Genomic DNA, 102,853 nt, shown 5'->3' on the forward strand with positions numbered 1-102,853 from the left:
CGTCGTGAGACAGGTTAGTTTTACTCTTCCCAATTGTGCGAAACGTCAGGAATTTTTCTTCTTAAATTTTAAAAACATTTTTGTTGTCTGACAGATTATTTGGAAACGGTCCTCTTTCTGCTTTGTATGCGTTAGCCTTGTGAAGTCTCTCCCACTCTGTCTGCTGGGATTTCCTGTTGCTTGTTGCAGGAGGCCAGTGGACAGAGCTGGGAGGATCGTCAGCTGATGTGGCGCACCTGGGCAGGCTTGGCCTGCAGGCTATAAAGGGTGGCCCCATCAGCCAGCACTCTCTCTCTCTTCTCTGACTGGCAGGCTGGCTTCCATCTCCTTTAGTTTTTTTTGTTGGTTTGTTTCCACCATACAACACCCACACACTGCATACACTACTGATCATACAGACATCCACAGCTTATTTTACATTTTTGTGTTTATTATTTAGTTTAATAAATGTATTCATTTTTACCTTGAAGTCATGTGTGGTCTCCCTTTGTGAGCCAGGTTGTTGTGAGCCAGGTCGTAACACTGTGGGGGCTCGTCCAATTGGAGACTTTGGTTATATGGTAGTATGTTACTTGTAAATTTGGCTAATTTAATTGGGTTGGCATTTGGTTTGAACCCTGTTTTGTGTAGGGGTAGTAATTGGGGCCAAATTGGTTTCAGCTGTGTTACTGCAGTTCTTAGAATGCAATGTGGTACTATTTGTTTGGCAGTCTTTGTTAGTTTTGGCATGTCACTGATTTTTCTCAGGATTTTTCCTTTATTGTGTATGCTTTAGGGGTTTTGGTGGCTGCTGGAAGGGAAGCAGCTCTTGTCTCCAGTGTTTGTCTACAAAGCCATTTGTTTTTCTATTTCCATTGGGGTTTTAGGTGCTGGTACATGTGTTTTTATATTGCTTTGGTAAGGATGTCCACTTCAGTTGGTAGGAACCACATATCCCCTTGTAGGTTTCAGGAACTGATCTCCTTTTAAGATCAAGTCATTTTGTTTTATCTCTAGTGTGGTGGATAATGCAGGTAGGGTCAATTTGTGATAAATTGCCTTGGGAGCACTTCCTTGGATTCAGATCAGTCACTGTATTTCCTGTTGCCTTTCTGATGGAACCAGTGCATAAATACCCCCTGTCAGTATCTGCACGAAGACTAGGGTTGCCATTTATATGGTCAGTTAGGTTAATTCGTTAGAATAGGGCTGGGGAGGTACCATTTGTCTTGGTTGCCCTTCACATTATCAGTGTACACTATATACCAACACTAGTTGTGTAGTCTTTTGTCTGTCTAAATTGGTTCTTTTAGTTGTGTTTATCATGGCTAGTAAATTGCCCGTTTGGTGCAGTGCACTAAAGAGCAGATAGCACAGACTGAGTACTACAATATTGGATCATAAGCAATTGAAAGACATTATGAAGGCCAGTCTAAAAGCCAAGAATTCAGTACCAGTGTGATGCAACTTTATATTAGTGAGCAGAAGGTGAACTCCTAGTGTGGCAGCAGTTCTCAGATGAGTGTCTTGATCTGTAAAAGCTTTTTTTTTAATGGATCCATGTAGTCATACTGAAACTGCCCGTAAAGAGTACGCCTCCCCTCGCCAAAAGTTTAAGGCTGAGAGTAGATCAATGTTCTAACGTTGCTCGTGCCGTACGAGATAGAAATGATCTGAACCGAGTTTGTAAGGGACATTGTAAAAATGAATATCCTGTCAAAGCAAAACATTCTGGTGGCAACTCAAAAGTACAGCTTTCTGGCCTAGCTATGTCACTTAATCCAAGTACTATATCTCAGCTTGAGAAGCATGCAGGACCTTCTGGAAAAGCCAGTGCTTCTGACTATGCTGCATACATTTCTGAGGATTCCATCTCCCTGGTAGGTGATGAGAAAATACCTGTCAAAATCTTGCGAGACATGCTCTGTGGAATAATTTGTTTGAAAATCCGTATTGCCATTCTCTTGAGTCAGATGCAGGTGATTCTATACTAATTCGTGGGATGGGGTTTGTTTTTCCTGTGCATACATTGCAACTTGACTCAGATCTTGTGAAAGTAAAGGTTGGTGTCCCCTCATCTACCAGTTGAGGGTATTGAGCTTAGTCTGGGTAACCAGCTAGCTGGTGTACAGGTCTGGGCTGGGGTGGCACCAGCTTGTGTGGTTATACAGCAAACCCCAGCTCCTGAGTTAGAGAACTCTCCAGACAGTCCAGTTATCTATCCAGCTTGTGACGTGAGGTGTCAGTAACTGAACAAAATTCTATGTCTGTTATAGATCCGCTTGACTCGCCTTTGCCGCAGCTTCTCGTGGTGATTTGGAGAAGGAACATCAGGATGGCCCCTCTTTGAAGGAGCTATTTAAGTGTTCCCAGCTGATAGGATGGCAAGCTCTGCACAAGGTTACTCGCTTCAGAACAGTATGCTAGCTAGCAGGTGGGTGCTTCATGGGGAAAACTTTGTAGGTGATCCCACCATGCAGATTGTAGTGCCCTCTAAGTTTTGCCAGACAATGCTTCAAATCTCCCATGATCATGTTGCTGGACATTTAGGAAAATCACTATTTTGCATTACTTTTTCTGTCCAAGGTTTAAGTGTGACATCTCTGCTTATGTTAAAACATGTCACACATGGTAGTTGACTGGTAAGCAAAATTAGTCAATTAAACCTGCTCCTCTGTATCCTATTCCTGCCGTTCGTCAGCCTTTTGAACATTTGGTCATTAACTGTTGGTCCTTTGCCCCGCTTTAAGTCAGGCAGTAGCTATTTTACAGCTATCACTAAAGTCCATGGAGAACAAGAGCACCTCCCAGCTGCCCACTGCACTGAGGCTAGGTAACACGGTTACCACCGATAAATCCGTGATAATCGAAGACTTCAACAAGCATTTCTCAACGGCTGGCCATGCCTTCCTCCTGGCTACTCCAACCTTGGCCAACAGCTCCGCCCCCCCCCGCTGCTACTCGCCCAAGCCTCCCCAGCTTCTCCTTTACCCAAATCCAGATAGCAGATGTTCTGAAAGAGCTGCAAAACCTGGACCCATACAAATCAGCTGGGCTTGACAATCTGGACCCTCTATTTCTGAAACTGTCCGCCGCCATTGTCGCACCCCCTATTACCAGCCTGTTCAACCTCTCCTTCGTATCATCTGAAATCCCCAAGGATTGGAAAGCTGCTGCGGTCATCCCCCTCTTCAAAGGGGGAGACACCCTGGACCCAAACTGTTACAGACCTATATCCATCCTGCCCTGCCTATCTAAGGTCTTCGAAAGCCAAGTCAACAAACAGATCACTACCATCTCGAATCCCACCATACCTTCTCCGCTGTGCAATGCGGTTTCCGAGTCGGTCACGGGTGCACCTCAGCCACGCTCAAGGTACTAAATGATATCATAACCGCCATCGATAAAAGACAGTACTGTGCAGCCGTCTTCATCGACCTGGCCAAGGCTTTCGACTCTGTCAATCACCATATTCTTATCGGCAGACTCAGTAGCCTCGGTTTTTCTAATGACTGCCTTGCCTGGTTCACCAACTACTTCGCAGACAGAGTTCAGTGTGTCAAATCGGAGGGCATGTTGACATAGTCCATCGGTATATAGCCCACCCAATTTACCTACCTCATCCCCATACTGTTTTTATTTATTTACTTTTCTGCTCTTTTGCACACCAGTATCTCTACTTGCACATGATCATCTGATGATTGATCACCCCAGTGTTAATCTGCTAAATTGTAATTATTCGCTCCTATGGCCTATTTATTGCCTACCTCATGCCTTTTGCACACACTATACATAGATTCTCTTTTTTTTCTTTTTTTCCCCTACTATGTTATTGACTTTATTGTTTACTCCATGTGTAACTCTGTTGTCTGTTCACACTGCTATGCTTTATCTATGCTCTATCTTGGCCAGGTCGCAGTTGCAAATGAGAACTTGTTCTCAACTAGCCTACCCGGTTAAATAAAGGTGAAATAAAAAAATTACAAATAAAAATTTGCTTAGTGACGTGCCTTGCAACCAGGTACCCGGCTGCTTATCTGCTACGCACTAACTACAAAGTCTGTTGTGAAGGCTTTATCTCAGTTCATCTCTGTATTTGGTATTCATTCAGTGACAAAGGCTCTAATTTTACCTCTCACATGTTTGCACAAGTGCTACAGCAGCTCTGTCAAGTGTAACAGTCCTCTTGCCTGTCATGCACAGTCTCAGGGTGCATTAGAACGTTTTCATCAAACCCTGAAGTCTCTCCTGTGCATACCATACAGAGCTAGATTGTGATTGGGAAGGATTGCCATGGTTACTGTTGGCAGCTAGAGAAGTTGTCTAGGAGAGTATAAGATTTAGTCTGACTGATCTGGTTTTTGGTAATTCAGTGTGTGACCCTCTGGCTGTGTTGCAGGACAGGTGGGGAACAGAGCCACCACTAAATGTACTCTTTATGTCAGTGGTTTAGACTGGTAATAGACTGTTCTCTGCTGGTAAAATGGCAAAAGAGAAACTAAAGTGCACAAGTAAAGATTAAGCATATTTATGAATGTTGGTCTGAACGTAGACAATTTAGCCCTGGTTTCCAGGTTTTAGCTGTTACCTATTGTAGGTTATCCTTTTCAGGTGACGTTTACTGGTCCTTCCATGGTGTGCAATGTGTCTGAACAGAACTGATTGTAACTCAAGTGCAGGGTGAGCAAGTTCGATCTTCTAAAAGGGTACTGGCAGGTCCCCTAGTGTCTGAGAGCAAGGGAGAAGTATGCTTTCATCACAACCTCTGGACTGTGTTCTTATACACAGTTATGCCTTTTGGTTGCGTAATGCACCTGCAACATTTCAGGGCCTCATGAACCGTGTTGTCTCTGGTCTGGACGGATGTTATTTGGATGATGTGGTCATTTTATAGTGATACCTGGTCTCTGCATGTCCAACGTATACAAGCGCTGTTTGATCGTTAATCTGGCCAAATGTGAGTTTGCACTTATCTGGGCAAAGTAGTCTGTCAGAACGTGGTTCGCCCAGTGCATGCCAAAGTGGAAGCTGTTGAGCAGTGTCCCATCCCATGACTATGAAGGAGCTTATGCGTTTTCTCGATTATGGTTGGTTATCGAAGCTTCTGTAAGAACTTCTCCTCAGTGGCAGCTCCCCTGACCGACTTGCTTAATAGGTATAGGCGTCCCATCAACAGGGCAGTTGTAAATCATGCAGCGCCGTGTGTCACGATCGCAGATTTTAGAGAAATAACAAATGTCAGTACATATAAGTGCCTTATATCGGCTGAATGCTTAAATTCTTAATATAACTGCACTGTCCAATTTACTGTAGCTATTACTGAGAAAAAATGCCATGCTATTGTTTGATAGCCCCGAACATAACACTTCTTTTCACTGTGATAGGTTTGATAAATTCACCCCAAGGTGAAATGTGTACTTACATTCTGAAATCTTGCTCTGATTTATCATCCAAAGGGTCCCAGAGATGACATGAAGTGTTTTGTTAGATAAAATCCTTTTTTCATATCCTGAAAAGGTCCATATAGCATGCACGATCGATTTTTGCATTTCCACGCGTTCATTTTGCAAAGAAAGGAATTTGTGAAAATCTAACCCTAAATGTTTCAACCAGTCAAATCCCTTTTATATTTATTCCTCAGATCCTAGAACGTAACCAGACTTCACTATATCATTAGGAGTGTAGTATATCTTATAGGACACCAAATTTGGTCAGAGCGAAGACTTCATGGTGACGCGGGCGGTCTAAACTTGACTAACTCCACCAATCGGGGTCAAACAAAGCTAGCTAGATAGCCAATGAGCTGGGCTTTACGGGAGTAAAGGAAACCCTGTATCTGTTGCAAAATGTTGCTGCTAACCTTGTGCGACAGCAAGACTTTTCCTTTTGGACAAAAATTATAAGAATATGGATAGTTATGAAAACAGGGTGTTTTGCAAATGTTGAACTTATAATATGGCTACTAATACTGGAAAAGCAAAATCAAAGTCCAAGTAAACAGATTTGACGATATTCTTGCAGAAAAATATAATGTGAACGTAAATGTCTCCTTCACGATTTGCCTAAATGTACCTGGGTGATTTCACACTAAATGTCATGTAGTTTGCTCATACTTCAAGTTATCCGCCTGAAACTTTGCGCATGCACTGATCCCATCTTGTGGACACAATCAGAATTACAACCAGAGTGATGGCTAGATGTGGGACCTTTCTGTTGCATTTCAAAGATGGTGGCAAAATATAATTTGATTTTCTTCTACCAGATCTATAGTGATATATTCTCCTACATTCAATTTACATTTCCACAAACTTCAATGTTTCCTTTCAAATGGTACCAAGAATATGCATATCCTTGCTACAGGCAGTTTATTTGGGTATGTCATTTTAGGCAAAAATTGGGGGGGGGGAAAAGGGAACTATCCCTATTAAGGCTTAGGTGCAGTAAATTTGGTTGGACAGATGTCAAGTTGCATTCGAGAATGTGAAGACACTTGTGTTTTGCCCCAGTGCTTGTTGCCGCTCGTTTGAATGATCCGTTCATACTCCATGTACAGTACCAGTCAAAAGTTTGGACACCTACTCATTCAAGGGTTTTTATTTTTACTATTTTCAACATTGTAGAATAATAGTAAAGACCAACTATGAAATAACACATATGGAGTCATGTAGTTACCAAAAAAGTGTTCAACAAATCAGCTTTGCACACACTTGCCAAGTGTGCAAAGCTGTCAAGGCAAAGGGTAGCTACTTTGAAGAATCTAAAATATACAATATATTTTGCTTTAAAACTTTGTTACCACATGATTCCATATGTTATTTCATGGTTTTGATGTCTCCGCTATTATACAATATAGAAAATAAAGAAAACCCCTTGAATAAGTAGGTGTCGACTTTTGACTGGTGCTGTATATTCTTAGCCTTATAGTGATCCCGCTAAACACCCAATCAATAAGAAAAATCGGACAGTCTAGGATAGGAAATCACTAAGTATTTTAGTTTATCTATTTTATTGCAGTTCTTAGAGGTGGGTGACCACGTGTCGAATGTCTAGCTTCCTTGAAGCGCCCAGTCAACCACATGACGGAGCTATATGCAGCGTCAGAGTGGAAAAGAAAAAGGTACATTCTAAGTCCCTAGCTTATTGTCTGCGCGAGTCGGTTCGGCATAATTCCTCACATAGATACGTGTATTATTCTCGGGGTTTTATATAGTTGAATTCCTACTAGGAGGTCGACAGAGACCGCTTGGTCGGTTGTGTTGCAAAATATCAGACTTCAACTGGGTTTCTGGTCAGTATATCATTTATTTTCATTATTTTGGGCCTACGGGCCTACCTAGAGCCTCGGTGTTGTGTTTGTGTATACAAGAACACATCGGTAGCGTTTCCAAAGAAGTGCCTTGTTTCTGCATAGTGCAATTTGTGCATTAATTACCACGTTAATGTGCGGCCTATGCGTCTGTGGGCTCAATAGCATGCGGTACGAATGAACATGTTGATAAGTTAGGCTAACGGTGATGATTTGAGTGGTTGAGAACAACAATGTAGTTAGCTAGCTGCAATGCTGACTGTTAGTAAGTCTTCTCTTCGCCATCGTCGAGGCTGAGAAAAACGGAATCTCATCGAGAACTTAGATAAAGCTTAACGTTAGCTGGATGTCCCCTAAAAAATGACATAGCATCTTAGCTAGCTAAATGTTAGTCAATGTTTTCGAAACAATTATATTTCTTGAAATACCTGATGTTGACTAGCTAACTAATGGTTTTAGTTTAATAATATTCATGGAGTTTATGTAACGTTAGCTAGCCTAGTTAAGCCAAAGACACTAATAGCTAGTTAGCGTGCTAACGTCAGCTAAATAAAAACATGTTGAGAATATATCCATAGTGATGTTGCATCTTTCGCTAGTAGACACCGTTAAAACATGCTAGGAAGCTACCTAGTAGTTATTTTTAGTTGACGTTTGCTAGCTAACTTCCCAGCAAATGTAGGACAAACTTAATCTGCCTGGTCGCAATTAGTAAACGAACTCCCATTTCATCGGGCCGTATTTGCATATACTAAAGCGAGTTATTATCTAATGTTACCCAATTAAAGTTAATTAGTTAACGTTAGCTAGCTAGGTAGATGCAGTTAATTGTCCAATTAGCTCACTTAGTTACAACCAAATTGTTTAAAAATAGTTAACGTTAGCTAGTTAACCATCACTTTGGATGGGTCGTTACCACAACCACAAAGTCATAAACCCTGTTTATTTCCACAAGTTCACTAATGAAAATTAGGGCAGGGAATTGCCAGGGGTCTCACGATATATTCTTAAGTGCATTCTTCAGTGATTCTTCAGTGCTACTTCAGTGCTACTACTAATTTAACCTTTTATTTAACTAGGCAGGTCAGTTAAGAAAACATTCTTATTTACAATGACGGCCTACCAAAAGGCCTCATTCTGGGATGGGGGCTAGGATTAAAAATAAAATATAAATATAGGACAAAACGCACATCACGAGACACTACGTAAAGCTAGACCTAAGTCAACAACATATCACATGACAACACAGTATGGTAGCAACACATGCCGATAACATGGTAGCAGCACAAAACATGGTAGAAACATTATTGGGCACAGACAACAGCACAAAGGGCAAGAAGGTAGAGACAACAATACATCACGTAAAGCAGCCACGGAACTGTCCAGTAAGTGTCGATGATTGAGTCTTTGAATGAAGAGATATGGGATAAAACTGTCCAGTTTGAGTGTTTTGTTGCAGCTTGTTCCAGTCGCTAGCTGCAGCAAACTGAAAAGAGGAGCGACCCAGGGATGTGTGCTTTGGGGACCTTTAACAGAATGTGACTGGCAGAACGGGTGTTGTATGTAGAGGATGAGGGCTGCAGTAGGTATCTCAAATAGGGGTGAGTGAGGACTCTGAGGGTTTTAGAAATGAGCATCAACCAGTGTGTCTGTCTTGCGATAGGTATACAGAGAGGACCAGCTTCCAGAGGAGTATAGAGTGCAGTGATGTGTCCTATAAGCAGCATTGGTGGCAAATCTGATGTCCGAATGGGAAAGAACATCTGTCCGCTCGAGAGCACCCTTACCTGCCGATCTATAAATTGTCTCCGTAATCTAGCATGGGTAGGATGGTCATTTGAATCAGGCTTAGTTTGGCAGCTGGGGTGAAAGAGGTGCATTTACGATAGAGGAAACCAAGTTTAGATTTAATTTTAGCATGCAGCTTTGATATGTGATGAGAGAAGGACAGTGTACCATCTAGCCATACTCCCAAGTACTTGTATGAGGTGACTACCTCAAGCGCTAAACCCTCAGGTAGTAATCACACCTGTGGGGAGGGGCATTCTTTATGCCAAACCATATGACCTTTGTTTTGGAGGTGTTAAAAACAAGGTTAAGGGTAGAGAGAGCTTGTTGGACACTAAGAAAGCTTTGTTGTAGAGCATTTAACTCAAAGCCCGGGGAGGGGCCTGCTGAGTATAAGACTATTATTTGCATATGAATGGGTGAGCGCTTCCTACTGCCTGAGCTATTTTGATATAAATTGTGAAGAGCATGGGGCCTAGGATCGAGCCTTTGGGTACTCCCCTGTTGACAGGCAGTGGCTGAGACTTTCTGACTTTATACACTGCACTCTTTGAGAGAGGTAGTTAGCAAACCAGGCCAAAGACCCCCTGAGACACCAATACTCATTTGCCGGCCCACAAGAATGGAATGGTCTACCGTATCAAAAGCTTTGACCAAGTCAATAAAAATAGCAGCACAACATTGCTTAGAATCAAGGGCAATGGTGACATCAGTCAGGACCTTTACGGTTGCAGTGACACATCATAACCTGAGCGGAAACCAGATTGCATACCAGAGAGAATACTAAAGTAGAGGTCGACCGATAATGATTTTTCAACGCTGATACCGATTATTGGAGGACCAAAAAAAGCTGATACTGATTAATCGGACGTTTTTAAAAATGTATTTGTAATAATGACAATTAGAACAATACTGAACGAACACTTATTTTAACTTAATATAATAATTCAATAAAGTCAATTTAGCCTCAAATAATGAAACGTGTTTAAATAATGTAAAAACAAAGTGTTGGAGAAGAAAGTAAAAGTGCAATATGTGCCATGTAAGAAAGCTAACGTTTAAGTTCCTTGCTCAGAACATGAGAACATATGAAAGCTGGTGGTTCCTTTTAACATGAGTCTTCAATATTCCCAGGTAAGAAGTTTTAGGTTGTAGTTATTATAGGACTATTTCTCTCTATACGATTTGTATTTAATATACAGTGGGGAGAACAAGTATTTGATACACTGCCGATTTTGCAGGTTATCTAATACTTGTTCTCCCCACTATACCTTTGACTATTGGATGTTCTTATAGGCACTTTAGTATTGCCAGTGTAACAGTATAGCTTCCATCCCTCGCCTCGCCACTACCTGGGCTCGAACCAGGAACACGTCGACAACAGCCACCCTCGAAGCAGCGTTACCCATGCAGAGCAAGGGGAACAACTACTCCAAGTCTCAGAGCGAGTGATGTTTGAAACGCTATTAGCGCGCACCCTGCTAACTAGCTAGCCATTTCACCAGCCTCATCTCAGGAGTTGATAGGCTTGAATTCATAAACAGCAGAGCTGCTGGCAAAACAACAAAAGTGCTGTTTGAATGAATGCTTACGAGCCTGCTGGTGCCCACCATCGCTCAGACTGCTCTATCAAATCATAGACTTAATTATAACATAACACACAGAAATACGAGCCATGGGTCATTAAAGTAACTAACTTTGGCCTTCCGGATAGGTTGTGCATTTTTATTTTTTATTTGCCTGAACGATATGTATTGCTATTCTCACGATTCTATACTGAACAGAAATATAAATGTAAAATTCAACGATTTTACTGAGATACAGTTCATAGAAGGAAATCAGTCAATTGAATTAAATTCATTAGGTTCTGATTTATGGATTTCACATGACTGGGCAGGGGCGCAGCCATGGTGACTTGTTAATGCATAGGCCCACCCACTGGGGAGCTCGGCCCAGCCAATCAGAATGAGTTTTCCCCCACAAAAGGACTTTATACAGACATAAATACTCCTCAGCACCTCATTCCGACTATCCCGCAGGTGAAGAAGCCGGATGTGGAGGTCCTGGGTTGGTGTGGTTACACGTGGTAGAGGTTGTGTGTTTGGTTGGACATACTGCTAAAGTCTCGAAAATAATAGTAAAGGCGGCTTATGGTAGAGAAATTAACATTAAATTCTCTGGCAACAGCTCTGTCGGACTTTCCTGCAGTCTGCATTCCAATTGCACACTACCTCAACTTAAGACATCTGTGGCATTGTATTGTGACAACTGCACATTTTAGTGGCCTTTTATTGTCCCCAGCAGAAGGTGCACCTGTGTCATGATCATGCTGTTTAATCAGCTTTTTGATATGCCACCAGTCAGGTGGATGGATTATTTTGGCAAAGAAGAAATGCTCACTAAAAGGGGTGTAAACAAATTTGTGCGCAACATTTGAGATTAAATACACTTCTTGTGCATAGGAAACATTTCTAGGATATTTTATTTCAGCTCATGAAACAACACTTTACATGTTGCATTTTTATATTTTTGAACAGTATATTTATGGCTATTTGATGTTCCAAACAGATTGCTCACCATATGCAGCAGAGGGTAAAGCGAGCCATGAGAATAAGTTTTGAACTGTCATGAAAACAAATCGGCTTCCTATTTCAAAGGATGGTGGACAAGCTATGAAGGAAAAATAAAGGTTCTTGATGCAGGAAACTTGTGCAAATTTTTGTTGTGATATTACAAAAATTATACGATATATATTCAAATAGTATCCCGATATATAACTATCGATTTCTCTCCCCATTACTACTTAAAATGTGATTTGAAACCTTCATATAACCCACTCTGCTAACCTTAAGCTGAACTGTAAAAAAAAAACTCATCACTACAGACCCAGGTTCGATCCCAGGGTGTATCATAACCGACCGTAAGTCCCATAGGACATCGGGTTATTGATGGAGTGCTGCTTTAGATAACCTGGCCTCCACACTCTCCTTGGTCAAATAGCCCTTACACAGTCTGAAGGTGTGTTTTGGGTCATTGACCTGTTGAAAAACAAATGATAGTCCCACTAAGCGCAAATCAGATGGATGGTGTAACACTGCAGAATGTTGTTAGCCATGCTGATTAAGTGTGCCTTGAATTCTAAATAAATCAGTGTCACCAGCAAAGCACCTTCACCCCATCTCCTCCATGCTTCACGGTGGGAACCACACATGTGGAGATCATCCGTTCACCTACTCTGCGCCTCACAAAGACACGGCGGTTAGAACCAAAAATCTAATTTGGACTCATCAGACCAAAGGACAGATTTTTACACCGGTCTAATGTCCATTGCTCGTGTTTCGTTGCCCAAGCAAGTCTCTTCTTATTTTTGTCCTTTTTAGCAGTGGTTTCTTTGCAACAATTTGACCATGAAGGCCTGATTTATGCAGTCTCCTCTGAACAGTTGAGGTTGAGATGTCTGTTAATTGAACTCTATGAAGGATTTATTTGGGCTGCAATCTGAGGTAAGGTTAACTCTAATGAACTTATCCTCTGCATCAGAGGTAACTGTCTTCCTTTCCGGTGGCAGTCCTCATAAGAGCCAGTTTCATCATAGCATTTGATCCATTTTGAGACAAAATTCTTTGCACTTGGCACTGCGCCAAAGCAAAATCATAGCTGCCACGCCCCAATTTTTTTTGGGGTCCACATTTACTTTTTCTCTACAAACAAAAGTTAAGAATAGAAAAGTCAGTCAACCACATAGTATAATGGTTAATCTATTTATCTAATTGGCTTGTTCTATGCGAGATAAATATTCCTCTCGAGGGGCATATGAGTGCCAAAGGGAGGGAAACCTGCATTCTGACAAGCAGTCAGTGCACAACAATTCTTGCAATCGTGGGGAAAACTGCAGTTTTAATGGGCTTTGTTAAAAAGAGATTGATCCTAGGTTTATTTTCCTACTTCATTTCTCAAGTCCTAAAATATACGGAAACTGCACAATTTTAAAACCGGAGTGTTGAGCACCTTACCACTCTGCAAGAAGCTGTGAGTGCATAGAGGAGAGTGAGGCTAAATGCAACATGGGTCAATTGTAGGGTAACTATGGGTTGTCTGATTTCCTACCTCAAGTGATTTAAATTGAGTGGGTAGTAGAGATGAAACGGGATGAAAATTTCATATCACGATTATAGTGACCAAAATGAATACGGTTATCAGTATTATCGAGGGTATTGTTAAAATGTGCTGGAAATGTTCAAAAAGTACTGACACACACACACACACACACTGAAATCATTTCACCAAGTTTTATATTGAAAAACAACAAATACAATTAGCAGCACTATGCACTTTTGTGTGTGCAAACTACATCTAAAATAATAACATTAGCATTAAAGAAGGCGCCATGAAGTAAAAGTTTCCCTAGTGCACGTTTAAATGAAGACAACCTTAAGTAAGCAAATCAAATAAACAAACAACATAAAATTAGCAGCACTCACTTTGTAGTGAGACACGGCAACCTTCATCAGACTCAAAGCCAGGCCTCTCAACAATTTGAAATGGCATCATGTCCTTTGCAATGTAATATGAAAGGGCTGCAGTGAGGTCTTGAGCATTCTTTTGATGTGGGTGCAAAAGGAGTCTGCCTTTTAAATGCTTGCTCGAGTGTCTGTCACAGCTGTAGATGAGGGACCAGTAGCATCAATGGGTTTGCCTGCTGCACGCCCTAAGGGAATAGCAAATGTATTATTATTGGTGTTACATTATAATTATTATTCACACAGTCTATCTTCTGTGTTGCATTTGAGTATGCAATGACCCCATGCACAATTGACATAAATACAAATGAGTCTTAAGACAGTGATAATAATTGCAATGAGCCCAACAATTTACATAAATACAAGTCTTATATAGGAGTCTATAGTGTTTCTCCTGTTGGAACACTTTTACAACTAAGTCGACGTTTTCCGGATTTTAAATCAACAAAATATGTTGGTTGGGTGACTGAACTACATAACGCGTTATTGTGTGCAATGGGCTAATAGTCTGCAGACACACAACGCATACAGCAGCAGCACAACGTGTAGTGTTTTTACAAGAATAGGTAACACTGAAAGCTTCAGTTTACATTATTGACAAGCTGTTAGCCAGACAGACCATGACATTTTCCCCCATTCCCAAGTCCCCACATCATGCATTGAGGTAAAAGTTAACTTACCTAGCATATGCTATAAAGTAGTGGGTGGTGGTCAGAAAGATGACTCAAGAGATTTGAAGTGTTGCCCCCTTTCGCAGCGATTATTATTATTAATACATTTATTTGCATGTTTTGTGGAGAAGGTGACCATCTTCGATAAGTTTCCCATCAGCTCTCTTGTAAACCCTAAATGCGACCACACTTCAGATTTGGTCCTCTTAGAAGGCTGAAAAATCTCTTAAGCGCTGTCACTTCCTTCCGCCATGTTTTCACACAAAACAAACCCCACGTTGCATGCTGCGCCTGCTTCAGACTGTTTCTAACTTAAGTTGATGCTGTGAGTTTTTCAAACTGTGTGTGTGTGTGTGTGTGTGTGTGTGTGTGTGTGGGGGGGGGGGGGGGGGGTGACATGAAGTTGTTTGTGTGAGAAGTACAGCATTACCCTGTGGCTGATTACCCCAAGTTACCCAAAGAGTTAGGCCTACATTATATTCCTGTGTTTATGCAAGTTTTTTGGGACATAAAATGAATCAATAGGATGCTGATTAGTTAAAATATTTACTTTTGGGATCTAGCTAATGATTAGCCCAATAGTGTAAATGCAACCCAATGCTTCAGCCTAATTATTTATAGCCGCTATGCTGCATCATTTGGACTACATGTGATAATGTTTATTGCTAATAGCATACCTGATAGTATAAGCTATATGCATGGGCCTGTATATTAAGAATTTTACCAATCTTATTGTAGAAATCATGTTTCATTCATTTAGGTTGTGGAATGTCCTTTTTAAAGTCACCAGAACTGAGCTTCTAGTCTGGGAGGACCCTGGACCCCTACTATTTTCCACAGAACCTCACTCTCTCACTTTTCTTTCGCAGGTGTTATTCCTTTGTAAATACTGTTATTTGTATATACTGTAAATTATGACATCAGTGGGCGGAAACCGAGCCCGCGGCAGCTGGGAGCAGCAGACGCAGACAGGCCAGACGCAGACAGGCCAGACACAGAGCCAGACACAGCACAAGCAGAGGCCTCAGGTTGGTACCCGGCCCTCGACCCTGCTGCCCACACAGGATGTCATGCACTTAGTCACCTCACACACTGACCCAACAGCTGATGCATTAGTTTTCATGGTGAAACACATTGGAAGTGGGTCTGGATGATTTTACATTGGTGTGTGTCCCACATGGCACCCTATTTCCTAAAGTGCACTACTTTTGACCAGAGCCCTATGGTCAAAAGTAGGGCCAAGACAAAACCAGTATCGCGATATGCATTAGTATCATGGCAAGGAAACACAACACAAAGCAGATTGAACTTCTTAAGGAAAACAGCCCTAAAGTTTGAAACAAACATGTCATCCAAACTATAGCACACAATATTTTACATACAGCAGGTTTTTAAAAGAACGAAGAGACTGGTCTGCTTCGTGTGTTCATTTTTGCCATGCAAAAAACATTGCAATACAGCCCTAGTCAAAATTAGTGCACCATTTTAAGGAATAGGGTGCCATTTCGGGGAGCACACACTGACCCAACAGCAGATGCTTTAGTTTTCATGGTGCAATGCCTTTTCCACAGGTATCTGGAGTAGCCAGCCAAATAGAAAAAGTAACCAGCCAGGCCTCCCCTGAGCAAAAACATTTTTTGCCACCTGACCTATATTTTGGTGGCCTCTGGTACATTCTAATGCCTTGGTTCCATCTGAAATACACAGCAAAATGAATGAGTACTTTATCAAATTTACCTCCCAGATTAAGAAATGTGTTGTGATATTTTATTTAACCTTTATTTAACTTGGCAAGTCAGTTAAGAACAATATCTTATTTACAATGACGGCCTACCAAAAGGCCTCCTGCGGGGACGGGGGCTGGGAATAAGAATGAATAAATATAGGACTAAACACGCATCACGACAAGGGAGACCACACGCTACATAAAGAGAGACCTAAGCCAACATGGCAAGGCAGCAACACGACAACACAGCATGGTAGCAACACAACATAGTAGCAACATAACATGGTGGTAGCAGAACAAATCATGGTACAAACATTATTGGGCTCAGACAACATGCCGAAGGGCAAGAAGGTAGAGACAACAATACATCACGCAAAGCAGCCACACCTGTCGGTAAGAGTGTCCATGATTGAGTCTTTGAATGAAGAGATTGAGCACTGTCCAGTTTGAGTGTTTGTTGCAGCTTGTTCCAGTTCGCTAGCTGCAGCGAACTGAAAAGACGAGCGACCCAGAAATGTGTGCTTTGGGGACCTTTAACATAATGTGACTGGCAGAACAGGTGGAGGATGAGGGCTGCAGTAGATATCTCAGATGGGGTGAGTGAGGCCTAAGAGGGTTAAATAAATAAGCATCGACTAGTGGGTCTTGCGACTGGTATACAGATATGGACCAGTTTCCAGAGGAGTATAGAGTGCAGTGATGTGTCCTATAAGGAGCATTGGTGGAAAATCTGATGGCCGAATGGTAAAGAACATCTGTCTGCTCGAGAGCACCCTTACCTGTCGATCTATAAATTGTCTCCGTAATCTAGCATGGGTAGGATGGTCATTTGAATCAGGCTTAGTTTGGCAGCTGGGGTGAAGGGAGAAATTACGATAGAGGAAACCAAGTCTAGATTTAACTTTAGCCTGCAGCTTTGATATGTGCTGAGAGAAGGACAGTGTACCATCTAGCCATACTCCCAAGTACTTGTATGAGGTGACCACCTCAAGCTCTAAACTCTCAGAGGAAGTAATCACACCTGTGTGGAGAGGGGCATTCTTTATGCCAAACCACATTGCCTTTTGTAGAAGGACATGACTTTACCATTTTTTATTACTGAAAGTGTATGAATTCAGAGTCTTAAGTAGTTTTGGATATCGCCTAGAGCTATATGATCAGGACTATTTTATAAGTATACTGAACAAATATAAAAACGGAACATTTAAAGTGTTGGTCCCATGTTTCATGAGCTGAAATAAAAGATCCCAGAAATGTTCCATACTCACAAAAGCTTATTGCCAAAATAATCCATCCATAAAGAAGCTGATTAAACGGCATGATCATTACACAGGTGCTGGGGACAGTAAAAGGCCACTCAAATGTGCAGTTTTGTCATTCCAGAGAATTTAGTTAATTTCTCTACCATATGGCGCCCCCAACTTGGTTAGAGAATTTGGCAGTACGTTCAACCGGCCTCACAACCGCAGACCAAGTGTAACCACGCCAGCCCAGGACCTTTACATCCGGCTTCTTCATCTGCGGGATCGCTTGAGACAGCCACCCGGACATATGATGAAACTGTAGGTTTGCACAACAGAATTTCTGTACAAACTGTCAGAAACCGTCTCGGGGACACGTGCATGCTCGTCGTTCTCATCAAAGTCTTGTCTTGACTGCAGTTTGGCGTCATACCTGTCTTCAGTGGACAAATGCTCACCTTTGATGGCCAATGGCACGTTGGAGAAGTGTGCTTTTCATGGATGAATCCCGGTTTGAACTGTCCCGGGCGGATGGCAGACAGCGTGTATGGCATCGTGTGCGTGAGCGGTTTGCTGATGTCAACGGTGGCTGTGGCTGTGGTTTGCTGAGTGCCCCAGGGTGGCGGCGGGGTTATGGTATGGGAAGGCATAAGCTATGGACAACACAATTTGAATGCAGAGATACCATGACTAGGACTGCATACTCACCAGATGTCACCCGTTGAGCATGTTTGGGATGCTCTGGATCGATGTGTACGACAGCGTGTTCCAGTTCCCGAAATCCAGCAACTTCACACAGCCATTGAAGAGGAGTGTGACAACATTCCACAGGCCACAATCAATAGCCTGATCAACTCCATGTGAAGGAGATGTTGCGCTGGATGATGCTAACGGTGTTCACACCAGATACTGACTGGTTTTACAGCAATGACATGGGGAAGAGTTAGAAGGGGGAGGAGAGGGGATGAATGAGTCAATTGGAAGCTGGGGATGATTAGGTGGCCATGATGGTACGCGTGCCAGATTGGGAATTTAGCCAGGACACCAGGCTAAACACTCTTTTACGATAAGTGCCATGGGATCTTTAGTGACCACATTACAGCTTATTTAAAAAAATTTTTTAACCGATCTTCTCTTGATGTTATTAGTTTTACTGCAAGATATGAATTGCCACAGTGATGTTTGTTCTTCAAATTATGTTTTTTTGTAAAATTATGTAACTAAACAGTTGCCCACATTAGCTTGACAAATTTGTACTTATTTTGTTTGCCTTTATTTAACTAGGCAAGTCAGTTAAGAACAACTTCTTATTTACAATGACGGCCTACCCCGGACAAACCCGGACGACGCTGGGCCATTTGTGCGCCGCCGTATGGGACTCCCAATCATGCCCGGATGTGATACAGCCTGGATAAATGAAAGGTGGCTGCTATATGAAAGATGTCAAAGAAAATAAATGAATGTGCCAGAACAGTAAGGCTAACATGCTGACTAGACCGGGGATGCACATGCGTCCGCAATCGCGCGCATGTTTATTTTTAATTTTTTCCCCCAATCCACACCAGACGCGATCAGGACACGCAGGTTGAAAGCAGAAACGGACTCTGAACCAACTATATTAATTTGGGGACAAGTCAAAACGCAGAAAACATTCATGGCTATTTAGCTAGCTTGCAGTTGCTAGCTAATTTGTCCTGGGATATAAACAATGGGTTGTTATTTTACCTGAAATGCACAAGGTCCTCTACTCCAACAACTCATCCACTGAAAAAATTCACATTTGTGGTCTGCTGGAGGTCATTTTGCAGGGCTCTGGCAGTGCTCCTCCTTGCACAAAGGCGGAGGTAGCGGTCCTGCTGCTGGGTTGTTGCCCTCCTACGGCCTCCTCCACGTCTCCTGATGTACTGGCCTGTCTCCTGGTAGCGCCTCCATGCTCTGGACACTACGCTGACAGACACAGCAAACCTTCTTGCCACAGCTCGCATTGATGTGCCATCCTGGATGAGCTGCACTACCTGAGCCACTTGTGTGGGTTGTAGACTCCGTCTCATGCTACCACTAGAGTGAAAGCACCGCCAGCATTCAAAAGTGACCAAAACATCAGCCAGGAAGCATAGGAACGGAGAAGTGGTCTGTGGTCACCACCTGCAGAACCACTCCTTTATTGGGGGTGTCTTGCTAATTGCCTATAATTTCCACCTGTTGTCTATTCCATTTGCACAACAGCATGTGAAATTTATTGTCAATCAGTGTTGCTTCCTAAGTGGACAGTTTGATTTCACAGAAGTGTGATTGACTTGGAGTTACATTGTGTTGTTTAAGTGTTCCCTTTATTTTTTTGAGCAGTGTATATAAAAGAAACGTCCCTTTTTCAGGACCCTGTCTTTGAAAGATAATTCATAAAAATCCAAAACTTCACAGATCTTCATTGTAAAGGGTTTAAACACTGTTCCCATGCTTGTTCAATGAACCATAAACAATTAATGAACATGCACCTGTGGAACGGTCGTTAACCTGTCTAGGACTGGGGAACCCCTCACCAACAGCCAATAAAATTGCAGGGCGCCAAATACAAATCAACAGAAATCTCATAAATCAAATTTCTCAAACATACAGGTATTAGGCACCATTTTAAAGATAAAATTCTCGTTAATCCAGCCACAGTGTCTGATTTCAAAAATTCTTTACAGCGAAAGCTCCACAAACGATTATGTTAGGTCACCACCAAGTCACAGATAAACCCAGCCATTTTCCCCGCCAAGGAGAGGCACAAATAGAGAGAATTAATCACTAACCTTTGATCTTCATCAGATGACACTCATAGGACTTCTTGTTACACAATACATGTATATTTTGTTTGGTAAAGTTCATATTTATATCCAAAAATCTTATTATACATTGGCGTGTTAGATTCAGTAGTTCCAAAACATGCAGTGATATTGCAGAGAGCCACATGAATTCATAGAAATACTCATAATAAATGTTGATGAAAATACAGCTATTATACATTAAACTTTAGATACACTTCTCCTTAATGCAACCGCTGTGTCAGATTTCCCAAAAACTTTACGGAAAAAGCATAATCTAAGAACGGTGCTCAGAGCCCAAACCAGCCAGAGAAATATCCGCCATGTTGGGTAGTCAACATTATTCATATATAAATATTCACTTACCTTTGATGATCTTCATCAGAATGCACTCCCAGGAATCGCAGTTCCACAATAAATGCTTGTTTTGTTCGATAATGTCCAAAATTTATGTCTATTTATGTCAAATAGCTTCTTTTGTTAGGGCGTTTGGTAAACAATCCAAAAGGTCCATTCGGACGAAACGTTCAAAAAGTTATATTACAGGTCGAAGAAACTTGTCAAACTAAGTATAGAATCAATCTTTAGGATGTTTTTATCATAAAAGTTCAATAATGTTCCAACCGGAGAATTCCATTTTCTGTAGAAATGCACTGGAACGAGAGCGACCTCTAAAGTGAAAGCGCGTGACTGAGAACGAGGCTGTAGGCAGACCCCTTAGTAAAACGGCTCCCCTTCACATGAGCAGCCTGAAACCACATTCTAAAGACGGTTGACATCTAGTGGAAGCCTTAGGTATTGAAAAATAACCCATATCCCACAGTGTATTCGATAGGGGTGAGTTCAAAAACGACAAACCTCAGATTTCCCACTTCCTGTTTGGATTTTTTCTCAGGTTTTTGCCTGCCATATGAGTTATGTTATACTCACAGACATCATTCAAACAGTTTTAGAAACTTTAGTGTTTTCTATCCAATACTAATAATAATATGCATATACAGTAATCCCTCGTTTATCGCGGGGGTTACGTTCCGAAAATGACCCGCGATAAGTGAAATCCGCGAAATAGAAAACTTTTTTTTTTTTTACAATTAGCAACTATTACATGTATACAAATACAGTGACTCACGTGTAGGCCGTTTCGTCGACATTATGGGTTTAGGAGATGTTCGAAATTACAAGATAATTTGGCCAACTTAATGTAAATTTGCCAAGCTGTTTTATGTACGTACACATAACTGCACGAGACGACAAAATGATAGCACAATTCGTAGCATGTTTTGATACAAGAAGCGGGAGTGAGTTTTTAGCGAATCAGAATGCAGAGCACAATGCACCAAAAAAAAAAAAAAAAATGCATTATGAAAATCCGCGAAATAGCGAATCCGCGATAAGTGAACCGCGAAGTGGCGAGGGATCACTGTATTAGCATCTGGGACTGAGTAGGAGGCAGTTCACTCTGGGCATGCTATTCATCCAAAAGTGAAAATGCTGCCCCCTATCCCAAACCGTTAAGACACTAACAGCTTACACACGGTTACAGTGTCATAACTGTAACCAATTAAGGTTACAGTTATGAAAACTTAGGACACTAAAGAGGCCTTTCTACGGACTCTGAAAAACACCAATAGAAAGTTGTCCAGGGTCCCTGCTCATCTGCTTGAACGTGCCTTAGGCATGCAGCAAGGAGGCATAAGGACTGCAGATGTGGCCAGGGCAATAAATTGCAATGTCCGTACTGTGAGAAGCCTAAGACAGCGCTACAGGGAGACAGGACGGTCAGCTGATCGTCCTCGCAGTGGCAGACCACGTGTAACCACACCTGCACAGGATCGGTACATCCAAACATCACACCTGCGGGACAGGTATAGGATGGCAACAACAACTGCCCGAGTTACACCAGGAACGCACAATCCCTCCATGAGTGCTCAGACTGTCCGCAAAAGGCTGAGAGATCCTGAACTGAGTGCTTCTAGGCTTGTTGTAAAGCAGGTCCTCACCAGACATCACCGCCAACAACGTCGCCAATGGGCACAAACCCACCATCGCTCGACCAGACAGCTTTGGCAAAAGGTCTCTTGACTGACGAGTCGCGGTTTTGTCTCACCAGAGTTGATGGCCGGATTCGTGTTTATCGTCGAAGGACTGAGCATTACACCGAGGCCTGTACTCTGGAGCGGGATCGATTTGTAGGTGAAGGGTCCGTCATGGTCTGGGGCGCTGTGTCACAGCATCATCAGACTGAGCTTGTTGTCATTGCAGGCAATCTCAACACTGTGTGTTACAGGGAAGACATCCTCCTCCCTCGTGTGGTACCCTTCCTGCAGGCTCATCCTGACATGTCCCTCCTGCATGATAATGCCACCAGCCATACTGCTCGTTCTGTGCGTGATTTCCTGAAGACAGGAATGTCAGTGTTCTGCCATGGCCAGCGAAGAGCCTGGAACTCAATCCCATTAAGCATGTCTGGGACCTGTTGGATCGGAGGGTGAGGCCTAGGGCCATTCCCCCCAGAAATGTCCGGGAACTTGCAGGTGCCTTGGTGGAAGAGTGGGGTAAACATCTCACAGCAAGAACTGGCAAATCTGGTGCAGTCCATGAGGAGGATATGCACTGCAGTACTTAATGCAGCTGGTGGCCACACCAGATACTGACTGTTACTTTTGATTTTGACCCCCCCCCTCCTTGTTCAGGGACACATTATTACATTTCTGTTAGTCACATGTCTGTGGAACTTGTTCAGTTTGTTTGTTGTTGAATCTTATGTTCATACAAATATTTACACATTAAGTTTGCTGAAAATAAACACAGTTGACAGTGAGAGGACGTTTCTTTTTTTGCTGAGTTTATATAGCAAAAAAAGAAACGTCAACTGCGTTTAGCATGCACCCTGGGCATCTTTCTTTTGGTGTTTTTCAGAGTCTGTAGAAAGGTCTCTTTAGTGTCCTAGGTTTTCATAACTGTGACCTTAATTGCCTAATGTCTGTAAGCTGTGTCTTAACGACCATTCCACAGGTGCATGTATATTAATAGTTTATTGGTCATTGAACAAGCATGTTTAAACCCTTTACAATGAAGATCTGTGAAGTTATTTGGATTTTTATGAATTATTAAGACAGGGTCCTGAAGTTTATTTTTTGTTATGTATGTGTGTGTATATGTGTATATATATGTGTGTGTGTCTACATACATGCATGCATACATACAGTTGAAGTCGGAAGTTTACATACACCTTAGCCAAATGCATTTATACTCCTGACATTTAATCCTAGTAAAAATTCCCTGTCTTAGGTCTGTTAGGATCACCACTTTATTTTAATAATGTGAAAAGTCAGAATAATACCAGAGAATGATTTTTCAGCTTTTATTTCTTTCATCACATTCCCAGTGGGTCAGAAGTTTACATACACTCAATTAGTATTTGGTAGCATTGCCTTTAAATTGTTTAACTTGGGTCAAATGTTTCGGGTAGCCTTTCCACAAACTTCCCACAATAAGTTGGGTGATTTTTGGCCCATTCCTGACAGAGCTGGTGTAACTGAGTCAGGTTTGTAGGCCTCCTTGCTCGGATCCTTCGGTTGCGCCTTCTTCACCACGCTGTCTGTGTGGGTGGACCATTTTCAGTTTGTCCGTGATGTGTACGCCGAGGAACTTAACTTTCCACCTTCTACACTACTGTCCTGTCAATGTGGATAGGGGGGTGCTCCCTCTGCTGTTTCCTGAAGTCCACGATCATCTCCTTTATTTTGTTGACGTTGAGGGTGAGGTTATTTTCCTGAAACCACACTCCGAGGGCCCTCATCTCCTCCTTGTAGGCCGTCTCTGCGTTGTTGGTAATCAAGCCTACCACTGTAGTGTCGTCTGCAAACTTGATGATTGAGTTGGAGGCGTGCATGGCCACGCAGTCATGGGTGTACAGGAGAGGGCTGAGTACGCACCCTTTTGGCACCCCAGTTTTGAGGATCAGCGGGGTGGAGATGTTGTTTCCTACCCTCACCACCTGGGGGCGTCCCGTCAAGTCCAGGACCCAGTTGCACAGGGCGGGGTCGAGACCCAGGGTCTCGAGCTTAATGACAAGTTTGGAGTGTACTATGGTGTTAAATGCTGAGCTGTAGTCAATTAACAGCAATCTTACATAGGTATTCCTCTTGTCCAGATGGGTTAGGGCAGTGTGCAGTGTGATTGCGTCGTCTCTGGACCTATTGGGGCGGTAAGCAAATTGGAGTGGGTCTAGGGTGTCAGGTAGGGTGAAGGCGATATGATCCTTGACTAATCTCTCAAAGCACTTCATGATGACGGAAGTTTCCCATGATGTCAAGCACAGAGGCACTGAATTTGAAGGTAGGCTTTGAAATACATCCACAGGTACACCTCCAATTGACTCAAATGATGTCAATTTGGCTTTCACAAGCTTCTAAAGCCATTACATTTTACAAGCATTTTAAAGGCACAGTCAATTTAGTGAATGTACATTTCTGACCGACTGGAATTGTGATACATTGATTTATAAGTGAAATGATCTGTCTGTAAACAATTGTTGGAAAAATGATTTGTGTCATGCACAAAGTAGATGTCCTAACCAACTTGCCTAAACTATAGTTTGTTAACAAGAAATTTGTGGAGTGGTTGAAAAACGCGTTTTAATGCCTCCAACCTAAGTGTATGTACACTTCTGACTTCAACTGTAAGTATTCAGAACCTTTACTCAGTACTTTGTTGAAGCACTTTTCGCAGCGATTACATTCTCGAGTCTTCTTGGGTATGATGCTACAGGAGTGAGAGTCCTTTTAGGTTCCTTTTGGCATACTCCAAGAGGGTTATCCTGTGCCTTTTACTGAGTAGTGGCTTCTGTTTGGCCACTCTTTCATGAAGGCTTGATTTGGTGGAGTTATGCAGAGATGGTTGTCCTCCTGGAAGGTACTCCTATATCCACAGAGGAACTCTAGAGCTCTGTCAGAGTGACCATCGGGTTCTTGGTCACCTACCTGACCTTTATATAGACAGGTGTGTGCCTTTCCAAATTATGTCCAGTCAATTGAATATACCAGAGTTGGACATCAGTCATGTTGTGGAAACATCTCAAGGATGATAAATGGAAACACAATGCACCTGATCTCAATTTCAAGTCTCATAGCAAAGGGTCTGAGTACTTATGTAAAGGTTTTTCTGTTTTTTTATTTTGAGTAAAAAAACTGTTTTTGCTCATTCATTAAGGGGGATTGTGTGTTGATTGAGAAAAAACAATTATTTAGAATAAGACTGTTACGTAACAAAGTGAAAAATGTCAAGGGGTCTGAATACTTTGCGAATGCACTGAATGTGAGTAAAATGGTAGCACAAAAGAACCCTGAAATTCTCTCACTAACATGAAGCATTTTGCTCTCCTCACTCTGTGTAATGAAATTGGACTACAACCAACCCCAGTGCACAAATAACACTGCCCACAGGTACCGTGAGGCAGGGCAGACTGTCAAACCAGCAGTGTTTTCCTGTCATCACTCGCTTGGTGACTGACAGGGCTGTCCTATCAATAGATAGCTAGGAGATGCATATCGTTCCTTCTAGTGGAGAGGGTTCGGACAACTTTTTTTCTGACTAGCGAATTGAAAAATTACCTATATTAATTTAAGTGGAAAACACTGAGTTCTGGATGATTTTATGTTGTCAGGATCACCCACCTGTGCATTTTTTGGACTTGGGGCTCTATCCAATCTGTATCGCTGAAGCGTTAGATTGCGCAATAGAAATGTAAAGGTCATTTCCGATTGAGCAGTCATGCAGCATTTGCCGGATTGAATAGAACCTTTAATTGTTTGTTTGATAGTGATGGAAAAGCTACACGTAGTACCGAACCAATTCTTAATGGGTGGATAAACGATTGTCATTGAGATTACATAAGAGACCCCTTTAAACAATTTTGTGGTGACTTAGAAGTTGATGTTCCACCCTTTCTCCACACAGGCCACTGCTGAGCAGATCCGACTCGCGCAGATGATTTCGGACCACAATGATGCTGACTTTGAAGAGAAAGTCAAGCAGGTGAGAACTTAGCCTTCCCTTCATCTTTTGTAGCATCCCAATGCACTTTTAGACCCTTTTTGCTGCCTGAAGGGAGGTCCGTTACATTGGTGTACATTCAAAGAGATCTAGTATTGTTCCAGGGTTTCCTTTTAGGAAAATGTGGCGCCAGCCAACATGTCCGGGAAGATTTTAATTTACTAACCATTTACTAACCATTTGAGAAATTTACCGGACCCCTTCATTACTCATCTCTGTGTATATACTGTATTCTATACAGTCTACTGCATCTTGCCTATGCTGCACGGCCATCGCTCATACATATATTTATATGTGCATATTCTTATTCATCCCTTTACATTTGTGTGTATACGGTAGTTGTGAATTTGTTAGATTACGTGTTAGATATTACTGCACTGTCGGAACTAGAGACACAAGCAATTCGCTACACTCGCATTAACATCTGCTAACCATGTGTATGTGACCAATAAAATGTTATTTGATTTGGTGCATAGCCCATTAATGAGTCCGCCCACTGTGCTTAGAATGACAGAAATCACATTTAGATTATGGTAATGCATCTTAACAGAACATGCAACTCATGTAATGAAGCAGCCAATAAAACGTCACTTTCAAACATTTGCGAAATTCCAATTTGCGGGGGAGAACAGCTCACCTGTGAAAACACCATTTCGAAACAGCGCATCTGATAGCGTTCCATATGTGACCGATGAAAATCGCTGTTAGAAACCTAGATAGAGGGGGAATCTAAAGATGCAACAACTAGGATGGGTTGCTAATACGACTAGGCTTGTGTCTTTGGTTTCTAGACAATGAAAAAAAAGTTGATAAGAACCAATAGAACAGGAGAGAAATGGCATAGCTATGAGTCCAATAGGGAAGTAAATGGAAATACATTTGCCAAAATTATGTAATTACTCCAGTCTATACAGAAATAATAATTAAAAATACTTCACCAGAAAGCATGTCTTAGCCACAGAGGAATCGAGTATCATTAGCTTTAAAAAAAAAATAGCTGTGGATTGTTTAAAATCACAAGCGCGTAGGCCTATGCCTGTTTGGCAAGCCCACACTTTAAGCAGCGCACGTGGCAATAGGCATGGCTGGTTGAGTTGCGACTGTCAGTGAAAAGCATCTAAAATATATGTGTTGATAATGTCTTGAGTATCATTTAAAATGTTAAGACAAGAAGGGGAGTGGTGTGGCAGAATGGCTCTTCTTCCGCCAATTGGTGCGCTTTAATTGATTTTTTAAAATTTAATTTAAGCTATATTTAACTAGGCAAGTCACGTACAAGTTCTTATTTACAATGATGGCCTAACCCGGACGACACTGGGCCAATTGTGCGTCACCCTATGGGACTCCCAATCACGGCCAGTAGTGATACAGCCTGGAATTGTTTCATTGTGTGAATTGTTAGCCCTTTGTTTTGTTTTTGTCAATTCCCTATTTACATATTTCACCAGTAGTAAATATGCCGTTAATCCCCATCATTTGGTTACATAACATTTATGTAATGCATGTTAATTAGCCAATTACAGTTATTATTCTGAGTGCAATGTTGTTAGCAGAGTTCACAACCTGCTGCACTTGTGATAAACCAGTTTGGGTTTATTTCATAACCATAATCTACGAGATTTGTCAATTATTTCATTGTCATTGACAATGTGTCTATATGGCAGAGGCTGGTGATCTCGCATTAGTTGACTTTTAGATTTTTATCATTTTGATTCAGATTTTTATGATTAACCACGTGGCAATGATTTTGAGAAAATAAACGTTATTATTGAAATGAAACTGTTCCACGAAAATGCGCATATGAAAATCATAACTGGCACACTGAACTGTAGAAATGGTAGGAAACTCACGCGCACCTATGAAGTCTTTTATAAAAGAATTGCCTCCACATTTCCATGGTTGGATTTTTCCTACTGGCTACTTTGATGCCAGGTAAGACATGCCTCATAATATTAAATAAAAATGCAGGTTTCAAACAATTAAGTATGTCTCCAGCTCACATTGTAAAGTGGTGGGTGATGTGCTGATAGCCTGTTGCTTGCACTTGAATTGTGAATGGGAGGCGCTCTTCATTTACCAGTTGAGAAATAAAAAATAGTAACGCTTTAATCATGCACCAAAACTGTTTTTAACACGCAATTGTATTTAGAATTGTTGCGCAATGAATGGGCTTATAAAAGCACACATTTTACTCTAGCAGCAACCAGCTGAAGAGCTGCAAAAGAAATCCTTCTCAAAATATGCTTTTCGCGCGTGATAGTTGTTGAATAAATAAGATGCATTATGACTAACGAAAATACACAGGACAATTTTTAATCACACTAAATTATGCAAATTGACCTATAGACCTATAAGCATGATGGTCAACTGTATTTCCTTCAACTGGTATTTTTATCAATGAAAAAAGCATTGGGATTTTTTTTCTCGCGGCCATTTTGGCCGGCAACTGTTTAATTTATCGACTTTGCATATATTTTATTGGCCAAAAGCTGCCAATTGCCAACTAACTGAAACTCTGTAGTGTCCTCACTTGCAGCATCAAACCACCTTTAGCATCTTTTGCTCTGGTCTGCTAACTAGAGCTTAGCTTTACTTCACTTCTTGAAGTATAAATTAATCAGAGGCGTTCCTTAACAGTTGGCAATTGGCCGATGTGGATAGGGCTATATTGAAATCTTTCTTACAGAATAAATATGAAAGGCATAAGCATGGTAGCAAATGAAAGGGAACAGTTCTGAGATTATGGGACAATTTATTAGACAAGTTGAGGACACAACAGGTTCACCTACCACAAGACTGAATCCAAACATTATACTGTTTTATGTGGATTTTACATTTACTGTACTTTTTGCAGCATTTGTTGATTTACGAAATCTGAAAATACTCAATTTATTCAGTAACATAACAATATTCCTGGAAAATATGGGGTAGGTGCAACATAAGACCAAAAAATGACAAGGGTTTGATAGAGGACTAACTGGTGTCTCCCAAGCTGCAACACACCTCTCCAAAGTGTGCACAGTTCCTAAGTAATTTCAATGTACTTTTATGACTCAAAGAAGAGTGTTCAACTTTAAGGTGCTTTTTTTTGAGCTGACCTAGCTGTGTGGTTTAGTAACTAGAGCAGGCACACTTTTAGTTTTGTTCAGAATTACAACCCTACATCCCCGCCATCGCACCTATTACTTTTTACGCAATCCAAAAACTGACCATTTTAAACGCGCAAACTGGGTCAGGTGGACGTAATTTCAAAGCTTGTTCTATTGCCAACATGACTAGCTCAGTTATAAAATACAATCTTAGGGTTAGGCTTTCACAAAGCAATTCAGAGATACTTATTTGTAACTTTGGTGTGCATAGGAGTCATGAGTGCTTTCAGGTGCGTGTTTCCTTCACAATAGACAAACAGGCTCATTCTGTTCAGATCAACCCAGGGTATGATGCCATGTCATCTTGTAACTACATCAGCCATTGTAATGATAAATGTTGACACTGTATATGACATGAGTTTAATGATATGGAAATGTGAAGTGCACATTTGGACAGGTGTTTGGCTTGTTTGTATGACATCAAAGTGGTATTTGTTAAAATAGTCTCATCTTTCAAAATACATTGAGTCCTCTTAATTTACAGCATTTCCCTCATTTCCCGTACATTTTTTTTTGCAGAAGTTGCCCAATTAGGAGGAGGGATGTGGGCAACTTCTTATCACGTGCGGTGTTCAAGTTCAGAACGGCTGTCAATCAAAACCCATATAGCACTGTGAAGCGCAGAGCCTGAGCTCTGACGTCATTTATAGCATGATACTGTACAGTCGCTGCGTTCCAATTTAGGTGCTTATCAGTGCCCAAATCTGCCATTTTCAACCCATATATCGGTACGAGTGTATAGGGTTACATGGCAATATACTCACTGAAGATTCTCATCCGTTTCCCCCGTCCAGCTGATTGACATCACAGGCAAGGACCAGGATGAGTCCATGATCGCGCTGCACGACTGCAACGGAGATGTCAACAGAGCCATCAATGTGTTGCTGGAGGGTAGCCCAGATACTGTGAGTTTGGCCTTTGTCAGGGCTTAGTAGTTGGACCAAAGGGAGGGAGTTAACAAGGTTACCCATCTAGCTCACTACAGGGCGAATCCTAACTTCCACTTAAGTCAATTTTCATTTAGTCTTGCATTCATGTCAGTGGGAGACTATGTAAAAATGTGTCTTAAGTGGAAGTTCGGTTTTGCCTAACATAATCAAACTGAACCCTGTTGGTCACCTCACCGGTCTCCTTAGGACTCTTGGGAGATGGTGGGAAAGAAGAAAGGAGTGTCTGGTCAGAAGGAGCCTGGCCATGCCGAGACCGGAGAGGAAGGAAAGGATAACAGGGAGAGGGGAGCAGAGAGGGACGTGGCACGTCGTAGAGGTGGGGCCCCACGCAGGGGCCGGGGGGCCAGTAGGGGACGAGAGTGTGAGTAGAGATCACATACCTTTGCATTGTCATGGGAAGTGACACTGGCACCCAAGTGTAGACCCTTTGTAGCTCCTGTCGTTGTCATGGAGGGGCAGTGTGTGCCACAAACATTCTCACCTTAGATTTCTGAAGAAAAAACATTCCCTCATTGTTGTGACTTAATAGACATTCTAACTTCAAACCTAATTTCTGACTTCACACGCATCTGTTTTCCCTCACTACCTCATGCGTGTTCCCTCTCCTCTCAGTCCGTGGACAGGAGAATGGTCTGGATGGAGGAAAGGCTGCTGGGATAGCAGGCAGGGGCACAGAGCGAGGCCACAGGGGGAGAGGCAGAGGAAGAGGTAAGTTTCTCCACTACATAGATTGCATTCGGAAAGTATTCAGACCCCTTGACTTTTTCCACAATTTGTTATGTTACAGCCTTATTCTAAAATTGATTAAATCGTTTTTTCCCCTCATCAATCTACACACACTATCCCATAATGACAAGGCAAAAACAGGTTTTTAGAAATGTTTGCAAATGTATAAAAAAATGAAATATTACATTTACAGAAGTATTTGAACCCTTTACTCAGTACTTTGTTGAAGCACCTTTGGTAGCAATTACAGACTTGGGTATTATTGGGTATGACACTACAAGCTTTGCACACTTGTATTTGGGGAGTTTCCCCTATTCTTCTCTGCAGATCCTCTCAAGCTCTGTCAGGTTGGCTTGTCTCTCAGTCCCTGCTGCTGGAAAAACATCCCCACAGCATGATGCTGCCACCACCATGCTTCGCCGTAGGGATTGTGCAAGGTATCCTCCAGACGTGACGCTTGTCATTCAGGCGAAAGAGTTTAACCTTGGTTTCATCAGACCAGAGAGTCTTGTTTCTCATGGTCTGAGAGTCCACGTGGGCTGTAATGTGCCTTTTACTGAAGAGTGGCTTCTGTCTGGCCACTCTACCATAAAGGCCTGATTGGTGGAGTGCTGCAGAGATGATTGTCCTTCTTGAGGGTTCTGGCTCTCCCGTCTCCACAGAAGATCTCTGGAGCTCTGTCGGAGTGACCATCGGGTTCTTGGTCACCTACCTGACCAAAGCTCTTCTCCCCAGATAGCTCAGTTTGGCCCAAGCGGCCAGCTCTAGGAGGAGTCGGTGGTTTCAAAATTCTTCCATTTAAGAATGGAGGCCAGTGTGTTCTTGGGGACCTTCAATGCTGCAGACATGTTTTGGTACCCTTCCCTAGATCTGTGCCTCGACAAAATCCTGTCTCGGAGCTCTACTGGCAATTTCTTCAACCTCGTGGCTTGGTTTTTGCTCTCACGTGCACTGTCAACTGTGGGACCTTATATAGACAGGTGTGTGCCTTTGCAAATCATGTCCAATCAATTGAATTAGCCAAAGGTGGACTCCAATCAAGTTGTAGAAACATCTCAAGGATGATCAATGGAAACAGGATGTACCTGAGCTCAATTTCGAGTCTCATAGCAAAGGCTCTGAATACTTACGTAAATAAGATATTTCAATCTTATTTCTAATACATTTGCAAATATTTCTTAACCTGTTTTTGCTTTCATTACGTGATATTGTGTGTAGATTGAGGATTTTTATTTATTTAATCCATTTTAGATTAAGGCTGTAACGTAACAAAATGTGGAAAAGTGGAATGGGTCTGAATACTTTCCGAATGCACCGTAATATGGCCCATGGGTTTCGGTGTGAAGAGCTTGTTGGTTGGACTCCTGAAACGAGCTGTGTTCAAATACTCACACTAACCGTACTATTTGTGATGTAAATTGAGTATATAGTATGCTTATTGGCCATAGTATGGATATAGTTAGTATGCCAAATGTTCCCGGATATCGTACTAAATTTGCCAAAATATGAAGTATACACACAGTGAACACTATCTGTGCTTTTTGGGCCTATAATGTAATTCTTCAGAAAATGGGCATTGCTTCACAACATTTTCAGATTTGAAGAAATTGTTGGAAAATATGCAGCCGACAAGAGCGGATACAAATTTGTTGCTTTAACTAATTATGACAAATGTTAAGAAAATGTTGAGCAATGTAATAAAGTAATGTCTTTTCAAATAAGTTACATTACGCGTTATGTTGGCTGACAATTTGTTCGCTACGCTATCCTTCCGATCCGCACAGCATATCATTACAACAGTATGTACCAGGTATGTTAGTTACCTACTGTAACGTTAGTAGGCTGCTAGTACAACAAACTTGCCAGTATATTTACTTTATGCTATCTAACTACCCAATGTTTATTTACTTGATTATTCACGTCATTAATAGCTTAGCTAAATAGTGTAGTCGTACAGGTCGTAAATTCGCTCTGGCTATCTACCCAGATTTCAGAGCACTCTCCTCTAGAGGAGGCAGAGCGCAGAATAACTGATGAATTTACAAACGCTCAACACCTGTTGAATGTGGCTGGTGTCATTAAACATCGGCAAAAAAAACGTTATTAAATTGTTGCCAGCAGCACAGTTTGTCACCAACGCTCTGGATAACATGAAAACAAGCTAACCAGCTCTGCTAGGACGAGTAAAATGGTCAGCTTGAGGTGTTAGCCAGTTAGCTTGGGTGCTTGATTGCTGTTGTGAGTTCAGAATGCTCAGATCAACCCTATTCCACGGCCAGAGTGTCAAGTGTGCGCTCTGATTTTAAGAACAGACACTCTGACAACGCCCTGAATTTACGAATGCTCAGAGCGCACTCTGGCATTCCAGATTTGAATTTACGAACACACCCGAAGTCTAGCTATTAATTTGTTATGCTAACAAGCTAGCAAGAGGTTGCATAGCAACAGCATCAACTTCCGATAGACAGGCAAAGCGCTAGTACTCTCAACTGAAAGGATACCGTTTGTTTACAGTATACTAAAATTAACTAATAGTATGTAGTGTATACTCATTATGTTAATATGTATTCGAACACAGCTAAGGTCTCAACATAAATTAAGGTTAATGCCCCCTCTAGAGTGTCAAAACAAAGATATCATAGCATTCCAGGGCTCCAGACTAACCTTTTACCCTGGTAACTTTTTCATTTGGTGGCACCAGCCCATGATTTTGTAGCACCAAACATTTTTTGTGTTGTCACGCAATATAAATAATTGGTTACCATCTCATAAAGTCACTCCCAGATCTTTATTAAGTGTAAATAGACTACTGAGATGGTATTCAAGAAATACGTGTTTTTTTCTAACATGTCCAAGCAGGAACGCATGAGTCAAGATATTTTTATGTTCATCCTAATCTCATGATTGTCATTACATTTTGGGTTGACAATTAGGTTCTTACATTTTAATGTCAAAATAGGGCTCCAAAATGTTCAGAATAAAAAATAATAATATATATATTTTTATTTATAGATGAATTAGCATGCATCTTTATGTGCACTAATATGACAGGCTAATTCATTTGGGGCTAATTCACCACCTGAGAAAGTCAACTCAAAACACATTAGCTAGATTGCAAACTCTAAATATAATACCTACTGCTAGTAGCCATGTATTAATCTAACAGTAAATTTGAGGCCTGTTATATTTAGGCAATGAGGCTTATATGCACTCGCGATGGCCTGTGCGCATTTTGCATGCTCCGTAGCTCAATGCCATATCTTATCTCGATTGTAAAACCGTGCCCTATTAGCTCAATATGTTTAGCCAAATCATGGTTTTAGCCGCCCAAAAAACAAGACTTTGGAATGTGGTGACTAGGTAAAATGTGCAGCTTGCACCGATTCTACCAAATAAACATTTTACTCTTACAGCCAAGTCAAAGGGTCACAAAATGCGACTAAATCGTTGCAGATTGCAGGGCTCCATCTGTTGTAGGGCGCGCAATAACATTTGAATGTGCATTCAAGCAGGCAAATGTTCCACAAGGACAATGCATTGTATTTTCTGTAGTGTTATGGTTTTTTCAATAGTGTAACTTGACTGTCCCTCTCTCTAGGGGAAGAGCGTGAGCGAGGCAGGCGAGGGGGCAGGTTTTCAGCACAGGGCATGGGGTAAGTGAACACCTGTGCTGCTCACAGAGAGGGATTTATGTTCCTGCTTACCTGTTGCCATGGTCACCAGAGAGCAGGACCTCAGCCTATTGTTAAGGCTTAATACATCGGCCAAATCAAGTTGAAATGCAAGTTGAAATGCGGGGCTGTACATAAACCCTTATGTAACTCCACTGAGCTCTTTTGTCTCTGAATAACGGATTTGCATTAAAGTAAAATATAGATAGACCCACACCATATCTGTAACTCAATGGGTGGGCATTGAGATTGTTGCACTTAGGGTTCTGCTCTGTGTCTGTGGCATATGGTGTGTTCTAGTTCCTTGTCCTTCCCTTTGGGTTAAATGGGGCACAGGTTTGTATGCGTGAGTTGTGTGTTTTGTCTGTCAGTATGCATCGTCTCACCCAACCCTGGTCATTGAGTGCCCTAGATGTCATCGCATAGGAAGTGGCTTTAGGCCTATATACTTTCAATTGCTTTGCATTTAATGAGTAGTATCAAATTCACTCAACATAAGACTTATTAGTGTATCTTGTATGTCACTTTGTATTGAATTATAATTAACACTTAGTTGGCTATATAATTCGTCCTAGGTGTTAGGACAGTCTACTATTTCTAGGGTTGTCAAAGACCAGGCTTTGTGGGGTTTAGATGGCTTTGTGGGGTTTAGATGGCTTTGTGGGATTTAGATGAGTGGGCGATGATAGGTTGGGCTCTTTCCCAGGGGGTGCAGCAGGTTTAAACGCTTCCTCAAAGTAGGGCTGGGCGATATGGCCTAAAAATCATATCTACATTTTTTTCAAATTTATGGGCAATTTTGTGTCATTGTGGTGTGTGCGTATAGATAGAGTATATGTGTGTGTGCAAACCCCTTCAAATTAGAGGATTTGACCATTTCAGCAACACCCGTTGCTGACAGGTGTATAAAATCAATCACACAGCCATGCAATCTCCATAGACACACTTTGGCAGTAGAATGGCCTTACTGAAGAGCTCAGTGACTTTCGACGTGGCACCGTCACAGGATGCCACATTTCAAACAGGTCAGTTTGCCAAATTTCTGCCCTGCTAGAGCTGCCCCGGTCAACTAAGTGCTGTTATTGTGAAGTGGAAACATTGAGGAGCAACAACGGCTCAGCCGCAAAGTGGTAGCTCACGGAACGGGACAACTGAGTGCTGAGTAAAGCTCCAACATCTGGTGGACAGCCTTCCCAGAAGAGTGGAGGCTGTTTATAGGAGCAAAGGGGAGGACCAACTCCTAGACAGCTAGCACATAAGTCTGTGGCTAAAATGCTGCTAGCGTACATGGTACTGCAATTCTGCGCTTGACAAACTGAGCATATATTTCATGTTCATTGTTACTCCCATCTAAGTACGGTCTGCTATGTTCTAAAATGTGGGAGTTGAGACATAAAAAGGGTATTGTTACAAAGGTTAAGTTCTCCTCTATTACAGTAAAATGTCTCAATGTGTTTCGGTTTCCATATGACAGATTTTGTTGGACCGAACCTCAAATGCAAATAGCGAGTTGAAACCGCTTGTCAGAGAGGAAGAAGTGATCTTTAGTTTCTTTGTTGTTGTGGGTGGCAGGGGGAGGGACTTGGAGTCTGTGTGCAAGTGGGAAGGTGCACAGTGCACACTGCACAGAAGGAGCGAAGGAGATGAGCCCAAAAAGACACGCTCATTAAAACTGTTCGTTTTTTTTAAACCTTGATTCTTGCGAAACAGGCATTTGAAACGTTGCGCTGAAACATACATTCAAATGACTTATATATCGCCCAGCCCTACCTCAGACAAACCTGCATGTTAATTTCATCCCTTTGAAATAATTAACACTGATTTATTTCCGAGGCACCTGGTTTGTGGGACATGAAAGAAAAATTAGCTGATCATAAAATACAAAAAAAATTATTATAATTTGCTAAAGCTGCGTCAGTTCTTAACTTGTTTCAACGTAAAAAATGTCTTCATGTTCTATGGTTTAATAGGGAGATGTTAGCGGAGAGGGGGCAATGCCTTTGCTGTGGCAGAACGGCTCCAGTCAGCTGGCTTGTGTATGTGTGCGCAAGTTTGGCTTGGTCCGGATAGCAACTAACCTGGCACGTGAGTGAGCCAGCGCCATAGGCTTGCATAGATGGACAGCCAGGCAGTTTGTTGCGTTGTCCCCAACATGTCTCTCTCTCATAGGGTGTGTCGCTTCCGCAGCTGCTCTTGTGTGGCCTTTGGGAGCCTGTGTTTGCAGTTTGCATGAGTGTGTTCTGATGGTTCTAACTGTGCTTCCTATCCTGATCATAATGCAATTATTGTTACTTATGGAACACCGTTTTCAGTTTGAGTGTTTGTTTGGCAGCCATGTTTCCCCTTTTTTAGTCTACCAGCTACACCTATAGAAAGTGACACTGCCCCAACAATGCAGTGCTCACAGATAATGTGTGTTGCAGAAGTGTGAGTGTAGTGACTTATCCATGCATGTGATTTCCTTACATTCCTCTGTAAAATAATGAATACTCTAAAACCACACACTGCATCCCCCACTGTCCCCGTTGTGCTGCTTGTAATCGTTGCTGTTGTTTTTCCTCTAAAGCCAGATTGATAAGGGGCCCAGATATGATTTTTCAGGAGAAGAGAGGTGAGTGCACCGCCACTGGTGTGTCAATCTTGCTATCTGTTGGGGGGGGGATATTCTGCCAAATGCCACGAGAGAGAAGGATGGAGACAGACACACAGGAAACAGGGTATCAGGGCAGACTAAACCAAAATGACATGCTCCCTGGTAACACGATATGGAATTCAATGACAGCTGTCTTTTGAACATCGAGGGTAAACCTGTTCACACAAGCCCCATAAGAAATCTAAGTGTATTGGTTGTGTACACAGTTAGGCAGGTGTTATAGCGCTGTAGTGAAATGCTTATGTTACTAGCTCCTAACAATGCAGTCGAATGTCAAAGAACTAAAATGTAAGGATGTTAAATAGAAAGCAAGAAATCAAGAATGGCAAGACGAATCCAGTTAACCCAAATAGCACTGTAGCACTATCAAAATGCAATCTATACATAAGCACACTGGGGGGACTTTACACAAGCTGAACTAAGAATATGTACAGCAGTAGATGTATTAGTGAGCTTTGTCAAGAATCCAGTATATACAGTGCATTCGTGTATACAGTGCATTCCGGGATTGCAATATACTTGACTTTTTCCACATTTTGTTACATTACAGCATTATTCTAAAATGAATGAAATACATTGAGGAGGAAAACAATCTACACACAACACCTCATAATGACAGTGAAAACAGGTTTTTAGAAATGTTTGCAAATGTATTAAAAATAAAAACAGATACCTTATTTACTTAAGTATTCAGACCCTTTGCTATGAGACTCGAAATTGAGCTCCGGTTTATCCTGTTTCCATTGATAATCCTTGATGTTTCTACAACTCTACACAGGTGGAGTCAACCTGTGGTAAATTCAATTGATTGGACATCATTTGGAAAGGCACACACAGAACAAACACCAAGCCATGATGTCGAAGGAATTGTCCGTAGAGCCCCGAGACATGCTAGTGTCGAGGCACAGATACCAAAAAATGTCTGTAGCATTGAAGGTCCCCAAGAACAGTGGCCTCCATTCTTAAATGGAAGCCGTTTGGAACCATCGACTCTTCCTAGAGCTGGCCACCCGGCCAAACTGAGCAATCGGGGTAGAAGGGCCTTGTTCAGGGAGGTGACCAAGAACCCGATGGTCACTCTGACAGAGCTCCATAGTTCCTCTGTGGAGACGGGAGAGCCTTCCAGAAGGACAACCATCTCTGCAGCACTCCACCAATCAGGCCTTTATGGTAGAGTGGCCATGACAGCCCGCTTGGAGTTTGCCAAAAGGCACCTAAAGGCTCTCAGACCATGAGAAACTAAATTCTCTGGTCTGATGAAACCAAGATTGAACACTGGCCTGAATGCCAAGGGTCACATCTGGAGGAAACTGCTACCATCCCTACGGTGAAGCATGGTGGTGGCAGCATCACACTATGGGGATGTTTTTCAGTGGCAGGGACTGGGAGACTAGTCAGGATCGAGGGAACGATGAACTGAGTAAAGTACAGAGAGATCCTAAATGAAAACTTACTCCAGAGCACACAGGACCTCAGACTGGGGCAAAGCTTAACTTTCCAACAGGACAACGACCCTAAGCACACAGCCAAGACAACACAGGAGTGGCTTCGGGACAAGTCTCTGAATATCCTTGAATGGCCTGGACTTGAACCCGATCGAACATCTCTGGAGAGACCTGACAATAGCTGTGCAGCGGCTCTCCCCATCCCAAACGACAGAGCTTGTGAAGAGCTGAAGAATGGGAGAAACTCCCCAAATACAGGTGTGCCAAGCTTTTAGCGTCATATCCAAGAAGACTCGAGGCTGTAATTGCTGAAAAGTTCCAACAAAGTACCGATTTTTATTTTTTTATTTTTTATTATGGGATATTGTGTGTAGATTGAGGGGGGAAAACAATTTCATCCATTTTAGAATAATGCTGTAATGTAACAAAATGTGGAAAAAGTCAAGAGGTCTGAATACTTTCCTATGTGCTGTAAATAAATATGCAGTGTATAAACAGTGTAACTAAAATGCAATGTACAGTAGGGCAAATAGTAGAATAAGCAATGTTGGGGATACTGTATTTAAATACACGGTGTGGAACAGGAGTGACCAATGGTTCACTCAACAGTCCCTCCCTGACAATATACAGCACCCCTGTTATTGTTGGTTCTTATCGGGAGCTCGTCAAACATGAGTAGTCTGCATTCCAGTCAGATCCTGGAAACTTCTGAATTCAGTCTACTAAACTGCGCTAGGTTGTAGTGCACTGTACAACTTGTAGCGCCGTACCATCTCTGTACCTGAGCCTGAAAGAAGCAAGAGAACAAAGTTAAGGATGTGCTTTTTTCTTTTGCTCTATAATTGTCTCTGAAGCCATGACGTGATATGATGCGTCGAAAGACTTGTGGAAGATGTTATGTTTTTAAGAGTTGAGGAAAAACGAAGCACTGACTGGATTTTTCTCCCATTCCTTGGTTGTCCTCCAGTCTTTGAATCTGTTCACCTGACATTTCTCAGATGAACGTTGTCTAACTGCGACACATCAGATCTCCTCAAAGACTTCCTCTCCTATCGCGCTGCTTGCTTACTTCCTCCTTTAAAGTATATCTCCCCACAGTCAAATGTTCCTATTGGTAGACCCATAGGAAGTGGTTGTGCTCAATACCACGGCTTCTTCTCTCTTGCAGAACGTTCAACCCGGCAGACTACGCTGAGCCGACCCAGACAGAGGAGAGCTACGGCAGGGGAAGCACCTGGAACAACACAGGCAACCTGGAGCCAGAGGAAGGAGCCAGTAAGGAACCCAGCTACTGCTCAGCCCCAGTCCAAATTCACCCCAACCTAGGCCTAGACACTTACTGTAGATCTACAAGATGGTGTTTTAGCAAGAGAGTGTTAGCAAAATGGTGGAAAGTCCATCTAGCTTACCTAGAGCCAGAGGAAGGAGCCTTTAAGAAACCAAGCTACTGCTTGATCAAAAACACTCAATAGACACCTTCTGTGGTCTGATGGAGCTTAATCTGCTTGTCTTGGGAATGATCTGAGGTGTACTAGGATGCATGCAAGATCTATTCCGTTTTTTCTAAAGCTAGACAGTGTCAGTTAGCTTCACATTCCAGCTCAGGCTTCATCCGTACTACAACGGTGGATATTGCTTGTCCGCCTGCTTCTAACTACTTGTAACCCCGTGTGCGTGTTGCACGTGGCTAGTTGAACGCCAAAGTCTTAATTGAGACAATGCTGAAACATCAATCCATGGGTGACTCAATGCCACATTTTAATTTGTGCCAAAATCAAAATGAAATAAAAGCTATCTTGCAAACTCATCAAGCTATGGTGTGAAATAGGCTTTTAGAAGTGCCGTCTTTATTGTGTTGTTAATGCCGTCTTTGGTGTGCTTATTAATGCACAAGCACCTTTTTCTGCTACTATCGATTTTAAAGTAATTTCATTAAGTCATAGAAAAGTTTTACTGTGCGCGAAATTTCAAATGCATTTTTTTCATTACTAAATGTGTAATGTGATAGGTATTTTGATAGGGGTGTAACGGTTCGGTACGTATTGGGGTCACGTTTCGATACAGCGGGAGAATTAAATGCCATTCACAATGTTCCTTGCATTGTCTGTTGTGACTGGATTATTATGTTTGGCCTCAAGTTTCCACTCTGATGCTGCATGTGTAACCATGTGGGAGTAAATACCAGTTGGATGCATTCATGTGACTTGAACTCGTTGAGAAACCATATGGTGTCAACCATAAACTAAAAGTACAGCAGGGCCTAACATATACGTTTTATATATCAGCCACTCAGATTTTTTACCAGCCAGTTGAAGCAGCAGACTAAAACGAATGTTGAAAACAACTGAGTTTATGAACAAAACAATGTAAATGGCGAAGAAAAACGAGGACAGTCTCACTTTGTAGACTTTTGAGTAAATTAGACCAACTTGTATATCTGTGCGCAGCTTCCCCAAAAATGTATTACCACTTCACTCATTGCACAGAGCTCTCCTGCCCGGCAATGTTTCTGCGCGAGGGGCGATATAGGATTTATATTTTTTTGCGCAATTAGCAGCTATGAAACAAAAGCAGAAATACTTCTGCAGCATTTTTCTAGCTTGCATGTGTGCTTATACTTGACTTTGGACTTTTTTTCGCTAATATAATGTTCTCACTGTAGAGCCCTGCAAGTTGACCACCTGCCAACGTGGCTGGTGAAATATGCAGTACATTCTTACCTGCCAATACCTAAATCTACCCGCAGGTGGCGGGTGTGCATTTTATGCCCTGGCAATCATGCCTGTAAACAAATTCAAAGTTCAAAAACCATATTAATAGATTTATAAAAAGCTATGTTTTGTTGCATATAACTGACAAATGCTGTTATAGAGACCGTTTCCTTAGTAGGTGACGTCAGAGGTCACCATGTGGGAAGTGGGTGCTCAGAATGATAGTTTCCCACTAGTAATTAGCAGTTTTAGGGCTGTAAAATGTGTATTTTTCCCCAGCCAAATGGGGTAAATTCCCACTTCCCTGTTGGTTACGAATGCACCATGACACTGCCTCCTTCAGTGCCAGATGCGCACTTGTGACTCTCATGAAGGGTGTTTGTCTGGAGCGCACTGTATATTTCTCTCTAATGTGATGTGCTGTCACTGTTAAGTAAGCGCAAAAAGCAAAACACCGGGTGCATTGGCCATTTCATTGAAAGCATTGGTTTGCTTATATAGCGTTGGTACCTGTTTTGCTGAATTGGGTGTAAGAGTGAAGTTCGTAACGTGGTTCGAGCACTTTCACGAGGCAATGAAACCCCTTATTCTCAGTCACTGGGGTAACATCGGTGTAAATGTGTCAACATACTTGAGGTTTTGGCAGCAGCATAGGCTATTCTCATTGAGTGTGGCGACATACTGTTAACGTTTTAGCCACAACTTTCTGTCCGTTGCCGTTGTAATCTACTGGAAAGCCAAAATGTTCCCAAACTGGAGATTTAAACGATGATGGAGGATCCTCCAATTCTGTTTTATCGACCCTACCATTCGCCATTGTACAGAACTAAACTCAGCAAAAAAAGAAACGTCCTCACTGTCAACTGCGTTTATTTTCAGCAAACTTAACATGTGTAAATATTTGTATGAACATAAGATTCATCAACTGAGACATGAACTGAACAAGTTCCACAGACATGTGACTAACAGAAATGGAATAATGTGTCCCTGAACAAAGGGGGGGTCAGAAGTAACAGTTAGTATCTGGTGTGGCCACCAGCTGCATTAAGTACTGCAGTGCATCTCTTCCTCATGGACTGCACCAGATTTGCCAGTTCTTGCTGTGAGATGTTACCCCACTCTTCCACAAAGGCACCTGCAAGTTCCCGGACATTTCTGGGGGGAATGGCCCTGGCCCTCACCCTCTGATCCAACAGGTCCCAGATGTGCTCAATGGGATTGAGATCTGGGCTCTTTGCTGGCCATGGCAGAACACTGACATTCCTGTCTTGCTGGAAATCACGCACAGAATGAGCAGTATGGCTGGTGGCATTGTCATGTTGGAGGGTCATGTCAGGATGAGCCTGCAGGAAGGGTACCACATGAGGGAGGAGGATGTCTTCCCTGTAACGCACAGTGTTGAGATTGCCTGCAATGACAACAAGCTCAGTCTGATGATGCTGTGACACACCGCCCCAGACCATGATGGACCCTCCACCTCCAAGTCGATCCCGCTTGTTGCCATCCTGTACCTGTCCCGCAGGTGTGATGTTCGGATGTACCGATCCTGTGCAGGTGTTGTTACACGTGGTCTGCCACTGCGAGGACGATCAGCTGCCACTGCGAGGATGATCATCCTGTCTCCCTGTAGCGCTATCTTAGGCGTCTCACAGTACGGACATTGCAATTTATTGCCCTGGCCACATCTGCAGTCCTCATGCCTCCTTGCTGCTTGCCTAAGGCCTTTAGTATCCTAAGTTTTCATAACTGTGACCTCAATTGCATACTGCGTGTAAGCTGTTAGTGTCTTAACGACCGTTCCACAGTTGCATTTTCATTAATCGTTTATGCTTTATTGAACAAGCATGGGAAACAGTGTTAAAACCCTTTACAATGAAGATCTGTGAAGTTATTTGGATTTTTACGAATTATCTTTGAAAGACAGGGTCCTGAGAAAGGGCCGTTTCTTTTTTTGCTGAGTTTAGTTCCCCGTTGCTCCAAACTAATGGACTGTTTGAAATGCACCAATTAAGATTAGAATTTTGATAAATGTTTGCATAGGCTCTAGATTTAACGGAATAGCCTGACGTAATTTTCAGCTCAGATTTACTCGAGGCATAGGCCTACAACGCAGCGTAGGCATAGCCTATAGGTCTAGTGTTTTTATTTTGTAAAAACATTTGTATGTATTAATTTGGGTTCAGCGCGACCCGAGGTCTCAGTTCAACTGGACCAACCGGTATAAACATGTGTACAGTTACACCTTAATTTTTTAAATTTTAATTACACAATGTTTTTATAAAATATTTAATCAGTCAAATGAAGGGCATGATGAGGCAGTCTTTGCAAGAGGGAGGGAATCTGATTTCATTGCTCCTCAACTCACGGCTCAGACGCGTCATTCAGGATAAATGGAGTTAGCCCGGTTAGTTCTGAAGGATTTGTTGCTATAGAAATTTGCCTGGCTAAAAGGTGAGCTACTTTCGTGTTACCGGTTATCCCTAGTTGAACTGAGAGATGACCAAAGTTCTCGCTAACTCCTCAAACACGGTATGTAGTATACCCCTCTAATCTTGCCACAGGTCTCACCTCTCACTTCTCTTTTCTTGTAGGGATTGAGTACGCAGCGGGAGGAGAGGGAACAAATTACCAACCCAAATTTGACTCTGTACCTAGTAAGATTGAACCACCACCTTCTGAGGCCCTAAACATCACATCTCCTTTTCTGTTTGATGCCTGGTTGGTTTGAAACCTAATACTTAGTACAGTTTCTTTCTTTCTTTACATTCCTATAGGTGCCTGGAGGAGCGCAACAGAAGAGTGGGGTACTGAGGACTGGAATGAGGACGTAAGTACCTTTTTACTATGCCTATTTATTGATTTGGTGGTATGCCTATTTGTTGTATGCCTTGATGTACTGTCCATATTTTGGCAGATCCTCTTTTGACCAGTTTAAAAATATATATATATCACCAAAATCACATTTTATGGACGTTCTGCATATGTACCCAGATGTTCAAAAAAGCCTGAACACTGAACTTGGCGTTGCTTATGCCCAAATAGCTACAGATCTAACAGAGGCTCTCTGGTGTTATATAGGGAACACTCCTATTGGAATACTCCAGCCATCTGCTTTATTCTTCTGTTTGTAGTTTTAGGTTAATGCATTTAGTTATGGCTTGATCCCTTTAATGCTGATCTTCTTCATTTCTCTGTCCTTCTCTCTAGCTGTCAGAGACCAAGATCTTCACAGCCTCCAGTGTGGCCTCCATGCCACTCCCCCGGGAGAATGTCACCATCACTGCAGGACAGCGGTGGGCAGGCCGGATGCGGCATGCAGACACACTGACAGCCTAATCTAATCTACAGTCATGCTATCACACATATACAGTTGAAGTCGGAAGTTTACATACACTTATGTTGGTGTCATTAAAACTCGTTTTTCAACCACTCCACAAATTTCTTGTTAACAAACTATTGTTTTGGCAAGTCGGTTAGGACATCTACTTTGTGCATGACACAATCATTTTCCAGCAATTGTTTACAGACAGATTAGTTCATTTATAATTCACTGTATCACAATTCCAGTGGGTCAAAAGTTTACATACACTAAGTTGACTGTGCCTTTAAACAGCTTAGAAAATTCCAGAAAATGATGTCATGGCTTTAGAAGCTTCTGATAGGCTATTTGACATAATTTGAGTTGTTTGACATAATTTCAGGTGTACCCGTGGATGTATTTCAAGGCCTACTTTAAAACTCAGTGCCTCTTTGCTTGACATCATGGGAAAATCAAAAGAAATCAGCCAAGACCTCAGAAAAAGAATTGTAGACCTCCACAAGTCTTGTTCATCCTTGGGAGAAATGTCCAAACGTCTGAAGGTACCACGTTCATCTGTACAAACAATAGTACGTAAGTATAAACATCATGGGACCACGCAGCCGTCATACCACTCAGGAAGGAGACGCGTTCTGTCTCCTAGAGAAGAATGTACTTTGGTGCGAAAAGTGCAAATCAATCCCAGAACAACAGCAAAGGACCTTGTGAAGATGCTGGAGGAAACCGGTACAAAAGTATCTATATCCACAGTAAAACGAGTCCTATATCGACATAAGCTGAAAGGCCGCTCAGCAAGGAAGAAGCCACTGCTCCAAAACCGCCATAAAAAAGCCAGACTACGGTTTGCAACTGCACATGGGGACAAAGAAAGAGAAATGAAGAAATGTCCTCTGGTCTGATGAAACAAAAATAGAACTGTTTGGCCATAATGACCATCGTTATGTTTGGAGGAAAAGGGGGATGCTTGCAAGCCGAAGAACACCATCCCAACCGTGAAGCACGAGGGTGGCAGCATCATGATGTGGGGGTGCTTTGCTGCAGGAGGGACTGGTGCCCTTCACAAAATAGATAGCATCATGAGGGAGGAAAATTCTGTGAATATATTGAAGTAACATCTCAAGACATCAGTCAGGAATTTAAAGTTTGGTCGCAAATGGCTCTTCCAAATGGACAATGGCCCCAAGCATACTTCCAAAGTTGTGGCAAAATGGCTTAAGGACAACAAAGTCAAGGTATTGGAGTGGCCATCACAAAGCCCTGACCTCAATCCTATAGAACATTTTTGGGCAGAACTGATAAAGTGTGTGAGAGCAAGTTGGCCTACACACCTGACTCAGTTACACCAGCTCTGTCAGGAGGAATACGGTAGGCCAAAATTCACCCAACGTATTGTGGGAAGCTTGTGGAGGGCTACTCGAAACGTTTGACCCAAGTTAAACAATGTAAAGGCAATGCTACCAAATACTAATTGAGTGTGTGTAAACTTCTGACCCACTGGGAATGTGATGGGGGAATATTTATTACATTTTTTATTTTCTACTATTATTCTGACATTTCACATTCTTCAAATAGTGGTGATCCTAACTGACCTAAGACAGGGAATTTTTACTAGGATTAAATGTCAGGAATTGTTAAACTGAGTTTAAATGTATTTGGCTAAGATGTATTTGGCTAAACTCCTCAACCACTCACTGAAAGCCATGCATTTTTTTATTAGGGTGTGTATCTTGACTCATGTCCATTTAAACCATTCATCTTCAACATCATCAAACTGCAGTCTAGTCATGGCCAGAGTTACTGAGAAATTCCAATTTTGTAATTCAAGCACTTGTGTTATGGCTATGATTTCCAGCTCTGTATCAGGTTTCATCAACCCCAAAACGTACTTTCATACATACAATTGGTTAGCTAACATGAATCAGAACAACATCTGTTGCACAGACCCTGTAATAGGTTAGCATTCTGTCCAGGGGGTGTACTTGTACATCAAGCTGACTCACGCTACAGAAGCAAGAGATGAGCTACTGCCCTATGGGCCGTTCTGGCTTGGACAAGGCTAATAACTTACGATCTGTGACCTCTGTCCCCTGCAGGATTGACCTGGCTGTGCTGTTGGGGAAGACTCCCCCATCCTCCTCAGAGGCCCTGGGCCCCATGAAGGCCAGCCAGCCCCCCTCTCTCCCCCAGTCACTGGTCTTCAGCAACTCCAAGCAGGGTGTGCCGCTGTCACATCCCCCCTCCAGCAGCACCCCTTACAACCAGCACAGCGTGGTGAGCCCACAGGACACACACAACAGCTTCTTCTCAATTCTACAGTTTTACTGACTGTACTTGAAGTGGAACTGACCACGTTTTAAACTACTTTGCCCAAAAATATCAAATTCACAGTTTATTCTACCAAACCAACTTTAGGTTTTAAAAGTAGGTTATATTTGACTCAACATTCCATGATGTACAGTAAGGCATTGTTGGCAGAATAGATGGCTGCAGTTCAGTGCATGAATAATATAATTCACCAATACAATTCTTTGTAGTCCAGAGAATATTGCTATCCGGTTGTAAATCACAGCTGGCCTGGTACATTGTTTGCTGCCTTCATTCAGGATGCACTGTTTGTTGTTCCTCGACCACGAGACACTTGCGTTCAGTGGTCAATACAGTACATGCAACAATGATGACAACGATGCTGTTTTCACTTTGCTTCTTAATATAAATCCACTAGCGTTCTATAATTACACTATTAGTTTGTGTTTCCGCTAATCGCTAGCCGGCTGGCTATCTAGCTAGCTAATAAATGTACTGAGTCAGAGCAAATGTAACTAGCTATACAGCCTGATAATACCAGTGATGGTGTAGACCTAAATCAGCATGTTTGTGCAACAGTATCTTCTAAATCAAAGAGGAATATGCATAGGATGAATGTTAGCTACATGAATAGCTAACATTCAATGTAGCCAAATATTACAGGGTCCCCTAGGAAACACTTGTCAACAGTTTGGTTGCTACCCTGTCACAATAACTATTCACTGGCATTTTCATTCGTTGTCATGTCAGACTGTATTCAAAGTGCCCACTTTTAAATTCTAACTATAGATTTAGAGTAAATCCATTTCCATGATTCCTACAGTTTACCCAAGTGTTTTGCTCAAATCGCAATTGCAACATTTGGTTAAAAATAAGGCTGAGATTGTTTGCCCATATCGTGCAGCCCTATGTGACAGTGTGAGTGCAGGAAATGCAGAGATTGATAATTGTTGGTTGAATTGAACAGTATAAAACAATTGGAATAGAGAAAGACCCATTGAAATGACTTAATATTAATAAAACATAATATTGTCTTTTATTTTTTTTTATACCTGATATGCTATTTTGGCCATATCGCCCAGCCCTAATGTCAATTCAATCAAACTAGCAAGGGCAATGATCACAAGTCAGTCATAATGTGGCTAGTAGGCTAGCATATCTATTTATGGAGCAAGCTACAAACACAGAGCCTAACGATAGCTAGCTTCTAGGAGGATGGATGTCATTGGAGCAGTTGGTGAGTGACTGACTTTCTCCCCTCATAACATTTTTCGCTGGCTACACAGCTAGAGATACATTTGTCATTTGGTGAGCTAGGTTAGCTAGCCAGAAATGTGAATCACTATGCTGAACCTGAACGACTGTTATCCAGTTAGCCAGAGTCAGTTTGCGAATGCAAGACATGCTATCAACTCCGATTTCAGAGCACTCTCATCTGTGTGCCAGAGTGCAGAATAACTGATGAATTTACAAACGTGCAACACCCGCAGAATATGACTGGTGTCAGTAAAATAAAAAAAAGGCAAAATAAAAAAGTTATGGTTAGTCACGAACGCTCCAGATAACATGTAAACAGCCTAACCAGCTCTGCTATGGCAAGTAAAATGGTCAGAGTGAGGTGTTCTCTCATTTGTGTCTGGAAGTAACAAGCTGGCCAACTTTAGCCAGTTAGCTTGGGTGCTTGGTTGGGATAAGAATGCATTAGCAGGCAAGCTGCAGAAGGAAGAACAGGCTACTTACTATTTATTCCCCATTTGTTTATTAGTGCAGTTGTGACGGCCCACTAGCAGAAAAAGTTTGAGGGTTTATCTAATGTTCTTTCGTTAGATTTTAGCTCATCTTCCTCTGGCTAGCATTAGTTGTTGATCTTGCTGGCCTGCCTTTTTATGGTTGTTTGATCAATAGGACTGTAAAGTTCCCAAATGTAAGAGGACTCCCATGGTATTTACATACAGTACCAGTCAAATGTTTGGACAACTACTCATTCAAGGGTCTTTCTTTATTTTGATTATAGACATCAAATCTATGAATTAACACATATGGAATCATGTAGTAACCAAAAAAGTGTTAAACAAATCCAAATATATTTTATATTTTTGACTCTTCAAAGTAAATCAGCTTCACCTGGAATGCTTTTCCAACAGTCTTGAAGGAGTTCCCACATATGCAAAGCACTTGTTGGCTACTTTTCTTTCACTCTGCGGTCCAACTCATCCCAATCATCTCAATTGGGTTGAGGTCGGGTGAGTGTGGAGGCCAGGTCATCTGAAGCAGCACCCCATCACTCTCCTTGGTCAAATTGGCCTTACACAGCCCGGAGGTGTGTTGGGTCATTGTCCTGTTGAAAAACGAATTATATTCCCACTAAGCGCAAACCAAATGGGATGGCGTATCACTGTAGAATGCTGTGGTAGCCATGCTGGTTAAGTGTGCCTTGAATTCTAAATAAATCACTGACAGTATCACCAGCAAAGTGCCATCACACCTCCTCCATGCTTCACGGTGGGAACCACACATGCGGAGATCATCCGTTCACCTACTCTGCGTCTCATAAAGAAACAAAAATCTCAAATTTGGGCTCAGCAGACCAAAGGACAGATTTCCACCGGTCTAATGTCCATTGCTCGTGTTTCTTGGCCCAAGCAAGTCGCTTCTTATTTGTGTCCTTTTGTGGTTTCTTTCCAGCAATTCGACCATGATGGCCTGATTCATGCAGTCTCCTCTGAACAGTTGATGTTGAGATGTGTCTGTTACTTGAACTCTGTGAATCATTTATTTGGGCTGCAATCTGAGGTGCAGTTAATTGCTGATTTCTGAGGCTGGTAACTCTATTGAACTTATCCTCTGGAGCAAAGGTAATTCTGGGCCTTCCTTTCCTGTGGTGGTTCTCATGAGAGCCAGTTTCATCATAGCGCTTGATGGTTTTTGCAACTGCACTTGAAGAAACGTTCAAAGGTCGACTGACCATGTCTTAAAGTAATGATGGAATGTCGTTTCTCTTTGCTTATTTGAGCTGTGCTTGCCATAATATGGACTTGGGCTTTTACCAAATAGGGCTATCTTCACTATACCACCCCTACCTTGTCACAACACAAACTATTAACAAGTTACACCTGTTAATTGAAATGCGTTCCAAGTGACTACCTCATGAAGCTGGTTGAGAGAATTCCAAGTGTGTGAAAAGTTGTTATCAAGGCAATAGGTGGCTACTTTGAAGAATCTCAAATATAAAATGGATTTTAATTTGTTTAACACTTTTTTGGTTACTATATGATTACATATGTGTTATAGTTTCATAGTTTTGATGTCTTCTACAATGTAGAAAATAATGAAAATAAAGAAATACCTTTGAATTAATAGGTGTCCAAACTTTTGACTGGTACTGTATTTGCAGAAATCCGTTAAGGTGTATTTGGTGGCTTTTGCCAAATGCGTTCTAATCTAAAGTTGTGCTGTTGCAACTGCCTGTAAAGACACAGTCCCATTCAAAGTGAATGATGGCAGGCCCGTGTGGCAAATGGCTGGTTTTATAAAGGCCTACTGTAGCTCTGATTTGGCTATGGTGCACTGGTCTGCGTAGACTTCGGTCATGGACGAGACAAATGTTTTATTTACTGCAGTGTCTATTAATTGTCCAATCGCACGGCCGCTTTCCCACTCTATATTAATTTATAATGTTCACAAATGGTTTACGATACGTAATTCCCAAACATTCTAAGAATTTTTGAAAACGTGAAAATGACCAAGTGCTCGCTTGTCAAAAAAAAGTGTCATTCTTCCTGGGGGTATACAGTGCATTCGGAAAGTATTCAGACCCCTTTACTGTCCACATTTTGTTACGTTACAGCCTTATTTTAAACTGGATAATTTTAAAATGGATCATCAATCTACACACAATAAATTTGCAAATGTATTACAAATAAAAAAACATACCTTATTTACATAAGTATTCAGACCCTTTGCCATGACATTCAAAATTGAAGTCAGGGGCATCCTGTTTTCATTGATCATCCTTGATGTTTCTACTTGATTGGCGTGCATGTCAGAGAAAACTCCAAGCCATGTGGTCGAAGGAGATGTCCGTAGAGATTCGAGACAGGATTGCGTCAAGGCACAGATCTGGGGAAGGGTACCAACACATTTCTGCAGCATTGAAGGTCCCCAATAACACAGTGGCCTCCATCATTCTTAAATGGAAGAAGTATGGAACCACCAAGACTCTTCCTAGAGCTGGCCGCATGGCCAAACTGAGCAATTGTGGGTGAAGGGCCTTGGTCACGGATCGAGAAAGATGAATGGCGCAAAGTACAGAGAGATCCTTAATAAAAACCTGCTTCAGAGCGCTCAGAACCTCATACTGGGGTGAAGCTTCACTTTCCAACAGGACAACAACCCTAAGCACACAGCCAAGTCAATGCAGGAGTCTCTGAATGTCCTTGAGTGGCCCAGCCAGAGCCTGGACTTAGCTGTGCAGCGACGCTCCCCATCCAGCCTGACAGAGCTTGAGTGGATCTGCAGAGAAAAATGGGAGAAACTTCACAAATATAGGTGTGCAAAGCTTGTAGTGTCATACCCAAGAAGACTCGAGGCTGTAATCGCTGCTAAAGGTGCTTCAACAATGTACTGAGTAAAGGGTCTGAATACGTATTTAAATGTGCTATTTCAGTAGATTTATAAAAAAAAATACATTTGCTACAATTTCTAAACTTTTTTTCTATGTCATGGGGTATTGTGTGTAGATTGAGGGGGGGAAAAACAATTTAAGTGGAAAAAGTCAAAGTGTCTGACTACTTTCCGAATGCACTGTATGAACAGATTTGAATAAGACTTAATGTTGCTAAAATCCAGTCAGTTCCACTTTAAGTTTTCTAGCAATAAACCAGCACAGCTGTTCTATTCTGTTCCACACTCGTTCCTAAAACTTGCAGAATGTCAGTTCCTCCTCTTTTGTTCCCATGCAGGTGAGCATGCTAAGCAAGGGCTTCGGTGAAGTAGGGGACCCTAAAGGAGGCAGCACAGGGACGACCAGCGGCTCTCAGTTCTTGGAGCAGTTTAAGACTGCCCAGGCCTTGGCTCAGCTGGCTGCCCAGCACTCCCAAACAGGACAACCTACCCCCTCCTCCTGGGACACCAGCCCTGCAGCGCTGGGCCAGTATGGTAAGAGGACACTCAAGGAGATACCGGGACTATAGAGGCAGTTTGGATGGTTGTCAAATAAAGTAGGGGGTGTACATGTAAGTCGCTCTGGATAAGAGCGTCTGCTAAATGACTTAAATGTAAAAATGTAAATGTACATATGGGCTAGACTGACTTGAGTTTGCAGAGAGTTAGAAATGCCTACATCACTGGTATTTATGTTTATGAAGAGGACACATCTTCATTGCCCTATGCAAGGTTCAGATTCAGATATTTGTTTTAAGTTTATTAGCCATCAGGTGTAGCCTCTACCTTCCTTTCTCTAATCACCCCCCCAGACATGAACGCCCAGCCGGAGCCTGCGGCCCATAGCCCCTTCACAAAGCGCCAGCCCTACCAATCCACCTCCGTGTTGGATACCTTCCTCCCCCCTGCCGTCGTCTCCTCCCTGCCCCCACAGAGCACCCCCACGTCCCTCATGGCGCCCCCCGTGTCCTCCCTCCCCAAAATGGCGGTGCCCCCTAGCTCGCCGGACGCCCAGGACTCCAGCCCCCTGCCATTGCAGCAGCACAAGCTCAAGCAGCAGAAGAAGAGGACCTCCATCACCACCAAGGTAACAGCTCAACACTGATACAAAGACATACAAGGTGTAAAGAGAGTGAATGGCCGGTCATGCTGCGCCCAGCTTCTAATTATTTTCCTCAGGTAACACTAGCTCACTCGCAGAAAACAGTGAGCACAAATTCACTTTACTTTCAGCACTCTTTGCCAAACCCCTATGTATCCCTACCTCTCCCTACTTTTTCATAACTTATTTTCCTTGCTTTCCCTGACATCAACCATATCTTTATTATATTTTATTCCAGATCCCAGCGACGCCGGTGGAGATGCCTGGCTCGGCAGACATCTCTGGGCTCAACCTGCAGTTTGGAGCGCTGCAGTTTGGCTCTGAACCCGTGCTCCAGGAGTACGACATCATCCCCGCCACCACCTCGCCAGGCTGCCAGGTTCAGAACTGCCTCTACACAAGCCCCAGCAGGTGAGCACTCATCTCAGTCATACCAGACACAGCACAATTTGTGTAAGATGGGGTCTTGTACAACACCACAAACAGACCCATGTGAAGCATCTCTTATCACTTGGCTCCACTTGAGCTTTGAGACTGGACTCCTTCTCCTTTCTCAAAGTAGCCTTTGGCTTTATATAATCTCCCTGCTTTTCCTCCAGTGAGGCAACTCCCTCCCTGTCCAACCCCAGTCAGATGGACATGTATGACCAGAGGGCTCCTCAGGCCCGGCGCTACCCCACCGTCTCCTCCCCGCAGAAAGACATTGACGTGAGCCTCCATTCATTCATTCATTGTGCTGTTCATATCGCTGTGTCTCCTTGTGATTCATTCCTCCATTCATATTGCGTTTATTCCAAGATAAATACAAAATAAATTGCTCTGTTCACTTTTCTTTGAACAGCTCCCTCTGTTACTGAATGGACTGTTGCTATGGAAATGTCTCCCCTATGTTACTGTACCCTAACAAGCCCACTTGAACTTGTTTTTTTCAGAATGGATTCAGTTCAGTACATACGCAATCTGTAGAAGGTGAGTCATTTTGGTAGTTGTGTGGGTTTGCAGTGAAGGAAGTCTGAATATATGGGAGTTATGGCCGTCCTGGCAACCGTGTGAAGTGTTACTCCGCTACTATGCATTTCCTGGATGTAGGTTAAGTACTCCGGAACCATGGCCTGTTATTTTGTGGTCCTCTGTTAGTATTTTATGGCTATTCATTCAAAGTAACCCTTAAAGAGGAAACGGCTTGGAATGGCAATCTATGGACAATCTCCCCAATCAGACAGTATGTGTATTGTAGAGCTGTCGTCCATCTGGGTTGGCACTAATTCCAGAATCCATCTCTCCCTCCATCTTGTCTCTGTTCAGTCTGCCCAGCTGCAGCAGGATCTGCAGTGTCTGTGAAGTCAGCCTCTGTTTCGGTCGCACCCGCGTCAGTCTCCATGGCTACACTGACGGACAGTGGCTCAGGGCCCGCCTCCTTGTTGACCACATCAAAGCAGTCGTCGCTCAGCGCTCTGGGGCACAATGAAGACCTGCCCCCGAATACCATGTCTCAGCACAGCAAGTAAGAGGGTACCTGGAAAGCTGGTGCTTTCATGCATGCTTCAGTGTTGCTTGCCTCGAAGTGCGGATAGGAAGTCATTTAGCTCGTCTGGTAGGCTTGCCACTGGGTTTCCCTTTGTAGTCCCTAGTAGTTTGCAAGACCTGCCACATCTGACGAACATTGGAGCCGGTGTAGTAGGATTCAATCTTAGTCCTGTATTGATGCTTTGCCTGTTTGATGGTTCGTCTTAGGGCGTAGTAGGATTTCTTATAAGCGTCCAGGTTAGAGTCCAACTCCTTGAAAGCGGCAGCTCTACCCTTTAGCTCAGTGCGGATGTTGCCTGTAATCCATGGCTTCTGGTTGGGGTATGTATCACTGTGGGGACAATGTCACCGATGCATTGTCATGTGGTTAATCAAAATTCTATAAAAATGTAAATGAAAATGATACAAACCTAGAAAGTAATTTCTATTGCCATTGCCAACTATATAAAAAAAGGTCTACTTAAAGTCAACAAATAAAAACACTGCAGCCTGGAGGTAGAAAATATCTTGATTTAAAAAATAAATATCTTACAAATCACATGGCCTGTCTGCAACGAATTTGAAACATTGTATAAACTTTTAACTTTGGTCCAGCCTGAAGCTTGCCAGCAAACTTGCAACATTGTAAAAAAAAATCTGGGCCCTCAGTTTCCCGCCCCCATGAGCTCGGGACAGACACAGCTGAAGGTTATTTGCGCAAGGGATAAGAAGCAGTGCTTGCCTTTGGCAGGAGCTCACCGGAGCAGAGTACCGGCACCTCAAATGTTCTACTGCTTGATCTCCTGTTCCTCTTAAATAATATTAGCTCAAAAGTATTGTGGAGCTCCTCCACCTAAATATAAAAACAGTACCAGCCCAAAATGAGTACCGGAACCTATTTCAGTCTAGTGAAGCACTGATAAGCACTATTTTATGACGTTTCCATTGGATCAGAGCATGACATTTTTTCCCTTTCACGTTGAGTGGTTATTGAAAAGAAGAGAGCTGGAAAGATTTTTCAAATACATTGAGGAACTACTGTAATGGATGTAAAAACAGACCCTGCTTGCTGTTTGAGGTGATGAAAACATTACTTTGAGAAGCTCCACAGGTCATTAGTGGTGGTGCGTTAAGTCAATCAGAAATACTATCAGATCCCCCAAATGGGCACATTTTGTATGCCTACATTTGTGCGCAGGCCAGGTAGCCTATAGGGACTACTTCTATGCGTCGCCTATGGGCACAAACCCACTGTCGCTGGACCAGACAGGACTGGCAAAAAGGTCTCTTCGCTGTTGAGTCGCGGTTTTGTCTCACCAGGGGTGATGGTCGGATTCGTGTTTATTGTCGAAGGATTTAGCGTTAGAGGCCTGTACTCTGGAGTGGGAGGGTCCGTCATGGTCTGGGGTGGTGTGTCACAGCATCATCGGACTGAGCTTGTTGTCATTGCAGGCAATCTCAACGCTGTGCGTTTCAGGGAAGACATCCTTCTCCCTCATGTGGTACCCTTCCTACACGCTCATCCTGACATGACCCTCCAGCATGACAATGCCACCACACACAGATCGAGCAGTATGGCTGATTTCCTGCAAGACAGAAATGTCAGTGTTCTGCCATGGCCAGCGACGAGCCCGCATCTCAATCCCATTGAGCATGTCTGGGACCTGTTGGATCGGAGATGAGGGCTAAGGCCAATACCCCCCAGAAATGTCTGAGAACTTGCAGGTGCCTTGGTGGTAGAGTGAGAGAACATCTCACAGCAAGACCTGGCAAATCTGGTGCAGTCCATGAGGAGCAGTACTTAATGCAGCTGGTGGCCACACCAGATACTGACTGTTACTTTTGATTTTGCCCCCTCCCCCCCTTGTTCAGGGACACATTATTCCATTTCTGTTAGTCTCTGTATGTCTGTGGAACTGTTAAATTTGCTGAAAATAAACACAGTTGACAGTGAGGATGTTTTTTTTTTTTGTGAGCTTATATACACATAAACAAATCCAAATATATGTCATATTTGAGATTCTTCAAAGTAGCCACCATTTGCCTTGATGACAGATTTTCACACTCTTGGCATTCTCTCAACCAGCTTCACCTGGAATGCTTTTCCAACAGTCTTGAAGGATTTCCCACATATGCTGAGCACTTGTTGGCTGCTTTTCCTTCACTCTGCGGTCAGACTCATCCCAAACCATCTCAACTGGTTTGAGGTCGGGTGATTGTGGAGGCCAGGTCATCTGATGCAGCACTCCATCACTCTCCTTCTTGGTCAAATAGCCCTTACACAGCCTGGAGGTGTCATTGACCTGTTAAAAAACAAATGATAGTCTCACTAAGCGCAAACCAAATGGGATGGCGTATCGCTGCAGAATGCTGTGGTAGCCATGCTGGTTAAGTGTGCTGTGAATTCTAAATAAATCACAGACAGTGTCACCAGCAAAGCACCACCACCCCATCGCACCTCTTTCTCCGTGCTTCATGGTGGGAACCACACATGAGGAGATCATCCGTTCACCTACTCACAAAGACATGGCGGTTGGAACCAGACATTTAAAATTGACAAAAGGACAGATTTCCACCGGTCTTCTTGGCCCAAGCAAGTCACTTCTTATTATTGGTGTCCTCTAGTAGTGGTTTCTTTGCAGCAATTCAACCATGAATGCCTGATTCATGCAGTCTCCTCTGAACAGTTGATGTTGAGATGTCTTTTACTTGAACTTTGAAGGATTTATTTGGGCTGCAATCTGCGGTGCAGTTAACTCTAATGAACTTATCCTCTGCAGCAGAGGTGGCTCTGGGTCTTTCTTTCCTGTGGCGGTCCTCATGAGAGACAGTTTCATCATAGTGCTTGATGGTTTTTGCGACTGCACTTGAAGAAACTTTCAAAGTTCTTGAAATTTTCCGCATTGACTGTCTTAAAGTAATCATGGAAAGTCGTTTCTCTTTGCTTATTTGAGCTGTTCTTGCCATAATATAGATTGGTCTTTTACCAAATAGGGCTATCTTCTGTATACCACCCCTACCTCGTCACAACACAACTGATTGGCTCAAACGCGTTAAGAAGAAAGAAATTCCGCAAATTAACTTTTATCAAGGCACACTTGTTAATTGAAATTAATTCCAGGTGTGTGTGCGCATACATAGTACCAGTCAAAAGTTTGGACACATCTACTCAAGGGCATTTCTTTATTTTTACTATTTTCTACATTGCAGAATAATAGTGAAGACATCAAAACTATGAAATAACACATGGAATCATGTAGTAACCAAAAAAGTGTTAAGCAAATTAAAAATATATTTGAGATTCTTCAACGTAGCCACCCTTTGTCTTGATGACAGCTTTGGAACATAATGTACACCTCAGGCCCAAAGCCAATGAGGTGTCCAGGGTGGGGCCTGATCCTATGGTGGGTTCAGGGGGGGTGCACACACACCTGTCTATATAAGGTCACACAGCCATGAGGTCAAAATAATTGAGAGCTGAATAATTAAGATATTCATTCTATACTTACAACGCCTTCATAATACAACGAAAATAGGTACGTTTTGTTATTCATGATCGTTTCAATAAATAGGGCACGGCCCGGTAGTATTAACCTTGGCCCGGTATCTTTTCTGGTAAGGTTATTCTCTCCTAGGAATGCAGCGGCTTCAGCCTTGGAATGCAAAGGACAAGCAATTCTTTATGTCCATGAAGGCGCTTCTCTTCTGAATCTCCACCAAGTATTCGGATCTGTGCGTTTTCAATGCTCAGATGGCCCTTCCCTCGAGAGCACTATGTGTAATTTGTCTTGGAATCGCAGAAATCTTACGTAGACATTGCACGGTGGTTGACCTGTGCACAATTTGTAGGTCAATTCGCGCGAGGACACTGGAGCTGAACAGGTTGAAGAATGTTTCAAAGAATGCTGTAGTGATCATGATTTTGAGTGACATTTGAAGAGTTTGGATTTTAGTAGTGCAAGTGGATAACGGTTATTTATTCAACTAAATTGATGGATGATTGTTTGTTCTCTCTCAGTTCCCTTTCTACACAACAGAACAGTCTTGCTCCATCACAAGTCTGCATATCCAACGCCAGTCTAATGGTGAGTGTGTGAGCGAGAAGAGAAAGAATTTCCTGTGATAGATTAAGTAGTAATTGATGCATCCTTTAACCTATTGGGGATTTAATCCTGTTTATCATGATAACCTCCTCTCCATCTATCCCCTCTTCATCCATCCTTACAGCTCCAGAGCGTAGACAACTCCAGCTTGCACTCCTCCTCCTTCCCCTCTGTCTCGGCGGGGTCCTCGGTCCCCTCTTCCTCGTCGGTGACTGCAGCAGCTCAGCAGGTCTCCATGGGGGCCCCTCAGCCCTCTTCAGTGAACACAGTTTCTCAGTCGGTCCCCTCGGGCCTGGGCCCCGTCAGCAGCCTAGTAGCTATGGGCCTCCACACAGCAGCCTCCATGGGACCTCCAGCCATAGCCTCTGCAGCCATGTCCACAGCAGCCCAAGCCCAGGCTATCGGTTCCTCCGCCTCCTCACGCAGCTCTGCAGTCTCCTCAGGTTAGACATGGGTTTTTGGTTAAGGGGTGTGCGTCCCAAATGGCACCCTATTCCCTATATATAGTGCACTACTTTTGACCGGAGCCTAAAGAAAGTATTCACACCCCTTGACTTATTCCTGATTTTGTTGTTACAGCCCAAATTCAAATTGGGTTTAAAAAATGGTAATCTCACCCATCAACACACAATACACCATAATGACAGTGAAAACAATACACCATAATGACATTTTTTTTTTTTTAATTTTTGCAAGTGTATTGAAAATAAAATACAGGTCACACCCCTGAGTGAATACTTTGTTGAAAAACCTTTGGCAGTGATTACAGCTGTGAGTCTTTCTGGGTAAGTATCTAAGAGCTTTCCACACATGGATTGTGCAACATTTGGCCATTTATTATTTTCAAAATTCTTCATGCTCTGTCAAATTAGTTGTTGATCATTGCTAGACAACCATGTTCAGGTCTTGCCATAGATTTTAGTCTAAACTGTAACTAGGCAACTCAGGAACATTCACTGACTTCTTGGTAAGCAACTCGTGCAGGTTTGGCATTGTGTTTTAGGTCATTGTCCTGCTGAAAGGCGAATTCAGTGGCTGGTGGAAAACAGACTGAACCAGGTTTTCCTCTAGGATTTTGCCTGTGGTTAGGTCCATTCCATGTATTTTTTTTACCTGAAAAACTCCCCAGTCCTTAAGATTACAAGCATACCCATAACGTGACGCAGCCACCACCATACATGGAAATATGGATGGTGGTACTCAGTTAATGTGTTATGTATTGGATTTGCCCCAAACATCACTTTGTATTCAGGACAAAAAGGGAATTGCTTTGCCACATTTTTTGAGTATAACTTTAGTGCATTGTTGCAAACAGGATGCACGTTTTGGAATATTTTTTCATTCTGTACAGGCTTCTGTTTCACTCTGTCAATTAGGTTAGTATTGTAATGTAATTACAGTGTTGGATCAGTTTCTCAGTTTCGGTCACAGCCATTAAAGTCACTATTGGCCTCATGCTGAAATCCCTGAGCGGTTTAGTTCCTCTCCGGCAACTGAGTTAGGAAGTATGCATGTATCTTTGTAGTGACTGGGTGTATTGATACACCATCCAAAGTGTAATTAATAACTTTACCATGCTCAAAGGGGATAATCAATGTTAGCTTATTTTATATTTACCCATCTACCAATAGGTGTCCTTTGCGAGGCATTGAGAAACCTTCTTAGTCTTTGTGGTTGAATCTGTTTGAAATTCACTGCTCAACTGAGGGACCTTACAGATAATTGTATGTGTGGAGTACAGAGATGTAGTCATAAAAAAAAAGATTGTTCATGAAATCAAATTATATTGTTCACATACACCCATTTAGTAGATGTTATTGCGGCCGTAACGAAATGCTTGTGTTCCTTGCTCCATCAGTGTAGTAGTATTTTTTTAAATCACAACAATACACAAATCTAAAAGTAAAAGAATGGAATTAAGAAATGAGCAATGTCAGAGTGGCATTGACTAAAATACAGTAGAATAGAATACAGTATATAAACTCAGCGGGGAAAAAACGTCCTCTCACTGTCAACTGTGTTTATTTTCAGCAAACTTAACGTGTAAATATTTGTATGAACATAACACTCAACAACTGAGACATAAATTGAACAAGTTCCACAGACATGACTAACAGAAATGGAATAATGTGTCCCTGAACAAAGGGAGGGTCAAAATCAAAAGTAACAGTTAGTATCTGGTGTGGCCACCAGCTGCATTAAGTATTGCAATGCATTCTTCATGGACTGCAACAGATTTGCCAGGTCTTGCTGTGAGATGTTACCTCACTATTCCACCAAGGCACCTGTAAGTTCCCGGACATTTCTGGGGGGAATGGCCCTAACCCTCACCCTCCGATCCAAAAGATCCCAGATGTGCTCAATGGGATTGAGATCCGGGCTCTTCGCTGGCCATGGCAGAACACTGACATTCCTGTCTTGCAGGAAATCACGCACAGAACGAGCAGTATGGCTGGTGGCATTGTCATGCTGGAGGGTCATCTCAGGATGAGCCTGCAGGAAGGGTACCACATGAGAAAGGAGGATGTCTTCCCTGTAACACACAGTGTTGAGATTGCCTGCAATGACAGCAAGCTCAGTCCGATGATGCTGTGACACACCACCCCAGACCATGACGGACCCTCCCACTCCAGAGTACAGGTCTCGGTGTAACGCTCATTCCTTTGACGATAAACGTGGATCTGACCATCACCCCTGGTGAGACAAAACCGTGACTCATCAGTGAAGAGCCCTTTTTGCCAGTCCTGTCTGGTCCAGCGACGGTGGGTTTGTGCCCATAGGCGACGTTGTTGCCGGTGATGTCTGGTGAGGACCTGCTTTACAACAGGCCTACAAGCCCTCAGTCCAGCCTCTCTCAGCCTATTGCGGACAGTCTGAGCACTGATGGAGGGATTGTGCGTTCCTGGTGTAACTCGGGCAGTTGTTGCAATCCCGTACCTGTCCCGCAGGTTTGATGTTCGGATGTACCGATCCTGTGTAGGTGTTGTTACACGTAGTCTGCCACTGCGAGGACGATCAGCTGTCCGTCTTAGGCGTCTCACAGTACGGACATTGCAATTTATTGCCCTGGCCACATCTGCCGTCCTCATGCCTCCTTGCAGCATGCCTAAGGCACGTTCACGCAGATGAGCAGGGACCCTGACGGTGATACAGATACAGGATGCTCTCAATTGTGCATCTGTAAAAGTTAGTGAGGGTCTTAGGGGCCAAGCCAAATTTCTTCAGCCTCCTGAGGTTGAAGAGGTGCTGTTGCGCCTTCTTCACCACACTGACTGTGTGGCTGGACCATTTCAGATTGTCATGGCGATGTGTACGCCGCGGAACTTGAAGCTTTCCACCTTCTCCACTGCGAGCGTGGCCACGCAGTCATGGGTGAACAGGGAGTACAGCAGTGGGCTGAGCATGCACCCTTGTGGGGCCACTGTGTTGAGGATCAGTGAAGTGGAGGTGTTGTTTCCGACCTTCACCACCTGGGGGGCTGCCTGTCAGAAAGTACAGGACCCAGTTGCACAGGGCGGGGTTCTGACCCAGGGCCCCGAGCTTATTGATGAGCTTGGAGGGTACTATGGTGTTGAAGGCTGAGCTATAGTCAATGAACAGCATTCTTACGTAGCTATTCCTCTTGTCCAGATGGGATAGGGCAGTCTGCAGAACACTATTACACACAGTAAGTCCATGGAACTTATGTGACTTGTTAAGCACATTTTTACTCCTGAACTTATTTATGCTTGCCAAAACAAAGGGGTTGAATGCTTATTGACTGAAGGCATTTCTTCTTTTCGTTTTAAAACATATTGACATTGGTATTATGTGTAGACAAGTGATGACAAATCTCAATTTAATCCATTTTAAATACAGGCTGTAACTCAACAAAATGTGGAAAAAGTCGAGGGGTGTGGGTACTTTCTGAAGGCACAGGAATAGGGTGCCATTTGGGACGCTGACAGGGGTCTCAGTTTTAGATGTGGGACGTAAAAGCGTGTTGTAAATTTGAAGTGTGTTTTATATGTGTTTACTTTTTCTAATACTATAATTTCCATCCTATTATTTCATATGTTTTGTCTTTTGTTTCTGCTGGTCTCTTTACAGGGAAAGCACCTCCTAACCTTCCGCCTGGAGTGCCGCCTCTGCTGCCCAACCCGTACATCATGGCCCCCGGGCTACTCCATGCTTACCCTGTAAGTAGGTCTCTATAAATAATGGGGCCAATGTATGACATTGGGATCAACATAATTTTTTTTTTTTTTAAATAAACACTATTTTTAAGGAGTTTCACATGTGTACTAATAGGAATATATTAAAATTGGCCCATAACTCCACCTACGTAGGCCTAGGACTGTACATATTTTAAGCAGAGTACGTACAGACATTGGCAAGTCAAATTCAAAGACTTTCAGGGACTATTTCAAGCACATAATTGTAATTTTAAAGAACCTCAATGTAATATAACGTGTGAGTGGCGCAGCGGTTTAAGGCACTGCATCTCAGTGCAAGAGGCGTGACTGCAGTCCCTGGTTCGAATCCAGGCTGCATCACATCCGGCTGTGATTGGGAGTCCCATAGGGCGGCGCACAATTGGCCCAGCGTCGTCCGGGTTTGGCCGGGGTAGGCCGTCACTGTAAATAAGAATTTGGTCTTAACTGACTTGCCTAGTTAAATAAAGGTTAAAAAAATACAAATAATAATTTACAGTGCTTTCGGAAAGTATTCAGACCCCTTGACTTTTTCCACATTTTGTTACTTTTCAGCCTTATTCTAAAATGGATTACATTTAAAAATTCCTCATCAATCTACACACAATACCCCATAATGACAAAGCGAAACAGGTTTTTAGAAAAAAAATTGAAATACTTAATTTACATAAGTGTTCAGACCCTTTGCTATGAGACTTGAAATTGAGCTCAGGTGCATCCTGTTTCCATTCGTCATCCTCGATGTTTCTACAACTTGATTTGAATTGATTTCAATTTACCTGTGGTAAATTCAATTGATTGGACATGATTTAGAATGGCACACACCTGTCTATATAAGGTCCCACAGTTGACAGTGTATGTCAGAGCAAAAACCAAGCCATGAGGTTGAAGGAATTGTCCGTAGAGTTCCGAGACAAGACTGTTGAGGCACAGATCTGGTGAAGGGTACCAAAGCATTTCTGCAGCGCTGAAGGTCCCCAAGAACACAGTGATCCACAGTGACCTCCATTCTTAAATGGAAGAAATTTGGAACCTCCAAGACTCTCCCTAGAGCTGGCCGCCCGGCCAAACTGAGCAATCGAAGGAGAAGGGCCTTGGTCAGGGTGGTGACCAAGAACCCGATGGTCACTCTGACAGCGCTCCAGAGTTCCCCTGTGGCGAAGGGAGAACCTTCCAGAAGGACAACCATCTCTGCAGCACTCCACCAATCAGGCCTTTATGGTAGAGTGGTCAGATGGAAGACACTCCTCAGTAAAAGGCACATGACAGCCCATTTGGAGTTTCACAAATGTCACCTAATAGACTCTCAGACCATGAGAAACAAGATTCTCTGGTCTGATGGAACTATTTGGCCTGAATGCTAAGATTCACGTCTGGAGGATTCCTGGCACCATCCCTTGGGTGAAGCATGGTGGTGGCAACATGCTGTAGGTATGTTTTTCCGGGGGGAGGGACTGGGAGACTAGTCAGGATCAAGGGAAAGATGAACAGAGGGAGCAAAGTACAGAGAGATCTTTGATGAAAACCTGCTCCAGAGCGCTCAGGACCTTAGACTGGGGCCATGGTTCACCTTCCAACAGGACAACGACCCTAAGCACACAGCCAAGACAATGCAGGATGGGCTTCGGGACAAGTCTCTGAATGTCCTTGAGTGGCCCAGCCAGAGCCCGGACTTGAAGCCGATCTAACATCTCTGGAGAGACCTGTAAATAGCTCTGCGGCGACACTCCCCATCCAACCTGACAGACCTTGAGAGGATCTGCAGAGAAGAATGAAATAAACTCCCCAAAAACAGGTGTGCCAAGCTTGTACCCAACAATACTCAAGGCTGTAATCGCTGCCAAAGGTGCTTCAACAAAGTACTGAGTAAATGCTGTGAATGCATCTCAACGTTCAACACTAAGCTAAGGACCTTGGGACTAAACACCTCCCTCAGCAACTGGATCCTGGACTTCCTGACGTGCCGCCCCCAGGTGGTAAGGGTAGGCAACAACACATCTGCCACGCTGATTCTCAACATGTGGGCCCCTCAGGGGTGCGCGCTTTTAGTCCCCACTTGTACTCCCTGTTCGCACAAACTGAACTGCGTGGCCAAACACGACTCTAACACCATCATTAAGTTTGCTGACGACTCAACGGTGGCAGGCCTTGTCACCAATGGAGGTGCCAGGACAAAATATTTTCTTAACTCTATTTTCTTACCTGCATTTTTGGTTAAGGACTTGTAAGTAAGCATTTCACGGTAAGGTTGTATACCTGTTGTATTTGGCGCATGTGACAAATAAAATTTGATTTGATTGGACTAAAGTCTTTTTTATTTTTAATAAATTTGCAAAAAGCTCTAAGCTTGGTTTTGCTTTGTCACTATGGGTTATTGTGTGTAGATTGAGGGGGGAATAACTATTTAAGCCATTTTAGCCATTTTAGAATAATAATAAACAAAATCTGGAAAAAGTGAAGGGGTCTGAATACTCTCCGAATGCACTGTATATAATTGTTCATGGGCCTAAAGGACCTAATATAGAACCCCTTTAAAAAAAAACATGCAAGAAGTGTGAAAAGAATAATGAATTGTAGGCATTGCCAATGATTTGATATTCAAATTATCACATTCTAAAATGTGGGAATAATATGCACTTGCCTAAATGAATTGGATGCATTCATGGTGATTTCTGTAGCCTATGTTGCCGAGGCAGGCACACATAATAAAGTCATGAATAGCTGTTGCATTAATCTCACTATTTTAATGTCACCATCGCTGTTTTTATAATGAGAAAGCGACCAATGTGTAATGGAAGGATTTGTATTGAAAACCGCAACAGAGTAAAACACCCTTCAATTGAAGCTGCGGGAAACACACGAAAGTGGCCACAACTCTCTCACGGATAATTATGTAGGAGAACTTATAAATTGGCTACAATAATTATAGTTGAAGTCGGAAGTTTACATACACCTTATCCAAATACATTTAAACTCACAATTTTCACAATTTTCACAATTCCTGACATTTAATCCTAGTAAAAATCCCCTGTTTTAGGTCAGTTAGGATCACCACTTTATTTTATGAATGTGAAATGTCAGAATAATAGTAGAGAGAATGATTTATTTCAGCTTTTATTTATTTCATCACATTCCCAGTGGGTCAGAAGTTTACATACTCAATTAATATTTGGTAGCATTGCCTTTAAATTGTTTAACTTGGGTGGAACGCTTCGGGTAGCCCGCTTTTGGGTGAAATTTGGCCCATTCCTCCTGACAGAGCTGGTGTAACTGAGTCAGGGCTCCTTGCTCGCACACGCTTTTTCAGTTCTGCCCACAAATTTTCTTTAGAATTGAGGTCAGGGCTTTGTGATGTTCACTCCAATACCTTGACTTTGTTGTCCTAAAGCCTTTTTCCACAACTTTGGAAGTATGCTTCCAAAGTCATTGTCCATTTGGAAGACCCATTTGCGACCAAGCTTTAACTTCCTGACTGATGTCTTGAGATGTTGCTTCAATATATCCACATTATTTTCCTGCCTCATGATGCCATCTATTTTGTGAAGTGAACCAGTCCCTCCTGCAGCAAAGCACCCCCACAACATGATGCTGCCACCCCCGTGCTTCACGGTTGGGATGGTGTTCTTCGGCTTGCAAGTCTCCCCCTTTTTCCTCCAAACATAATGATGGTCATTATGGCCAAACAGTTCTATTTTTGTATCATCACACCAGGGGAAATTTCTCCAAAAAGTACGATCTTTGTCCCCATGTGCAGTTGTAAACCGTAGTCTGGATTTTTTATGGCGGTTTTGGAGCAGTGGCTTCTTCCTTGCTGAGCGGCCTTTCAGGTTATGTCGATATAGGACTCGTTTTACAGTGGATATAGATACTTTTGTACCTGTTTCCTCCAGCATCTTCACAAGGTCCTTTGCTGTTGTTCTGGGATTGATTTGCACTTTTCTCACCAAAGTACATTCATCTCTGCGAGACAGAACGCGTCTCCTGAGCAGTATGCTGGCTGCGTGGTCCCATGGTGTTTATACTTGCGTACTATTGTTTTTACAGATGAATGTGGTACCTTCAGGCGTTTGGAAATTGCTCCCAAGGATGAACCAGACTTGTGGAGGTCTACAATTGTTTTTCTGAGGTCTTGGCTGATTTTGCTTGACATCATGGGAATATCAAAAGAAGAGACACTGAGTTTGAAGGGGAAGTACACCTCCAATTGACTCAAATGATATCAATTAGCCTATCAGAAGCTTCTAAGTACGCAAGTCATGTACGCAAGTACGCAAGTCATGACATCATTTTATTGAATTTTCCAAGCTGTTGTAAAGTCAGTCAATTTAGTGTATGTAAACTTCTGACCCACTGGAATTGTGATACAGTGAATTAATCTGTCTGTAAAAAATTGTTGGAAAATTACTTGTGTCATGCACAAAGTAGATGTCCTAACCAACTTGACAAAACTATAGTTTGTTAACAAGAAATTTGTGGAGTGGTTGAAAAACTAGTTTTAATGACTCCAACCTAAGTGTATGTAAACTTCCGACTTCCACTGTACAAGGACTTTTCAAGCACCAAATTGAGGAAATGTCTGCCTGTTCCAGTACATCTGAGCTCCAAATTCAAGTATGTGTCTTCAAGCCATTTGTATTGTTTAAAATTGCAGGTGTAACATGGAAAGAAATTAATGTGTCATTTATTACCAGATCATTTTGTGAAGAAGCCCACTAGGCTACGTAATTTGTCATTATATCCTGATCAATTCATAAGAATAGCGTCGGGTGTCGCGCAATAGTCTATCCTATACAATTACTCACAGTAGACTGTGTCCAATCCGAGATACAGAAACATATGAAAACAACATGAACTCATTAGATTGATGCTTTCTTTCTTTGTTAAATTTCACGAGACCCTGCTGTAAACCAAGCAGACAACAGATGATTAACATCAATTCACTAGAGATATTAGATCCAACGTGGATCCAGGCACAACTGTCTTCACCGGCGTAATGAATGAGATTCCAATATTCTGGACATTCCTCACAAACACCTTTTTTCCAGCTCTTGGGCTGTTGCATTGCATGTGCCATCACAACAGCTGTTCGTCACTTGACTGTCATTAATCTGGTCCAGGAAGACATTTTCAGATGTGTGAAAATATCACAGCGTAATTAAACAGCTCAACCCCAAATTCGCATCCAACAAGTATTATGCAACATTTTTGAAGAACCACGTTAAGGACAGTATTGATTTAGGTTTTCAGTACCAAGGTTAGAAGCATTCGATTTTGCAATTGTATACATTTTAGGGGATGTAGTTGTTATGTAGTTGTTATGTAGTTACACTGCATTTCTGAAATCTATAGAAAAAAACTGTCCGGCTAGATCCAGGATTCTTACAGGGTTCAAGTTCACACACCTCCGGCGCCGACAGAGATGGCTGCCTAGCTTTGCGTTCCTAGGAAACTATGCAGTATTTAGTTTTTTTTACGTGTTATTTCTTACATTGTTACCCCAGGTAGTCTTTGGTTTTATTACATACAGTCGGGAGGAACTATTGGATATAAGAGCAACGTCAATTCACCAACATTACGACCAGGAATACGACTTTCCCGAAGCGGATCCTCTGTTTTGCCCACCACCCAGGACAATGGATCGGATCCCAGCCGAAGACTCAAAACAACGACGCAGTAGAAGGGGCAGACGGAGCGGTCTTCTGGTCAGGCTCCGTAGACAGGCACATCGCGCACCGCTCCCGAGCATACTATTCGCTTCAAGATTGCTTCGATCACGTGGACTGGGATATGTTCCGCATTGCGGCGAACAACAACATTGATGAATACGCTGATTCGGTGAGAGGGTTTATTAGCAAGTGCATCGGCGATGTCGTACCCACAGCGTCTATTAAAACATTCCCAAACCAGAAACCGTGGATTGATTGCAGCATTTGCGCAAAACTGAAAGCGGGAACCACTGCTTTTAATCAGGGCAAGGTGATCGGAAACATGACCGAATACAAACAGTGTAGCTATTCCCTCCGCAAGGCAATCAAACAAGCTAAGCATCAGTATAGAGACAAAGTAGATCGCAATTCAACGGGTCAGACACAAGAGGTATGTGGCAGGGTCTACAGTCAATCACGGATTAAAAGAAAACCAGCCCCGTCGCGGACCAGGATGTCTTGCTCCCAGACAGACTAAACAACTTCTTTGCTCGCTTTGAGGACAATACAGTGCTACAGACACTGTCCGCTACCAAAACCTGCGGGCTCTCCTTCACTGCAGCCGACGTGAGCAAAACATTTAAACGTGTCAACCCTCGCAAGGCTGCAGGCCCAGACGGCATCCCCTGCCGCGTCCTCAGAGCATGCGCAGACCAGCTGGCTGGTGTGTTTACGGACATATTCAATCAATCCTTATCCCAGTCTGCTGTCCCCACATGCTTCAAGAGGGCCACCATTGTTCCTGTTCCCAAGAAAGCTAAGGTAACTGAGCTATATGACTACCGCCCCGTAGCACTCACTTCGGTCATCATGAAGTGCTTTGAGAGACTAGTCAAGGACCATATCATCTCCACCCTACCTGACACCCTTAGACCCACTCCAATTTGCTTACCACCCCAATAGGTCCACAGACGACGCAATCGCAATCACACTGCACACTGCCCTAACCCATCTGGACAAGAGGAATACCTATGTGAGAATGCTGTTCATCGACTACAGCTCAGCATTTAACACCATAGTTCCAAACTCATCATCAAGCTCGAGACCCTGGGTCTTGACACCGCCCTGTGCAACTGGGTCCTGGACTTCCTGACGGACCGCCCCCAGGTAGTGAGGGTAGGTAACAACATCTCCACCCCGCTGATCCTCAACACTGGGGCTCTACAAGGGTGCGTTCTCAGCCCTCTCCTGTACTCCTTGTTCACCCACGACTGTGTGGCCATGCACGCCTCCAACTCAATCAAGTTTGCAGACGACACTACAGTGGTAGGCTTGATTACCAACAACGACGAGACGGCCTACAGGGAGGAGGTGAGGGCCCTCGGAGTGTGGTGTCAGGAAAATAACCTCACACTCAACGTCAACAAAACAAAGGAGATGATCGTGGACTTCAGGAAACAGCAGAGGGAGCACTGCTGTCCAAAAAAACATTGCTGCACGTCTGTAGTTTGCAAAAATGCACCTGGATGTTCCACAGCGCTACTGGCAAAATATTCTGTGGACCGATGAAACTACAGTTGAGTTGTTTGGAAGGAACACATAGCACTATGTGTGGACAAAAATAGGCACAGCACACCAGCAGCAAAACCTCATCCCAACTGTAAATTATGGTGGAGGGAGCATCATGGTTTGGGGCTGGTTTGCTGCCGCAGGACCTGGACAGCTTGCTATCATCGTCGGAAAAATTAATTCCCAAGTTTATCATGTCATTTTGCAGGAGAATGTTCGGCTATCTGTCCGCCAATGGAAGCTCAACAGAAGTCGGGTGATGCAACAGGACAACGACCCAAAACACAGAAGTAAATCAACAACAGAATGGCTTCAACAGAAGAAAATACGCCTTCTGGATTGGCCCAGTAAGAGTCCTGACCTCAACCCGATTGAGATGCTGTGGCATGACCACAAGAGAGCAGTTCATACCAGACATCCCAAGAATATTGCTGAACTGAAAAGAGGAATGGTCCCAAATTCCTCCTGACCGTTATGCAGGTGTGATCCACAACTACAGAATTTTTTGTTGTTGAGGTTATTGCTGCCGAAGGAGGGTCAACCAGTTATCAAATCCAAGGGTTCACATACTTTTCCACCCTGCACTGTGAATTTTTACACAGTGTGTTCAATAAAGACATGAACATTTATAATTGTTTGTGTGTTATTAGTTTAAGCAGACTGTTTGTCTATTGTTGTGACCTAGATGAAGATACAGATCAAATTTTATGACCAATTTATGCAGAAATCCAGGTATTGCCAAAGGGTTCACATACTTTTTCTTGCAACTGTATATTGCAATTGGAGAAGAATTGCAAACATTTTTTCCTTCTATTGTCTTTTCTCACCGCCTTTTGCCTCTCAGCCTCAGGTGTATGGCTATGATGACCTACAGATGCTCCAGACAAGAATACCACTGGTGAGTAAGTTATCTGGATCTAACCCATCCATTTAGCGGGTTGGCCAAATATGACTTCTGGCATTTACTAGTAACTCTAACAACAGCTGCAAACTGATTTTTAAAGAAGGGAAGAACTGGCTGTCTCGCCAAACTGTTTTTGGAACTCATTTCTTTCCAGGAACTGTGCTATGTTGCGAGTTAATGAAATGGGATATAGTCTGATAGTCGTACTAGTAAAAACTGAACCTCTTCTATCTTCTCAGGATTACTACAGCATCCCGTTTGCCACCCCCAACACAGCACTGACTGGCAGAGATGGCAGCTTGAGCAACAACCCTTACTCTGGTAAGCACCATTCTAACCCCCATCTATGGTGTATAACTAAGTCTACTTTCCTATTTTATGGACTGTGTACTGAATGCTAACACAGTGAAGGGAGGGGTTTGGTGTTGGGAACGAACACATCTGTTGATCCTGTCCTGCGTCGCCATGGCAAAACTGGACATTGGTGTGCTAGAACAATGTGCAGCCGCCACCAGATGGTCAGACCTTCATCGCCGTGACTGACTTGAACTGATTCGCTGCTTCAACGCTATTGTCCATTGTTCTGGTGTAGTAACTGATTTCTGAGAATCACCCGCTTGTTGCTTGAACATAACGGAAGTTTTTCTGTCAGTTTTTCGCTCATCTCTCCCACTCATCCCCCTTTCACACACTTTTTTCACACTTTCCCTTTTATCTCTCTCCCCCGTTCCCCTCCGGCAGGTGACTTATCAAAGTTTGGTCGAGGTGACGCGTCGTCCCCGGCTCCGGCCACCACCACGTTGGCTCAGCAGACGCAGCAGAACCAGAGTCAGACGCACCACACTACGCAGCAGCCCTTTCTCAACCCCGCACTGCCTCCCGGCTACAGCTACACCAGCCTGCCCTACTACACCGGCGTGCCGGGCCTGCCCAACACCTTCCAGTACGGTCCCGCCATGTTCCCGGTGAGGTTTCTCATGATTTGTCTGGGTATTGTTGTTTTGGATGTTTTTTTAAATTATATGAAGTTTTAGGAAGTTAACAAGGGTATGTTCTCGTGATGCATGTATACATGCATTTTGCAGTCCCGCCAGGATTTAGATTTTTTGTGTGTAATTTCTGCGGACAAAAATGATTGATTTTGCGGCAGCTTTTCTGAAATTCTGTGATACATTTTGCGATGTTTTTTCACGTTAATTTCATATAAAGCATTAAAAAGTCATGTGCTCAGTTTTAGGTCGATTTTAAGCAGAATACATAATACAAAAACAATTAGAAACATCTAAAGTGCTCAATTTTGTTTTCCTGAACAATCACACATACCTCTCCTCTCCATCAGGCTTGGGGCTTGCCATCAACACAAGATGCACCTCCCATTCCTATTCACGCTCTCTCACTCTCAAAAAAAACAAATAGATTCAAAGCTGATCAATCACTTTCAATTTGAGGATCGATTTCTTTCTAATAAATTGTCTTCAATATTCTTGATTGTGATTTTTTTTCTTTCTGAAAGGGTTGTGAGGGAGATAAAGAACAGAACGTACAAATATAGAGTTGTGGTTGAAATGTACTATTCCATTGCTAAAAAATCCAGAAAGATTGTGCTTTCGTGATCCGTATGAAGTTTTACAGAGTTTAAAGCGGCAAAGCTGACAAATTGCACACAGTGCTTTGAGCAGTGCTCTCCATAGACAGACTGGGGAGAGCAGAGTGCCGACCACCCTACTAAAGCCAAGGTTAGCGGAGTAAAATTTTGAGTAAAACGCCACTCACCTTGATTCTTTCAGTGCTTGCCACAGTCTTCCCTGCTACCACTTCAGTCATGGTGATCTGCCGCTGCTGTGGGAACTGTTCTGACATTCTCATATTCTTTGCTGATTCGAAGTGACTGTTGATTGTCGGCTTTCTCTAGTTTCCAAAAACATTTGGAAATTGTTTCGCATGGTTGTTAGCTGTTATTTTTGTTTGCAAATGAGATTGATTTCGGTTCAGTGTACTGCCGGTCAGCCATCAACAATCACCCATCTTCGCACGTGAATACGCTGACAGGCCGGGGGACCAAACGTTGTTGACGTGTGGTTGAATTGAGCCATTTTCCACGGTAACAGTGCAGTAATTGGTCAAAATTACGAGCTCTCGCATAATATGCGCTGATTGCTTGATTTTGCATTGAATTATGCGATCACGGAATCCTGGAGGGACTGATTTTGTAGTATGACATGCAAACTGTCCTCATTTATAATTGGGGCACACAAATATATTACGAACAGTTTTTTGGCAAAATGTCCTCTAATGCAGCTTTAATTGAGAGAATCCAGTATGCTGTAAAAGGAATTGAAATTGCATGTGTTAGCAGCTGATATTTTATATACTTTAGACAACTAAAGTATATTAGTTTCACCTCTAACCTGTCTTTGTTTCCAGGTTGCTCCTACCTCGTCGAAGCAGCACGGTGTGAACGTTGGTGTCAACGCCTCGGCAACAGCCTTCCAGCAGGCCAGCGGCTACAGTTCCCATGGTTACAACACTGGTAAGACTAAACACACCCTGTGGAACAGCATCTGTTCAGGGGTCATTCAGTTCAAATCTGTACATACTGATAGAATGGCTATCAACACTGCATGCAACTGAAAGTCAGTTTAGTCGACACTGCCTGCATTCACTTTTATATTTAATAGGCCTCTCACATTCAAAGGTTTTTTGGGTTTGAATGCAACTAATTTCAGTTACACCAAGTTGGAGACATTAACATTTGCCTGTGCCTAAGCAGGCAAAGGCTGACATTGCCCACATTACCGGTCTACATCAACCGCTCTTCAACATGGTTAGTAGATGAAATGGCACTAACTCCAACCTTTCTAAATCAGGCACGCCACTGATGTTGTTGACCAGCTGTTATGGAGCGGTTTCTGTTGCTTGGAGACAAACTGCTGCCGTTGTTACCAACAAACTATTCTAACCAACCAACCCTGTGCACTGTCTGATATGGGCCAGCTATTCATGGGTTGCATCTCCGTCACTCGGTCGCGTTGTTGGCATTGTTATCAACGTTCTACAGATGCTGCAGCAATATTGATGTTCAAAAGTAGAACTGGGACTATTGACTTGGAAACGGGTCTAATAACTGTCATCTAAATTACACTATAGGAGCTTGGGAATACGATGACATTGCTAAAGTAGGCACATATTTAGTAGGAAACAACTTTGCCATCATGTTGTCAAATTTACTTTAGACAGATGGCAATGTTATTGTTAACTCGAAATGACACAACGACAAGGTTCCAGTTTAACAAAGTTTACTATACTATATGAACATACTACAAGGTAGCCATTCCACTCCAGGCTAGGTCCATCAACAACAAGACTCCCTGCGCAGGCACACGCTTGACTGAGTGATAGCCCCGTAATAACATAAATATAGGGATACTTAAAACATGAACTTAACAATCTCCCCCTTTTCTTTAAAGACAAATAAAACATCAACAACATAATTAAATGTCCAAGTATTATTCAAGATCCCCATTACAAATGGGTTGTGTGACAGTTTTTATTTGTATTACTCAAGCTGCCACTTTCCATTACTGAGAGCCTGTAGGAGCACAAGACCGGATGCTCCTTTTTTAGTCAGACAGTCAGCAAGCTGTTCCTTTGTGGTCGACCACAGAATCCGCTGGATTCTCTGTGCTTGAATAAGTTCCTTGATGCTGCTAATCTCGAAGTCTTTTCTCTGTGACAGACTTGGTTGACTTCACAGCATCAACTAATGAGTAGTTGTCAGTGACACAAACTACAGGTAGAAAGTGACGTTTTGTCTCACCAGTGGTAAGCTCTGAGAACAGAGTTGCAAGAAAGATAGCATTGTCAATTCCATCCGCAAGAGCAAGGGTTTCTCCAGCAAGTGTGCTTCGGACAACCCTTCTGATCCTTTTTGACTGCCAACACATGGGTGAGAATCTTCCTCCTTCACCCATTAACACGATTAGATGTCCACCTTGTGTGCCTCCATCTGTAAGGTTCCCTAGCGAAGCATCACTGAAGACAACTAGTTTCAAAGAGTCATCTTTTCCAACATGCTGAAACGTTAAAGTCACTTGTTGTGATTTCAGTTTACGAACAACTTTGTTCGCCTCATGAATGGTTTGTACAGTGGCGTGTTTTGTGTTAGATGCCAAGTTGCAACCATCAAACATTACATCAGGTCTACTCTGTCTAGCAACCCATAAAATGTGTCCTATCTTTGACCTCAATTGACCAGCTTCAATTCCACATAGAGGGGAATTCCTTTGTACGGCTCTTGAAGAATCCAGTTGAATGGGTTGAAGATTCTTGATATAGCTCTCCTGTTGCATCAGTATTTTTCCATCAACTGTAATAAACTCTATGCCAACATAACAAAAATGATCATGCTCCTCACGGCCAACCTAGAAAACAGCTTTGAGGTGTGGAATCACAGTTGAAGCAAAGGTCTGTGAGCCACCCCAGATAAAGTCATCGACATGACAGGCAAGTACTCCAGTCACATTGCAGTCTTGATCAAGCCAATAGAAGACTGCAGGATCCACTTGTGACATTTTTCCACCTGTATTCAGCATTGTTGCCTTGACTTTGTTGTACCAGTAGAGTGATGCATCTGCCAGTCCATACACACACTTTTTTAGTTTCCACAGTGTTCCTTCGCTTTTAGCTTCAGGCGGAGGTCGGTTGTGAATGTCCCTTGAACAGCTCTGTTCCCTGCAAAAATTCCATAGACATCAAATCTGCATTAAGTTTCCATTTTTTCTGGCAGATCACTGACATCAGCAATCTGAGTGATTGTCGGTGAGTCTTTTGGGAGTTCTTTAGCAGCCAGCTCCTCAACCTCTAGCCACTAGACGTGCTTTAGGCACTATTCCAGTTAAGGATTCATTAAGGGTACACACCCACCTTGTTGAGACGCATTTTTGGCCAATGTCTTTGACTTCCTCACACTCCATTTTTCCTCCAATTACTGAGCTCATCTAGCTTAGCTGAGTCAAATGACACGTCCTTTGTTTCAAGTACATCATCATTTTGAATGTCATTCTGTTTTTCTCGATTTTCTATTGGTTCAATTCTGATATTATCTACAAGTGACAGGTCAGCTGACCCTGTTGTACCAGAAAGTGTAGCTGGTTCAGAGTACTGCAAGTTGTACCAGTTCTGGTGTTTTCCTTTTGCTTTTCCTGCTCGTCCAATGACGGTTGCTGTATGTGGAATACCACTTTCTCTGTCCATGTATTTAACAGTTTAACAGTTATTAGGTAGCAAAGTTTGTCAGAAGTAGCTAGCTAAAATCTGGAGGTCTCCCCTCAATCTTACATAGCTAGCTAACGTCCTACTGCATCGAATGTCAATCTGGCAACTTAAATGATGACAAGGTTTTTGCACAAATTATTTGCCTTTAGAAATGTCATTGTGTTTTCAAGCCACAGTAATGCACTTTAGACAATCTTCATCAGCGCCCAATGAGGATGCATTGAATAGAAAGCTCAGTGGGGCATCAGTCTTAAAACTTACGTTTAAAACAATATTGTGGCACAACACGCAACCCATGAATAGAGTGATCTGGGCCCAATATAGATTATTAGTTTTGAGGCTCGTGATTTTACTTTCTTTTATAAAAATGTTTACAGGGTTTGCGTTTATGTGAAGACTTGTCTAAAATGGGAGTGGAAATGGTAGTTTTATTATTCTGCAACTCTCACCATTCTTTTGAATGGAGAAGGAGATCTAGTTTACCCTTTATCTTTTTGTTAGTACAGTAATTTGTTCTATTTTAGTAGTTTTGGACTGGAAAAGTGAACTGTATCGATATTTCCTTTGCCCTCCTACATGTATTACGGGGCAGTAAGGTGGTGGGTGTTCTGTTGCTACTGCCTATCATTGCTTGCTTCTGCTCATTCAATAAGTGGAGTTGGGTTTCCGGCTACACCCTCCATCCCATGAGGTCATCTTAAAACCTGTTTCTTTCTCTCTCTCGCTCCATCTATCCACCTCTATCCTTTAGTCTTCCTCTATTTCTCTCCCTCTATCCACCTGGTCACACAGCATCTATTATCCACACCACCTACTGCTTCCTGCCTCCACCGCCCACCCCTCCCTCCCCCTGCCTGACGCCCCAATACCCACATCCTAACCCTGCTTGGTGTGTCTAACGCTGTGGGCTGTGGCTATGTGTCTGACTGTTGCAGGCTATGAGGATATGGGCCAGGCTTCGGGGAGTGGGGATTTCTGTAAGGGTGGATATGGCACTGCCGTGGCTGCCGCCGCTTCTGCTCTAAACAAGCAAGCCAGCTCTGTCAGCGGGCCTGGAGTCGGTGAGTGCCGCCACACACCAACCCTCCCTTCCTCCCTCGCTCCGTCATCACCTCCATCCTCTCCCTCATTGCTGCTTACCGTCCAACACCACAGAGAAGACCCTGACACCCGTTTTGCAGTCAACCGTCACCCTCTGTCTGCCTCCATTCTTCTGTTACTCATCTGTTCTGTCCCCCAGGACTACTCATCATTAGGCACCAAGGTGCTGTAGGAAGGGTCAAATGTCCTCAGAATTAACACTGTCAATCGTATACCTTAGCCATAGGACAGCATTGCCCAAAAACTGTCCTGGGGACTCCAAGGGGTGCACGTTTTTGCTCTAGCATTTCAGATTAAAATATTCTAAGCTTGATGATGAGTTGATTATTTCAATCGGCTGCGTAATGCTAGGGCAAAAACCAAAATGTGCTCCTCATTGGGTCTCCAGGACCAAGTTTGGGAAATGCTACCATAGAGGCTAGCTAATTGTTTATGTTCAATTCTTACATTTCTAAAGCGTTGAGGGTAGCTGCTAACCATTTAACAGTTGATGAGTAGCCCTGGTCCATGCTCCCCTCACACACTGTGCTGCTAGCTTTCCACCCATGGTGTGCTTGCTTCAGTGTGTGCCAGAAGTACCTTGCTGCCCGCTGGCCTGTGCGGTTGACACAGGATGTACACACACCCCAAGGGTGGGGAACGAGTGACAAAATGGAGGTCCTGCCTGTTGAACTGCCATGCTCTGAAATGGGGATACTAAGACTATGGGGTGTGAAGGTAGCATGTTTCCAAAGTGACACGCTCCCTCAAACTCAATGTATTCTCTCAACTACAGAAGATAAAAAGGAATGGATTTTTTATGTAGATGAACAGTGAATTTCCTGAGTGCGGTTGACAGGGTTCGTACAAAGTGCTTAAGGTACTTTAATTTAGCACTCTAAAATTCAGGTACTGGAATGCCTTAAATCACATTTTCTGAAGTTGGTACTTGTAAAGTACTTGAATTAAAATGAGAGGAGAACAGAAAATGATCAAATACGTTGATTTGAAAAGTATTAGAAAAACGTATTGGTCTTGCAAATTCATTTCCAGGCGGACTACAGAATTTTACAGCTCGCGCATTTCACCAACACTGCCACTCAGCCAGGCAGGTATAGAACTGACTGCTTAGGCGCCGCCAAACGTCACATCGATAGCTAAAATGCCGGGAAAATGTAGATTAAATCCTACCTGGCAGGATATTGTTTATGAATGGGTTTTGCCAGACCCAACCAGGGATTTAGTGGAGAGTAAACACTGTTTATGCACCTTTTTTGTTTGTGAAAGTGTTTAATCACCTTTTTATTTAGTTAATTATTGTTTACCCACTTTTTATTGCTTTCCCAGCGTTAATCAACGCACAGAAGGCTTCTTGATTGGAGTTCTAACCGTGCCTACCTTTGCGCAACTCCTCTTCCACCACCAATGTATAGCACACATTTGGCACACCCACCATTTTGTGCCAGAATGCTCACCACACATCATCTATAATGATGGAGTGTAATGTATACCAATTTGGGAGTAAGGGACCTGACGATCGATCCGTCTCGGCTCGAAACATTGTCTTGATTAAAAGTGGTGTAGGAGCAATAATGGTAAAGGGGCAAATCATGTACAAGCCATTATAGGAATGGTATAGGAGCAAATCATGTACAAGCCTTTTTGTTTCTCTGTGAGTACACGTCCGAGTAATCCATCTGGCTCCGCGGCTTTGTGAATGTTGACCTGTTCAAAGGTCACATAGGCTACCGAGAGCGTGATCACACAGTTGTCCGGAACAGCTGGTGCTCTCATGCATGCTTGCTTCGAGGCACTGGGCAGCTTGTGGCTGAGTTTCACTTTGTAGTCCGTAATATTTTTCAAGCCCTGCCACATCTGACGAGTGTCAGAGCCGGTGTAGTAGGATTCAGTATTAGTCCTGTATTGATGCTTTGCCTGATTGTTTGTCGGAGGGCACAGTGGGATTTCTTATATGCGTCCGGATTAGTGTCCCGCTCCTTGAAAGTGGCTGCTCTAGCCTTTAGCTCGGAGTGGATGTTGCCTGTAATTCATGGCTTCTGGTTGGGAAATGTACGTACGGTCACTGTGGGGACGATGTCGTCGATGCACTTATTGATGATGCCATTGGATGAATCCCGGAACATATTCCAGTCTGCTAGCAACACAGTCCTATAGCGTAGTATCTGCGTTATCTGACCACTTCCGAATTGATTGAGTCACTGGTGCTTCCTGCTTTAGTTTTTGCTTGTAAGCAGGAATCAGGAGGATAGAACTATGGTCAGATTTGCCAAATGTAGGGCGAGGGAGAGCTTTGTATGCGTCTGTGTGTGGAGTAAAGGTGGTCTAGAGGTTTTTTTCCTCTGGTTGCACATGTGACATGCTGGTGGAAATGAGTTAAAACTGATTTGTTTGCTTGCATTAAAGTCCCCGGCCACTAGCAGCACTGTTTCTGGATGAGCATTTTCCTGTTTGCTTATGGCCTTACACAGCTCATTGAGTGTGGTATTAGTGCCAGCATCGGTTTGTGGTGGTAAATAAACTGCTACGAATAATATAGATGAAAACTAGTCATTAGAATGTGATGTACATTTGACTGCCTTACTTTCTATCTGGAAACTGCTGCCTTACTCCCGTACCATTCTGTGGATCTGACTCCCAGGGGTTTCCCTACCTCTCCTGCAGGGGTTGTGACCTGTAGACATGGTTAAGTAAATATGTCCGAACCCCTTTGTTTCCTCTGCAGGAGTCTCGGTCACGTCAAGCAACACGGGGGTCCCAGACATTTCAGGGTCTGTTTACACAAAGACACAGCAGGTGAGAATGATGCTACAGTGGTACAAACACTGGAATAAATGTATCTGTTCTGAGACATACGGAAAGTTTATTACAACCAGTGTCTGTATAAAAGGATGTTTGTACGCAAACAAATGTAAAAACCCCACACTAGTAAAGACAGGGCAACCAACGTTGTTGTGTTTATCCCTCCAGCAGCAGTCTTTTGAGAAGCAGCAGGGTTTCCATGCAACCACACCGGCAACTTCCTTCAGCCTGCCCTCGGCCCTGGGCAGTGGTGGTCCCATCAACCCCCCAGCCGTGGCTGGTTACGCTCCGGCCCCCTTCATGCACATCCTGGCACCGCACCAGCAGCCCCTCTCTCAGATCCTGCACCACCATCTGCAGCAGGACGGACAGGTACGGTGTGTGTTTCACGGCGCATGTGTGTGTTGTGACGGTGCATGTGTCACACTGTATCTTGGAGAGAAATAGCTAGCACTGGATACCTTGCCTATGATCTTTTCCTATTTTCTCTCCTAACAGAGTGGCACTGGACAGCGCAGCCAGAATGCTTCACTTCAACAGAAAACCCAGATCAACAAGTCTGCATACAACAGCTACAACTGGGGGGCCAACTAACACCTGGCCCCATGTGTCCCAAAGTCTGACAGAAAAGGGGGTATCCTTCCCCACAAACGGTCTCCATGTAACCCCCACTCTCTTAGAGATCCCCTCCCCACTCTTTTTGTTCAGCACACCGGCAGTACTCACCCCTGTCATGGGTGTCGCTGAGCTGAGAGGCAGTCTTGTAAGAGCGGGATGGAGTTAAATGATTATAGTAACAGACCATTAAGAGCAGAGTATTGAGTGTCTGGAATTTGTATAATGTCCAACCCCCCTCCCTTTCGCTCTGTTGTATGTAACATTGAGCTGTTTTCTAATATAAATGTTTTTTGTTTTTTTTACTGATGGGAGGAACAAAGATGTTGAAGGCGGGAGACAGGCTGGTTTTCTATTCTCACCCTCTCCCCCTTATACTTGGGCGAAATGTAACTTTCCCACCATAAACCCAAACAGATTAACTTTTTCCTTTGTTTCCCATTGAGTTTGTCCAACATTTTAGTTTTAAGAATGGATTTTCTAAATTGGCAGAGGAATTGTGAAGTGTATTTTTTACCATTATGTATATGTGTGTATGCACATGTGCGGAGTGTTTTTGTGTGTACACTGGTGGGCCTGGGGTGTGTACCGGTCCTCTCGTTACTCCCAAACGCAGTGAGTTACACACTCATACCATGTAAAATGATTTCCCATGTTTCCTATGTTGTAAAATAGCTTTACCCCTGATTAAAAATGTAACATTTGTAGATTGTTGCTTATTCTGCAAGAGTCGTACTAGAGGCCAGGGGCACACCCTTACCTACCTATGTGTTGAAGTTGTTATTTTTCTAATCCCCCCCCCCCAATATATTAGGAAAGCTGCAGCAATGATTACTAATGGACAAAATTGTACTATGTTTTTGTCTGATTTTCTTTTTGTACTGTGCGTTAAAAAAATATATTTAAATGGCTTAACTTGTCTTGTACATATATAAAAAAAAACAAGTACTGTAGTCCTTGTTTGTTCAATGGCTTCCCCCCTTCCCTTTCTCAGATCCTCACTTGTTACCTTTTTTGTTTCATGGTTTATTTTGTTTTGTAAAAAATATATAATTATTAAGTAAATATAACAGGAAAAATACATTTTCATCATTTTGGATGTGAATGTCTTTTTTTTAAGAAACTTTATTTTTCTATCATGTGGCTTGTAAATACAGCAGTCTTTTTTCTTCAACTTAGTCAGCTAAACACAGTGGTGCCCAGTCTTGGTCTTGGTTGGGGCAGTCATTCTGCAAGTTTCCCTTTATCTAATTTCTATATAAAACAATATTGATATCATTTGGTTGAATACAGTACCTCATTCAAAAGACCTGGATTGAAGGGAACCCTCAAGGACAGTCTTACATTAACAGGTTTGGACATCACTGCTCTGTAGTCATCCAAGAAAGTGGGGGTGGGGTGGGCAGGGCTGTGTTCTTACACAGTTGGTTTGGACGACCAGCAGTATCAAATAAAACTCAACTCAGTGATTGTTTCTCTGTAGAACTCTGCATGGTGCATCCTTGTCTTTTTCTTCCAGAAAAAATAGCATTTTGGTGAGCTAGAAGGTAACATGTCAAGTAATTTCATTGAGTCAAATTCGTGTATCGATATTTCCTTCACAGACTAGCCTGTTGCACTTAAAATTCAAAGCACATCTGATTTGTTAAATAAATCTATTGTATTGTAACGACCCTGGGTTTATAAGCGCGGAAATCGACACTGCCGTTCGAGCATGCTTTTGCGGCACAGTCGATAGCGCGCCAGACTTCGGGCTAGAAGGTCGAGGGTTCGAGACTGTTTCATTACAGTTTTGACCTGAAAGAAATTAACTTGCTACACAATTATTTTGAGGGGACTACTAATCACGCACATCAGTGCTGCCGCTGGTCCTCTTGAAGTGGAGATCTAGGTACAACAAAAGATATGTCGCCAGATTGTAGTCCTAAAACCCGGGAATTAGTTATCTTTGGTTCGTTCAACATCCCTATGCGAAAAAATGATGAATGGGGAAAGAATATGGTTTTGGAATAAACGCCGAAAATAAGGTTTGAGATAATAATAGAAGTCGGTTAACATGACCATTATGAAGCCGTTGTGCTTTTTTTTATTTTATTGCATAACTAAGTGACGTTTGCTAATGGAGATTGTCGCAGAACAGAACGTATAAAAATATCCTAAACCTGTGTTTACCACATTATTTTCGGCGTTTATCCCAAAAAGCCCTTATATTCCCCAATAGGCTTTGTCCAAGCGAACCATGGAGTTAGTGCCTACAAAAATACGCCATTACTATTGCCCTACGGTAAACTGGTCGGTGTGTTCCAAAACCGTCGATTGCGTCATTCTTCAGGAAAGTCTATGACTTTACGGCAGTGTTGACATCGTCCTTCGACTGTAGTTCAGCATGAAGTAGCTAAATTTACATCAAACGTTTGATTCAAATGAGCTTATTTGATCTATTTCGTGGATTTTTTTGGGTACCTGGAGGAGGCCATGATCGTGGTGAGGGCCGAAGGTGAGATCCCTAAAGCCAGCTAGCTTCAGGCTGGTTTACTAGCTAACTAGATAGCATAAATGGCGTTGCATAACTTGCTTCATAATTAGTGTCTTGAAGCCAATTAAACCACCGCTGTAACTAGTATAGCTGACTAGCTATATGTTTGGCTAGGTATTTAGTGTTACGTATTTCAATTGCTTGTCTTCTACCACGAAAGAAGTATTGGATTTGACATAACTTGAAACGTGTCATTTGCTCCAGAGACCAGGAGGTGGGGCTAAAGTGTAGGTTAAATGGTACTTTCTTGTACAAGCACTGCTGCTTAGATGCAGTGACATGTCTTTAAAGTTTCTCCTGGCTCACTTTTCCTAATCTTGCTCAGGGACCCCTTCTTCGATGGCATGACCCATGACGATGATGATGACGAAGAGGAGGATGGACTCTACTTTGATGGTTCCCAGGGTGGTGGTGGCCAGCAGGACCTGTTTGATAATCAGTGGAGGTTTGGGTTCAGCATGGGCCCAAACGGAGTGAGGATCCAGGAGCCTGAGATGTTTGGCCAGTTCTTCAGAGAGATGGAAATCTTATCACAGCTAGGGCGATACGATGGTCAGTTTGGTAGGAGCAGTCATCCTTGGCCTGGTCTCAATATTTTTTTTGTCATGACAAGGAGTTGGTATGACACAAAACCAAGACAACCCTCAGACATACCTCTAACAAGTTGATATTGACAGGGGGATGCTGATTGTGTAGTGTGAATGAAATTCCCTGGTTAAAAAATATATGGTTATAGATGAGCCATGTAGTTACTTCTGGTTTAGTTATTTAACTAAGAAATATGTGTTCACTAATGTTTGCCAATTGCCATAACCAACTGAGCATCATCTCTGTAATAGACTGGTCTAATAACACTATTACGCCAATTACTTTTTAATATAATCTAAACACTATCAATCTCTGTGATCTTTCCCTCATTCCAGGTGTTCCCAGTATTGAGGCGCCCCTTTCCCAGGACAGGTCAGAGAAAGGTGGGGGAGGATCCAGTAGTGGAAACTCCTTGAGGGACTTCATGTTGAAAGGCCCCAATGACTGCCCATGCGGGTCGACTGGGCTACCATCAGGACCATCAGGAGAGCCCAGGGTCGATAAGAACCCTCCATCTGGTGGCCCATGTTTCCCCAACACACCCTTTTCTAAGGTATAGGAGAGATCTATCCCAGTCATCATTCTCAAATTACAATATAGTACATTCTGAATAATAATCTTATGAGCTACACATCCTACAGGTGGTTACTTTTTGTGTACAGTTTATTCTCTTCATTAATCGTGTCCTTTTTATTTTCTCCAGTTCAATGATATTTGGAGAGGAAGGCTACAAAGGGGTCAAAAGCAGGAGCCACAAGCAGACAGAGGTATGGGCATGTTATTGTCAAACGGCCAAGTTATTTGGATTTAGACGCAAGATCCTGTAAAATCAAATTTTATTTGTCACGTGTGGCGAATACAACAGGTTGACCTTACCGACTCTCTTCTCTGTATACATCAATGATGTTGCTCTTGCTGCTGGTGATTCTCTGATACACCTCTACGCAGACGACACCATTCTGTATACTTCTGGCCCCTCTTTGGACACTGTGTTAACTAACCTCCAGACGAGCTTCAATGCCATTACAACTCTCCTTCCGTGGCCTCCAACTGCTCTTAAACGCAAGTAAAACGAAATGCATGCTATTCAACCGATCACTGCCCGCACCTGCTCGCCCGTCCAGCATCACTATTCTGGATGGCTCTGACTTAGAATACGTGGACAACTACAAATACCTAGGCGTAGACTCGCATTAAGCATCTCCAATCCAAAATTAAATCTAGAATCGGCTTCCTATATCGCAACAAAGCATCCTTCACTCATGCTGCCAAACATACCCTCATAAAACTGACCATCCTACCGATCCTCGACTTCGGTGATGTCATCTATAAAATTGCCTCCAACACTCTACTCAACAAATTGGATGCAGTCTATCACAGTGCCACCCGTTTTGTCACCAAAGCCCCATACACTATCCACCATTGCGACCTGTACGCTCTCGTTGGTTGGCCCTCGCTTCATACTCGTCGCCAAACCCACTGGCTCCAGGTCATCTACAGGTCTCTGCTAGTTAAAGCCCCGCCTTATCTCGGCTCACTGGTCACCATAGCAGCACCCACTCGTAGCACGCACTCCAGCAGGTATATCTCACTGGTCACCCCCAAAGCCAATTCCTCCTTTGGTCGTCTTTCCTTCCAGTTCTCTGCTGTCAATGACTGGAACGAACTGCAAAAATATCTGAAGCTGGAAACACTTATCTCCCTCACTAGCTTTAAGGACCAGCTGTCAGAGCAGCTCACAGATCACTGCACCTGTACATAGCCCATCTATAATTTAGCCCAAACAACTACCTCTTCCCCTACTGTATTTATTTATTTATTTTGCTCCTTTGCATCCCATTATTTATATTTCTACTTTGCACATTCTTCCACTGAAAATCTACCATTCCAGTGTTTTACTTGCTATATTGTATTTACCTCGCCAACATGGCCTTTTTTTTGCCTTTACCTCCCTTATCTCAGCTTATTTGCTCACATTGTATATAGACTTATTTTTCTACTGTATTATTGACTGTATGTTTTGTTTATTCCATGTGTAACTCTGTTGTATGTGTCGAATTGGGATGCTTTATCTTGGCCAGGTCGCAGTTGCAAATGAGAACTTGTTCTCAACTAGCCTATCTGGTTAAATAAAGGTGAAATTAAAATAAAAAATGCTTATTTACAAGCCCTTAACCAACAATGCAGTTAAGAAAATAAATAAATAAACTAAAGTAACACAGTAAAATACCAATAATGAGGCTATATACAGGGGGTACCGATACCGAGTCAATGTGCGAGGCTACAGGTTAGTCGATGCAATTTGTACGTGTAGGTAGGGGTAAAGTAACTATGCATAGATAATGAACTGCGAGTAGCAGCAGTGTAAAAACAAAAGGGGTGGGTGTCAATGCAAATAGTCCGGGTGTCCATTTGATTAATTGTTCAGCAGTCTTACGGCTTCGGGGTAGAAGCTGTTAAGGAGCCTTTTGGACCAAGACTTGGCGTTCTGGTACCGCTTGCTGTGCGGCAGCAGAGAAAATAGTCTATGACTTGGGTGACTGGAGTCTTTGAGACATTTTTGGACCTTCCTCTGACACCACCTAGTATATACAGTTGAAGTCGGAAGTTTACATAAACTTAGTTTGGAGTCATTAAAACTCATTTTTCAACCACTCCACAAATTTCTTGTTAACAAACTATAGTTTTGGCAAGTCGGTTAGGACATCTACTTTGTGCATGACACAAGTCATTTTCCAACAATTGTAGACAGACAGATTATTTCACTTATAATTCACTCTATCACAATTCCAGTGCGTCAGAAGTTTACATAGACTTTACATACAGAAGATGACTGTGCCTTTAAACAACTTGGAATTCCAGATTATGTCATGTCTTTAGAAGCTTCTGATAGGCTAATTGACATAATTTGAGTCAATTGGAGGTGTACTTCAAGGCCTACCTTCAAACTCAGTGCCTCTTTACTTGACATCATCGGGAAATCAAAAGAAATCAGCCAAGACCTCAGAAAAAAAAATTGTAGACCTCCACAAGTCTGGTTCATCCTGGGAGCAATTTCCAAATGTCTGAAGGTACCACGTTCATCTGTACAAACAATAGTACGCAAGTATAAACACCATGGGACCACGCAGACAGCATACTGCTCAGGAAGGAGACACTTTCTGTCTCCTAGAGATGAACGTACTTTGGTGAGAAAAGTGCAAATCAATCCCAGAACAACAGCAAAGGACCTTGTGAAGATGCTGGAGGAAACAGGTACAAAAGTATCTACAGTGGGGAGAATAAGTATTTGAAACACTGCCGATTTTGCAGGTTTTCCTACTTACAAAGCATGTAGAGGTCTGTAATTTTTATCATAGGTACACTTCAACTGTGAGAGACGGAATCTAAAACAAAAATCCAGAAAATCACATTGTATGATTTTTAAGTAATTCATTTGCATTTTATTGCATGACATAAGTATTTGATCACCTACCAACCAGTAAGAATTCCGGCTCTCACAGACCTGTTAGTTTTTCTTTAAGAAGCCCTCCTGTCCTCCACTCATTACCTGTATTAACTGCACCTGTTTGAACTCGTTACCTGTATAAAAGACACCTGTCCACACACTCAATCAAACAGACTCCAACCTCTCCACACTGGCCAAGACCAGAGAGCTGTGTAAGGTCATCAGGGATAAAATTGTAGACCTGCACAAGGCTGGGATGGGCTACAGGACAATAGGCAAGCAGCTTGGTGAGAAGGCAACAACTGTTGGCGCAATTATTAGAAAATGGAAGAAGTTCAAGATGACGGTCAATCACCCTCGGTCTGGGGCTCCATGCAAGATCTCACCTCGTGGGGCATCAATGATTTACATTTACATTTACATTTAAGTCATTTAGCAGACGCTCTTATCCAGAGCGACTTACAAATTGGTGCATTCACCTTATGATATCCAGTGGAACAACCACTTTACAATAGTGCATCTAACTCTTTTAAGGGGGGGGGGTTAGAAGGATTACTTTATCCTATCCTAGGTATTCCTTAAAGAGGTGGGGTTTCAGGTGTCTCCGGAAGGTGGTGATTGACTCCGCTGACCTGGCGTCGTGAGGGAGTTTGTTCCACCATTGGGGTGCCAGAGCAGCGAACAGTTTTGACTGGGCTGAGCGGGAACTGTACTTCCTCAGAGGTAGGGAGGCGAGCAGGCCAGAGGTGGATGAACGCAGTGCCCTTGTTTGGGTGTAGGGCCTGATCAGAGCCTGAAGGTACGGAGGTGCCGTTCCCCTCACAGCTCCGTAGGCAAGCACCATGGTCTTGTAGCGGATGCGAGCTTCAACTGGAAGCCAGTGGAGAGAGCGGAGGAGCGGGGTGACGTGAGAGAACTTGGGAAAGTTGAACACCAGACGGGCTGCGGCGTTCTGGATGAGTTGTAGGGGTTTAATGGCACAGGCAGGGAGCCCAGCCAACAGCGAGTTGCAGTAATCCAGACGGGAGATGACAAGTGCCTGGATTAGGACCTGCGCCGCTTCCTGCGTGAGGCAGGGTCGTACTCTGCGAATGTTGTAGAGCATGAACCTACAGGAACGGGTCACCGCCTTGATGTTAGTTGAGAACGACAGGGTGTTGTCCAGGATCACGCCAAGGTTCTTAGCACTCTGGGAGGAGGACACAATGGAGTTGTCAACCGTGATGGCGAGATCATGGAACGGGCAGTCCTTCCCCGGGAGGAAGAGCAGCTCCGTCTTGCCGAGGTTCAGCTTGAGGTGGTGATCCGTCATCCACACTGATATGTCTGCCAGACATGCAGAGATGCGATTCACCACCTGGTTATCAGAGGGGGGAAAGGAGAAGATTAATTGTGTGTCGTCTGCATAGCAATGATAGGAGAGACCATGTGAGGATATGACAGAGCCAAGTGACTTGGTGTATAGCGAGAATAGGAGAGGGCCTAGAACAGAGCCCTGGGGGACACCAGTGGTGAGAGCACGTGGTGCGGAGACAGATTCTCGCCACGCCACCTGGTAGGAGCGACCTGTCAGGTAGGACGCAATCCAAGCGTGGGCCGCGCCGGAGATGCCCAGCTCGGAGAGGGTGGAGAGGAGGATCTGATGGTTCACAGTATCAAAGGCAGCCGATAGGTCTAGAAGGATGAGAGCAGAGGAGAGAGAGTTAGCTTTAGCAGTGCGGAGCGCCTCCGTGACACAGAGAAGAGCAGTCTCAGTTGAATGACTAGTCTTGAAACCTGACTGATTTGGATCAAGAAGGTCATTCTGAGAGAGATAGCAGGAGAGCTGGCCAAGGACGGCACGTTCAAGAGTTTTGGAGAGAAAAGAAAGAAGGGATACTGGTCTGTAGTTGTTGACATCGGAGGGATCGAGTGTAGGTTTTTTCAGAAGGGGTGCAACTCTCGCTCTCTTGAAGACGGAAGGGACGTAACCAGCGGTCAAGGATGAGTTGATGAGCGAGGTGAGGTAAGGGAGAAGGTCTCCGGAAATGGTCTGGAGAAGAGAGGAGGGGATAGGGTCAAGCGGGCAGGTTGTTGGGCGGCCGGCCGTCACAAGACGCGAGATTTCATCTGGAGAGAGAGGGGAGAAAGAGGTCAAAGCACAGGGTAGGGCAGTGTGAGCAGAACCAGCGGTGTCGTTTGACTTAGCAAACGAGGATCGGATGTCGTCGACCTTCTTTTCAAAATGGTTGACGAAGTCATCAGCAGAGAGGGAGGAGGAGGGGGAGGAGGATTCAGGAGGGAGGAGAAGGTGGCAAAGAGCTTCCTAGGGTTAGAGGCAGATGCTTGGAATTTAGAGTGGTAGAAATTGGCTTTAGCAGCAGAGACAGAAGAGGAGAATGTAGAGAGGAGGGAGTGAAAGGATGCCAGGTCCGCAGGGAGGCGAGTTTTCCTCCATTTCCGCTCGGCTGCCCGGAGCCCTGTTCTGTGAGCTCGCAATGAGTCGTCGAGCCACGGAGCAGGAGGGGAGGACCGAGCCGGCCTGGAGGATAGGGGACATAGAGAGTCAAAGGATGCAGAAAGGGAGGAGAGGAGGGTTGAGGAGGCAGAATCAGGAGATAGGTTGGAGAAGGTTTGAGCAGAGGGAAGAGATGATAGGATGGAAGAGGAGAGAGTAGCGGGGGAGAGAGAGCGAAGGTTGGGACGGCGCGATACCATCCGAGTAGGGGCAGTGTGGGAAGTGTTGGATGAGAGCGAGAGGGAAAAGGATACAAGGTAGTGGTCGGAGACTTGGAGGGGAGTTGCAATGAGATTAGTGGAAGAACAGCATCTAGTAAAGATGAGGTCGAGCGTATTGCCTGCCTTGTGAGTAGGGGGGGAAGGTGAGAGGGTGAGTTCAAAAGAGGAGAGGAGTGGAAAGAAGGAGGCAGAGAGGAATGAGTCAAAGGTAGACGTGGGGAGGTTAAAGTCACCCAGAACTGTGAGAGGTGAGCCATCCTCAGGAAAGGAACTTATCAGGGCGTCAAGCTCATTGATGAACTCTCCAAGGGAACCTGGAGGGCGATAAATGATAAGGATGTTAAGCTTGAAAGGGCTGGTAACTGTGACAGCATGGAATTCAAAGGAGGCGATAGACAGATGGGTCAGGGGAGAAAGAGAGAATGTCCACTTGGGAGAGATGAGGATCCCAGTGCCACCACCCCGCTGACCAGAAGCTCTCGGGGTGTGTGAGAACACGTGGGCAGACGAGGAGAGAGCAGTAGGAGTAGCAGTGTTATCAGTGGTAATCCATGTTTCCGTCAGTGCCAAGAAGTCGAGGGACTGGAGGGAAGCATAGGCTGAGATGAACTCTGCCTTGTTGGCCGCAGATCGGCAGTTCCAGAGGCTGCCTGAGACCTGGAACTCCACGTGGGTCGTGCGCGCTGGGACCACCAGGTTAGAGTAGCAGCGGCCACGCGGTGTGAAGCGTTTGTATGGTCTGTGCAGAGAGGAGAGAACAGGGATAGACAGACACATAGTTGACAGGCTACAGAAGAGGCTACGCTAATGCAAAGGAGATTGGAATGACAAGTGGACTACACGTCTCGAATGTTCAGAAAGTTAAGCTTACGTTGCAAAAAATCTTATTGACTAAAATGATATAGTACTGCTGGCTGGTGAAATAGGCTAGCTAGCAGTGGCTGCGTTGTTGACTTTGTTTGAAAGTGTAGCTGGCTAGGTAACCTCTAACTGGCTAGGTAACCTCGACAATTACTCTAGACTACACAATTATCTTGGATACAAAGACGGCTATGTAGCCAGCTAAGATCAAACAAATCAAACTGTTGTACTTTAATGAAATGAAATGTAATACTACCTGTGGAGCAAAGCGGAATGCAACTACTCGCTCCAACCCGGAAGTGCGTATCGTAGAGGGAGAGGCAATAGAAGTGTTGTTTCTTGTATTATTGTCTTTTGTGTCTTTAGAGGACTGCTTCACCTTAATGTCCCCTTTCCCTTTTCTTCTGTCCTTATTTTGTCCCACTTTGTCCCTTCTTTGTCCCTTCTTCTCTTCTGCCAACTAGACACTCCTTGTTAGCTAGCTAGCTTCTTCCAGGAATGTCCCTAGCAACTGCCTAGCAACAGGTAAACAACTTAGCTAGCTAAGAAAACGGTATAATTTTATGAAAAATTTTTACTTTTTCAAAAGCCTTTCTTCTTTGTTTGCTGCTTGTTTGGTCTCCTATTCAGTTTGCAGTTTTCTTTTGATTTTTTTCGATGTACTTTACTCTAAAAAAACATTTAAATTTCAATATTTGTAGGAGCTCATCTTTTCAGCTGCTGCTGCTTAATTTGGAACTCCGGAACATCATCGGAATGATCATGAGGAAGGTGAGGGATCAGCCCAGAACTACACGGCAGGACCTGGTCAATGACCTGAAGAGAGCTGGGACCACAGTCTCAAAGAAAACCATTAGTAACACACTACGCCGTCATGGATTAAAATCCTGCAGCGCACGCAAGGTCCCCCTGCTCAAGCCAGCGCATGTCCAGGCCCGTCTGAAGTTTGCCAATGACCATCTGGATCATCCAGAGGAGGAATGGGAGAAGGTCATGTGGTCTGATGAGACAAAAATAGAGCTTTTTGGTCTAAACTCCACTCGCCGTGTTTGGAGGAAGAAGAAGGATGAGTACAACCCCAAGAACAGCATCCCAACCGTGAAGCATGGAGGTGGAAACATCATTCTTTGGGGATGCTTTTCTGCAAAGGGGACAGGACAACTGCACCGTATTGAGGGGAGGATGGATGGGGCCATGTATCGCGAGATCTTGGCCAACAACCTCCTTCCCTCAGTAAGAGCATTGAAGATGGGTCGTGGCTGGGTCTTCCAGCATGACAACGACCCGAAACACACAGCCAGGGCAACTAAGGAGTGGCTCCGTAAGAAGCATCTCAAGGTCCTGGAGTGGCCTAGCCAGTCTCCAGACCTGAACCCAATAGAAAATCTTTGGAGGGAGCTGAAAGTCCGTATTGCCCAGCGACAGCCCCGAAACCTGAAGGATCTGGAGAAGGTCTGTATGGAGGAGTGGCCCAAAACCCTGTAGCAGTGTGTGCAAACCTGGTCAAGAACTACAGGAAACGTATGATCTCTGTAATTGCAAACAAAGGTTTCTGTACCAAATATTAAGTTCTGCTTTTCTGAAGTATCAAATACTTATGTCATGCAATAAAATGCAAATGAATTACTTAAAAATCATACAATATGATTTTCTGGATTTTTGTTTTAGATTCCGTCTCTCACAGTTGAAGTGTACCTATGATAAAAATTACAGACCTTCACATGCTTTGTAAGTAGGAAAACCTGCAAAATCGGCAGTGTATCAAATACTTGTTCTCCCCACTGTATATCCACTGTAAAACGAGTGCTATATCAACATAACCTGAAAGGCCGCTCAGCAAGGAAGAAGCCACTGCTCCAAAACCGCCATAAAAAAGCCAGACTACGGTTTGCAACTGCACATGGGGACAAGGATTGTACTTTTTGGAGAAATGTCCTCTGGTCTGATGAAACAAAAATTGAACTGTTTGGCCATAATGACCATCTTTATGTTTGGAGGAAGAAGGGGGAGGCTTGCAAGCCGAAGAACACCATCCCAATCATGAAGCACGGGGGGGGGGGGGGGGGGGCAGCATCATGTTGTGTGGGTGCTTTGCTGCAGGAGGGACTGGTGCACTTCACAAAATAGATTGCATCATGAGGGGAAATTATGTGGATATATTGAAGCAACATCTCAAGACATCAGTCAGGAGTTAAAGCTTGGTCGCAAATGGACAATGACCCCAAGCATACTTCCAAAGTTGTGGCAAAATGGCTTAAGGACAACAAAGTCAAGGTATTGGAGTGGCCATCACAAAGCCCTGACCTCAATCCCATTGAACATTTGTGGGCAGAACTGAAAAAGCGTGTGCGCGCAAGGAGGCCTACAAAACCTGACTCAGTTACACCAGCTCTGTTTGGGTGAATTTTGGCTTATTCCTCCTAACTTTTTGTGGGAAGCTTGTGGAAGGCTACCCAAAACGTTTGACCCAAGTTAAACAATTTAAAGGCAATGTTACCAAATTCTAATTGAGTGTATGTAAACTTCTGACCCACTGGGAATGTGATGAAAGAAATAAAAGCTGAAATAAATAATTCTCTCTACTATTATTCTGACATTTCACATTCTTAAAATAAAGTGGTGATCCTAACTGACCTAAAACAGGGAATTGTTACTAGGATTAAATATCAGGAATTGTGAAAAACTGAGTTTAAATGTACTTGGCTCAGGAGTATGTAAACTTCCGACTTCAACTGTAGGTCCTGGATGCCAGGAAGCTTGACCCCAGTGATGTACTGGGCTGTATACACTACCCTCTATAGAGCCTTATGGTCGGGTGTCGAGCAGTTGCCATACCAGGCGGTGATGCAACCGGTCAGGATGCTCTCGATGGTGCAGCTGTAGAACTTTTTGAGGATCTGGGGACCCATGCCAAATCTTTTCAGTCTCCTGAGGGGGAAAAGGCGTTGTCGTGCCCTCTTCATGACTTTATTGGTTAGTTTGGACCATGATAGTTCGTTGGTGATGTGGACACCAAGGAACTTGAAACTCTCGACCCGCTTCACTACAGCCCCGTCGATGTGAATGGGGGCGTGTTCAGCCCTCCTTTTCCTGTAGTCCATGATCATCTCCTTTGTCTTGCTCACGTTGAGGGAGAGGTAGTTGCCCTGGCACCACATTGCCAGATCTCTGACCTCCTCCCTAAAGGCTGTTTCATTGTTGTCGGTGATCAGGCCTTAACACCCTTGTCGTCAGCAAACTTAATGATGGTGTTGGAGTCATGCTTGATCAAGCAGACGTTGGTGAACAGGGATTACAGGAGGGGACTAAGCACGCACCCCTGAGAGGCCCCTGTGGCAGATGTGTTGTTGCCCATCCTTACGGGTGGCGGCCCGTCAGGAAGTCCAGGATGCAGTTGCAGAGGGAGGTGTTTAGTCCCAGGGTCCTTAGCTAAGTGATGGGCTTTGTGGGCACTATGGTGTTGGAACACTGAGCTGTAGTCAATGAACAGCATTCTCACATAGATGTTCCTTTTGTCTAGGTAGGAAAAGGGCAGTGGGTTTGAGATTGTGTCATCTCCGGAGCAGCTGGTGCTCTCATGCATGCTTCAGTGTTGCTTGCATCGAAGCGAGCATAAAAGGCGTTTAGCCTGTCTGGTAGGCTCGCGTCACTGGGCAGCTCGCGGCTGGGTTTACCTTTGTAGTCCGTAATAGTTTGCAAGCCCTGCCACATCCGACCAGTGTCAGAGCCTGGTGTGTTGGGATTCAATCTTAGTCCTGTATTGACGCCTGTTTGATGGTTCGTTTGAGGGCATAGCGGGATTTCTTATAAGCGTCCAGATTAGTGTCCTGCTCCTTGAAAGTGCTTTAGGGTTGGGTTCTGGTATAACACTCATCATATTAGCAAATAGCAAACTTTTTAACACTGTAGTTTGATAAAGAAGCTGTAACAAAGGTAGATGATGAAAATATCCGACTTCTGCAGCCTTCTCTACAGTTACCTGTCTTGTTTTTTGTTCAATTTCCCAAACACCATCTCCTCAGATCTGGACTCGCAAGTGTCCCTTGGAGGGCTCGATCAGATTCTAGCGCCACCTGCTGGGTCTTCCACTCAGCCAAAGATGCGCTCTTACTTCCAGTCGGTCACTGTCACCAAAGTGGTGAAGCCTGATGGGGTAAGAGATACAGTTCACCTCGCAATGGTAGACAATAGAAATATGCATACTTATTTTTGAATGTTGTATCTTGGTCTACAGTAAAGTGCTCCCTGTTTTTTCCAAGATGGTCAACATGGAGGCACTCCATTTCTGCGTCCCTATAGGCCCTGGTCAAAAGTAATGCACTACATAGGGAATAGGGTGCCATTTGGGATGCACACCATGTTCAATCCACTGTTTAGAACCATGCAAAGTTATAGAACCCTTATTGAGTTTCCATGACAGTCTTGGATGTTCTGTTTTGTATTTGTTTTGTTTAGAGTGTTGAGGAGAGGCGCACAGTCCAAGATGGCCAGGGGAACGAGGAAACCACAGTGACTTATATAGGGGGGCGCGAGGGGGTACAGGATCAAGCCGGACCGCTCTTACCACCAGGTCAGTGTCCTCCAGTAGGGTTTATGTTTCTAGTCACCAAACTGATGCCCCGTTTACTGTATCATATCATAATATGTCATTTAGCAGATGCAGAAATGGTATCATGAAATGGCAGATCATATTCAATTACATAGACCTATGATTTGACACAATTGTATGTGAAAATACCTTGACACTGAGAACCTTACATGGTCAAGGTTGGAAGCCATGTATTTATCACTGAATATGGGGGGAAACTGTATATTGTGATGATACATAAAATGCCTTATCAACCTCCAACAGAACGTTGTGCAACGGACTTAACAGTATATTAAAACACGTTTTTCCCCCCAGGTGGCACACACCCCTTTTCGGAAATGCACGATGATCTTTCCTTGTTTTCAAAATTCTTTGGAGGCAGGAGGTGAACCTATCGATTGGAAGCTCGGAAGAAGAATAAATGTCAAATCATTTCTAGACATTATTTCACTGTATGGCATTGTGGTATAGTAATGTTTAGGGTTGGGTTATATTTTCAGTAAGGATTTAATGAAGCCTGTTTATTGTCTCTCTCTTAACTATAGTTAGGCTGGATAAACTAAGCTTGGTCCCAGATCTGTTTGTGCTCTTGCCAACTCCATTGCCAAGCCAAAAATGACTTGGCATGACAAGGAGTTGGCATGATGTTACAACAGACTGGCACTCAGGCTAGAATAAAAAAAACGGAGTATTTCTGTACAGTAAAACGTGTAGCATGGCAGTGTGATTCTTAATTGACCAATACCCACTAAGAGAGCTAGGTAGAAAATATTATGGACAAAATTGAAGAGTCAAATAACCCTTTTGTGAATAGTTTGCAGAAACAGCTCAACCTAAATCAAGCATAAGAAAATTCTGACTTGTCAATATGCATATTTTATTTTTGTGAAGTCCTTTTCAAATTCTGCAATGTGAATTTATGACTGAACAATAGAGGCGTAATATATTTACACCTAGTGTTTTTTATAAAATTATGATGCTTGTTTAAATCTGTTGAAAAACGACCTGTCGGGGGCCCTGGTCAAAAGTAGTGCACTATTTAGGGAATAGGGTTTCATTTGGGACGCAGAACTCACATGAGGACCTCTAACCCTTTTGCCTCAATTTGGGTCACACTACTCAGAAGCATTTGCATTTTTTGTAGATCACACAATTTTTTGTTGTTGCCATTTCTATGAAGTAAGATTAAAAAGAACTAGGCTCTTATAACAATGAAATGGTATTTCCAGAAAACAAGCGTAACTTGTACCTTTTTGTTGTTGCCTGAGGACAAACTGAAGTAATTTTGAAGGTTGTTGACCAGTTTTCAACAAAAGCATTGCTACATGTACTCTGTAATATGGGTTAACTTTAATGTGATCTTCATGATGACATCTGCTACCACATTTTTGCTTTGCAAAAGACACACAATCTGATGTATGTTTTTGCCAGATACTTCTGTAGGTGTGGTGTTAATGGCCTGCTAAACAACAGTCCAAGGCTTCTAAATTTAAAATGTACTTCATGTCATACAATTATTTCTTGAGACGCAAGAGAGCTCGTAAGCTAGTATGTCTGTTTAGAAAATATAGGATGGTCATCTTATTGATGATGGAGGATTATCATCATTTAGCTAAACGCTCACCTCTGACCTAATCTGTTCCATGATATGGTCAGAGACGCAGCAACTGGTTTAAGAAATAAAAAATGTAAAAATGCAGTTTGTTTCTGACCTCGTGCTTGGCTACAGTAGTGTCAATTGTCTTACTGCAAGTAACTTATCTAGCATAGTTGCAGACTTTATTTGCTAGATTCTCCTACTCCCAGCCTAACTCCTACTCCTACTGATTGTGTTCATAGAGGGGACATATTGAATGGACAAGCTGAGATATCTGAACAGAGCCTCTGCAGACATACGGAGGCATACTCAGCCGGTTTAACCACAGATTACCAGTCTAGAGTTAGTTGTAATTATTTTTGCTTTAACACAGAACCACCAGGACAGGAGACAATCGTTGACCTAAGAGGGTGATATGATAGAGAACAATTGGGGGAATTGATTTAGTTGGGACAGTTTGGGACAGATGGGGATGGAGGTACTGAAGGGAAGGCTGAGGGTGAGGAATATGCTGTTTAGGGAGTTAATGGCTGAGACCTTGGCTATGTTCGTCCTTATGGTGAGTACTTCATCCAAAAATGTCTTCGTATTGTTATCAATGATCAAGGGTTGTTACTGTTTTATGCATTCTTAAATCTCATGAATTTGTTTATTCTGTGTTTGAATGTGCTTGGAAGCAAAAACTACCTCACCACAATTGAGGAACATTTTCAAAATGCTCTAGAATAGCTGTTCCTCAAGAATCCATTGACCATTCAAATATTTGTTTTGACAAGGTCAAGACTTGAGTTGGAATCAGATCCAGAAACGTGGAACTGAACAGAGCAACCCTGGGTTAAAACGGAATGTTCTAGAACGTACTCTTCTATCTCCTCCTCCATTGCAAGGGACTTGCCTAGTTAAACAAAGGTTCAATTAAAACAAAAAGTCTACGTGCTGCTTTTAGTTCTCGCCAACCTTGTTGCAATTTCCGTCTTTTTGTCTTCCATCGTTATTCCTTTATCAGTGTCTTTTGAAGACGTTTGGCAAGCATGCATGGTGACTACTAAGTTGACCTTGATCTCTCTTCCCCATTTCTCATCCACCCTTCCTCCTCTCTCCCTACTCCGTACCTCCTTCCTCGATCTCTCCCTCAGATGTTTGGCTGTGTGGCGATGGCCCAGGTGAAGTTGATTCGAGGGGCCAAGGGTGAGTACCTCTGTCAATATGGCCTTCTCAGTGGGTGTCATGAGTGCCATGTACATTGCCAGGGGCGTCTCTGGTAAGTGGTAATTCAAGACAACTACCGGTAGCCTCATAAATACACTGCTGAAATGACAGTTGTCATAGATATTTCTAACTCTCTTTCTTGGTTTTCCTCTCTCAGTCCCTCTATCCAGATGCTATTATGGACTACAGCGGTGGCGTCCTGACTGTGTACGGCCCAAATGAAACAGCCCCCATCTTTGCTACCTACCCATCCGAATACCTTTCTTTATGGGGCAGCTTCTTTGACCAGGTAGGAGGGAAAATAATCAGTGCATACAGTAATGCGTTCTTGAGGATTGTGGGTATTGTACCTCTGTTTGAGGAGATTTTACAGATGTAGGATCTTAATTTGACCAGTATTGTACCAAAAAAATTATCCTGCAGCAACACGATTTGAACGTTCAGTCCATGTTGTTTTATTGGTAGTTAGGTTATTCGTTGACCAAAAGTAGGCTAAATGAAAAGTGCAATACTGTTAATATAACCGTGTGTTATTGCGTGTTTTCAGTTAATTCATGTCAATCATGACGCTCATCTGCATTTCCTGTGGTTCAGGAAAATTCTCAGCAACAGAAGTGATCAAATTAAGATCCTACATCTGCACGTCTAACTTCATCACTAATCCTTTACACTGTACATGCTTTTAGTTTTCTATGTTATGTCTTGTTGTATCTACCATTCCTTCCCCACGCAGTTAGTTCCCTCTCAGGAAATAAAACCTATTTCAAAATGTAATTGAACTTGTAGTTCACAAAAGCTAATCCATACCTTTCTGTTGTTTCCTTCAGATGGTGGACACAGGTATGATCATGATGTGCTTCCTGTCCCTGGATGACCGGCGGAACAAGCCTGCCCACGCTGACCTGGTGCCCCCCCTCACCACCGTGGTTCTCATGGGGATCTCCCAGTCCATGTCTTCAAACTGTGGGGGAGGGACCAACCCTGCCCGGGACCTGGGGCCACGCCTCCTCACTCTGACCGCAGGATGGGGTAGAGGTCTTCACGTGAGTAATCTCGGCAACCCAGAACCAAAATCTCATGTCAGCCTCTCGATTAAGTAACATACATTTATGTACGTCTGTCCACAAGAGATTACACATGAGTGTCTTTGGGGAGTGAGATGTAGTGAGACATATTTAGATAATGCAACATTAGATCAAGGGACTCACATGGAGGTTCAGCACGTCTTACGTGCAAATACATTTGACATATAATATACATACTATGTGCACAGTCTAGAGCTCAACATAACAATGAAAAACCTCCCTAATCTGCACTAACTAACCTCTCTCTCACCCTACAGGTGCTATAACTACTGGTTTTGGGTCCCCATCGTGGCCCCAATGGTGGGGGCAGTGCTCGGCTCTGGGCTCTACCTGGTCTTCGTCCAATGGCACTGAGATAAATGAAACCAATGACTTGCAGTTCAAGACAATGGATAAAAAGCTGGAAATCATCAAAAACAACAATGCTGTAGAGAAGGCTCACAAGTTCTAGTTGGCATAACCTTGTCCCCAGGCTCAATTGCTACACAGAGAGAGTGCCGGCTGGGTGGATGCGTTTCTGCATTGATGAACTATAGAGCTGGCAACCGGCACTAATGAGATGTCGTACAGGGGTCGGTTCACAAATAGAGTACATTTTGTGTAGTGTTAACTTGGTAAATAAAAATCATCTAATTTTAACATTGTCATAAAGAACACATGTTCAACTTCATAAAAAAAAAACGTTTTCCCACCAAGAAAAATAAAGAATATAGTAAATGTCATTAATGTAACAGTGTTGAGGTTTTTAGCCATAAATCCCCTTGTGACAGGGGGAATGGAAGCTTGTGTGCAACAGGGAGGGGCAATTGAATTCAAGCTTCACAAAATATTTGTAATTGTTAAAACATTTCTAGCCCATCTATGGGTAACAGTTTTGACTTGTTATGTGTGACATGCTCAGTTTTTCACCACAAAACACCAGAAATGGCAAAGAGTAGAACCAGCTCACCTGCTTTTAAACTAATTTGAGTATTTGTAGACTTGTTTACGTGCTGCTGTGCGTTTTGTTGCTAACCTTACTTTGCTACCTGCCAACTTTACGGTTTTTACTTTTTAATTACCGTTTATATTTTGTTTTTCCCTTGCTCGACTTTTTCACTCCGGACGCTTTATCTGGACGTGGTTCGTCAGGACCTCCACCAGCCGAAACTAAGTAGTAACATTAACATGATGCCTTCTAATTGCAGTCGCTGTACTCATAATATACAGGAGAACGATCGCCTTACGGCGAGGATAGTCTTGCTGCAAGCACAGCTTCAGACGCAATCGTTAGGCAAGGTTAAGCAGCGAGTCAGAGGCCGAGTCTTCTCTGGTCTCTACTCCTCCCGTTACGGGGTCTGAGACGCCGAAGCCTCCCACCATTAGCTCTGACATATTGAAAACCCTAGTCATTGGCGACTCCATTACCCGCACTATTAGACTTAAAACGAATTATCCAGCGATCATGCACTGTTTACCAGGGGGCAGGGCTACCGACGGTCAGGCTAATCTGAAGATGGTGCTGGCTAAAACTGGGGAGTAAAGGGATATTGTTATCCACGTCGGCAACAACGATGTTAGGATGAAACAGTCAGAGGTCCCCATGCGCAACATAGCTTCAGCGTGTAAATCAGCTAGAAAAATGTGTCGGCATCGAGTAATTGTCTATGGCCCCTCCCAGTCAGCGTTGCCAACTTCTCAGTAAGGAGAGTAGCTATTGGCTGTCCTAAAAGTCACTAGAAGTCGTTAAATGACATCATCACCTAATTTGCATAATTGGCCATGTGCATGTAATTGTGATGGATGCTGTAGGAGAGAGGAATAACGTCGTGGGAGAGACAAAAAGTAAGTAAAAAAAAAAACTAAATATGTTTAGAACTACAAATGAACTTTCTTCTGTCGATTCTTGTTTTTTTTATGTCACAATTCCAACCCTCCTCCTTTATCTGGGCTTGGGACTGGCAAAAGCGACCAAAAAGGGACACTCTGGCGGAGTTACTTAGTTTTTGATAAAACATTTTGTTTTATAATTTTGTTTTGTTTTTAAGTTTAGTTTTCTTAATTTGGTTTGGTTTTTAACCTTATGGTCCACTTAGGAGCCCACAAGTCACAGTAAAACATGAACATTTTTAACCATAACATTTTTTTTACAATCTAAATGGACCAAAAAGAGACAATAGAAAAACACTGTCAATGGCAATGTGAGAAAATTATGGTAACTAGTCTGGACCTAATTCAGGTTATTTTATTTGATGTAAACCAGGGTGGGATCAGCCAGCGGCGGCTTCCCGCATGCGCGATTCATTTGCAGTCTTGAGTTCGTGACGGATTAATCAATTCTAAACTGGAAATACCTGACTTTAGCTAATGTTCCTCTTCAACCAACTGTAAAATAAAGACTTTTTGACCTGTGGTGCCGACCAATTCTAACTACTATAGACCAGAGCACTATGGGACACAGACTAGGTGCAGGCCACCTCTGACTGCAGCTGGGAGGGACAGCTGCGCGAGGACTGGGCCGCCTGTGAGGCCCACGGCAGCACCCGCTGCTCGTTGAGAAGAGTAAGAACAATACGTGCTTTCACGTCAGAGTCTCCAATAACACCAGAAAAAGTCGCTAGATTTGTCACTAGTCTCTTTTTTGAAAATGTGTCGCTAGAGGGGTCTGAATACTCGCCAAATATAACGACAAAGTCGCTAAATTGGCAACACTGCTCCCAGTTAGGGGGAGCGATGAGCTCTACAGCAGAGTCTCACATCTCAATCGCTGGTTGAAAACTGTTTTATGCCACCTCCCAAAAGATAGAATTTGTAGATAATTGTCCCTCTTTCTGGGACTCACCCACAAACAGGACCAAGCCTGGCCTGTTGAGTGACGGACTCCATCCTAGCTGGAGGGGTGCTCTCATCTGATCTACAAACATAGACTGGGCTCTAACTCACCTAGCTCCACAATGAGATAGGGTGCAGGCCAGGCAGCAGGCTGTTAGCCAGCTTGCCAGCTTAGTGGAGTCTGCCGCTAGCACAGTGTAAGAAATTGTAAAAGATACTGGAAACTTGTTTTAACAACTTCTCAACACAAGCTATACTTGACACAACATGCACCCATCCCCCTCTATACCCCCACACTTCGTACCCTTAATGATAATAACCACAGACCCACACACACTCCCCTCCCCCATGAACAGGCCCCTGCTAAAACAAAGCGCACACTCATTCTGCTCAAGGTTGAGACTCTAAGACAAAGAACTATGTTAAGAGCCAATGGAACGTCGACATCAGGCCCGAACAGGACTACCCACGACCCAGATCGACCAATCAGAAGGCCAGACTACCAGATTCAACCTACGTCATTTACTGCATATATAATCTGCACAATATGTTTAGGGCCTCTTTTCCGACGATTCCATACGAGTCAGACAGAATGGGGCCGTGCAGCACGATTTGCCAGATATCTTTACATTGAATAAACTGTCTTACTAAATACCGATCCACCCTGTCCAGCGTCTTGACTTGGTCTCATTTCTCTAGTAACGAATCATCAACAACAGTCAGTGTAGTCAGCTCAGCTATCCCCATTGAGATCGTGTCTGTGCCTCGACCTAGGTTGGGCAAAACTAAACATGGCGGTGTTCGCTTTAGCAATCTCACTGGAATAAAGACCTCTCCATTCCTGACATTATTGAAATAGATTGTGATACGTCACATCTCAAAATAGGGCTACTTAATGTTAGATCCCTCACTTCCA

General features: G+C 43.2%; 2 protein-coding genes and 1 pseudogene across 16 annotated transcripts; all 3 read left to right on the forward strand.

Moving 5' to 3' along the window:
• Window positions 1–7,058: 7,058 nt before the first annotated feature.
• LOC139554432 (ubiquitin-associated protein 2-like) lies at window positions 7,059–81,986 on the forward strand. 11 transcript variants are annotated; one of them, XM_071367205.1, is made up of 30 exons: window positions 7,059–7,267; window positions 15,134–15,292; window positions 26,000–26,077; window positions 30,039–30,149; window positions 30,381–30,555; window positions 30,807–30,902; window positions 34,519–34,573; window positions 37,158–37,202; window positions 39,858–39,964; window positions 43,992–44,054; window positions 44,175–44,227; window positions 44,608–44,693; window positions 46,813–46,990; window positions 51,985–52,180; window positions 52,498–52,772; window positions 53,026–53,198; window positions 53,387–53,495; window positions 53,720–53,756; window positions 54,093–54,291; window positions 58,312–58,378; window positions 58,521–58,838; window positions 62,473–62,574; window positions 70,648–70,701; window positions 70,947–71,028; window positions 71,449–71,672; window positions 73,132–73,237; window positions 76,917–77,042; window positions 79,805–79,875; window positions 80,053–80,253; window positions 80,380–81,986. In XM_071367205.1, exons 2-30 carry the CDS (start codon window positions 15,179–15,181, stop codon window positions 80,473–80,475), a joined length of 3,597 nt encoding a protein of 1,198 aa, XP_071223306.1. In that variant the 5' UTR covers window positions 7,059–7,267; window positions 15,134–15,178; the 3' UTR covers window positions 80,476–81,986. The 11 variants fall into 11 exon arrangements, with proteins under 11 accessions (XP_071223306.1, XP_071223308.1, XP_071223304.1 ...); XM_071367207.1 differs by having other exon boundaries at window positions 7,060–7,267; window positions 58,521–58,839; window positions 62,486–62,574; window positions 80,050–80,253; XM_071367203.1 differs by having other exon boundaries at window positions 7,060–7,267; window positions 80,050–80,253.
• Window positions 81,927–96,934, forward strand: hax1 (HCLS1 associated protein X-1). Of its 5 annotated transcripts, none has more exons than XM_071367218.1 (7): window positions 81,927–82,043; window positions 83,358–83,593; window positions 83,956–84,173; window positions 84,324–84,387; window positions 94,670–94,800; window positions 95,103–95,217; window positions 95,551–96,934. In XM_071367218.1, exons 2-7 carry the CDS (start codon window positions 83,377–83,379, stop codon window positions 95,622–95,624), a joined length of 819 nt encoding a protein of 272 aa, XP_071223319.1. In that variant the 5' UTR covers window positions 81,927–82,043; window positions 83,358–83,376; the 3' UTR covers window positions 95,625–96,934. The 5 variants fall into 5 exon arrangements, with proteins under 5 accessions (XP_071223319.1, XP_071223321.1, XP_071223320.1 ...); XM_071367220.1 differs by having other exon boundaries at window positions 83,358–83,584; XM_071367219.1 differs by lacking the exon at window positions 81,927–82,043 and adding an exon at window positions 82,227–82,387.
• A 176-nt stretch (window positions 96,935–97,110) lies between these two features.
• On the forward strand, window positions 97,111–99,762 carry LOC139554434 (aquaporin-10-like; annotated as a pseudogene).
• Window positions 99,763–102,853: the final 3,091 nt, after the last annotated feature.

Source organism: Salvelinus alpinus, chromosome 26 (genome assembly GCF_045679555.1).
Source record: "Salvelinus alpinus chromosome 26, SLU_Salpinus.1, whole genome shotgun sequence".
Lineage (NCBI taxonomy): Eukaryota > Metazoa > Chordata > Actinopteri > Salmoniformes > Salmonidae > Salvelinus > Salvelinus alpinus.

Excerpts from the sequence above, each read along its gene's own strand:
- LOC139554432 (XM_071367203.1), top strand. The coding sequence starts at position 15,179 with ATGACATCAGTGGGCGGAAACCGAGCCCGCGGCAGCTGGGAGCAGCAG. Across the intron at positions 52,181-52,497 it reads TGCAGCGCTGGGCCAGTATG|ACATGAACGCCCAGCCGGAG; the intron begins GTAAGAGGACAC and ends TCACCCCCCCAG. Across the intron at positions 58,379-58,520 it reads TATCCAACGCCAGTCTAATG|CTCCAGAGCGTAGACAACTC; the intron begins GTGAGTGTGTGA and ends CCATCCTTACAG.
- hax1 (XM_071367215.1), top strand. The coding sequence starts at position 82,920 with ATGAGCTTATTTGATCTATTTCGTGGATTTTTTTGGGTACCTGGAGGA. Across the intron at positions 84,174-84,323 it reads CCAACACACCCTTTTCTAAG|TTCAATGATATTTGGAGAGG; the intron begins GTATAGGAGAGA and ends TATTTTCTCCAG. Across the intron at positions 94,801-95,102 it reads AAGTGGTGAAGCCTGATGGG|AGTGTTGAGGAGAGGCGCAC; the intron begins GTAAGAGATACA and ends TGTTTTGTTTAG.